A 144,179-nucleotide genomic window follows, 5' to 3' on the forward strand; every position below is an offset into this window, starting at 1 on the left:
GCCTGACAGCTCTCCTTGATGACAACAGTATGCTATTTTGAACCAGTTTGGGAAGTTTTGCCTCCATGGAGGCAGTTGTGGAGCCTTGTCTGTGAGGCCTGAGGATCGCTGCCTCCACCCCCTGCCATCTGGAGCCAGTACAGGTTATGTGCCAGAGGAACCTGTGCCACTAGACCTGCTCTCCTTGGATCTGGAGGCAGAAGTAAGAATTTCTGGAAGGCAGATAATCTATGTGAGAAGAGAGGAGCAGATCCCATTGTAACTCTGAGGGCCTCCCAAGAGCTACTTGGGGGACCCAAAGCCTTTCCAGGTTGAGTATCATTTTTAAGTGTTACTGCATTGTTACAGATGAATTACAGAAGGAGAAAGTAGGGAGGAAGATGTTCTTTCTTCAGCTCCAAAGAGCAGTCCCATCATGGAACCCACGTCTGTAAGATTCTCTCTTGGTAGGGTGGAGCAACCAATGCAATTTCCCACTCTGAAGGAGCAATAATATTTTGCTTTGCAGCAGCTTTCAATAAATTGCCTCAGGCTTGCCCATGTCTCTGTTGAGTGCATGTCTCTAATTCACATCAAGGAACTACCTACATATGGGAAAGCATTGCTGTATTTTAGCATTCTTTCTCTTCAAGTTAGAGTCACAGAAGAAGGGGGAGTAGGTGCCAGCTTGAAATTTGAGCCCGGATGCTATTATTTCTGTGGATGAAAATCTAAAATATCTTCAGTACTGCTGGGGAATCAGTCAGTATATCATATATGGATATCAGGGGTTTCTCAGGATGCTTTCCTCTGAAAAATAGGCCTGCAGTAAAAGGACAGCGCAGTGAAAACTTTCATTGATAGTAACTCATATTCATTGCTCTCTGCATCCATGGCTCTAGTCTTAACTACTATGAAACCCAAGTAAACAACCAGGAATTTATCATCCCTGTAGGTACCATGAAAAATTAAAAATAACAAGAGCATGCTTTCCTTGATAAGTAGAAATTCTCAGACTAATTACTCCTCGGAGTCAAAAATGACTGATGAGTGAAGTTTAAGAGTAAGAGGGCAAGAACATTTTTAGACAATGAAGAAATTCATTCATGTAGTTCATAGAGAGTTGGGTTGTTTTGCGCCTTTTGGTCTTGCTCACGTCTTCTCATCAATTTATTATTTGTCATGTTTGGAAGGGATACAAAACCAACCCCTGTGAGGAGAGCTATCTTTAAGATGAAAGCTAGAAATGAAAGTGAATGCTAAGTTTGCAAATGTACCTACAGAACAAACTGTGCTGGCACACTGGAACAGGTTTGGCTATGGAGGACATTTGGAGGCTTTTAGAAATAGACTTACATGAATACATCCAGGAAATGACCCCACTTTGGGGCACCAGAATAGTCTATATGACTTTTGGGGGTCCCCTGAAGGCCTATTCTTCTCTAACTGATAGCAGAGTAGTCCACTGATCTTTTTAGCACCAGAAAATCTCAACCTAAGGTAGTGACATGAGTTTTTGTCTTTTTGTCTTTACATGTTCCAGCCTCATGGTAAAGCATTTTGTCCTTGCATACTTTATTTCCTTCTCTATACAATGGGGATACTTGGAGTGCTTCCCCAAACAGCTTGGACTGATGTCCCACATTGTGCTAATATCCTGATTGCACTGGTGTAATCAGTCCTGCTCATAGGCTGTGACCACTGCTGACCAAAACAGGGTCAGGGAGGAAGCCTTGGGATGCTGATCGCCCACATTGCTCCTTTCTCTGCATCCTCTTGGGCTTTGTTTGGGCTCACAGCACCTGGCTAGGACTCTCTGGCACAAGTCCCTGGCTAGGGTTCTGACTTCCCTGCCTCTGCTTCTCTCTCTCTCTATGAACTCAGCTTGGGCTTGATTCACAAGTACCTTAATACAGTTCAGTTTTGGTGCAGCCTAGCAGAAGTCAGTGATTTGGACAAATGGAGTAAAGAACAAAATTTCTAACTGATTTGCCTTTCAGTTTGCTCAATGATTATTGGAGAGAAATATTTTTTCAGTATTTTTTGTCTTTGGCTACCACAAATAATTCTGACACATTATATGTTGAATTTATCTTTGTGTCTATCTAGTGTTAGTGGCTTGTTTAATTCGGATGTTCCTTGAAAGAGCTGATGTACTCTATGCACAATACTAACCTAAATGGGTAGAGTGGACGTGAACTGGATACAAAATTGTGCCTAACATCAACATGCAGTGAAATTAGCTGAAGCTGTGTAGCCGATCATCTATATATCCTGTGGCTTTGTTCATCTGTTCATCTTGGTTGGCTAGTAAGGGGTGGGAGGATTTATGCTGAAACACTGTTCTTGTTTCATTTCCCCCCCTTTGAGTTGTTGTATTCACAGACCTATGATAGAGAGTAGGACAGTTGGCAAAATATTTTTCGTGTGACACATTCAGACATTTTTAACCATAGCACAACATGCATTCTTTTGTGGATGAATGTATATAAACATGTTACATATATGTAATATCTGTTAAAGGTATTTTAAATATATGTGCAATATAATATAGTATAAATTTCATATAAACAGACAGACACTTATTTGCATAGCTGTTTGTGAGCATCTGTGCAAACATGCAGGTGAAAAAAACACACTTATTAATATCAGCATGCATGTGGAGAGAAGATATGAGTCAGGCTTATTTGTTCATTTTTATTTTGTGCCACTGAGAAAATAGCAGCTAAAGTGCACCGTGTTAATTCTCATATCCAATAGGCTGTATATAATGTAATCCAAATAAGTTGGTGTAATATGGCATCTGAATTCATAGGTAGGTTCCTTCTTGATTCTACTTTTATAAAGAGACATAGTTGGATGATTCAGTGTTATTCTAATCTGGATTTCAAATACCGATGTATGAGCACTCATACAGTTTGTGCGTTTATATGAGTATCCTAAAGCTTTGGTCTTGCTTATTATAGAGGAAGAAGCGGGGATCTACAAATATGAAAAGAAGATGGATCAGAAGATGGGAAGAAAGTGAACTAGCTCTCTCTCTTCTACCTTAAACTAGGCTGCTGTGAACACAAGAGGCTGTATATGCAGATCAAGGTTACCAAGGGACAGAGACACCTCTGGCTTAAGTTATTTTCCTTATTAAACTGGCAGTGGAAGAAGTAAGTGGTGTAAAATTCTCTACATCAACTCAAAAGCACTGAAAGATCATCCATGCCCTAGAAAATTAAATTGGCTTTATGGTCAGACAATGCCCAGCAGTGTAATCCAGAGACACGGGAGGATTTGTATTGTAAAGTACTCGAATTAAAGGAGTGCTTGTATTCTGGGAGTTTGATTCTTCCCACCACAAATGGTGTTTGGATCTGGGATTTTTGTTTGGACCTGCCTGTGCCTCTTACAAAACCAAAACAAGCAAGCTGTCATTTTTACAAAAGCCCAGATGTACTTTTATTTTTTACAAAGACAGACAAATATCAGTACCAAGGTACTAAAAACCATAACTACTAAAATGTCATAGCTTTTTTTCTGTTAATTTCTCCCCCCTTTCTGTGTTTGCCTGCTTTTTTTTTTTTTTTTTTTGTGCTGTTCAACTTGTTTGCTTGTAAAATCTTCCTTGGGGCCACATTCGTGCAGACAGACTAAAACATTTTTGACTCTGAAGGAATCCCCTGAGGTAAAATTTACTCAGATAATATCTCGGTTACTACCTAACCTGTTTGGGTTATTTTTGAACACTATAAAGCGGTAGCACCAACAAAGAAAAACTCTGCATGCTTCATACCAGTAGCAGCTCACTTCAAGTTACTTAGGAGCACAAAACCCCTACATTTTGTGGCTCTCTGGATTTCAGAAATGAGAAACTGAAATGTTTGAGGTGATTCCCCTCTGTGCTCCTGCCATCCAGCATTTTAGCTCCTTTGTTTGAAAGCAAAAAATTGTTTCAATTTACTTGATCATAGACAAAAGCAGGTAAAGGATGCCAAGTATACATAACAGCACAGAAGTAAGTAGTACAGAGACTGCAAAATGAATGAACTGGACAAGCTGTGCTGAGTAATCACTTTATAACCAGCTGTGATTAGGCATAGGGCCCAAACCAAAAGCCAGGTTCTGAACATGCCTGAGTTTTCTGATTCAGATCAAAACCTCATGGCTCTTTGTTTCTATAATATTGAAACGAGTCTCCGGTTCTTTAATTTGGAAATAAACTCAGATTTGGATTCCAAACCTGTAGCTTAGCTTCATCTCTAATAGCGCTGATGTTCCACAGAGTTTGATTTCCAGTCATTCCCGCAGATGTGTGTTGTAAGAAGGATGCTGTTCCAGTGGAGGCTGCCAACCTAGCAGCATGGCTCCTTCTGCCTTGTGTGACACAGGGGACTAAGATAAACAGTTCTGCTAGCACTGCACATTGGGGAGAAAGACGGAAAAGTGATAAGCAAGTTTTTTTTTTCCTTATAGATAAAATGTTTTTTTTTTCCTCTCTGCTGCTGCAAATTTAGGAGAGAGCATAAATCAGAATTTATCTGCTTTAGGATTGCAAGACAGGCCCAAAAGTAGTGGGAAAGTTTTTAAAGGGAAAGCAGTATAAAAGACAAGCTATTGGACATAAGAAGAAACCATGAAGAACAAGTCCAGACACATGAGTCAGAATGAGTTGAATTATAGCTATGCAACTCTTAAAAATAAATAAATCTCTATTAAGCTCTACAGACCTATTCCCTAAGAAGGATTTCTATTGTGCACAAGATTTCAGGTTGTGTTTAGGAATACTATAAAGCATAGTCTTGTCAGACTCCTCTATGGCGCTGAGGTATTTTACCCATCAGCTCACAGGTGAAGAAGTCAAAGCCCTGAGAGGCTGAAGGACTTGACAAGGTACACCTGCTGAACTGTGCTGGGGCAGAGCCTTGTTCTCCTAAAAAACTCTCTTATGTCTTCTGCACAGTAGTGCTCTTCTCTGCAGGCAACAAATGTGCCTTTTTAAGTGTAAAGTGTGTTCTCTTGTGTAATGATGGTGGTAGGAAAGTTTTCAAGGAGTGCTACTGTCTTGGTCCTGTGTTTGAATAGTGACAACAGGGCTCTGGAGGGAATGCCTTGGTCCTGCAGCAATCGAGGTAAGTAACGACTGGGTGAGATAATAGCTGCATGCAACAACAGAGCAGGTCTGGCCTAATGAGGAATTCTGTGGAAAAGTCAGAAATTCATATTTTGGTGGAAGTTGTAAGGAAAACCACAAACAGATGACAGCAACAACAAAACAAACCAGCAGATTGATCCTGCACTTGATTTAGTTAATTTTTAACTCACTTTAACTCCTATTGATTTAAAGGAGGGAGAACTAGCATCATGCATGCAGGAATTTAGAGACAGGGTTTATTTCCTTTCTCACAATAAAGGCTTTCCTCCGAATAAAACAGTGGAAGAATTCACACAGTAAAGAGCTGTTCCTCTAATTATCTGCTGGTAGAAATAGGATAAACTGTATATGTTGTAGTTCCATATAAAAAGAGATCTTCAAGGAGGAGTTTTGCTAAGAAAAGTACAGAGAAAATTCTAACCCAGAGCACTTTTAAAGCAATTTTATCTATCAAAGCCTATTTCAGGCAGAAATCCTTCCTGAACCAATGCTGATGCTATGTTTATAATCATGGCTGTATGTATCCCCTGTCAAATGTAAGCATTTTTTTTTTCTTCTAATACATATATCTTTCTAGACAGAATCACAGAGGTTCTGACTGAGTCCCAATTCATTATATATATCAACATTTTTTCAGTTCTGAAATGTCTTTTTATTCTTGGGAGTATAGACTGGAAGCACCAGAACCTACTTTTAGGATCGAAATGAACTTAGTATGACTTCAAAGGTTACAAAAATTCTCAGATTTCACACTATTCCTATTTACTAATCTGTGAATTTGCATGTGAATTTAGGGACTTAAATGTAGGTGTCCATCATCAAAATCGAGGGTTGATACCAGTTAGCAGAGTGATGACATCCATTTTTCAGACAGGCTCCACCACTGTAAAGATTCACAGACCATCCTGTTGAAGGACTACAATGTGATCCAAAGCAGAAAAGTAATTTTTTTTTTCTAAGGTATTTTAGCTGATAATTTGTTTGGTGTAAACACCAAACTATTGCAATTTGCTGAACAATTAAGCTCTGATTCTGTAAAGCATGGAAGTACATATGTTTTTTAAGTTTCATTGACCTTAGTAAGTGCTTACATGCCTTGCTTATGTCTTAGTGAATCAAGACCTTATGGTTGCTTTTTATACTGAAACTGTGAATGCCCAATTGAACAGATACAATGGCAATCTGTGCATGCTCATGCCTTGTTTACTAATCAAAATGGGCTGCTTTGTTTAAACCTGAATTAAACTCAATCACTTTGGTTTATGCTTTCAGAAGCAGTCTGAGATGTGTGCAGACTGCACTAAGGACACTGAGGACACTGACATGCTCCTTTTTTTTTTTTTTTCTTTTCTTTTTTTATTTTATAGCTACCTAGATAAATTCAGGGTAAACTTCTCCTCCCTTTTGAGGAACTTGGGCAGTTCCTCAGATTACCGCTCCTTGGTTTAGCTGGGTGTGCCTTTAGTTTTTAATTAATGCTGTTAAATAAACAAAACAACTAACAAACAAATCCCAAAGAGAAATAAACCACAAGAACAATTTTGAAATACTCATAAGAGCTAAGCCTGAGTCCCAGCATATGCAATGTTATGGCCATGACTCTGCCCTTGACGTGTCCTTTTGCTCCAAGAGGAGGCATTTGTTCCTGGGCAGAGGGAGAAAGGTAACGTAAGACTCAGTGTGGGAAGTAGTGTGAGCTGCTCGGTGCTGACTGTGACTGCCCTCCTAAAATCTGGGGTGGGCGTTGGCCTCTTTTCTCAGTTTCTCATATAGTGAATGGAAATGCCAATATAAATTCCTGTAGGAATTAATTAGGAGTATTGGTGCTCTTAATTTCTGTCCTTTGGGAGGAACAGAAAGGTTCCCCCTACCTTCTGTTTTGGCAGGCTGGGAGGTGGCATAGTTAAGAGGCGCTGTGTTGAAAACAGCTGAGGAGAGGCTTCTCCTTTGTTTCCCATTTCTTTCCAGGTGGATCATGGGCAGGTCCAAAATTGGTCCTTCATCTCCCACCAGTCCTGCATGGGCCAGATCCATGTCAAGAAAGACATTACAAAGGCTGAGTATGTCGTGTCTTAGTCCCAGGGTGGGAATAAATCCTAGCTGATAATCTGGTTTTTGTTGGTTACCAGACACACTGGAGTGATACATCAGAAGCAGTGTGCCTGAGCATTGCTGAGACTTGGTAGCAAAGTCCTGGAATAAAGGTGTAGGATAAAGTTTCCAACTTAATAACATTTAATTGGTTTAACTTAGAGACTTCTAAATGGTGCTAGAATGGATTTTCCTTTGTTTAGCTTCTTTTGGTGTGGCTTAGCAGATTTTAACCATCTAAAACTGACTCTTGGTTGAGGGGACCTTAGGTGGTACAGCACATATCCTTTAGCGGAATAATGAAGTGTTTACATTATGCAGTCCTATTGTGAGATCAATCAGGCTGCAACGCTGGATGTATAAACAGAATCTGCAGGTGGTCCCTCCGTCTCCTTGCCCAGAAGACATGCTTTAATCCTCAGGAAGTAGGCAGAGTAGAGGTTCCAAGAGCCAGCCAGCCCAAGCAAAATAAAAGAACAAAACCAGCCTGAACAATGCAATGCATGTCAAGCTTATAGCATGATCACTACAAATAGCAACTGACAGGAGACTTTATGACAACTCACCCATCAGCTAAAATTGCCAAACTTAGGATCCTAGGATTAATGAGCATCTTACTCAGGTGGTGCAAGCATGAAATGTGAGGCAGAAAGAGTAGATAATGCATCTCATGTGGTCTCCAAATGGCTTCCTGCCTTCCAAGCTGATTTGTTACCAGGCAAGTTCACTTGTGAAAAATCTCTCCATCTCTGCATCTGCTCTACTTTGCTTAGCTATTATAACCCGTAAGTAGTTCTGCCCCTGATGCTGCAAGCAGAATGCTAATTATTGAGTTACTTGGATCAAAAGGTTGAAAGCAAATGGGAGAATTGAGCATTCACACGTTAGTACCTTCGGTGTGGGGATCATGCTAATAACTCAGACACACAAGCACTTCAGGAGCGGGAGTGAAGTAGTGTGGTTCAAGCTGGTCTGAACAGAGATGTAAATGAATGGTCTCTCAAGAGGTTTTAGCAGTATTCTGCCAGGGCTCTCTGGAATGGAGGAAATTTTTGCCTGAGTAAGGGCAAAAAGGGCATGACTCAAATAAAAAGAAGTAAAAGAGGATTTTTTGACTATGGAATAATGAAACAAGTAGATGTCAATTTAGAGGAAAAATAATAATAATAATAAAAAGCCAAACCCATGTAGTTGAGTTGGCTTACCTGTAGTTTGCTATAGGGTTGTTTTAATTAGACTTGTGAAGCAGGGAAATGCCAACTGAGACATTCTGGAGCATGAAAAAAAATATTTTCAAGCTGAAACATGGAATGATGAATTGAATTGTCCACACGGGTGCATTCTCTTCCTCCTTTTGAAGAGAGAACCTAAACCAGTTGAGTCAGGAAGAAGTGAAGGGTAAAGCTCAAAATGTCTGGAGCTCTCCTGTCTCTTAAGATTCTTATCTGAAGTGTGTTTAAGCCTTTGGAGAAGGACTTGCAATTTTAATCTCATGATAGTTTTTTTTTTCTTTTTTCTCTCCACCCCAAAAGCGTTCACACGTTTCCTGATTCTGAAAGGACAAGTCATACCTCAGGAATGACTTCTTGGAGTGGTTGGGAGGTGGGGACAGGCTTATTAATTTATTTTTAGCACCTTCACGTTTCATTCTACCTCAAAACAGGAAGGAGATATTTGTAGTATGTGGAAAAGGAGAAACATGTCAGCTCTTTTGCTACTAAAGTCATGCAGGTAAAATATGTGAGGACGTGGGCAATTTTTATGTCTGACAATCAAATCCATCTTAACAGTGTGAGGATGACCTTTATATGGGCACTAAGATGTTGACCATATACCTCACAAGATCAAACTTGCCTGCTTCCTGAGGCAGGATTTTTGTTGACAAAATTAGAAATAGCAAAGTCTACATTGAGACTTACTTCCCTTTCAGCTACTCTTAGATCTCAGTGCCTAGCTCTGGTTCTGATATATCTTCTTCCCCTCTAACATTATTGTATGCAGGCCAGCAAGTATAACTGGAAGGTAACGTCAGTGCCATGTCCCCTCTTCCAGGGCAGCCTTACATCTCTTCCATGCTAGCCTATTATCACATTTATCTATCATATAACATCTGTTCAAGCTACTTTAAAGAAAATGCAGTGTTGGTTTCCAGTGATCTTATTCATTTCTGGATCATGCATATTTGGATTTGCTCCAAAGCCTGAGGAATGGTTAGACCTGAGATTCTCTAAATGGTGTCTTTCTTGAAAAACACATATTAGGAATTTCTCATTGCACAGAACTTAGGAAAATCTTGCATGGCTTAACCTGAAAATTACAGGCAACATTTTTCTTTAAAGTCCTTGCTATTTATTTACTTATAGGAATATTTATAGCAGCTGAGCAATATTAGTCTGTAGGACAACTCCATAGGGTAGAACTTGGACTGTTTTTGTATTGCTTATGGCCTTTTGCTCTGATCCTACAGAACTGCGTGAGAGCTCTGCTTTTTGAGCTGTTCCATGGGAGACAGTGAAACTAAAACTTTGTAAAGTTAAAATCATGCCCTCTCTTTGTGAAGTTCTGACTTTAGCGTGTCACAGGAGCTAGTAGGCTGTTGACATGAAGAAGCAAGAATAATTGGGGTGCAAAAGATGATGGGTTGCTACTGACAACTATTACTGGTTTTCTTCATATATATATATTTTTTTTTCCTGCTGGTCATGGAGATTGTATGTCAGCAAGTCCTATGTAAAACTGGTATCGGTGTAACAGTTTCCATTAAGTTATATTACAGAAACATCCCTTTTTGGTCAGAATGGTTTAGGGCTAACAGGAGTGCTTGAACTGTGTCAGATGAAAAGGGGGTCTCAAAACAATGTCTTTATGAGAGTCTCTAAGAATGATCAGGCTCAAGAGAGCTGTCTAATCATCTCTAAAAAACTGTCCCCAGAGCTCATGTTCCTTTTGAAAATTTATATACAGGTCTCGTATAGTTTATGCTTAGCTTTTTGCTTCTGGTAGTCCCAGAGCAGCTGAGTTGTTATTGCACTTATACGGAAGGTCTTTGATGTGTTTGGAATTAATCCGTCAATGGTGACATGAGAATCTGTTCTAAACTAGTGATGTGAACATCTTGTAAGTGCAGACACTTACAAAAATGACAGCAAATTATAAGCTGAGACCCCAGTTTATCATCTGCCCTACCCATTTATCGTGAAGTAAGATCTGAAGGAAAAGGAAATAGTGGGTTTAGAGATTTTTCTAGAATGAATTGCCTAGAGTCATGCATATCAGTACTTGGGAGAATTACTAGAAGGCTGCAGGAGAAGAATCACAGTTTGAGATGTACTAAAAGATGTACAAGAAGACAGCATAAAGTTAATTTGTCAGTGACTCTTCAAGTGAAAAGTCAAGGCAAGAAGGTTGTGTGTGTTGGTTGGAGAGTGCTAAGTGAGCAGAAGAATGGCATGGGCAGAGCTGAGGAAGTGACCCTTGGCAACTGCTTTGACCTATGTGGAGCACTGAGGTGGAAGCAAAGGTAGACTAGGTCACAAAAATGGTGAAGTAATAGCCAAAACAGCAGAAGATTAGGCTTCTTAAGGACTTCTATGTAATTTAGGAAGATTTTGCTTTGTTTACCTGTTTTGTATGTCTTTGCCGTGAAAATCTGAAGATGCTTGGCTTATTTTAGATAACTCAACTGCAAATGAGCAGCTAGGTATGATGTCACAGAGTTTTCCACAGCAAACATGCAATATACCAAAGCCATTCTAGTGCAAAGAGTTCTTGTTTTTTTTTTTTTTGGTTGTTGTTCCTTTGTTTGTTTTAGTAGCATTTTAGTGCTTATGTAGTTCTGCACTTCAGTTTTAAAAGACTGGGGTATCTCAGGCCATGAGGAAGAAGTCAGGGTCTTCTTAACCTCAAAGACTGCATGCAACCCCTAGGGTTTCCAAAGTGTCCAAGCTGCAGATTTGAAAAAACAGAAGGATAGCTGGTACAGTATATGTTGCTGTATGTTTGCCTTGTTCTTACGTACTTTCATAAATAGCTGCCACTGGCTATGAGATGCAGCTTTCTGATATCCTGTGCTATCAGATACAAGATAACAGCTGAAAGTTATGCAGCTTTTCTTCCATCTAAATGCTACTAATTTGTACACTCTTTGTGGAGGAAGCATGTTAAATAGCATCACGTGTCTTTGCATAGTTGTCTTCCAGTGGACTGAGGAAATCATCAAATTCTTCCCAACTCCTAGGCATTATGGAGAAAACAAAGTAGAATAGTAGCAGATGCTGTAGGTAACTTCAGTCTCAGCAGTTAATCCTCTTTTTCTAATAAATAAATGGTCTGTGTAACAAAAGTGATTCTAACTACAGCAAGCTGATTACACAGCACCTGTAAGCCTTGCTGAGTTGCCTAAACAGATGAGAGAAAGAAGCCAATGTTTCCTGAACTGGTGAACCATGTGAGGAAGTGTGTATCTAATGTAGCAGGCTGGATCTGCAACCTAGAAACACCACCATGTGATGAGTCCTTACAGAAGCGGCAGGATGTGACTTTGAGATCTTTTGGAAAACTGAAGGTAGAGGCAATGTAGGACATGGGCATTAACTAACTGAGTTAATTAAATAAGACTCAGTATGAGGTGCTGTGAGACAAACACACTAAGTTGGTGCAGCTCTCCAAAATACCTTGTTTAAAACCAGGCCTGCAATTTTTAGGTGCTCACAAAATGTCAACATGCTCAGTCTGAATAAGAAACTTGGTCCACATATGTAAAACAAGTTCATGTATATGTACTCCCTTAAGAGCTATATAGGTACATATATATTCTACCAATGTAAGACAAATATGGAAAGATTATTCATAGAGCAGGACTACTTTTAAATTGCCTGTGGCCTGAGCTGGATCCTACATGCATGTAACAATTAATCAAGAAAAAAGGGTAATGTTTTTTCTACCCCATCTTACAGGTGTGGAAACACAGGCACATGAAACTGAAATGACTAGCATGAAAGCACAAAACATATGAGGGACAGAGCACAAATTACTCTAGAGTAATTTGCCAAAAATCAAGTGAGCAGAAAACTCCAGCACTCTTGGTATGCAGAGAGCCGGAAACATCTATTGCTATTTGACCTGTAGTCAGTTTACTATTTTCTGCTTCTCAGTCAGACTGTTTATTTGTTTCAGCTGCTTTTCAGGATGACGATTTGTCTAAGAATGTGCTGGTGTTTAGCAGGAAGGGGGTGTCTTTTAACAGGCCCAACTACCTGAGAAGAAGTATTGAAAAGTGAACTGCATCACTGAGCTTAAAACTCACCCACTGCCTGACAAGCAAAAAGAATTCAGTCAGTGAGCAAAGTGTACAGCCTTGCATCTTGAGGTTTTACCTGTTTTATGACTGCATGGAAAGGATTCACTGTTCAGTTAAATACAGTTCTGAAAGCAGGGCTGGGTCAAGGAGTAATTAAGTTTATCAGGATCCGCCATTTTCAGACTCTTCTTCATGCCAATCATTGTTATTCTTGTAGCAATTGTATTAGTTAAATGATGACTGCTCACACAATATGAGATTTATGGCTTTTAGGAAACAAACATTACAGAAAATCAGTGTCATATTTTTAGGAAATGTGTGAGTCAGTCTCTGTAAGTACTGGAATTTGGGTACAGGAACTGGCTCTCCCACCAAAGCTCCCGAGGAAGAACCAGGAAGAGGATGGATAAATGAAGGTGATCAGGCAACCAATTAGACTGATGTCTTCTGACTTCTCTTGTCAGTCATGCTGACTGCCCTTTTTGTTTTCAGTCCAAGCAATTTAGGGAAGGGTGCTGTCACTTTGTAATGAGTGGAGGTCTGTTGTCAGTACAGTAGATGTAACTAGCAGTCACCACAACTTAAAAATATTCTTGCATCTGCTATGAAGTGAGAATAGCTTCCTGGTAGTTTCTGTTCTTGTTGCTTCTGATTACAGCAGCCCCAGAATCATTCCCCGCTTTGTGGGAGAAGGATTCTGCAGTGCAGAGGAATTTTGCAGGAAGGTTATAATGGCTTCAGGCAATATTGCATTAATAACTCTCCTCCATCATTTTCCCTGCCAAATCTTAGCCTGAATCATGAGATACGCCCTGTTTGTCTACACTTCATGCAGCCCCTCCATGGCACCTGCAGAACATGTATTAGCAGCACAATACCCAGCATTTTCTTTGCCTTTAGACTGTCTGTCACAAGGTCAGGAAACAAGAGGGATGTTGCAGTCCTGAGCCTTGGAGAAGGATCCTCAGCAGAGGCAGCAGTATAGCACTGAGTGTTTTTCTTCTTCACAGGGCATGTGGGTCCAGAAGAGAGTCCTCTGTGTTCCTCTCTCAGCGTGAGATTCCCCTCAGCTGGCTCCAAGACTCGGATTGGCATCCAGAAACGGTCAGAGGTCTGGGTAAAATTTGATGTGGAAACTTGGACATTGCTAGCATTACTTCTTGCTTTGTGTTTTTTAAACATGTGGTGTAGATGGGTAGTCTGAGAGTCCAAGAGAAAGATGGTAATCTCTCCCTTTTTTTGAAGCAAATGGCTGTTCAGCAGGTTGGAGATATGCTCCAAGACTTCTGAATTAGAAAGAAAGGAAAAAGGAGTCTTTTTCTGCAAGTCTTCTTTGACTTAAAATAAATAAATAAATAAATGAAAATGAACAGATAATTAAATTAAATAATAATTAATTAAATACAAGTTAGGATGTGGCAAAAGATAGCATATTTCAAAGGTAGTTTCACTTGCCAGCTGGTGGTGATTATTCATGCTCTCCTGGTATAATTTTGTCACTCTGAAACACTTGGCATCTATAAGGTCTCGTATGGTACCAGGTAGTGATGTGCTGGCAAGCTCTGTGTTAACACAAGAATGCCTGTTTTTAGAAATATTTGGAACCTTTAGCTTTTAAAATATTTCTTGAATAACTACTCATTCAGACTTTGGGATCTCTCTCTTATTATTTGCGTATGGCAAAATTTTCTTAGAAGATTACTGGAGGCTCAAAGAATATAATCACATTTACCTGAGTCTAATCAAAACACTACTATATAAGGTGTGCAATTTTCAGTAGACAAGGGCACCAAATAAAGTGATGAGCTCAGCTCTGGCTACCCTTGATTCTTTTTATCAACTCGGTAAGCATAATGCATTTACAGAAACATTGAGGTAGTATTGAAGTGAGTGTGTTACGTGCTATTTGACTTCCAGAGTGAGATGCCTAAGCCTGTTCTAACTTAGTACATGCTTAAAGTGAAAATGCAGGTTTGACAGTCATTATCATGGTTTGCAGTTATGTCTGAGAAACAAGTACATAGAAAACAGTTTTTCTTTCTTACAACTACTTCATCTTTTTCTGATGTAACTATATAGGACTCCATTTGCAGCTATTTGTATTCTGACTCACTGGCAATAGGAAACAATCAAAAAATAATAAATATATAATAAAGTAAATACCAATGATTATTTTAATGAACGTTTATTGATAGGACTAGCATTATTAGGTTCTCATGATCTTTCAGTCCCATTCATTCCATTAGCAATGTATTTAGTGACATGCTTTCTCTGTGTAATCCACTCTATGAGGGGAAAAAAGCTAAAAATTCACAAGGTCTGTCTTTATGTATACAACAGTGCATGTGCAGAAGCCCTTTTACAGTTAGGTAGATGTTTTGATCTTTGTCGAACTTCCTTCATCTGCAGGAAGTCTGAGTTCAGGTTAACATTTGAGGTTGTTCCCATTGAAGTACAAAGCAGTTCTTCTTGCATACATATCTTTCCAGTAGATCAATCCATTAAATATGAGTTAAAGGGAATGCTTCAAGATAAGAGTAATGGAACCATCATGAATTTATCTTAGACTTTACCTGAATACAGAAATGAAGGCCAGGTTTAAAAAAGTAAACCAAGAACTAGTTATTCACATTAAAACAAAACAAACAAAAAAAAGGGGGGGGGGGGCGGAGGGAAGGGGATGCTGTGATTTATAAAATATCCTTTAGGTCTTAGTCTTGTGGCTTAGAAACTCACTGAGACTTCCATAGTTTTTCAGAGAATGTTAACACTGAATTAGGATTAGGGGAAAAAAGAAATCAAAATACTTTCTCTTCCCCTTTTTCACTGCAAATGGCTACTAAATACAGGAAACAATATTGCCCCTTTTTCTTGTGGGGGAAGCTGGGCGCAGATTTTTCCAGATCTATGCCTGCTCTCCTGGCTAGCAGCCGTGATGTGGGGGTGGGGAGCATGCTTGCTGCTGCACAGCACCCCAAGTTTACAGCAGCATTAAGAAGTTATAGTAAATGTTTCTGTGAAACTTCTCCTCTCCCAATCTGAATGTGACTGCTGTTAAGACAAATCTTCCCTGCGTGACCTGAGTTCAGAGGTAAATTCTCCTTTGCACACATGATCCAATTATGTACTTCCAATCTATGTAAATGTGAAGATGAACATAGTCCTTTCTTCTATAAAAGTGATTATGGATTGTCACAAGTTGCCTCAGAATGACTAAGCTTTTGAAACAAATTATGCAAGTATAAATTACTGCAACTCCAGTAATGGAGTTGCACTGATTTATACCTGCAGTGCTATGGCCTTAAAGAATTCTTTTTTTTTTTTTCAGGTGGTTAAGCCTCTAGCCTACTCTTCAGACAGATTTACATAAAATTACCCTTAAAACATTAGATTGTAAGGACTTGAGAAATCAGTTTTACACTAGAACAGTGTGAAATTTCCATTACAATGGAGAAAATGTAAATATTTAATAGCTATTTTCATTACACAGATAGGTGTGGTTCTTATAGTGCTGTTTCCCCGTGGGGGGAGGAAAAAGCTGCATACATTTTTTTTAACTACAGAACTATGAACATGTGACGTGAAATCAGTTGAGAGATTTGAAATCCATTTTTCCTTTTATCTCTAAACAAAGCAATTAAATTAAACACATGTACATTAATATAAAGTTAAAGTTACAATTATGATCATGGAGTCTTTGAAATCGGTGGCAGAATTCCCATTCTGTAATGATGAAAGCCAACACTCAGTATAGGGAAAAAATAAAAGACTTGGCGAAAGTTTTTCTTCCTCCTGGGACTGTAAGAAGAAGCAGGCTGAAAGTGCTATCACTCTATAGCAATGTTAGACGAAAGGCACACTCCTACTTGCAATAGTATGATAGCTGATTTTCTGTTGAAAGTATTTTCTTATAGAAAATCAGCGTCGTTTTTTACCCCCAGTAAATGCATTTTTTTTTTTTTAAACTGTGTTGCACTTTGCACTTGTCGTGAAGATGTTGCCCTTGGGCTTCTGTAGCTCAGGAGAATTCTTGTTTTCCTGAATGAATCAGGTGCCTTCTTAGGCTACTTTTGCTGTTACAAAGAGTGGCCAAGGATGTGCCTCTACATCCAAGACCTAGTCTGATTGGGAAGCTTGATCTGGCCTACAGAAAAGAGGTCAGAGCAGTATTCTTGGGTTTCTAAGATGCAAGGATTGATCCTTCTGCTGGAGATAGCTCTTTGTACTGACTAGAGAGAGAGTCTGGGCAGCTAGTTTAAGCCAGACGGCTTTTAAAACAGTTAAAGATAGGTAGGACAAATCTCACTTAATGTGGTCTGGGTCTCTGCATGTGTTCCATTTTGTTGGTAATTCATTTCATTGAAAAACATGGAGCTAGAGTGTGGGAAATGACGTAGCTTGAAGGAAGGGGGATCTTGTGATTGTGTACTAAGATTTCACACATTTATATGGAAGGCTTTCACTTAGATTGTAGCTGGACAGAAGATGCAGAAGGAAATATGTGGATAACAGTGGCACAGCACTGGATTTCTTGGCTTGCTATCCTGGGGAAGAGCCCCAGTACCAGCCCTTTCTTGTGGCATTTGAGTGAGTCAAATGAGGCCAGTTTTCTTATGTATTATTTGTTGCAAATTAACATTTACTCTGTGGTACCACCTTAAGGTCTGACCAGGTCAGGAACTCAGAATGCTAGTCATAAACATGAAACAAATGACTTTGCCTGTTTCAAAGGCTCATTAGAAATTTTCAACAAATTCTTTCTTTGTGTTCCAGCTCTCAAGTAAGTGTTTACTGGCAGGAAAGTTCAAGAAAGCCGAGAGTGTTTAGTACAGATGACGAATGCAGAACCATGAGTATTCCCACCAGAAGCCAACTTCTAGGACTTAATTCATTAGGGAAGAGAAACATAGTATTCCAGGTGACCTGTCTATGTAGCTTGAATTACAAATACCAGCTAGTTACAGCAAATTGTTCAAGTGCTCTGTCTGGACTTACTTATGAGTAAGCCACAGCCTGCTTGTGGGCAGACTACGACAGGGAGATCACTCTGATTATCATCATGGGCAAAACAGACTCAGCATACGGGAGGTTAATGTGTTATCTATTGATAAACTAGAGTAGTGAGAACTAAAAGCACCTTCCCTCATCCACCCTCTTCTACCTCCTCCCACCGAGCAGTGCAGGAGAAGGGGGAATGGGGGCTGTGGTCAGTCCCTAACACTTCATCTCCGCTGCTCCTTCACAGTCACTCTCTGCCCCTGCTCCACGTGGGGTCCCTCCCACGGGATGCCGTCCTTCCCAAACTGATCCCACAGGCAGCAGCTCCTCAAGAACTGCTCCCACATGGCTCTGTACCACAGGGTCCATCCCCCAGGAGCAAACTGCTGCAGCACGGGTCCCCCACGGGCGGCAGCTCCCCCCAGACCCCCTGCTGCTGTGTGGGCACCTCTCCACGGGCTGCAGCTCCGGCCCGGGGCCTGCTCCTGCAGGGGCTCTCCATGGGCCGCAGCCTCCTCCAGGCCACATCCACCTGCTCCACCGGGGGCTCCTGCACAGGCTGCAGCGTGGAGATCTGCTCCGTGTGGGACCCATGGGCTGCAGGGGGACAGCCTGCTCCACCAGGGGCCTCTCCACAGGCCGCAGGGGAACTGCTGTTGTGTGCCTGGAGCACCTCCTGCACTGACCCTGGTGTCTGCAGGGTGGCTTCTCGAATGTTTTCTCACTCATCTCTCCTATGTGCTGTTGTGCACGATTTTTAAACCTGTCTTAAATCTGCCTCTCCTAGAGGCCCAACCATCGTCGCTCAGCTGGAGCTGGCTCTGATCTAACATGGGGCATCTTCTGGTCTCTTCTCACAGAGGCCACCCCTGCAGGTCCCCGATGCCAAAACCTTGCCGCATAAACTTAATGTAACTGATGGCATAAATAGATGCTGCTCTGAAGAATCCAGTCCCCAAGCTTCTACCCGCTTATTTGGGAATATGTGCTCTTAGAAAGATGCATAGCATCATAAAACTTCTTGGAGAACATGGTCTTTTATCCAGTCCTTATAACTCAGATATATATAGTTTATGCATGTATGTGTATATATATATATGCATATTCATATGTTTTATATACTTGTTTTAAATAAATATATGTATATAAATAACATTTAATATATTCAATATAAATGTCATATATAGAACATATATATATATATGTACCTGTTTATTTCCTCTGTCCTTCTCAATCTTGCTATACCCTCTCTATGGCATCTAGATTGCATATCCAGTCTTTAGACTGTCTTTATCAGAATTAGTAGTTTTGTACTCTTAGCTTGTTATGTCTACCGCCATTCCTCCAGTTTTCCACCAGTCTTTTTGTTTTTCAAGAGTCATGGTGTAGCATAGCTAGAATAGCCATTTGTACAACAGCAAAAAAGGACCCCAACTTAGAAGAGGGAAGAGAATGAAGTTGGATTTAATCCATGCTAGTCTTTACCTCTGGTTGTAGGTGTGACCTTAGAAAGTATTTAGTATATAGATATACACACATGTAGAAACAAGTTGAAATACAAAATGAATTCACAACAGATAGATCATGCAAGGCTAATCTGGGTTTGATTAGCTAATTGATGAGCTAAGGAACTGGTTGAAGCAGAGGTGATAACATAACTACGCTGGAGGTCCTGCAGGCTGGAGTTCAGTGATTTATCACATTCTGACTACTTGTGATCAAGAAAGAATAGAGGGAAAAAAAGTAGAGGGGTTTACTAGGGTAAAACTTAAAAATGAATGAATAAATAAAATTTGTCTCACAAGAGCAGAGATACTTGGTAAACTTAGTGTAAAAAAAGTAAATGAAATCTCAAGCACTTGTCTGTTCGTCTGATGCATAGATGCCTGACGAGGAAAAGAGCTGTGTTTGGTGCCATGCATCTCCCAAGTGGTCCATGGGTGACTAGGTATCTACGTACCACAGACTGAAGTGTATAGCTAGCTGACCAAGTAAAATCATGTCAGGTTGTACAAGCTTGGGATCTTGCATTGTAGAGCTTGGAAAGCTACGAAACACACAGAAGAACTCATGCCCTACAGATAGCTATTACTGTATTTCGTCAGATCTTTCAGGCGTGTTACAAACACTTTTCTCCTGGATGAATCTGGAAATAGTTTACCAGTTTTCATCATGAGTTTAAGTTTTTACAACGCCTTTAAATCTCGCCTAAAATCAGAAAATAGTTTTGCTGTGAGGGCAGCCAATGACAATATTTCTTTCTATGAATGGCATAAGGAAACAGTTCATGAGTTCAACCTGAACTCATGTTGTTCCTCCAGACAGTTTTGTGACATGTGACACAATGTGCCTCTGTAGCACATGATAGATGGTTAATCAAGTACAATTCTGGCAGTGATTGTGGGTATTTAGATGTTTATCCCGCGTTCTCAGTGATGTGATTTTTCTCTTAATCTCCTGCATGGTGCTTGGGCACAAACACAGAGTCGTTGTGCATGGATGAGTAAATCCATGTGTACATGCACATACACGTGTGTGTTATCCTTTGTCTTTTGGGGAAAGCCAAACTATAAGACAAGGAGATTATTCAAACAATGATACGGAGATGGGCCAGCTTCTCTGGAAATCTTTGTAAAGCCTATCTTGAAATAAATATTGAATACATTAGGGAAGTAAGATATTCTTTCATCAAACTGTGAACTTAGGGGCCTTACTACTTTTTTGGGGGGGGACTGAGCAATTGAATTTATTCAAGAACCTTTTGTTCAAGGGTTTGAAATCTTCTGGGAATTTGGACTCTGTTTTGCCTTAGTGTAAACATCAACAGTCTTCTTTCAGGTTTGAGTTAATGAGGATCGCATATCATCATCCACAAAAGTGTAATTTGTAGGGGTTAAATCGATAGGAAAGAACAGTTATTAGTTGTCTTTTGACTCAGTTTCCTATCTACCCTGTGTTTCTGCCTACACAGTGATTTCACACATTGAACAAGCAGTGGAAATAGTGCTGCCCTGCAATACTGAGTGCTTATACTTTCTGGCATGATGCCATAGTGCAAGGTCCTCTCAGTTTCTGACAACATTGCAGAAAGTCAAATGTTGTCATAGTGTGCCTGATAACATGCCCATGAAGGGCCGTACCACTACGCCATTTTTTGTGTCATATTGAACATGGAAAATTTTGCCTTTAAAGACAATAATTGCGTGCTTGTGGAAGAAGCATGGGGATCTGCATCTGCTCGCTGACAAACCTTGGAGATCGTATGCATGCTCGTGACTCATCCTGCTTGATATTAGACACTGTGTTTGTTTAAATTGCACAACATACTGATCCCACCATGTACCAACTGTTTCCTCGTGTTATCCGTCTGGATCTGTTGTCGTGCCTCTTCATGCATGCATATTGAACAGTGAAGCCAAGTGACACTGTAATCGCTAATTCCATCCTCTGATTTGGCAGGTCCCTCCTACATTATAGCTGCACAAAAATAAATAAATGACACTAACTTCAGTCCATACATTGTCAGCATGTTTAATGCTGTGGGTAAGCAGTTTGTTTTAATAACTCGATTTGGAGGAATTGCCTTTCATTTCCTTGCAGATCAGCCATCTGAATATTCTGCTTATGTGCTGTGTTTAAAAGTTTTCTTACAGGCAATAACCATCAGTCTTGAAGCTCAGCTGAGCTCTCAGGAATGTTAGGGGCTAGGAGCTATGGCTGGCTGCTGAGCAGAGAGATCTGTTGTCAAATGGTGCAGCAGGCAAGTGTCTAAAATTCGGGCCCGGCCAAACCAAATTAAACCTCTGTTTCTAAAGGCAGTTGAAGTGCTGGTGCCGGGAGTCCATTGCCGAGCTGTGTAGCAACAGGTTAAGTGAACAGGCCAAAAAATATTCCTAGGTGCAAGAGGAAGAGCAAGCGTGTAAGCCCACTGGAACTTGCATGCTTATGTTCAGCCCTGACAAAGTCCAGGTCACTCTGGCTCCAGATGCTAAGGACCGATTTCAAGTTTCAAGTAGACCAGTGGGTGTTTTTCTTTTTCCTTTTCTTTGGAATAGAACCAAACCTTGTGGAAAGCATTTTTCCCCCTCTGAGTTTATGCTAAAAGTGCTACAACAGTCCACATGGAGTAAGGAAATGCTGTTCCCTGAGAAACTGCCCATGAAACAGAATCTTTGCGATATTGAAACCTGATGGTATTAGCACGGAGAAAGTATCACTAGACATCTTTTCCTTAGGCATTTGGTGTCCACTACAAGCTAATAATTGTTTTAACCATTGAGGACACTGCATTTTCTTTTGTGCTCACGAGAACATGTTTAACATATCTTTAACAGACATCATGCTGTCTGCGTTAGCATTACTAAGCGTAACAGGCGAGTGAGCCGTGCATGCTGTAATCCTTGATTTATCCAAATTGTACTCAGATTTTTCTGGGTCACTTGTAAGAGTGTTTTCTTTTTATTGTGTACTTCATCAGATGAGCATACAAAGTAGGAGGTTAATCCTCACTGCATCAAAGAACAGGCATACTTGAGTCTACTGCAAATGTTTGGGAGCGAGAAGAGAAAGCAAAGTCTTCCATAAGCCACATTCGTTTTGCCAAAATGATTTGTGTCAAAGTCTGCTAGTTCTGCACTGAACTGTACCAGATAGCAAATACAGCAATCTTTTTTTTGCATATGAAGTGTCTCTTTTAGATAACTCAATCCAAGAGTGAAATTGTTTTCCTACCCAGAGAAAATTGCTTGATGTCTGGTCATTAGCATAGTTCAAAGCTGGAGCTGTTCTATAGATATTTAACATTTGGAGCAGTTCATGGAACCAGTTGGTAAGGAGAACACAGTGTACTTCCAAAAAAGAAACCTCTCTGTTAAGAAGGGATAAGTTAATTCCTGGGAATTTCTTTCTCAAATCCCAAGTGTTCTTTTTCTTGTTAAAACTACAGTGATGTCTTCAGACTCTTTAATTGGTAATATTAAAATGTTAATTTCTGTGAAATTTCTGACTCAAATGTCAGTTATTTGTATTCTGATGAGCAATCTTTGGTTGACTAAAAGGAAACTGTAGGTTGCTATAATTTGTTTTTAAGGCTACTTACTTGATAGGGCAAGCTGATTCATATTTTCCTTGTTAGGGTCATCTTGGCTGTTATATAAATGCAATACTGCTAATGCATTTATGTAACATGAATTGCATTTTGTAGTGGAACAGATATGTGTGCAATGTGTAACTGTAATAATACCCAGCTTCTCTTCACATTAGTAATTTGAACAATAAGACAGAATCCCTCTTTATGGTTTCACCTTGGTGAACCTGGGTGGATAGTGAGGCTGATGGTGAAGATGGAACATTCAAGGTTATTATTAATTGGGTGGAAATAATCTGACCAAAAAAAAAACAAAAAAAGGAAAAAGTTGTACACGTCAACCCATGTGTAAGTATGAGAAGGGACTCTGCAAGTCATTGCAAAGACTTTCTTAAGAGGTGCCCTGAAGCAGAAGGTCTCAGGGAAGCTCTGTCAGCACCTGCAGCTGCATGGGCTGGAAGTCCCATTTTGGGCACCTGCCTTGCAGGCTGTAGGGCTGTTCCTGGCTCTGTGTCCCAGTGCAGTGGGAAATAGGCACCTTGCACTTTCTCAGGGACACAGACTCAGCTAGCCTGCAAAGCACTCAGCACCTGGGGCAGAGTGGGATGCCTGGAGAGCCCCTTGACATTTCCCATGGAAGCAGGAGCAGCTGGGACCAGGGCAGATGGTTTTCTTCATCCAGAAGTAGTGGATCTCACCTGAAACCACTGTTAAAGAGCAATCTCCTCCATGTGGATACCATATGCCCAAGCATTATGAGGAGAGATGTGTGACAAAGGTGCTCCAGTTGTTACCAGCATATGGTGTCGAATGCAAATGCCTTATTTTGATACAGCTATTGCCTTTGAATAACTGATGTTGCAGATGCATTCAGGTTATCTTCAAAATGAGTGTTAGGGATTACCTAATGTAGGTGGGTGTGTGAGGGCAAAGTAATCTGTGTAGGACATATTAACACTCTAAACAGGAGGAAGCTGATCACAGTGAAGAAAGTGCTGCAGACCTGTAGGAGTGTTAGCTTTTTGGTTTCTCTAAGTTCACTTTTGGATTATTGAAATCTCTTAGTTGTCTTCTGTGGCTTATCCTTTTCCTGTCTGTAGACTGTGTAGGGCATTGGTTAGGTGGCAAAAGGAAACATTTTCAAAAGCACTGACGTTTGAACAGCACATGGTGAAGTTTTTGCCATAGAAATTGCCCAGAAGGTCTACAGCCTCATATCAAAACCTCATTTCTTCTGGAAACATCTTCAGTTTCTGAAAACACCCTCGTATTCCAACAGCCTGCACCTCAGTCTGGCAAATTGTCCTGTGACACTCGTATAATGCCTGATTTGATTGCTGCGTCTGGCAGCACCTAGGAAAGAAGCCACTGAATTGGAAAGAGAGTTACCTCTGGTCCAACATAAGAAGCATTTTACTTGTCTCATGGGATTCATGGTGTTTCGTGGCTAACAGCTTAATTATTTTCCACCCTGTAAACATGTTTACACTGAGATTAACAGGAAAATTTATCCAGGAGAGGAAAGTATGTTTCAGAATATTTCTTGAAATGGAGTTGAAGTTTTAAATCTTTGTTAGAAATTTACTGTGTTCTTCCCTTCATTAGCATGGCTTTTAAAGAAAAGTTAGACAAACGTCTGCCAGGATTGGTTTAGGCATCACTGATCCTACTTAGATGACCTCTCAGGGTCCATTTCATCCCTGTTTTCTCTGATACTGTGACTTTCTAGGCTCATTCTTATGAGTTTCTAAAAATGTTTGAAGATTAATGGTTAGCAATGAAATTGCTACTTCCACAGACCATTAAAGCAGCTGCAATACAATAAGAGTGAAAATTGCCAACAACTTAGCGTATATTGGATTTAGACAAAGTAAATTGCTTCTTGTAAACTTTACTGCTGTGTAATTGTCTAACAGTTTTTTTAAGAATGTTCCCTAAGAAAATAAGAGTTTTTTTCTTCTTTTTTTCTTCTTTTCCTGGGAGTCCAACTGAAACTTCTAGATATCTTATATAACAAGCGTTGTATAATTTGACAAAGAGATTTGTTATTTGTGAATTTTGTATAAACAATATAAGTCTTTCAGAATCTGTCATTGCCTGAAATAGGAGCCACAGAAATAAAATGGTGAAATCACAGAATGGTTTGGGTTGAAAGGGACCTTAAAGATCATCAGATCCCACCCCTGATCACAAACAACTGTCCGGGTGAACTGAATTAATTCAAAGGCAATAGTACTGCAGGGCAGAACAGAGGCAGAAATCTATTTGTAGGTGAATGCCCAAATGCTTTTTCCCTCCAGAGAGACTTGCTCTGTGTTGTTATTATTGCACTGTTACGTGACTTCTCTGTTCTTATCTATGGTCAACCCCCCCCCTCCCCCCACTCCCCTGTTGTTTAATCAGAAGTTTTCAGGTAAGGGCACATTACCACATCTATGAAAAATGTTTTGCTGCCATGTGATTTGGTAGTCAGTCATTACCTTACTATCAGATAAAGCCTATCTGATTTGAGCGTTTTATTCACTGTTGAATAAACATTTCTGATAATTTTATTTTTTTAATGGGAATTACTGAAAGAGTAAAGCTCAGATATTGCCTTTTGGAGGCACGCCAGTTTAAGAGGCGCCATTTTATTTCCTTCCAGTTCCCCAGCAGGCTGTAGGTGGATCTCCCACCCATCTCCCTTTTTCTGAAATCTTTGTGCTATTCCTAGCTGAAGCAGATCCACTTTTTCCTGCATTTCTTAGTTGATTATTCCAGGCTTAGCAAGCACGGCAGATAGGTGCTGCTGTGAATTCAGGTTAATGTGGGCAGGATTAGATCAGATTTCTAGTCAAATTAGGGAAAATAAAAGGAAGGGGAAATTGCATAGCAGGTCTCTGCGCATAAACAAGGAGCTCTGATCTTCCCCAGATGTACCAATTGCCAGCTAACTCCAGGCTGGTTTCCAGCTCTCTTCCTCCAGTGAGCAGCACCTCACTCCTCAGTGAACACTGCCAGTTTCAGAGAAAGATAGTACAAAAATCTAGCTCAATGGAAGCCAGAAGCAGCAAGCACGAATGGCCCTAAAGCCTGTGAGACTCATCATCTCTGCAGGTGAGCTTGCAGTCTGATGGGGATCCAGTTGCAGAACCAGGCCAGCCTTTGTTTCTTCTCAGAAACAGCAAAATTAGCTGTGCAGATGGGAGCTCGACAAGCAGGAGTTGATGGGAGAAGAGATCTATGCAGGTTTTCCAAACTGCTGCAATCTTCTCTCCTCCTCCTCCTTCTCCTCCTTCTCATGTACGCCACCACAAGATGTCAAGGACGTAATGATTGCCCTGCTCTCCTAGGGGTGAGGAAGGAGTTACTGTGTGCAAACTACAGTCCCTGAGCAAATTGTCAGAAGCGTGGTTAGGCTTGAGGGAACATTTTTCTTTTTTAAGAAGAATGAAAATATCTAAATAACAGTGTCAAATTTTATTTTGGATGGGAAAAATTCAATATGGAAAAAAAGCCTTTTTTCTTTTGAAGGAAGGATTTTGGAATTTAATACTTTTTGTCCTCCTTTCAAAGACATGTTTAAAAAGTCTTCTCATTTTTCTTTAAATGTGGCAAAAGAATTTTAGGGAAGAAAAGACAATTTCCCACATTTATTACATTTTCTAAAACTTTCCAAATCCATTTGTCAGCAAGGGAGGAAAAAGATGATTTTTTTTTTCTGTAATAATATACTTCACTCATGTATCTATTTTAATTGCAGTTACTTTAGCTTTTAAATAAAAAAAAGCTTTTCAATGGAACAAAATCCCCCCCCCCCCCTTTTTTTTTTTAAAGTTTTGACAGCCTTCAACAAACTTTGGCTGGAGTGATGAATATCATCACGTAACCAATGTTTCCTTTTTCTTTACTCATTGCAATTCTATCTGTGAGTCAGATTATTCTTTCAGCAGCATTGAATTAATAGTAGGTGGCCCGCTTTCTCCCATTCATGGCAGAATTTCTCTTTTGAGTTGATTTTCCTGGGAAAATTGGCTCATAATATATATATATATATATATATATATATATATATATATAAGGAAAACAAGTTTTCACAAATGTTTTGAATGAAAGATTCAATCAATATTTTTTTAAGTTATGACGTTAATTGCAGAGAGAGTGCATCCTTAACTATTTACTGCAATCACTACCTTTAAGTTTGCCTAAGTATTTTTGTTCAGACCCTTTCTGTTAGTGGGCCAGAATTACCTATAATTTTCACCACTGTCCAAAATCTTCCACTCTCGATTTCTGTAGAAATCCTGTTTAACACCCAGAGTCTAATGTCTCCCTTTTCCATTCTAACAGTCAAGCTGCAGTTCTTTTTTCTGACATTCTAATGCTAGTGTGATGCAATGAAGTGATAATTTCTTTAGCACAGTTAGAAGTTATGTGGGAACACGTATAACAAATCCATTACACAGGATTGGAGACAGGAGTGCAGTGTTGACAAAGGGCAGGGCTTCATGATAATGTTTGTTAGCTCATTCTGCTTCTGGTAAAATTCAATTTGCCATTTCCATAAACTGGGTCTGAATCCAGGTTAGCGATTGCAATCAGGTTGGCTGGCACTAATGCTCAAGAGTATTGTCTTTAGAGAGATAGGCTGGGCTGGGCTGATTGTTACAAGGGATGGTTAAATTCAGGTTGGATAAACAATGAGCCCTAGGGCAAGACAAGACTGCTTGTGTTCTCTTCCTCCTTTTTCTTTTCTACATTTTCCATAAACTCTTATAGCATTTTTTAAAACGTTGAGTGTTCCTATCATAAATAAATGCTTGTTCTCTGAATGAAACTACTGAGAAAAGAAATACTCAGTTGAAGGTCATTTCTTAAGAAAAGTAGCAGATTCCCATGTAAAGGCTCCTCACGGTGATGTTTATCACTCTAAAAAGTTAAAACAGTATAAAATGCAAACTCCCTTGTCTTTAATCTGTTAAACATTCACTGTGCAGGGTTTTGAACCATCTTGCATCCTCAATGGATCTCTAGGCCTTAGATTTCTTGTCTGCTGAAGGGAATAGTGTTATTTGCAAGCTTCTGCAAAGAGGTTTGAGATCTAGCCCTGTGAGTACGCTAAACATTTCAAAGCAATAATGTTAATAAAGTTAGAAAACCTAAACCTATGCTCATTCCAGTGAGATTTAAGACTGATGCAAAGACTTAATGAAAACAAAAGACTCCAGAAAATGGCTTGTTTCTATCATCCGAGAGGTTACCTGGGCAATCTTTTCCTTATTTGTTGCTCTTTGATGAATACACTACCAACATGTTTGTCTAACTTGGGCAGGTAGGGAGGATGGTGATCTCTCTTTTAAAAACAGTTCTTTGAAAGGTGATAGATGATCTACTGAAGGACAAATCAGATAGGATCTGAAATCATGTGGCAGCTTTTCCTTGGAGTGATGAAGTCTCCTTTTGTTAACATTTAGATGGTTGTATAGTTCATCAGGTTGGGTCAAACAGGAATATCTGATCTCTGGCAGTAAAAAAGCATCTGCCCTGTGGTGACCAAGGGGTGACAAAGCCTCTAATCAGGTGAGGGAGTGCCAGTGGACAGGTGCTTTCCTGTGTCCTCCAACATCCAAGGCTTTTAAAGGAAGTTTACACAAAAGTTGCATAAACATTTTTTTTCCCACCAGCTCTTTCCAGGTGTCCTTTGAAAATATACCTGTGAAGCTGGTAAAGCATAACAGAGAGCAATGGCTTTGTCAGAACAAGTTTTTTTCTTTTTTCAAAAATTCCCTTCTTTACTTCTGCAGTTTATCTTGGTTAAAACCAGCAGTGTGAGCACGCAGTTACATCTCTCAAAGATACAATCATCTGCAAAACATCTCCTTAAATAAACAGCCCTCTCCTACAAAAGGCAGGTATGCCAGGGGTCAAAAGGGTCACTTCTTTGTTAGATTTTTTTTTCCCTGCAGTGGGACAAATTTCCCATGTGAGATTTGCCTATGTATACATGCATAGATACATAGCCTAGCTTATATATATCTATAGCTGCCTATAACTGCTAAAAATGTATACAGGTATATGTTTATATGCATGTGTACATGTGTGTCTGTACCATGTTTCTTCAGCTAAGCCATGGACAACCCGTGATAGACACAAAACAAAACCAGTGAGTCTCCAGACAGCCTTAGAAGAATGCAAAGTCTGTTATGCATTAAGTGGATGGAGTAAAAGAGGTCACAGTGTATTGTTTGCTCTTGGGTTGCTTGCTCAGTTTTGCCAGGGTGGAGAGCTGCAGGGGCAGCTTTGGAAGGCAAAGTTACTGGTAGAGGAGGTCCCTGAAAGTAGATGAAATAGGGGTGAGTGGGTGAGTGCCTTGGGATCTGCCTGTTAGCAGGGGTGGTTTTTTTTTTTTTTTTTAGCAAAGGAGTGCTGCGTTCTGGAATAAGCTCCTCTGCATACCTGTTCAGGAACTCACATCTTTTAATGCTGAGCCACTGCAAAATGTTTTATTTCACAGCAGCATAAGACAGTACACCAGCAAGCTCTCACAATTGCACCAGTGAAAGCTAAGGGAATTTGTCCCAACAGAGACCCAGGCATTTTTCTGTGAGTTCCACAGTAAACATAAGTGAGTATTTATTACTGTACTAATCACTTGTGAGAGCCAAAGCGTTTTGCTGGGGAGCCGAGCATGTGAACAAACCTCACTGTGGTATTTGCACTCCACTTAGTGCATCAGGAGGTTGTTTAGACATCTTGAAGGGAGAGCAGGGTGGATTGCTGAAGTCTGTATAACATCTGTAGTTTATATAATGTTACTTGGACAGCAGGGTCAGATAGAAAGATAGGAAAGCAAGCATGGTGAATCACTGACTGACTTCTTGCTATTCTGACAGAAACATGAAATGAGCTTGTAAACATCTGTGTAAGTGTTTTTTCTTAATATCAAGGGCTGCAATGAACCTGAACAATCTCATCAAACCCAGTAAAGCTGGACTGCTCTGGTTGAGAGCATTTTAGCTCTCTTTTGCTGTTACTGAGGTATGTCAGTAGGATACTGGAACGATGAGGAATGATTAGGAGTTATTATAGGGGGTTGAAGGAGGAGATCATGTGAGCAGCTAAGTGTACCATTCCCCATCAGCACACGACTCCCTTGCAAATGTGTTTTATTTGGTTGCTGAAAATGGAAAACAAGAACTGAGGTGATGGGATTAAGGAGAGAAGAGCAGGGATGTGGTACCAGAAGCTGTGCTGGGAGTAGGTAGTTGTAGTAGTTATGTTTCTGAATTCAACAAATCAAGATAAAATGCCAAGATATTTTCATTCCTGTGTTTGTGAATGTGTCCCCTTTCCTCTTAAGAAGTGGTAAGGGAGCAGACCTTATTTTCCTTATAGGCAGAGGGATTTAGTACTGCTGGAAGTGTCTTGGCAATTTAATCCCTCTTTCTTATGAGCCTGGGGACAACAGAGAACTAGAAAAAGAAACACCAAAGGAAATTTTAAATTGAACAGGTGGATTTCACACACCTCCCCACACCAACTTCTTTTGTTATTGAAGGAACCTGGGAAAATTCTTTCTGCCTCTCCAAAGAGCAACATGCTCTTCACCTAGCACACCTGCGTACCCAAACACTTTTCTTCATTTGGGCTCAGCAGGAATTCCTGTGGTCCCAAAGAGATGTGGAGAAATTATCTCATCAACTATGTGGTTCTAGCTGAACTAGAGTTGGTATTTTTCACTCGTCCAGTCTGATGTGAAAACCTTCTTGCAGTGAATGTTGCCCAAAGAAACACCGTCCCCAACTGCTTTCATGGCAGAATGGGTTCTGTAAGAGCTGTCTTCTCCCTCTGGTGAGAAGGCAGGAGAACACCTTTTTCACATCAGTCGTGCAAGAATATGCCAAAAGCTCTGTGGTTTTTCAAGCTATTTGTGAGTGTTGGCAAGGCTGGTAATTGTTGACTAACAGATGAGATTCTCCAGCTGTGAGACTTCTCCACAGCAGTTTACTTCAAAACCTGAATGTTTTTCCTTCAACAGAACAATCCATGGCAGTGGAGAGGAAGAATAGCTTGAATAAATTGTCCTAGAAGACAAGACATATGAGGAGCAGTTAAGGAAACTGGAGTTGATTAGTCTGGAGAAGAGGAGGCTCAGTGAAGACCTCGTCACTGTCTACAACTACCTGAAAAGAGATTGTAGTGAGGTGGGTGTCTACTTCTTTTCTCAGGTGACAAGTAATAGGACATGAGGAAAAGTCCTCAAGTTGTGCCAGGGGAGGTATAGATTGGATACTAGGAAGAACTTCTTCACAGAGAGGCATTGAAACAGGCTGCCCAGGGAAGTGGTGGAGTCCCCATCCAGGAGGTATTTAAGAGATGTGTGGATTTAACGCTTAGGGACGTGGTTTAGTGGTGGAGTTGGTAGTGTTAGGTGATGGTTGGACTTGATGATCTTAAGGGTCTTTTCCAGCCTAAATGATTCAATGGTTCTGTTCCAAATCAGTCTCTAAGTAGCACGCCACATCCTTTATAAAATGATTTCAAGTTATTCCCCATTTTCTGTGTGAAGGAGAAGAGAACATCCAGTCAGCTCTTACTGAGTAGAAGGTAATAAAATACAGTGGATAAATGCCTTCAAAAGAACAACGAATTGCTTGCGAGGCTGCCTTTCTCTGGAAGAATCAATAGCCTAACAACCAAGAGTGTCTGAAAGCTGTATCTGGGTACTTTCAAGACATGATAGAGAGAACATTTCAGCATAAAGTGGTGGACTACATCCTGGAACAAACTCAAGGCACACTGATCAATTCTTGGTTCCTTCAAATCTAGATCAGAAGCCCTTCTAAAAAACATGGGTTAGTTAAATGCAAACTTTTGGTTCAATAATGGTATGAAATATAATGATTTATGAGATACCGGAGGTCAAAATAGTTTGGAAGATTTTATAACCATAACGGCTGTGCATCTGTGAATGAAATCTGTTAAGTTGTGGGCAGATGAAAACTAAACAGAATAAAAGGAAAATCAAATCCAGGTTGAGAGGGAAAGAATTAAATTCTATTATCCACATTCCTGCTTGAAATCTGTGAAGCTTCTTTGTTGCTTGGCTAGATCCAAGCCTATATGAGTAAAAAATCTTTCCTTCTAGTGTCTTCTACCATCCACTAAGTTCCCAATTATTGTCCAGACATCTTGAAACCAGAGGTTTAGCATTAGATAAATAGCATCTATCATACAGTGGAGTGAATGTTTGTGAAGACAGACATTCTAGTTTCATATCAGTTCAAATAATGATCAGCAGCAAGATCATCTCTTCCAGCCCCTTACTGAAAACGAGGCTGGTAACAGAGCTCCAACCAAAGATCCTAAGCTCATTCTGGTTATCCAAATGATGGCCCCTTTCCTCCAGAGCATGGCTGGGGGCCAGTGAGAGGCAATGGAATCTCTCCACCACTGCTGAATGCCCCTTCCCTTCCCTTGTGCTGAGGGGAGCTGCAGGGGTGTTTGTGCTTGCAAGCTGTGCTTCTAGATACTGCAGAATCACTGCAGCATCTATTGCACAGGGAGGTTCCTGGGGTGGCAGGACCTGCAGATATAATAGACAACTCTCACCTCAAATCACAAAGTCATTTGCATATAAAACTTCACCGTGGTACAATGTGTAGACAACTGCAAAGGTCTGCCAAATTCAGTTTATCAGGAAGGAAAGTTTTAAGCAGTGTACAGGAAAGCACCACTGCCCCACATCAGAGAAACATAAACAGAGAATAAGCCTCAAGCTTTCTTGGTATGGGAAGCCTGGAGATATGAAACATCACTCAGTGACAACTACGAGTTGTTCACATGTAAGTGGGTTATTATAAGGCTGAAATAAGACTCCTGAGGCATCAAAATAACACCAAAAGCAATCTTGGAAAAGGTGGGAGTGGTGCTGTTGACTCTCATCACTTTGACATAGCCCAGTTCTTCAGCAAAACTTAAGAACAAAAATACATCTTCAAGGAAGAGAATATATTAAAAAACTGCTGAGCCTTTGGAAGGAAGCAAATGCCTCAGGAGAGGTTTTACAAAGGGAACTCATTTGACAGGTAAAAATGGACTCTCTTACTTGACCCAAACACCATATCACTGTTTGGAATCTTGTTACAGAACATGCTTTTCACAACCAACACTTTTTGCTGCATACTTTGCAGTTAGAGATGTCCCACTCACTGTCTGGATACCTGCCTGAATTGTCTTGTCGTGTGGACTTTATTGGGCTCTCACATGACTGTCCCTGCAGGCAGTTTTGCCTGTGGGTTTAACCCACGACACTTGAAAGTTGCTTTGAATCTGTCCTTGAGCTGGAGGGGAGAGAACTCCGTGTTCTAAAAGTGAAGAAGTTCTCCACCTGCTTATATTAAAATATACAAGGTGTAGCAACTCAGAAGCAATTAATTTCAATAATAACATTAGCTAGTTATTTCAGACCTGCATCTGGCTGTCTGGATATGTGCCAGATTGTGCAGCCATTCTTCATGAGGGGTGATCTGTTGCAGACAACTAGTTTTGTTGGTGCTTGGGTGACTTACATGGGCTGAAGTGTTGGTCTGTGCCATCCCCTAAATTATTTGCCTTTGAAGTTCAGACATACCTTTGCTCAGTTGTGATGATTGTACTTGTCTTTTCCTCATATGTGCTTGCCACATTCTCTCCTTTCACACCTGACCAAGACAGAGTGCTCTCATTGTAGGATAAGGTTAATGCACCTGACCAGCTCCAGATGTTGACCTCCAAAAGCAGGGCACCCACAATGGCAAATGAAAAAGGAGAGAGAGATTTTAGCTGTATAGCTGAGAGGTGTTTGAATGAGCAAGCCAGCTTAGCAGTCAGATTCATTTAATTAGGGTTATTTATTTCTCTTGTCCAATCACTTTCACACCTGTAAGCAAGTGGGCTCTTTGCCTTCAAGTAGCTGTGGTGGGAAATCTGACTCTCTTGTTCTCAATAGGGAAAGGAAGGGGTTGTTTATCACTTCAACTCATCTACAGAGTCTGGCCCACTAACATTGTTGCTTATGAATCCGAGCGTGAGAATATATTTCACAGTTCATATGAGAGTTCGTTACTTGGACTGTTGGGTTCTTGTGGCTGTTGGTGATGCAATCGTGTTGGGAAGGTGCAGCTCCAGGCAGAGCAGCTTTTCTTTGAACTCCTGTTATAGCTATTAAAAATAGGTCAGGGTAGAGAAAAGTAGGTCTAGTTTTCAGGAGTATATTAAGCTAATCCATCTTGTACTGTAGGCTGATACACAATCAAGACAACAGTGATAGAGCCTTTCTCATGAACACTAACAGATAGTTTCAATCAAAAGCAGTACAAGAACTGGGAATGGTTAAGAATCTGACATTTCCCATAGCTAATTCCTTCCATAGCTAATTCCCTTTTTTCCTTCCCCAGACCCTCAAAGAAAACAGTCTGCCTGCCAGCTTCTGGCTTTGTTTAATGGATTACTTTGCACAATGATAAATTAAAAATGAAGTCCCGCAATAACAAATCAAGATGAGCTGGTAGGCAGAGATTTCAGAGATATAAAGGAGAATTATAAACTAAGCCAATGGGTGAAATTGATGAATACTGGATGGAAAAGAAATCAACTGCTTGGAGCTACTGTCTGAACAGCATTAGGGCTATTGATTAACCCAAATGATGTATGGATAACTTCTATGAGCTTCACACACAAGGAGGAAGTAGTTCTTTATGTTGAGTTATACTTTTACCCTGTGCCAAATCAGTGTTGTACAAATGAGCTCAGCTCAGTTGATTTCATGTGTATTTGTGTACCTCAAGGTTTTCTGTATGTTTTACATTGCCTCAATCTCTATGGAAGGACAAACCAAATGTTTCAAGTGTCTAAGAAATGTAAGAAACTTGAAATCCATTAAGTACTCGATCTAGATAGCTTCATTTTGAGGCTAGAAAAATTTATTTAAGTTCTTTTTTCATTTCACATGAGAAAATGTGTGCTGCCACCGTACTTAAGGGTGGTAGAAGAGATTTGTGGTGGCTTCCGTCTTGTTTCCCCATGGTAATCAGATAAAAAATATACCAGGATTTTTTTTGCTGCCTTAACTGTTCTCAAAACCTCATCTTTGTGGCCTTCTGCATGCTTTTTGTCCAATGGGATCTAGGATGCTAGCACAGAGGGAAGAAAGAAGCCAGGCAAATACGTGCATGATGCAGAGGTTCATACTCTGATCCAGAGGAGACCACGTACATTGGGATGTCTTTAGCTGCGATATTTCCAGGCTTTGTGGCAGCTAGGGTAGTGCTGCCCATAGTCATGGGAGATAATGAGTCCAGGAGGCATAATGAAAAGCCAGGCAACCTTCCCTTCTTCCAGCAAAGTAGGAAAAAAACCTGTCCCCTGCAGTCATGATGAAAAGCAAAGAGGGTTTTCCAGGGAATGGAATTGACCCTGTGTTCTCTGTTTATCCTGAGACTGATAAGAAGCTACCTGGGTGTGCTTGGTGGTGTTACCTCAGAGTGACATGAGTTCTGATGGCAGCTCCATTTGGGGCCACATCAATATATCATTGATGCAGTCATAAATCACTTGCAGAGCTGGTGCCACACTTGGATGCTCTCAGGTAACTTATGAACCATCCCTCTGCTTTACTATGTGCTTTGACCTGATAATCAAAAATATGTATTTACTTTAGAAATTTTTAGATTATCACATTATTTTCCTTTCCAAATTTACAGCAACTGATGTCAAAACAAAGAAGGAAACAAAACAAAAAAAAAAGCCCTGACCCAACATCCCCTCCCCCTGTACAACTGCAGAATTTGTGTGTTTTCTGTAAGGATGCATTTTGCTGGAAGCATTATCTGAAGGTACTTTCCAGAAATGCCAGCAAGTGTTTGACGCATTGCTTTAATTTGTTGTGGCCATTATGGTTGCTATGATATTCCTGAAGATTCCAAAGGATGACCCTGACCTGTGTTTGAGCACGGCTAGTTCAGACATCTTTTTGGTGGTGCTGACAAAATTAAATTTGCTGGCCCAAGGTAAAAGAGCTAATGCCTGTCTGCTCCTGCCACCAAGCTGGGGAAGTGCCCTGAAGAAAACCTGGGCTGGCTGCCTCTCCTTCTTTTGCATGATGAGAAAGCTGGGGGAAAGTAACAGCTGTCTCAGGAAAGCTGTTCTTTCACCTGTCACCCCTGGACAATAGCAGTTTGTACCTTTCAGTCCCCCACTCTCCCTTGCCCACAGCAGAAGCATGGCTTTTCTGGGCTCTGGCATAGGCAACAGCAAGCAGTCTGCTGCCTTAAGTAACTCCCTTTATTACCTGGTCTGAAAAACACAAGGTAATCCTTGCCATGCCACTGAGGTCTTGAAAAGGCTTGGATAAGTTGCCTTGCTTAGCATGACTGTTTCCTCCCCCAGAAGCTTTGGTATCCCCATGTCTTCTCACTCACCTCACAGCGGGAGCAAAGAGGAGTCTTGTGTAATGACCGTGCTGCAGAAGGAGCTTAACACAGGGATTTATTTATTTTTTTAATCTCCTGGTTTCACCAGAACATCATTGTCCCTCAGATATCTGGGGGAGAGGGGAAGAAAGTTGAGTCAAGCTTCCTGCCAGTAATTGTCTTATTTTACATAGGCTAAGCAGAGGAAAACTTGAGGGAGGAGAAGGCAGTGCAGAGAATGATCTCACTGAGGCAAAGACAAAATGCAGAAGCCAGAGCCGTGCTTGGAGCCAGCTGGCCCCTTAGCCTGCCTGCTACAGGGCTCTCTCCAGCTGAAAATCAGCCTGCTTTACTTCTCCCCTTCTATTTGAGACAAAGAAAGTGGTGAATGCTGGATGGCACAACAAGAGCCTCATTTCCACTTTGTGGGTTAAAGGGTCCTCCTGACTGAGTGAGTCCAGGAATAGCAAAAGTATAACTTGTTGATCTCACGTTGGCTGCAGAGGCTTGGCTCTCTGGGAGGCTGTCGTCCAGGGACTTTTCAGCAAACAATAAAATCATGAAACAGAGCTAGACTTAATGGTTCTTAATCGAGCAAATCTCCCATGGAGTGAGTGGGTTGTTTACTGCATTGCAGCCCAAAGAATTTGACCCAATATTTGTTTTTGGACTCCTATTTTCTCTGTTTGAAGGAAAACAAGCACCAATCATAGAATGAATTTTGAGATGAATTCTGCTCCTTAGTGCTGCTATTTATTTTTTATTTATTTTTGAATGTTTTCTGTGGATTGGAAAGGAACATGGGAATTGTCCTGATATAAGGAGTTCTTACCCAGCATAGCATTGGCCTACTAAACTCCCATTTTACCTTCATCTCTGCACCATCCCATGTACAGATAGGGAACCACGGTGGTTCCAGGTGCAGCTGGAACGTGGTGTGCTGAGCTCCATCAGAACCTGGCTGCCATGGACAGTCAGTCTTGGGACTCCTAGAGAGCATGACTTCCTAATCTGGGGGTGGGATTGGATCTTTGCAGTTAGTACAATTTTTTGCACATTAGAAACAACTGGCAAAGAGAACAGAATGGGGTGGGGAAAGAGGAACTAAAATTTACACAATCCGGATAAATTTTGTGTAGCAAAACCTCTTTGTACTGGAAGTATGGATGGATACTGATCTCCTTAATGTGCCTGAAGCAATTCATTTTTGTCCTCAGGACCACGAGAATCAAAGTTCTCCATTACCCCAAGCAATCTATACAACAGGAAGCAGATAATCGGTCGCTTCTGTCTCCACTGAAGAGGGCTTCCATTAAATTGCTTGTAGGTCTTTGGAAAGGTCATTCAAAGCTTAAGCAACCCCCTGTTGTTTGACAACATCAGAGCTCAAACACCATGGTCCTGAAGAACTCTGCTCTTTGAAAAAGGGGGATGTTTAATTACCTTTTGAAAGCTGGCAGCAGGACAGGATGCGAGGATGTTTTCTTTCTTTTGTGTCAGTTGAACAAGTTACTATTTTGGTACATGAGAGCAAGTAACCCACCACACTAGAAGAGACTGTCCCTTCCTCTGACCTGCTGTTGGGAGAAAAGCAAAGGCAGGAGGATATTAGTGAAGGTGAGCCTGCTGCAGGAAGGAAGCCTTGACACAAGAATGTTTGTGGAAAGGGAGACAGAGGCTCCCGATGCCTTTCTTAATGCTCTATCGGCATGTCGATTTTGTTAGCCTTTAAATATATACATATTTATTGGCTTTGCTTCACAGGAAGACATTGGTGCAGTTGCAGGAAATCTACTGCTGTCACTTTAATGAAATTTGCTTTCATCATGAAAGGAACTGGCAAAGTGTGTACAGGATTTTTAATTTTTAAGATTGTAATGCATCTGCTCCCTCCCAGGGGCAGTCTTTCACAGTGCTTTGTTTATGTTCTTCAGCTATATCTTTTCTCTCTCTCTCTTAATTTTTTTCTTTTTTCTTTTTTCTTTTTTTTTTTTTCCAAGGGTTTGGATTTGTGGCATCTAAACAAGCTGGACAGAAACTGTGCCTCAGGGAGAAACATCCTCTCAAGTAGTTGAAAATAAACTTGCTTGGCATGCCTTGTGTGTTACACGCATTCAGCTGTGCACGTGGTGGGAACGGGGCATTAGACATGGTACGTACCACTGTGAAGAGAATGTAAACGTATATGTCACATATGCTTGTGGTAAACATAAAAGAGATGTATATGAGGAAAACATCATTTGGTTTGGGTCCCTCCAGCCAAGACAGGCCAAGAGGCAGAGTGTCCCTCATCCTAATTTCATGCACAGTAGGTACGGCAGGGTGAGTGCCCTTGATGTGCTTGTCCTTCATCCCATCGGCATTCACAGGGAGGTTTTGTTGACTTGGTGGATGGGACTGGTTCAGGAACTCCTGGTGGCTGAATATGGAATCTAAAGCAGATTTGTCTCACCTAGGCCACACTGCCTGATTGTCAGGCACACCAGCTCAGTGAACAGGGAGAGTATGGACCTGCCAAGGGTTTAGTGGTTCAGGTGTAGCACTGTGTGGTCATAGCGGTCTTGGAAAATCAAAGTCTGGCTAGGAACAAAAGTTGATGTCACGTGTAATACGAGTTTATCTGCAGTGTAATATATATGACATTGGAGTGCAATGATCAGGTCTAGGCTTCATGAAGCCATGAATTTATCTATTTGTCATGGGCAACTTACATGACCATATTCTTCCTAACTCCTTTCTTTATCTGGTAGACTACAATGTTCACTGGACTCTGCTAACCTTTTGGAGATCTATTCACACAGGTAGCCAAGAGTTCCTGAGCCATAAGTAGCTTTTGTCTTTGATACTAATGGCTAGCTTTGTTGCAGCCAGACAATGCAAGTGAGGTAAGAATTTAGGTAATATTGAGAAAGATCCAGCCATGCACCAGCTTTTCATCGTTCTTCACAATACTGCGCACATGCAATGGCCAGTCTTGGAGGCCCCAGGCAGGATGGGTCTTGGCAACCTGGATGTGGCCACACCAGAGCTTGCTCATCTGGACTGTAAGGGCAGCCTGGAAACCGCTGCCCAAACAGCTGCTCATTAGGCTTAGAGGCTGTGAGTATTCATACTAAAAACTGTTTTGCTGATGGTTGTTTTGGCTGGTATGAAGCAAGGTCCAGAAACATAGTCTGAAGCATGCAGAGGTTGGGCTTTGTATATCTCAGAACTGGAAATGTGGCATTTGCTATGTCTGGATGATTAGTTTTAATGCCGCATATTACGCAGAGAGATGTTGGCTAAGACAGGTAAGCAGTGCTAATTACACAGTAAAGGAATGCTGCAATGCTAATAGGCGGAAACAGGCATGTGATACGTCTCAGATTTGTTGTTACTGGTTAGTGCTAGCACAGGTTTATTTTTTCTGGTACAGTGCAACTTTGGCTTTGTGCACCTGTGATGATTCAGATTTCTTACCATGCTTTGCAAATATCATTCAGAACAAAAAGAAAAATCTCAGCAGCTAACTGTATATTTTCAATCCCAGGTGCTACTCATCCAATCAAGAGGTGATATAATTATGTAGGAGTTGTCCTGTAGAATTTAAAACATTCTGTGTAACACCTATTCTGGGTGTTACAGACTAATCATCTATAAATCCTCACCCATTTTTCTCATCAGCTTAACAGGAAGGTTTGCATCTTGATTGCCCTGTGAACAAGGATATACCCTCCCACCCCATTCTAGCTGGAAATACTTGCACTTTAATTTGTTTCTGACAAAGGGAGCATATAAGTGAAGTATTTTTGCTTTGCCATGCACACTAACAATTTTGTGATGAGCCTGTTTGACAACTAATTGGCTTCTGACCAAAAGTGAAAACAATGGACACCTATTTTCAGCTGGGAAAGCCACACTCAGTATGTTCCCTGGCTGAGATAAAGCACCAAAGCAGCATGACACAAACTGCTTAAAGCTCCCTCCATGGCTTTTCTTTTTTAACTGGCTTGTTATCAACTTACCTATTTTTCTCCCATGTCTTCTCTGTTCTAAGGCATAGACCATTGACCAAGAGTATGTTTTCGTAGAGTCCCGATTTTTTCTGTTTTCACTAGCAGAGTGATGGTGTACATGTTGCTTCTTGAGAACAGGCTTGGAGACATGCATGTTACCGAAGGAGATGCATGATCCTAGGCTTAGTGGGAAGTCCTGATGTGATGAAAAAATGTTGCAAGCTAGACTGAAAATGAAATCCTAGAAAATGTTTGACTTGTCTCTGTTGTTTTATTTAATAGGTGAAAACCAGTGCAAATAAATTGGATCTCTAGAAAGATTAATAACACCTGAAATGCTAACTGCTTTGATTGACAGGGGAGTGGTAACTTGTCTTTTCGTGTGCCAGTGGGTAAAAGTGAACAGTCATTCAACCTTTGCACACTTGCATAGATGTATTCAAAATATACTCAGCAGTGACTAAAACTGGAAAGGATTTTTGGGAAGATGTATTTGCGGATTAAAATGCATGTATGTATGTATTCTAAGTCTGAATATATAATGTATATTTTAACCATCCCTTGTAAGTGCAGCAGTTCCTACCAAATTCAGTCCAGGCAGGCTATGTAAGTACAGAACCAAAAACCAATATTAAAGCAGCTTCTGCTCCAAGCATCTTTTGTGTGATCTGTAAGTTCTTGAATTTAAGTTTCCTTCCTCAGTGGAACAGTCTTGTTATGTCATTTTTTTCCCCTTTTGCCTTCTCCCCTCACTTTGCCTTTCCCAACCATAACAACACATGAGGGAGGTGGAGTTAGATCTTCAAGCATGCAAGGTGCCAGGAGTATATATAGCTATGAGTCTTTTTTCTCAGTGTTACACTAGCATCTTTCTGAGGAAGGAGGTATTTTAGCAGAGAACAAGTTTTATAAAGCCAGGTGGCCGTCTCCCCCTGCACACAGCACCCTGGCAGGTCAGAAGTGCATGTAGTGTCCCTGCTATCCAGCTCTTTAGGATTGTTTATCTTATGTTCCTGATGTTTTGTTTAGTTGGTGGTGATGCATAAGATACAACTGGTTTTGACTTCCAGGTAGACAAAGTCCGTGGAGCAACCAGAAGGAATCTCAACCACTTGTTACTGGCAGAGTGCTAAATAAACAGTAGCAACACCTACCTGCGTGGGTGGCAATTAATCACATCAATCAACAAGATCAGCTAGCAAAGCTTTTTTTCTCTTTTTTTTTTTTTCCTTTCCTTTTGTTCCCTGTCTCCTCCTACCTGCTAATTTCCTGGGTGTTGCTGCTGCTGGTGGTAGAGCTGGTGCTCAGCCATGCAGTAGGTCAAATGCCATTACGTGGCTGGGTTACGTAAACCTCGTGGCAACTCTTCTCCAATAGCCAATTTGGAAGAGGAGTCTTGGCCTATCTTCTTGAGCATGGATTTCTTCTTGTTTCAGGTTTCCTAAAGAAATGAGCCAAAACTACTGCCTGCGTGCTTGTGGACTTGTGTGTGCCTGTCCATCTGAACAAACCTCTGAACTTTTGAACTCATTGTTTTCTTTTAGCTAAAATTGATGGAGGAGTAGAATTTTCAAAGGTAATCAGCTCCTACATGTTTTCTAAAATGCGCAGAGCAGAAAACTTGTTTGTCATAGGAAAAGATACCATCACAAACTCTTCTTTTATTAGGCACTTGCAATCAACATGGAAGAGAGATTTTATGAGTGGCAGGACTGTGGGAAAAATGTACTTTAAGGCTGGTGTTGTGATAAGCACCAGTGCTAAATGGTTGTCAGACACAGGTCTGTAGCTTTTTATTTCCAAACCTCTGTTCCTTATTTAGCCTTTATTTTATATAGAGAGGTGATTAATTTGCAAAAATTTTTATTGAAGCAAAAAATAATAATTAGGAAGACACCATCCTTTCTCTTAAAATCAGAAAAAATATATTTCTGATCCTTCAGTTTTGTTTTGTTTTAATTTTTTATTCTTCACTAGATGCTAAGCAAGTACTTGTTGATGAGAAATGGCAGAGATTGAAGGAACTGGTACCTGTAAAAAAAGTACAGACTCCAAGCCAATAGGTAGACTAACAGTGGTAGCTGATGGAGAAGAAAAGGTGACCTACTGGAGACACTGGGTATTTCTTTAAAGATCTGACTCCTGCCAGACACCAATTTATCCTGAAGTTGAAAGAACTTCAGTGAATAACACATTTATTTCGTGGTTGATTGTTATTTTAAAGTGTCTGAAACTTTTATGAGGAGTCAATAAAGAATTAAAAAAATAAATCACAAGCCACAGACAGTGTCCAGTTTTCCTTCCCACCAACACTATTTCAGATTCTTTTGGTTTTAACCTCATAACTGGGTCATAAGATAATTTTTGTCACCATATCCATACTGTCACTTTTTTTCTGGGGCTGAATTCACCAGTTACTAGAAGCAAGATCCTGGTTGTGTACATGCATATCTTGTTCATAGGCACTTCCTCTAGCCTTGATTCCACTTTCATGTTGTACACCTAATGGAAGAGCAATCTAACAGGACTTGGGAAAAGAAATAAAATAGTGTATAAATGTCTGTCTGAAGTTGTGCTTGCTTACACCAAAGAACAATATCAAGTGTACCAAGCCAGACTAAGGGTTTTTCTTGCCTTGAATCCTCTCCCCGAAGGGGTTAAATGTGGATACCTAAGGAAGAGCGTATGGGTAGGGCAAGCAAGCAGTGATGTTCTTCCAGCCTCCTGTGATTTGCGGTTGTGAGACTTCCTGAACCAGAGATGAAGTTTTTGTATAATTATACAATGCTATGAAAAAGTTCCAACTGTAAAGCAATATCTTACATTAACATACTATAACATTAATTAATTATCCCTGCAATTCTCCCATACTTGCCAGGAGAGAGCTGCCTAAGCTGTTTTATCTCCCTGGTGGTGGTAATTGATTACCACATAATAGGCTAAGAAATACCAAAACAAGAAGAAAATATGCAGGAAATGTGCAGGTGGGAAATTTTAGCCATCATCTGTAGCTGGGCAGATAATAGTTTATTTCCATGCAGACTAGAAGCTGTGAGTAGTCTTAACTTGTCTGCAATATTCATACATCTTTTGCATAAACTTAGAACAGTTTTGCAGCTGACCTGATTTGTGGGTACTTGGAGAATGCAAAATTGTGGTATTATGTGGTCTTTGTGTGAAGCTGGAGGAAGTGCAGAGCTTCACTTGGTGGCTTATGTTCACGAGATCCTCAGACTTATGCTGGAAGGATCAAGGTGCATGTTCTCATCCAGCATGCAGCCAAGGGAGAGTTTAATACTAACATTGCCTGCCATGCAGCTATAATAGACAGTTCATCTTGAGGGGCTGCAGAAATTATTTCTGAATAGCTTACGGGTTATTTTTGAAACTCAATCCATTTAATTTCTTTAATGGCATAGGCAGCAATTGACATTGTGGAACATTGTGGACTTTGCAATACAGTACGCACTAGCTTTTAGTATATTAAATAGCTCATTTGAACTCTGTCTTAAGAATGGAATCCATTTGCATCTTTCATTTGGTGCTCATTACATAAGAAACAAGCATAAACCATGACCTTAGTTCTTGGTCCTAGTGGAAAGCATACTGAATAAATCTCTCTCTTCATTGCGGTCCTTGGCAATAACAGATTTAATTTAGTGAATTTAATGTTGAAGTTTATTCCTGTGTGTGTCATAACAAAGCCTGTACATTCTTCTAAGTCTTAAACCTCCACTAGAAAGAAAGAATATCCTAGATTAAAATACCTGATCCAAAGTATAGGAACCTCTCTGTCTGTTGTGTAGGTTATACACTAGTTCCAGTTAATGCTACAGGGAGAAATAACATGTTCGGATGAATTGTGGTGAAGTAATAGAGACTTCAGCTAGGAAATTCCATGTTTTCATCTCCTCAGTGCTTTGTTAAATGCCAGTTGCTTTTCCAGTGTTTGTTAAAATTTCAGGAATTTGTTGCTCCAGAGCAAATCTGTAGACAAACCACTAGTCCCACTTGAATGGAAATGGCTTAAGGAATCAGCATGAAATTTAAGACTCAATTTGCTATTTGGAGTTCAAGTTAAAAACAATAACAGAACCAATCAAAAAAAAAAAAACAACAAAAAAACACTCACACCCAAAACAAAAATAATACCTTCTAGTTTAAGAATAACTTCAATCACAACAAGAATCTATAGAAACCTTCCTATATGAGTGTTTCCCCTGTGGTTGCTGTATCTAGAAAATATTTGATTTTTTTTTCACTTTTGTGCACCATCTGAGCTGCACTGAGAAATCTGAACAGCTCAGGACTTTCCTTGGAGCATTCCTAGCTGAGCACTGTATGAGCAGCAACATGACTGAGGAGCTGAATCCAGGCTGAATCCAAGCTGCTGTTGCAGCATCACTGGAATTCAGTAGCACCAAGGCTTCACTTTAGGCCTATTAAAAAAATACCGGGAAAACTTTGTTCTCCACTTCCGTCTTTGCCTCACACCCCTTAACTTTTCTCCTGTTTTTCTTCTTTTCTGTTTTTTCTTGTTTGTTCTTTCTTTTAAAACTCTTCAGAAATATTGAAATATATTTAAAGTTCTTGGAAATCATTTCTTCAGCACCATCAATGAATAAATTGATCAAATCTCTTTGGTTTTAGGCTCAAAATGAGAAGAATCTCTGTATGCCAGAAAGGTTTTCTTTGGCCCCTCTTCAGAGATGGTTGGCAAAGGTGAAAACAAAATGAATCATCTACTGTGTAAGTACTTGCTCAGCAACTGATTTAAAGGAATTTTACATCAGTGTTAGATAAACCTCTTACAGTCTAGGAATTTGTTGTTAGTAAAATTTATATAAAAAAAAATAACGTACATGACAATGCTTTAGCAAATTTTATCCAGTAGCTCTGCACTCTCCCCTTTTCTTGGAAATGGAAAGCAACCAGAAGTCATCAGTTGTGAAGTTGTTCATGTTTCACTTTCCAGCCTCCTTTCTATTAGGTCCTTGACTTGTAGTTGCCTTCAAATGTCTTTGGGCTATCTTCTCTCCTCACTCTCCACTTACTTGTTTTTTTTAAGGTCATTTGCGGAGTAAAGGATATAGGGTCTCCCATCTGCCACACAACATGTCAGGCTGCCATACAGCTTAACTAGCTTTTCTTATACAAGGTTTTTCTCACCAAGATTAAATGAAATTTCTTCCAGTAAAAGGATGACTCGCTTCAGTGATTGATAGGAATATGAACAGGAGATTTGAAAGCATCAGAACAGAAATCTCTCTACTACATCAGGCATGTTCTGCTTTTTACAAAATTAGCTCATCCAGGTCTAGCAGAGATCAACATTGTTGGCAACTCAAAAGATAGAGTATGAAAAAAGAAATTATTTGTGGTGTTATTCACAGCTACCTGTGCAAAAGTATCTAATGCCATTTTTCACTTAAAAGAAAAACAACACTGAAATTCGTAATCTGACTTCAGTGAAGAAATTTTAATGTGTTCTACTGTTAAAATATAGGATCGAAAAATAACAGCTACGTAAGTGGAAAATGGCTACCATTTACTTTGCATCTTCTAAGTACCACCTGTTAGTTCTTTAATTTATTTTTCTTTAATTCCCAACAATTCAACACATCTCCGTGTCCAATTTTTGTTCACTGATCTAGCAGCAGTATTTTTAATAGGAATATGTGTATTACTTATGTTAACAATGGAAGGTTAAGGGGTGTTGCTTAGTTTAAGTAATAGTTGCATTGTGATTTGCTTTTGTTATCCTCCCTCCTCCTTCTTACCTTGTGCTTTAGCCAAAGTAGTACTTCTTAAGAAAATCTCCACTTCTTGCCAACATGTTGGGCTGAACTGCAATGCAGATCTATAGTAACTTTAGCAGAAATTATGTTAAGAGGTGCAACTCCACCAATCACACAGCCCAACAGTAAGCATGTTTTCTGTCTGTCAATCTTTCTTTTCTACTGATTTCTGGGGAATCCAGAATTTCATGCAGAGACCAAAGGGATCATGCCTTTGCTGAATAAAGAGAGAAGAGGTTCAAAGACAAAGGTCCCCAGGACAATCTGTTGATCCTTTATAAATGTGAATATAAGCATCCTCTTGGTGTCCCCCCCCCCCCCCCCCCCCTTTTTTTTGTGTTCCCCTCTAGGTCCTTATGTTTTCTAGAAAGAGATGTAGAACTATGTTCTCAAGTAGTAACATTCCCAGACATGTAGATCTTGAACCCCTTTTCCTGTTCACCATTTATTCCTTTTCTGCTTAAAACACCTGTGCTCCCCTCTCCGATGCATATTTATATTTAGGAGGTTACTTTTCATTGTGCCTTATATATAGCTATTTGTCTCTGAATGGATGCTAACAAATATATGTAATAAAACACACATTTTTGTTGTTATTTTCTTTTGCTAATTTTTATTATGTGAGCCTTTAGATGGACATAATTTTCTTTGAAGATCTATTCAAGGTGTCCTTCTCAAGATCTTTTGGACCTTAATTTTGAAAATATTCTGGTGATGGAAGTTAGAATTTGCAATGTTTGCAGATGAGGGATAGCCAAGGGATTTCTGGTGCTTTATGCTTAAGGATGAATTGCGAGGACTAATTAAACAGCAAAATTTCTGATTAAAAAGGGACTCTGATTAAGCAGAGATTTACTAAGGGTGCAATTCTGAGCCTCAGATAAATTTTATTCTCTGAAACTGTTTTGATATAATTGATATAATGTAACAGGGGAGGCTCCTAATGACACAAACCTAGATAAATATATCACTGAAACAAAAACATCAAAATTTCAGGTTAGTATAAAATGCCACCCAAACATGCTTTCCAAAGACATTCTAGTTCTCTTTTGGAAACCTTACAGGCATTTGTTTCCCCTTGGGACTTCTAGAATTTCCCTGTTTAGACTGAAGGCTCTCTGAAGCCGAGGCTGTTTTGATAAACTGTGTGTACAGCACCTTACACAATGGACCTCTGATCACAGCCTGCATCTCCGCAATATGGCAATGCAAATAAATATATGAACAACTGTCCTTGAATGGTAAGGAAAATAAAAACTGGGTCCTCTGGAGAGCTGACACATACATGGTAACCAGTACTCTAACATAATAATGTTGTATTTATTGAAATTCAGGATTTAGTAGATGTGATTCCATCTTTCTTGGAATAGAAGAAATACCCTCCCATGTAGTCCCATATCCATGTGCTCAATTTCTTGCTTGTTTGCCTTTTATCCTGTTTTGCCTGACACTAGGGGAGACTGTTTTACTAACGTTTGTAGCCATCACTTTGATCTGTAACAGGAAAGCTCAAGATTGGCTTCTCTGCCCATAGGGAAACAGATGAGATCAGAATATGCCAGTTTTAAAAACCTCATTAGATTGGCTCTAGAAGAAATAGTTCTTGCTCTCCAGTTAATTGCAAATTACATCTTTATTTTTAACAAAAACACTATGTTTTCTACACATGATTATTCATTTGTGAAGGCTGGAGGCTGATTTCCATTTATTCCTGACTCTCATGAGGTTACTTGTTCCTTGTAAATAAAAGAAAGATGATCATTTCCAAAGTTCCTCATTTTTTTCTGTCTTTTTTTTTCTCCTTTTTTTTTTTTCTTGCTTGTTTACTAATGTTCCTTTTTCCTAGAATGTGTTAGCAAAATTGTCATTGTTGACAAGTACCTCCATAAATCTATGTAGTTACAGAGCAGGGTAATACAATATCAGATTGGGTGTGGATAACAAAGGGTTCCCTTCAATTAAACAAGGACTTTGTAATTGCTCTGGTGATCATGACTAAGCTGATTTCAGACCAACTGCCCTTTGTGCTACCAGAGGAGGAAGGGGAATTTTTTCAAGGATCTTCTGGAGAAGCAATAAAATGAACACCAGAGGGACAGATAAAAACTACGCTTCTACTTCTGTTAGTGCCTCCTGCTGTGGTGCTGTGGATTGTGGTGACCATGGAGAGAAGCCCTGGTGAATGTGCTCAGCACTTTGTCTTCAGCCCTTGGAGCAAAGCATGCACCACCTGCTCTGGGATTTTGTAATCACACAGAAAGGGCTCAAGTGTGTCTCTGGTAATTACTGAATCTGCTGGTGGGTGAAGAAGGTCCAGATAAAAGCCTAGATGCACAAAAAGGCAAGGCTTTTTGGTGATATCTGCAAGTGGTTCCTGATAATGTAGTGCATCTTAAGAAAAAGAAAGCTGTACAACCTGCTATAAAGGACTAACTTTTGCATATTAATGTGCAGTGGCTTAGCTGTATCCCCTACCCAGCCAGCCGTGCTTGGTTAGACCTGCAGAGTTTTTCCCTGTTTCTGCTTGTTGACACTAGAAATGGAGGGAAAAGTCTGCCCGTGTTCCTCCCACATCATGCAGTGACTATTCAAGGGAGCCTGGAGTTTTGCAAGGTAGGTGTGAATGGCTAGACAGGGCTCTTCCTCATTGCCAGTTTTCTTCCAGATATTACTTTCTTGCTGTTCCATGTGAAATGGGAAGTTTTCAGGAGAACAGAAAATTCTAGGGGCTATAAGGGCTCAGCAGGTGCTGGAAAGAGTTTTACAGGGAAACTCCTTTAAAGTTGAAAACAAATTTTCTTTGACCTTTTCTATGCCCTGTTTGTGCTTGTTTGCCACCAGTGTTCGTGTTGGTGCAATTTGGGGCTGGGGGGTATAGGAGTGGTCATAGAAAAATAATTAAGTTGGAGTATTTGTGGCAAGGCTTTTCATTAGCATCAGAGAAGTGGCTGGTTGTAAGAGGACCTTAAGGCATCGTGAAAGCAAAACAAAACAGTTAAGTTGTGTCCAGTCAGAACAACTCCAGTTGTGAATTTAGCTTGTTACAATCCTTACAAAGCATTCAGTCATTATTAACAAGATGATGTAATAGATAATTTTAAGTGAATAAATTTGAGAACTCTGGAGTGAGTGGTTGCCAACAATAGTAACTTTTCTTCCCTATACTCCTTTTATCACGTTATCTTATTGTGCATTGGCTAGCTACTGAAACAGTCTGATTATGTTAGAGGAGAAATTGTTTATCCAATCACAGGGGAAAAGAAGGAAGTTATCCCTAGGCCTTCTTGTGTTCTGCTGAGTATATTATGAAAATGGTTGAGGTGCTGTAAAATGGTACCTTTCAGTCTTTTTTCTCCCAAAACATTTGTCAAGCATTTAAGTTTATATTGTGTTGGGAAATATACTGCAGAATGTACCTACGTGATTTACTCTGAATAAGAAAAGTGTCATTTTTCAATGGAAGAAAGCTGTACACTTGCTGGCAAACTTTGTCTTGAACAAGCACTGGGAAACGGCAACGATTCAATAGTATTTCCCCAAAATTCTCTTCATAAGTGGTAAATTCATATATTTCTACAGTTGTTTCCAGGCCGATATAGTTTCTTTCAAGAACAAAGTTGTTTTTGAAGGTATTTTTTACAGAATCTATTTCAAAACTCTATATGTTCTACTTCTAGAATCCAGAAAACAAATAACTAGCTGTTGAGGAGTATGTCTGGCAGGTACCAGCGAGTTAGAAGGTAATGTGACATTCACATGAACTTCCTGTAGATAATTCAGCTTTATAGCAAATCCTATAATTCTCTGCTGTTATCCACCTCAAATATTGCGATTATTGCAAATATGACTTGGATATTTCATGAGGCATTAATCATCTTTATCAGATATTTGGCATCAGAATTTATTTTGTAATGTTGTTTACTTTGTTACTCAGAGATGAGTTATTACAGAACACTGATGTTGGCCCTGGGAAAAGGCTAAAAGTAGGGAAAAGGTTTTATCCTTTACATTAAGAAGCAATTGAAAAATGCTTATGTGGCTAGGTGAGCACCTTCAGAGGCAGCTATGCCTGTTCATTGCTATCAGGCAGTGAATAACGGTTCCATGGTCTTCTGCTTAGTTGGGGTTTCCATCCAATTCTGCTTTTCTAGGCCTACCAAGGGAAACACATCTGCAAGACATGACTTCAACGGGAAAAGCAAGCCCAGCAGGTGACCTTTCTTAAAAAGAAACACAATAACAAAGTCAACAACTCATTATTTGTGTTTATTTATTTATGTATTTATTTATTTTCATTTTTTTGCATCTCGTGGTGTGTGTATATGTTCCTATGAAAGGTGTTGAATCAAAAACCAGGGAATCCAAGTCCTGCACTTCACTGGAGGCATACACATTACAAATCTCAGTAGAAGATGTCTCCTCCCTAGTTGCACCCGTAAGGCTGCTTGATTGAATTTAATGATGTTGTCCATGGCTGGCAAATAGTTGCCAAAAACATCTGATAGGCTCTTCTGGAACTGTGCTTTGTAAGGCTGGCTTTCTGTAACTAATGTTGGGTTAGGCTACTATATAGCTTCTGTATAAGATGGTATCTCAAAGACTAATTTACCAAGGTAAAAACAACTTAATTCTCTGCTCTTGAAATGGACAATTTATTCAGCATGGGAGAGCTGTTCAGATTTCTCCCCAGATATCCTGATTTAAACCTGCAGTTCAGCATGCTACTTATTGAGTAATATCTCTGGCCACATGGGGGTGGGGTGACCTCTGAGTTTTGCTGTGATGGGGTAGATGGGCATATTACAGCCTGGTTATGTTTAACAGTGTTTTTAATGTCGTGGTCATGGCTGAGATGTCCTGCGGTGAACTGAACTCTGGGAAAGAGTTGTTTTTCCTCCACAGCTGTGTAGTCCTTGGACAATGTATGGAAGCCATAAGCTAGACAGTGAAGTAGAATTAAACCTTCTTTACTGACATTTCTTCAGACTGTGCTACCCCTGCCCCAAGGCTGCTATGAATGGACCTCTGCAAAAAATAATTCCCCAACAGTTCCCATACAAGCTGAAAATAAAAGGAGCTGTTGCTCCAGTCCTGTGGAGATAAGTTACTCTCCGATATGACTGGCTAGCATGCCAAAGTGTGTTAAAGTTGACTTGTGGTTATGACTGTTGTTAAACTGTGAATACAATTCTTTTTTTTTTTTAAATCAATTTTATCTGATCTTATTGATATTTCAGAGCTTAGGAGCAGGCACAGAGAAGTGAGAAGCATGTGATCTACAGTACTGAGTATTTTATCACCTTAAAGTAAAGGTAATGGTTTTCTGTAGATCTTTTTGGCTTCAGATTCAGATGTCTTCCCATTAAAGAGCTCTCTATTTCTCAGTTCCCTTCGCTTCTTGGCTCCTTTTTAAAATAAAGGCAATGGCACGCATAAGCAGCTCATCACTGAAGGATCCTATTGACTGCTGTAACAACTCTGTATTATTAAGAAAATGAGACCAGCCTTGATAATTAGCCTTGGGAAATACACAGGAAGCAGAAAGAGAAAGGCAAAGGCTGGTCGCTGCTGGTCTTTCTTGCATGGCGTGAGCTGGTTCTGCAAATCTGAATCCATCTTATATGTAAAATGCATCCATATGCAAGTGAATCTTGCATTATTCACTTGATAGTGGAGCTCAGATCTTAGTGGGTTCAAATTTTAGCTAATTCTTATAGAAATCATCTTATTCAGGGTTTGTAGAAGTGAAGAGATGAGGAGAAGGTTCTTTTTAAAGAGTGTTGTTTTATATTAAAGCACAAAACTTCTGCAGTACCAGGAAAGATCCTTCTGAATGATGAGATGGAGTCTGGGGTCGAAGGAAATCTCCTGTCTATTATCTTTGGTACTGCCATTTTTTTTGCTTTAGTGTAGGAGTGTGTCTTTCAGAATAATTTAGTTGAAATGAGAACTATTGAAAAATCATTATGATTTTAGAATGTTGGCTGCATTAATCTCTGTTTTAGAGGACTGGGAGACTAAGCCAGCAATCTGGGAATAATTTACTGTAGGAAACAGCATAGTTCTTTTGACTATACATGCTTAGTGTCCTGCATTCAGGTATGATGAAGTAATTTCTAATGCCCACAAATAGAGGTACTTGTCTAAAGAAGGACAAACCTTTGCAAGAAACCTTCATATCAAAGAGACTCAGATCATGTAGAAATGAGTTCAAAGGAGCAGATATGGAAATAGAGTGTGGAGTCTGTCTACAAGACGGAAATAACGAAGATTCCCTATAAATTTATCTGTATAATAAAATACTTAGGACTATGGTGAAAAGTGTTAGAGAGGATGATATTGGTGTCGTTTTCTTGTTTATAAGAGGAGAGCGGAAGACTGAAAGAGAGCAGAGGGAGAACAAGTGGGTGTGGTGGTAACAGAGAGAACAAGTGGGTGTGGTGGTATATATCATCATTAGATAAACGGTCCTTTTCATTCTTTTTCTTGCTGTTCCTCCATTTCCAAATCACGTTGCATTTTCATGAAACATTGTTTTGCTTTTTCAGGCTTCTTCTTACCACCTCTCTCTTTAGCTTATCAAATGTTTGCAAGAGTTCCCCAGGCAATATTGCTGAAATGTCAGCCCTCCTAAGAAACTCCTGTCGGTGATTATCACAAGCCAACTATGAAAATTCAAACCTTGCAAGGTGGATAACCATTCCAGGGAAAACCTTGAAAAAATCCAAACTTAAACTGGCAATTCCTGTCCCTAACAGTGTACAGACTTAGGCACAATGTTGCTATAAGCTAGATCTACAACTGTCCATTTCCTAGTCAGCTCCTTGTAAAATAACCCATCTACATGAAAACATTAATTTCTGCATCTGGGCTCTCTTCTGGAGGTGTTAAGAGAGGATTTAGTAGGAGTGGTTTGCAAATCAGATTTTGAAGACTTATTAAGCAGGAAATATTGAGCAAAGCTTGCTGAATTGGACCAACCCAGAATTCACAGACTACTGCATATAGAAAGGCTAGAAGGGAACTTTGGTTTTCTCGTCTAACCTCCAGCACAAAATAAAGTGTCACCTAAGGTTTCCTGATTCGTGGTTGAACATAGCCTTTTAAACTAAAGCAATGCTTAGCTACAGAGTCATGTATAAAATCTGAATTTGATCTTCCATCCTATTCTCTAACTCATCGAGCCGTAGGCACCAGAAGTCTTAAAAGGGTACAAGGTATCTTGGCATCTGTGTGCTCACACAGTTGTATTGCAGCCACTGGAACATGATTGCATCTAACCCAACCCATTCAGCTCTCCTGAAGGACATGAGCAGCAGACCCCCCAAAAGGGCTTTGTACCTGTAGATTTTATTAGAAAAGAGTTGCCTAAAGAGAATTAAGATTCATGTGTACTTTTATCCCAGGGTTCAGCACTTTGTGTCACTTAATGGTATAATCATTTGCTAAATTTTTATTGCTATTTTTAATCATTGAAATAAGGCATTGCCCATAAGTAAAATTTTCCAATAAAATTATTTTTTCTTTTTGAAATCTTCCAGTTGGAAGGTTGAAATTGGATGCATCAAAAGGAATGAACATAGGTTGTTATAATAAAAATGAATGACAATTCAGGCCAGTTTTGGTGGTTTTTTTTGTTTGTTTGTTTTTTAATATTTTAGCTGGAAACTTCGCTTTCCAGCTGGCTGTGTTCAACAGCTATGTGTTGTAGGAATCAAGTATTGTGACAAATTAAATTCTGTGAATATGTTACCCATTTCTGACTGAAAGAAAATACCAGGTATTTTATAGGGCTGAAAGTGTGAAGTTTCCTTATAATAGCAGTATATACAGGAGAGAACCAAAAAAAAAAAAAAGGGCAAAATAAAAGAAATTTCTTCCCCGTTTAAATAGAAAATTCCCCATGTAATCTCAGAAGACGGTAGAGCATAGGTAAATTTGCCAGATTCTTATGTCATCTTGGAAAAGTTCGTGTTCCCATTCTCTGGTTTCTGAATTAGAAAACTTTCAGATACACTGTTCCACATGCACAGAAACATCTTATTTTAATGTGTTTATTACAAACTGTGATTTGTTTTTCCTGCTTCTTGCCTTATTGGATTCATTGCTCTTTAGTAATCTGATCTCCCTGCACAGAAATGTTTGATGATTGATTCTGTATTGGGACACTTAAATAGTTATGGAGATATGAGACTTGCCAGAAAAAGGCAGGTATTGCCAAAAGGTGTTTCTCCTCTTTGAGTCAGGATCAAACTAATAATTCAACAAATCAATTTATTATTCTCTCCTTGGAAGTAAAAGAAGTCTATGTTTAAATCTGGGTAGATACAGTGGAGTGCCCTTCAGGTGTGAATGACTTAGCTCTCAGAGTTTCAAAGGACTCTAGACATCTTGCATGACAAAATGCTGACAGAGGCATTATCACACCAGAATTGGGGCTAACAAGATGGTTATGCATGAAAGACCTGTGAAAGTTATTGCTTCTCTCCTCCTTTCCTCCAGACTCCTTCATACAGCAACTGAAGATCACCTGCACAACTCTGTGACTGTTTTTTTGTTTGTTTGTTTTGATTTGTTTTATTTTTATGCTGGGTGGAAAAGTAAAAGGAGGAAGAAACTCTTTTGCCTGCTGAGGGCAAATGAGTTGTTATTCTTCGTTTCTGCCTGTTGCTGATTTTTGGTTTCAAAATCCCTCTTGCAAAATTGTGGTGTCTGGCTCCTGCTTTTAAGCTCATGCTGAGCCTAAGTGTCCCTTCAAATATATTCTACCTAGTGAAAGCTAACTATCAAAGAGCAAAGCCATAGTAGAACTGGATGGTTTGCATTTGTTTTGAAGTTTTTTCATCTTGAGGTCTTGAGTGGCCATTGCTAGCCAGAGGTTTTCTTTGTTTTGTTTTATGTTTCTAATCCTATATTAAGATACACCTTGGTATGTTACTTAAGTTGTCTTATCCTGATTGCAGGTTAATTATGTCTGGGGGTTATGGAATCTGTTGCCCAACAGTACTTCAAACTGTTGACATTTAAAAGCAGATTGAATAAATTAAAATGCTTGCTACAGCTATTAACTGAATTCTGTCCTTAATTATACTGAGGCATTATTACAAAATTATTTGCCAAAAATTAAGGAAGTTCCTGCTCCCCAGAGCTCTTTTACTAAAAAGTAGCCACACGGAGAACCAGATACAGAGGGAGGTCTGGTGGGCTGCACTGGAGTTAGAAGGTTGTGATGGTAGCTCTTGTTACCAACAGGGTGCATGTTTGCTTAAAGCACTTACACATATGAAGATGTAGGACATCTTCGTATCATTACATATTCACCAGCAACTAGAAAGATCAGCATGACTGTGGCCAGAGTATTCACATTCACACATTCATTCTTTCCCTCCTACTTTAAGGAACAGCAAATGACACGATCAAATGACTTTCCACTAAACTCTGTGGTAACAGCTGAAGACCTGCTTGCTTCTTTGAAGTGGTCCTGAGTATGTGCAAGTGGCCAGCAAGATATTTCACTCCCATGGACTGCTTGGTTATCCTCCCTAATCTTTCTGCAGGAACCCCTTTCACTCTTTCCTTGAGACATTGGTGTTTGTTGGCTTTGTGCAAGTGGAAATATGATTTGGAAACTGGCACAGCATGATTAGTTATTCAATGGTTTCTCTTTCCTGCAAACTCTTTCTTTCCTGAAGGATGTATCTAAACAGATTGTGACCTATTGGCCAAACAAGTGTTTACCTGTGCAGCAGAGAGCTTTGTCATTGTCTACACCAATGAGCAGCTACACTGTAGAGGGAGGGCATGTACAGCTGCCAGGTAGCACTGCTTCATATCATTGGGCTATTTATGTTGCACCGGCCTGTTAAAGTGACAGCCATGGCTAACTTTGCCCCTCTAGCAATCTGACTAGCACATTCAAGGGCATTTATTTTGTGCTTTTAGCTTAAAGCACGTTCTCAAATCTCTAGGACTTTCAGCAGACCGTCTAAAAGGTCTAGGGTTTCTTATCATACAGCCTTTACAAAACACAGTGTAGTCAAATAACAAGTTCACAACACATCCACGGTGAAAATGGCATGTGCAGAGTGAATACAAAATGAACATTGACCTGGACTATATATAATCTCTTCTACTTTTGCAATGGTTTGTATAGAATACAGACAGAATTATTTCCTACCCCGCTGTTATAGAGGTAGCATGATAACATGAGAACATGTATAATGTATACATATCAGCTTTTGTGAAAGAGTCAGGATGAAGCACGCTGGAAAAAGAAAGGTCTATGTTTTATTTCCATTCTGGTGAGAGTCTCTGTTCTGTGAGAATAAATGGCACCATGAACACAGAGGTGCACAAAACTCCTAATCTTGTTTTTTAGTAGAACTGCATAAGAAAAAGCAGTTAGCACAGAGCTCACTAAAAGTCGTGAGAGATGTGAGCAGTGGCAGAAGTTTAGTGTAACAGCACTGAAGAAGCATTTTCAAAGACAGAAAAAAAAACAACCCTAGCATAGTGTTCAGAATAGGCTGTAAGTAGTTAGTGGAGAGAAATAAAAATCCAACAGCAGGTTAATATCCACAACTCCTGGTGCAGTCAAGTGCATTCATCGTGCTGAGCACCTTTAATAAGTTAACATTTATTTAAGGATTTTTAGACACCTATAGATTTTAAGTTTACGTCTCTGTATTTATGGAAATGCATGCAAAATACAGCTCTCCAGCAGACGATTGAGATAAAAGACAGATTACAATTGCCTACTGTGAGAGGCAGAAATGGTTCAGAGCTCTGTTTTTGGCTGTTACTGAACAGGATTATAATTCCATCATCTAGTTCTAGTAGAGATAAAATATTCCCAATATTTTAATAAACTGGCCTTAGGCTTTGCCCTGTACATGTTCAATAACATGATCTATGCAGATATAACAGTTTAGCATAAAAAACATGGAAAAAAATACACTTTTGCAAAATACTGTTTCATTGTACTGTATGATGCTGAAGACTGACCTGATTTCTGCCAAGGAAAGATTTTGCATAGCACGTTTCAATCCTTCGAGCCACTAAAGTTTTCAAGTGTGGTACACCAGAGCTGTCAGAGGTAATAGGGAAATATTAAAAAAAACAAACTATCGATGGCTAGTTTTAGTGAATTCCTGACCAGGAGTGCTTGCTGAGGACAACACCTCATATTCAGTTGTGATAAAGTGAGGTATCCAGTCCATGTAATTTAATCCTTTCAATCTAACCCTTTCTGCCTCTTCTCCAAAGTGTCTCTGAATATGCCAAAAATATTTAATAGCAGAATGATGTCTAGTTCTCTGTCTTCAGAACAATACCCTGCTAACAAATATGGCTTCAGGCACTGCCCAGCTACCATTTAGATAAATTTTGATAAATTTCAGGATAGGTAAATAACCAGAATTGTTCATTTTTACAGGAAACAAATTTTCCCTGTACAGGGTATCAAAAGGAAGAAATGATTAAAAAGAAAGGGTCTATCTAGGAATTCATGAGAGGACAATATATGTTAGACAAAAGACTGGGAAGGAGCAAGTGAATGGAGTGGGATTAAAGGGCATGAAGGGGAAAGGGCTGCGGAAAGAAAAGGAAGAAACAGGAAAAAAAATGAGAAGTACAAGGACACACAGAAGTTCTTCCATAATTTTGATTCTTGAAAAAACCTTTCTGGTGCTGACCATCAGCTAGATTTTTTGATATACTGATTTTCTGAGAAATATATTTTGTTTTATATGCAGTCCTATTAGAAGTTGGTTCTGGCACTTTTAGCTGACTTTTTCTTTGTAACTTGGGTGGAACCATTAGTTAAACCCTTATGACTCTCAGGGCAAGCCCAGCACAGAAAATCAGTAATAAAGTCTAACACACACAGAGAAAGGATTAGATTGGCACATCCACAGCTTTTTCCCTCTGTTACTGTTAATGGTTTTACCCTAACAAATTATGATGCTTCTTTTTTTTTTTTCATATCAACAGTAGCCAAGAAACAGTAACCCTGGTAACTTCATCTAACTCAATATTTTGCTATTTTTTTCTAACTTAAAAAAAAAAAAAAACACTCAACAACATGTTGAAACATGGAAAGGGTGACTGTACAACAGAGCCTAAGGCTAGCCTTTGTGGGCAAGTGTTAGCTTAATCACAGTGAGACAGATTAGGAGAGAAAAAAAAAATCTAATTGGACATGTTTTATTCAGTAATTTTGTTTTGTTTTTAGAAAAGGGTTTCAGGCAAAAAGATAATGACAGCAATTTATTCAGTTCATCCAATGAAATCTTGCAGATGGTATTAATAGACTGAAGCGATGTTTACATGTGTAGTTGGATGTATAGTTTCCTATGGAGACAAGCTCATTAGGTCAAGATTGCATGTCACTAGTTATTCTCCACCTAGATGCAGGCTACTGAGCTGGTTATTGCAAAAGCACAGGACTTGCATAATTGATAATGTGGGCTGGAATTTCTTCAGCAAACTGCCTCTTCCTTGCGGGGAGAGGGGAACAGACAAGCTCTGGTTTGTCAAAACCAGAATAACTTTTAAGAAATCTTCAGTTTATATTTATTTCTTATTTAAAGAATGTTTTGGAAAAGTTCTGAGGTTGTTAAAATTACCCATTAGAATATTTTCAGGAATTCATTTTGTTGTAAACTTAAACTAAACTCCTACCTATATAAACCAACAATAACAAAATAAATCATACATGAGATGAGAAAATAAAAATATGTTGATTGACTTCAATTGGGGTGGGGGTAGAGTGTTCAATTTTTGCTTTTATTTCCCCCCCCACACCTCCACTTTGGCTTTTCAATCCATAAAAATTGTTGATATTCCCCTTCAATATGGAATAGGATACACCCCCCAATATGGAATAAGATGCTTTTTCTTAACTTTCTTGAATTTTTAGGAAAAAAATATTATCCTGGACTCTAGTAGTCGGGGCAGGAAACTTGTTTTCTGTATATAGCAATGCTATGTATGTAAAATATGCATGTCTTTCACAATGTAGCCCATTCTGGCATGTGGCCAATCTGTAGATGCCTATCAGACATAAGCTTGGGAAGAAATAGATGAGGAAATTTTATGCAGTCACATTGTCTCTTAGTTATGTATTTTTTTCTTGTCATGTTTAGTGATTCTTGTATTAACTGAAGATGTAGTTGCTTGCTCAGTGGATGAAAAGGAGTAGCCCTGTTCCCACCCAGGATTGCACTGTACTAGCTAGTATATCTTTTCTAGGATTTGGCAAGCAATTAGAGCTATTTATGTTTAGATGAACCTCATAAAATTTCTGGATTTGCAGAGCTAAATGCACATGCCAGCAGTGCTTGTACAACAACTCACAGCTGTACACCCGGGGAACTTGTGTGGCAGCAAGTACTTCAGCAATTTCACTTTGTTCATGCGACAACTCCTCACGCAGAGAACAGTGAGTATTGAAGTTCAGTGTTAGAGCTGGTACAAAAACATCCATTGAAATGCATGCACAAGCCCCAGTGCTTTGAGTAACCAGCTTATGAGTAATTGTGCTGAAAGCCTGCCGAGTCTCCCTGGAGCAGGGTGTCTTGGTGGATGGCTGCAGCAGCTCTTTGAAAATGGTGCTAAGAGCATTCCTTATAACGTAGAGTTGAAAATCTGGGGTGTTTCCAATTAACTTTGATCTCTGGTACAATAGGCTTTCACGTATGTCATTTCCAGCTGGAGCAGCTGCAAATTACTGTGAAGACAACAACCACTTCTGATTGACTAGGAAGTCATATTCATGTACTAGCAGTGGTGCACAGGGTCTTTCATGCTGGCAGCCCACAGTCATTCTGCATGTGCAAACATAAAGAGATGCTGAAGTACTTCTCAGCTGTTTTATCCAAATACACCTTCTACTTTTATGTCCAGAGACACACAGGTGTGCATGCTTTCACTCCTCCAGTGCCCTCCACTTGTTTCTTTGGGGTGGTAATCGAGGTGTACAGGCCAGAAGAGAGCGGCAGATGAGGGGGGGACCACAGGGGTGCTGAGGGATGCTTCATGCCAGTCCCCTGCCTCACAGCATAGTATCAGAGTCAACAAAATTTGCCTTTTTTTTTTTTTTTTTCTCCCCTTCCAACTGGCTGGTTTTCCAGCAGAAATCTTTGTTAGCTGCCAAATGGAGATTCTTCTGCTTTGGGCTACTAAATATTATTCTTTCTACTTTTATGCTAATTTTGAAGGCTGTCTAGTTTTCCCTGTATAGATTATATATATATATATATATATATTTCCCTCTATATATTCTCAAATTTCCTTTAGGTTGATGATCCCGTTCAATTTTCCCTTTCAGCACTGTATACTGTTATGTCCCCTTTTTGCCAGCTCCTTACTTGCTTTATAGTTTCTGATAATCCATATCTTCTCTAGTTTAAAAATGTAAGCTCCTGTGTGCCATTATATCAGATGCCTTAGAAGACTTGACACAAACCTGCCACATTTAAGGAAGAGAAGAAAATCATTGCTCAGAGAAAGATTAGGAGTCAGTCTCCTGTGGCACCTTTTTAATCAACCCAAGATACATCTTATGTTATTTTCTCTCTGCTTCCGTGTGTTTGCATACAATAGCAGTCAGACTTACAGGTCTGTAATGGCCATCAAATTCCTCCTTTCACTTTTCTTAACTATAGCCATAATACTTGCTTTTCTCCACTCATATGGCATTACTCTTTTCCCCATCATGGACCTACGGTATGGTGGAGGAATTTAAAAGTGTGAAAATCCAAGATAGCTCACATCCTGCAGGAGTTGCCTATGTGAACTTCTGAAGCACTCAGAAGGAGTTTGTTCTACAATTCCTTCAGAGGATCAGGTTTTACATGAATAGTCTATCAAGCTAGTGATTGCACCAGTGTGCTTTTTTTTTTTTTTTTTTTTGTGCATTAATAGTTCTCTACACAAAGTCAGCAAAGATTCATCTGTCCAAGTTTATTTAAAAAACATACAGAGTTGGGGAATGTTATTAGCTGTGGTCTTGGTATCTGTAGGTTGCATACTGTGTCAGCAAACTCGAAATAATGTACCTTTAATAGCTTACTAAGTAAACACGATTAGGGTATCAAATAGAAGTTAAAAAAAAAAAAAAAGTTAAGGAGAGGTTACTGTAATCCATTGTCAGGATTCGGGATTTATGTGGGAATTACTCAGTACAGAAGTGTGAGAACATTAATGAGTAAAAACTGCAGGAAGCGTGGTGACCCAGCCAGCAGGCACTGTAGGTGCTGGGGTGGCAGCCCGAGCCCCTTGGGCACAGCCGTGGCCCTGGACATGTGGATATGCACAGTATTAGCTAGAATCAAAGTGCACGTGGATTGCTATATATATCATCAGTTCGTTGTTGTTGTTGATGCTGCAGATCAAATCATCATTTATTTGACTAAAGGATGTTTAACATGATGAAATAGGTCCTAATTATAATGTGCTGAAAGAGTCGATGAAAATTTGTCTGCTCTCTGCTTTTAATTTAGCTGGAGGCATTGGAAAAGAAATCCAGGGGGTGGAAAGAATTTCTTCAGTCACAGTAATGGTTTCATACATATTCTCCAGAAAACTTCCTTGTCTTTCCTTGGTGGTTCAGGCCCTGTCCTAGCACAGAACAGAAACACGTGCTTGACCTTGGCTATACAATAAGTTGCAGTGAGATCAGAGAAGAACTTGAAAATAAACCTACGTTTGTATGTACTTTGGCTGAGTTTGGAGCTACGTTGGTTCCAGTACAAGATTTTGTAGTCAGTTGTTTAAATTGTGTGTCAGGCAGACCCAGATCAGGTTGGCTCCTTTTTGTCCATATATTTTTTTTCCCAGACAGCAATTTCCAGATAAATGTAATGCTCGAGCAATGCTGTCTCATGCCCGGACCGTTTGTTGTCTGTTCCATGAGGTCACGTATCAATATGTACACCATAAAACTGTACAGGGCTATCTCTGTTTTCTTTATTGTTATTTTCCTCAGAGCCACATCCTCTTGCAAATGCCCGTGTAGTTTGTTGTCCTCTCTCACTTCATTTACCTTTGATGTTGTCATTTTTCTTTAAGTCCTTTGTAGCTTCCCTGTGCTCATTGTTGTGTATTTGGTGCCTTAGCTCTTAAATGTTCCTTCCAGGCTAGTGCTGACGATCTGTGTAATATGCAGACGATTTCCTCGGCTAGGTCATAAATCACATCATTCCTCTCTTAGGATTCAGTCCCACTGTGTGCTCAGTCACAGCATTCAGGAACGCAGGTGAGAGTATGCTGTAGGAAGAAGCTGCCCTGGTTTCCACGGGGCTCTTCACAGGGCAAAACTAAATTGCTTCAGGGTGGGTCTGGAGGTGCCACAACAGCGCTCAGCCTCGCATAGTCGCTGCCCACAACTTTGCTCCGGAGCCACTTTCTCCGCAGCTCGGTACCAAGCCTCCAAGAGCTCAGCCAAAAATGCTCTTCCAACAGGCTATGGAGCGGTGTTGATGCTGGCAGCTTGGTGGAGGGAGGACGGGGGAGAAGGTGGGTTGCTGAGCCAGAGGGCAGGAAGAGAGAGATACGGGTTGGAGGCACAGACCGATCCAGGAAAACGTGGGGGACTTTCCACCAGAAAACTGGCATCTCACCAGGAGATCCTCAGGTCTGCTGGGAGAGGATATTGCTGTTTCCATTCTTGCTGCAGAGTGCTTTGGCTCCCAGGTATAGCTAGATCGCTTCCAGAGTTGTTATTGCAAAGTAGTGTTCATATGAACTGGTCTGGGAGGCAAAAAAATAAAACCCCTTCAGCTGGGTATGTGACCTGTGGTGAGGTTTAATCAGCTTTGCAAGGTATACTTTGTATCCTACTGCTTCAAATAAATAAATAAAGCTTCATGTAAAAATTAGGCATTTGAAAAGACCCTCCAGCCAGGCTTTTTTTCACTATTCCTTCTATTTATAACTTTTTGTGAGAAATGGCCACTGTTTTGCCAAGCATTCATTAGAGCTTTTAATTATGCATACTGGTATTTTGTGCAAATTTTGGTTAACTCTTAGCAGGCATTTCTGATATTTCAGAGGGATGGATGCTGACTGAATGCATCTGATCTGGGTGTCTATGAACGTGCACTGTAACATCCTATTTTAATTTTCTTTTTTTATGAGATTGGGACAGAAATTAAATGCAAATAAGACAACACTGACAACTTTGAGCAAAGTTGGACCCAGAAGGAACATGTGAAACTTGAGTTATCAGTCTAAACATGGGATAACTCTTTAAAATATTGTTGGCTTCTTTGGGCTTCTTTCTATAAAGAAAGTTATGATATACACATAATATCAAAATAAATAAATAATAATATCAATTTTAAGAATAGAAACAATATCAATGGAAAACATTGAAACAAATAGAAACAATAATCAATTTTAAGAATAGAAACCATTCAGGAGAAGAAGCCCATAAAGTACATATTGCACTCTCTTGCTTCTTCTCTAGATATCTGAAGGATTTTTTTGTGCTACTTGTGTTCTCTGCAGTTGCTGTGCTTTGCACCTCTCCTCCTAGGGTTGTGTGCCCACAGCAAGCACTTGGTGTTTGTGCAGATGGAGCAAACTGATCACAGGGCAGCGTCTGCCCCACTAGGACACTGACCACGGTCAGATACTCTAGTTTACGTGCAAGCCAATACAGGTGTTCCTATGGCAATATCTGGGGGCATTTCGCCTGTAAACTTGGTAGCATGCCAAGCATTTGCAGTCACTTAGTCTCTCTCTCTCTCTTCCCCCTTAGGCATATATTCTCTTGAATGCTCATGTTATTCCTATATATTTACAGTAACTATTAAGTGTAGCCGTTATTAGCCTCTGAAAATGATCTGCCATTTGCAAACTGGGTATGGAACTTCAACCACTTTCATGTTCTGCTTATAAAATATACCATTACAAGGTGCTTTCCTGAAATGTCTTCTCTCTGAAAATTTCAGTCTGTGGTTAATCTTGCTCAGAGCTCCAGCACTGTTATTTCAAGTTCAGCCTGCAGTTTATTATAACTCTGCAATCCTTTTTTGAAGAACTGCTAACCAATTATTCTCCATCCTATGACTGTAGAGTTGTATATTTGTGCCAAAACCATAATACTTTGTTCTTGTCTCTACTAAATTGAATACTGTTTTTGCAGACCATTTCTCCAATTTTCCTACAGGCGTGCATATTAATAAGAATAAAGTTGTGCCTCTAAATCAGCCTTAACCAAGTCATTTAATGAAGGTCAGGGTTGTTTAAAATGAAGTCACAGGAGTCCAAAGGGGTGAATAGATGCAGATGGTGAGAGGAGAGCTGTAATATAGCAGCTAAAATCATAATAGTTCAAGCTGTGAAAATGTGAGCTCTAGGAATATTGTTTGTATCGTTGCACAGTTCCATAAGTAAATATAAAGAAGTGTATCACTATACCAATACATATAATTTTACGTCCTTTTGTGCTAATAATCCAAATAACCAGAATTAAGTCATTTTGCAGAATGTGGTTTCTCAAAATAATCAGCATGCATAATTATGTCTTTATGTAGGTGCATACTAACATGCATTTTCTTTAACAGTGCCTTTATTCAGGTTTGTTCCATAATTTCCATTCTTCATTGTATATACACGTGTAAACATGCATTCGGTGGTTGGAAAAAAAAAAAAAGTCGTCCCACTGGGTCTCATATTTACATCATTTCTCATTGTGGAAAGTGAAAATGTGTATATTTAAAAGTGCTGATGTGATCACTGGAATGAATAATACAGATCAACCTAATGCAGCTTTTCTATGTACCTGCACAAAATCTGGATATTTATCTTATGCTTGCCAGTTAAAATGAGTAGTGATAATTTCAGTAAGAATGTAAGACTTCTTCAGGTAAAGGCTCAGGGAACCTTTGCCCACTTTCACTTATATTTTCATCTACAGTGGGCCAGCTGTAACAAAAATATAACACAAACAGTGTACAGACACTGATGAGGAACATTAGACTGTCTTGGCATGCTAATGAAATCCTTACCGAAATTCCTCCATCTCTTTCCTCTGCCCTCTTAATTTTTAAAGTACGCCTCATCGTAAACTATCCTGATTGCTTGACTACTGAAACACTATTAATGTCTTTTCTTTCCACAGAGCCAAAGATTTTAAGGCTAGATATGGATCGTGTTTTCCCGTATACATAGAACAAGGCATAGAACTGCACAGTACAATTTCTGCATCAAGCCCAGAGTGACTATATGAACCCTAGCATCTTTTCTGAAAGCCAGACTCAACTTTAAGCTGCAAGTGACGGCAAGTCTACTGCATCCATGTATGAACCGACCCAGGGGTTAGATTCTGATCTGAATTTCTTTATCCTCAGCTCCAAAATATAAACTGTCATTATGGTTTTATTTTCCGTGGCCTGCTAGACTGAAAAGGTGTTGGCTAATGGAAGATTTTCTAAGTTTTCACTTCGTTGGTGTCTAATCCTTTAATTCATTTCATTTTAAAGAAAAAATATAAAATAAAGTGATGTTCCTTGCCACACCCAGCCCAACACCTGGTCAAAGTTATTACACCAATTTTTATTTCTCTGTTCTCAAATAGAACAATAATCCCTCTAGATTAAAACAGTTTTCAACTCATTTTGCAGTTCTTACTGTTAGCTCCCTCTCAGAGAATATTGCCTTATGACTGCATCTGAGGTGAGCTCCAGTTGTGCTCCGTGATCTGATCTTTACCCCATAAGCCACCAACACAGTCATGTCTTGTGAGATTACTGCAAGAATCATCCACATTTGTTAAGCTAAGGCAAGACAGAGGCCATCAAAGCAGAAGTGTTATTAATTAGTACTTAGATTACTACAATGAATTACAATGAGTAGGAAGATTTCTTTAATTCTGCATTGAACCTTTCTTTTGAAACATAGGGTGGTTTCCTTACAGCAAAAGCCATAAGAAAAAAAAAATCAAAATAAACATGTGCTAATTACACTCCTGGACCTGCTTACATGTCAAAACTATTTTTAAAATATTGCTTCATTGTTGAGGGTTAGTGTACTTTAACAGCTAGTGGCAGAACATGTCCTAAGTAGGGATTTTCCATTGCATACAGCAATTACAGACAATTGACATTTGATTATAATAACCGGCAAACTTTCATGAAATAAATGACACCTGAGCAAGTTTCATAACCTTTTGCCTCGCCCTACCCTGGAATGTATCTGTGCTGTGTGAAGGCTAGGAACATTTCAGTCAACTGAATTATTTCAAACCAAAAGAGTGCAGAGCTGTCCCGAGATGGGCTCTGCTAGCCAGCTCTTGTGCTGTTTGCAGTGACTTTTAGACCTATTTACTTAAGTGTAATTCTGAATACACAGACGGGAGCAAAATGGTAAAGGGAGTGGACTGTCCTCGCTGTCTGTGCAGGGATTATGTGCTTGCATCCAAAAGTCTCTGTGTGTCGTGGGCCTGTTTAACAGCGCCTTGCATTTTTATCAGTTCTCTGCTTACGTCAGTGAAGGCAGAGTGGAGGTGGCGCTGCCAAATCAGACTCATTTTGCATAGACGTGCAGGAATCGTGCCACTGTTTTTAGTGCCTGTTGTTTGAGCTGCAGCAGGCAGTGCACAACCGCTCAGCTATATAACTGTCTGTGGAAATTTGCTTGCTTAATGACCAAGCCCTGATAAACTACCAAGAGCGCACAAACAATGCACGAAGAGGGTTAGATTTGCCAATGAGTCTGGCTTTGAGTAGCGATGGGTCATGATATGGCACAGAAGAGGCATGTAAAGGTCTAGCTTTCAGCATGGATGCTAGAACTGTGTTTCCACAGACAGAAAGTTTCTGCTGCAAGGTCTGTTAACACTCACAATTCCTTCTTCTACATGCTGAGTAATATGGAAGCAAAGTCTTCTTCCTTTGAAGAACAAAAAAGAAAAGACTGAGAAAACGTATTTGTACCCTCTTGATTCTGACCAGAGCATGAAGCACTGCTACCATGTTATACCTTGAGATTTGTTGCCTAGATTGCTGCCTTTCAGTACCCTCAAAACTATCCTTCCCTGCCACACGGCCATTGCCCTTCACAATCATCTGCTCACCTCCTGGACCTTAGCTCAGGCTAAAGAGTGCAGCTGGAGCTGAGAAACTTTGACACTTCTTGCTTTCCTTTCATTCTGATAGGGAGGAACAAGCCCTTGCAATTGCAACAGTCAGTGTAACTGGTGTAAATCGGGATCACGGAGGAAGCATGGATAGTGTCCGGAAGATATTTCAGACACTAAGCGGCTGCACAGCACTGAGTACACTTTTACAATGTAATTGGACAACGGTTATTAGGTTCTTGGCAAATCCATTGTTTTCTACCCACTCTCAGTTTTCTGTTTTTTACCAGAGACTATTAGACTGTGGAGTTTATTCATCTTACATGTAATGAGCAGCTTAACAGTTCTGACACCTGAACTTTCGAGAACCCTCAAGAACTCTTAACTGCTTGGCTTGAAAAAAAAGTCGAGGCCCAGCACAGAACAGATGTATAGTAATAAACTTATCTCATAATGTCAAATGATTAAACAGTGGATTCTTTTTTACATTTAAATATACAAGACTTTCCATTAAGGGGCTTTGTTGACTCTGATAACAGTTTCACAACCATTAAGTTTATTTCTACAGCTATTTGGTAAAAGCTAATAGGGAAAATAATAGAAACTAATTGAAAAGCAAAGCAAACAGAGCAGAGCCCAGAATGTTTCAGTTAATAAGCAATAGAGATTGTATTGATTTCATTTTATAAACAACATTAATCCTCAATAACAATTAAAGTGTAGACAGGTTGCTTGTTTAAGTTATCAGATAAGATGGCCTACTCAGGTATATATCAGGGGCAGTAATTTGAAAAGGATATGAGGATTCAAGAAGCTATTGATCTATCCATCATGAGTTTGTGTCAAGATAAATGTTCTTGGTGAGGTGCACTAGTTCCATTTCAGCTTTCTTAAAACTAAAAGCTAAAGCTCCAGCTGCTGGAAAACGTTGCGAGCCTGGACAAAAATGGTAGATTTTCAAAAGTAGCTTTATGTATTTTCCTCTGAATTGTAGAGGTGACTGAAATGGGGTGTCGGATGTTGAGTGCTCCTCGTAAACAGATGGTGGAAGTGAGTGCTTGTATCCTCAAAGCAGAATCTGCACTCAAGCCTATGGGAAGGTTTGGTCCTGGGTATCCTCTGCTGGCAGAAAATTGCAAAAGCTGTTCGTGAGACACTTCTGCTCCTAAACTAGAAGCAGAACATAATCCCCTTCAAGCTTGTGGCTTAGAGCTATACTGAAGGATGGAAAATAATGATGAGAATGCAAATCCAAAGAAAAGCTTATTGCATTTTACACAAAGGACAGCATTGCAATATTCACAGCTCTGGTGTTGACAGGTATTTCCTTGCAATATGTCTGACTCTGAGTGCTAGGTGGTGACGGAAAGCCTCTCAAGGCATGTCGACATAGCCGACCATGGAGGTGTTCCTTTTGTTTAGCTGATGGTGTAACAGTGGCTGGGAAGAGAAGCAGAATGGCCCCAGCCTGGCCCTCTTTTAGTCTCGCGAGCAGCCTGGGGACTGAGCTCGGCTGGTCCTCCTCTGCAGCAGGCGATGGTGAAGATGTATCTCATTCTGTTGGCAGAGGTATCACTTGGCCTACTGTTGTCCTGCAGAAATTAGGCTAATTTTCAGGGACTAATGCAGCATCTATTGGATTAAAAAGGAAGAAGGAGATTAAAAGGAAGAAGGAGATCGAGTGTGATTCTGTGATCTCGTGTTAACCACTTGCATGGGAGAGAAGACACTGATGTCAGTTTCTGTTTTATTAAACATGCAGCACAAAAGTTTGAAATAGGCAGCAGAACAAGGACTGACACTCTGTTTTCTTCCCTCCATCAGAATGTCTAAGAGACTACACACTCTCCCTGGCCAAGAAAATATCTGATTATTCCAAGTAGTGTGGAACAGCTTCCATGGGAATAGAGGATGTTAATCCCAAACTGCCTTACAGGCTCTTCAAGAGAATTAATTCAAATTCTTTTGTGGTGAGGGGGGAAATTGAAGCCCATTCCCCTGTGGATGTGGGTGAGGTCTCTGGTTCTGAGCCAGGTGGATAAACCAGGGGTAACATCCTCCAGCTGTGCTTGGAGAAAAATGGAGCATGCTCCTACCTCAGACCATAACAGGGTCTGACAGTGGTACATGGTTTGAAACCCCTGTAAGAGTATCCTATGTTCCAGAAAAAGGTCAGATTTAACATAGGGTCTTTTCAACAGCACTTTCTGTTCTGTAGAAACCCTAGTGTGTGATACATGTGGACAACCTTATGCTAGAGAAAAAGGCCTTTGCTCTAGGTGGTGCTCTGAGAAGGTCTGTATGAGGGCAGTGCATTTTTTCTCCTTTCTGAACTGAAATGCTGTCGTCCACAAAAGAACACTGGGATCAAACTCATGACTTTGGTGGAGAAGTAAAATCAAGACTAGCCATGCTAGAAGCTTGTAATTAAATATTCTTTGTTCAAGATAAAATGTATTGCACTGTATACAAATCATAGTTCAAAATGGAGCAGTACACTGCATATATTTGCATTCCTGCTTGTTTAATTTATATTTTTAATTAAAGAGAGCAATAGAGATGGCTGGAGCAAAGAAATGACTGAGAGATAAGCTAGCAAATTGACATAAATGGAAGTATACTGCCTAGATTTAGCACAGGAGACTAGAAAAGATGGTAACAAAAAGGAACCAAAAAAAACTGTCTGCCTTAAGGCAGAAGCTTGCAGTTGCCCTGGGTAAAAATTTCCTGTTAACTTTTGCAGCCCTTGGAGAGTAGCCGACTGTCATCAATTCCTAGTCAATATTTGTGTAATGCTCTTTGGCAAGTCACACCGTTTGCTATTTGCTCGATCAATGTATAATAGTCCAATGACTCAATATTATAAAACTCAATGACCTGTGAAACTTCAACATTTACATTTCTGTTAAAGTCTCAAATAGTTTTTTATTAGTAGGAACTCAAGCTAAAATGCCAATCAGATAAGCTTGATGACAATTATTAGGTATTTTCTTAGTCACATTGAGACAGATTCTAGTGCTCTTTCTAAAACTGAAAAATATGATATGAATGAAACTACTCACAGGGAAAGATGAGGCTCATCAGACATTTGACATATTAGAAGATGTGGAGATCAAAATCTCTCCCAAGCAGCATCAAAACCTATTTGAAATTTCTGGCTTTATTTGGTCTACTTCTTATGGCATGTTGCAGTTATACCCAAATAGGCATAAAATATTTATTGTCCTACAGTGGAGAAACAGCAGAAACTACAGCAGAAACTCTCTGCGTGAACCACAATTAGTCATCTGGCTATCAACGTCTGTGTCACTTTGCTTGTTTTAGAATGGTAAATATATTACAGGATGAAATCCTGACCCCACTGAATTCAAAGTAAAACTCCCAAATGAGAGTATCTCAGTCCTGATGGGGAGCATACCTGCCTTTCATTTACAACCTCCTGAAACACTCCCATTATAGACTGTTGCCCATGTTCACACTGGCTCCAGAAGCCACCACGTTGCTCATGTCAGGTGAAGTGACATGAATAAATGAGCACTGTGTGAAAGAGGAGCTGCCAGGCTGGGCATTCACCCATGGTGCCATGTCTCTGTGCAGGGCCACCAGCTTCTGAAAATGTATTTCTACTGATTGGGCACTCCCAAATATGTTTCAGTGCGCAGTCACACCTGGAAATGTGAACTGCTCCTGTAGGTGGCTTGCATGGCTTAAAGCTGTGTCTCTGACAGTCCTGAAAACATTAAAAACATGCAGGTGAGCCACCAGGTCTGAAAAGTAAATCAGCAAACTTGGTCTTAAGTGGTTACAGCTTCAGTTAACACTCCATTGGTGGGTGGTGTCAGCACTTCAGTTCATTTTGGTGTAGGATCAGAAGGGTGAAGTTAAACTAAACTCAGCAGAGATGCCTGAGAGTGCTCACAACAGCAAGTATAACAGAGAGGCAGACCAACAACTTCCACTCATCTGTTATAAATCACCCCTCCAAGCTTGTTGTTAGGTGCTGCAGTGTTGTGAAAGTCCTACATCAAACAAGGATACTGATTTGACCGACTGGCACTGAGTAGAAAGTTCAGGTATGCTAACTGTATGAATGTATCATTAGAGTAGCAGAGTTGCATGCTAGAGTTGTAATTCTGTGTTAAGAAAATAGATTTAGGTATGTACAGACATTACCACATAGACAGGAGTCCCTTCCCTTTTCTTCCCTTCCCTTCCCTTGAAGGATCTTCAACAAGATAGTTCACAGACATTAGTCAGAGCAACCATTTTGACAAATAGTCTTATTTATTTTTTCTGGTGAGAAACTATTTAACAATCTATCAAGATTAGGCTCAATTGTTAAATGAAAACACTAACAACAAAAATGAAGCTCTTAGTAATAATCTGATCTGGTTAATAGTGAGGGCTGGAGCAAGGAGTGCTCTGCAGACCTTTGAGGCACAGCACTGGAATATTTAAGGAAAGAGAAAGCTAGCAGAGGATGTGATAGAGGACTTGAGAAGCTCTCTGCTGGCCAAGCCTGAGTTTGCAAGGGCAATTATATGGAGCATACGTAGATACCCAAATGAGGACTATCTGCAGCCCTTCAGAAGGTAGGGTACCAATCTGTGAATCTCAGCAGTCATACCATGACTACAGTGCTCGTTCCTTTAGCGAGATGTTGGTGATGTGCTCCTGCTCACAGCTGTTCATGTTTTACATTTCGAGCAGCCCCTGTGCACTGCTCCCACAGCCTTTGAGGAACAGGAATAGTTGAGATATGTGAGGCATTTCAAATAACACACTTGAGAGAAAAAATATTATCTGGCTGCAGACATGAGAAGAAAGATAAGGTTTGTGGTATTATTCCCATATCTCTGAAGAGCTTTTCTGACAATTTTTAACTGACTTGGACTGTGCTGGCTATGGTATGGCACCTCTGCTGCAGCAGTGCTTTGCGTCCCTCCCTTAGCACAATGGGCTCTGTTTACTTTGCACGGTATGAATGCTCTGTAAACACGTGTGTATATGTAAGTGCAGGTTGTTACATGCACTTACTACTTGAAACAGCTAAAAGCAACTGTTGGGTCACTATTTGCATGAAGAATGTGTGTGGGTTTATCATTATGCAAAAGGTATCAGACACACCTGCTAGAACAAATGAAACATTTCTAGAAAAAACAAACCTGCCTTTTTGCTTGAGTGAATATCTGCAGTCTTTTCTCGTGCATGTTGCACCATATCACCACACTTGGAATGTCTACACTGGCTTGGGAAAGTTTGTGTCACCCTGATTCACGCAACCCTTAAAACAAATGCTCAGGAGACAAATTAGGTCTGAAGCAAGGTGAGGACAGAGTAAAGGGGGAGGACAAGAAAGAGACAATCCATCTAGCAAGAAAAGCTAGGATTATGTCAACATACCACAATGCTGTGCAGAGCCAACACAATATTCCTAAGCAGCATCACACAGTTGGACATAGCTATGTTAGGTAACTTCTTAAACTACCCCTGTACCACCAGTGCTTGCTTGTCAGAGCTTGGTGGCATTGCAGCTCAGCATTGTCAGAGCAGTTCTGCCTGTCTTGCAGGGTGCTTGAGCTGGGGTTACCTTGCCACATCTTTCTGTTAGGATGGGCTCACGTCTATTTTCAGTTGGAAGGGGCATCTTCAGGCTGCTTGTGAAACCAGGCTCTCGTGTCTGGGAGAAGCAGTTGCCCCTGGGTCTCAGCTCTGCCTGAGGGCAGCCCTCATCAGGAGTCTCCACTGAGCTCAGGGGCAGCCTGCAGGTCCTGAGCCCTGTCATATTGCACTGAGAAATGTACCTTGCCTTCCTTTCACCCCTTCATGTGTATGAAAGGGCTTTGTTCAGATCTGGGAGTTAAAACACGCTTTGGAAGCTCAAGTTCAATATACCCTGCCTACCTTTTATTTATTCTGTTTGCACTGTAGTAAATGTAGTCTCACCCACAGCTTCCCCATTTAGAAAGTCTGTGAGGCTGCTGGGTCTTTTAAAAAAGCCCTGTTAATTGTGTTACATTGAATAAGAAAATTGGAGCTATCAATCACGTATGTATAAAAGGAATGAACAGGGTAGCCCTCTTGGGAATAAGCAATAAAAAACAAAACAAACAAACAAAAAAACAGCAGTACAGAAGGCAAACCACAAATGTTGTTCATTATCTTCATTATTTGAAGTACGTGAACAAGAAACTACATGGCCATTGTAATAACAGTGACTATGAAGTAAAAGGAACAACAAAGCAGGGAATGCTAGTTTAGGATAAGGTGCACTAGGTAGCAATGTGTTTAGTATATTGACACAAAAGATATAAAGAAACTTCTGTTTTTCAATACCACTCAGTGTTAGGTACTACATTTGCTGTGCATGGATGAAACAAGGTTTAATAAGAGACACATTCAGTCCTAAGAGGTAATTTACCCTTAGCGTACCCTCATTGCAAATATAAGAATTTTCTTAGTTTAGTAATTGTGTATTTGTTCATACAATTCTGAAATCTGTTTTCAGTGTTGTGAGAAGAGTACACTTGCAGTGCCCTGAGCCTGCCACAGTAATTCCATGTTTCCAAGCCAGTAGACTAGCGATATGCCACTTTGTGTTGGTTTCCTCACCTGCATCACTTGTCGTCTACCTAAGCCCAGTTAGGCCAGTTTTGTTTTTGCTTTCCCCTCCAAATCTTAATTAGTGCTCAGACCTTTGGTGGAGAAGGAAAGACTTGAGTATAGTTTCTCAATCTCTCTCTGAACTCAGAGGTCATCATGAACCTGGTTAATCCATGCTGTCAAATAACAAGGCTTTCTGCTCATGTCAGTGAAAGAGAATTGAATTGAAGCCCGTATTGTTAATGTCAGGTTTATAAACCACAACAGAAAGGGAGAATGATGCTACCGAGGTAAATGAAAGAATAATGTACATGCATGTTGTGTCTTTATATCCCCTTACAACTGCACACAAATTGTGAAGCAGATTTAGTGAAATCACGCTAGTTTCCCAGGTGGATTTCTGAATGAATGAATGAATGAGCAAACAGTGAAGATAGTAAGCCAAATTAATCTTTCAAGTCACTCCACTAAGCTCCCCAATTTTGCATTTTTTTTTTTAATTTATTTTTATATTTTGGCCAGTGGGGTGATCTCTGAAATGAATTTGACCTGCTATTTTATTTTAAAGACTAAGACCTTGGTCTTGCAAAGATTATCACACCTGTTTCTGGTTAAGCATGTAAGAAATCCCAAGGAATTCAATGTGATTCTTAGCATACTTGAAGTTCTGCATGTTTTGCATCATCAGATCTGGCACCCCCTATCAGTGTCAACATGTATCCTTGCAGGAAACCATATTATATCTGGAAGTAATGAGTTGCATATCAGCCCTCTTGTCTGAGAGGCAATGTCATCTGCATAGGAACTGATTGAAAATGCTAATAAAAAATGGAGACAATAGGAAAAATAAACAAGCACCAGAAACACAGTGCTACAAAAAAAAATCAGAATACAAAAAGATATTCAGTGATGAAATCTGACAAATCAAGCTCTTCTTGTCTTTACGTATTACAAGGAAGGATACATGACAGCATAAAGAGTACATATTTATTACAACCCACAGAATACCTCTCGTTTTCCTGCTATGCTCTTGTGACCTGTCAAATATATCTTCTGCTATAGCATCTGACTAGGAAATAAAATGAACTGTTATCTGCTGTAATTTCTCACCCCTTGAAACAGTATAAAAACAGAGCAGATGCATACAGCTTAGCTAGTTAAAGGCCTAGTTAATAGTCCCTGATGAGGAAGCACCCATGCTATCGTGTTCTCCATAAATATATTCGAGGGAACACCACTGTCCAGAGGAATCGCTTTGGTAAACTGTTTGGTGATGAGCTCACATTTCCCTGTAGAAACCATAAAATGTGCAGAAAGGCAGCAAAAGAGAATCTCACATACTTCGGCTTTTGGTACAGTTGTTTGCATTTTCCAGCTGCCAGAATAAATGATGAAAAATAGCTGACATCTCAATTCTTTCTAGTCAAAAGCATTAAATCCTTTAGGCTTTCAAACAGTTAGGACAACTCCATTAGGACAACTCCATTATATCATTATGTTTTATTCCTCCAGCTTAGATTTTTATGTACAAACAAAATTCTCAACGGTTAAATAGCACTCATCATCCATTATCTTAAAATTAGGCCTATAATCACTACAGGTTCCCTCTGCATGTAGGAAGCTAGTAATGGGGCTGGGAAGTGCTGGTCTAGTAATATCATTTATTCAGATTACAAGTATCATCTTAACTTTGATTATAAGGGAACTGAATTATCAGGACTGGTGCACCTTTGTGGATGTATCATGGATGTGATGATGATTTATTATATTTTTAGCTTCTCTGGTTTCCCTGTGCATGTGTTATACAAGTTACCAGTGGTTCTTCTGTTGATGGATGTGAGATATTTTTCATTTGGCTGTTTTGTTTTTAGCATAAGTCTAATTTGCTAACAATACATCAGCTATTTTTTCTTGCCTATGATTTCTGGAGACCAACCCACATGGTCAGCTTCTCTCATTGCATCATTTGGCACAAGGATTCCTTTCTTTAACTCTCCCTATCTTCTCTCCAGATGATACCATCCTACTATCTCTTGATGGAAACTTTCACAGCACTGCCTGAGGAGAGGGAAAATCCCAACACACATGCATACACGTGAGTACCAGAAGCATCCTCTCAAAAATGCTTTCAGAAAGGATTTACTCTTAATGCAGATCACACAGGCTAAAATCAGCCTCTCTGTTAGGCCTCATTACATCCCTTATATAAGTGGAGCCAGCTGTTTTTTTTTTTGTTTTGTTTTTTTTCCAGCTCCTTTAATTCCTAGAAGGTTACTCTAGCTCAGTGCCTATCAGGTTGCTGTTGCCTAGGATTTTACAGCTGTACTTAGAGAAGATAATCTGTGATCAGTCCATCTCATCTGTATGATCACAGGTAAGCTTGGTTTCTTCAAGAGCACTTCATCACCCTTGCTTGTTTCCCCTTTTTCTGACAAGTTGCCCTCCATCATGTGGTTGTTCTTCAAAGGAGGAAATTACTGGAGCACCCAAGACAGTTTCTCATACCCAAGAAATTCACTCATAGTTTAGCTTCAGCAGTGACTTGGAGGGTGGGTTGACTTTTCTTCTGGCTGTGAGCACTCATCCATGCAGAAAGCAACTCCATGGTGTGGGGTGTTTAAAGGAACGAAATGTATCTCATATCCCAGTTCTTTATTATGCCAGACATGTTGGAGGGCTTATTTTGAGCTGTGGTAGATGTCTTTTTTTTTTTTTTTTTTTTTTCCCTATTCAACAGAAAATGTTTAGACAGTTTGAAGAACTCTTGTCTCCCTTCCTCTATTTGAGCTCAAGTCTTCAATTAGATGTAATTGAAAAAGGTGGAGTAAATGGCAGGTGCCTGCCTCTTTTGGAAGTCATAATTATGACTAGCTTGCAGACTTGGAATTTTGATGACTGAATAAATAAAGAAGACAGATGTGTTTGTGTACACACTGACAGCAGTATTGACAAGATGACACAGTGACATTCGTGTCTCTGTAGACCGTAGAATGAGGTGAAAAAGTGAGGGGTTTGGGCTACTTTCCCCCTCTTATTTGGAAAATGAGTATCTGTTTTTTTTCATCTTCTTGTCTGTGGATGAGGTGAATTTCTATTGTGCCTAGGAAAAATAAATAGCTGTAATTGGGACTTTGGCATTCATTTCTGCTAGCTATAGGATTCCCATTCAACATATTCAACAGAGGTCTTCTCTTGTATTTCTCTTTCCACTCTTACTCTTCTTGTATTTTCCCAGTGTATTCTGCAGGTAAGAAATGATCTTGAATCTGATTAAAAATTAGAATGTGTTTCCAGGTAATTCTGACTCCTAAAATCAAAGGATTTCATAAAAAATAAAAAAGAAAAAGTCTGTTCAAAAAACCCCTTTAAAGTCCTATCTTAGACTTGTCTGTTGTGTGATATTTTTACCAAAGAGCTTTTTTTCTTTTTAAAAAAAAAAAAAGACAAGTATTGCTTTGGGTGGAACAATAAAATAGTTGGGTAACCAGGTTCTTTACAAGGTCTTCATGCTCATTCTGCCATAGCTTACCCGTGGTGATGCTGGGGGCAAAACAAGTTCTGCTAACAAACGAACTGAGAACAAGCTGTTATCTAATCTAGGTCTTAATAAAATATTGATGCTTCTGAGACATTAACTATTTTCTCTTCATATATTGTTAACCTGCCTATCATTATTGTATTTGATATAAAAAAAAAATATTCTCAAAACACTGTTTGGTCAGCAGTTCTCTGTTTGTTGGGCTTTTTTTTTTTCATTATCTTGTATGTTCAAGATTCATGCATTCATGTGTTATCTTGTTGCATTCTGTGTATGCAGTCACAGCATGGTCACTGTTGAAAACGACTCCGGATTTTTAATTTTACAGACCCTATGAGAAAACTGCTGGGTATATTTTTAACACATTTCCTGAGCGATGTTCAAGAACAGTGTGTTAAGATAATTTCTTTTATGCTTTGTAACACAGGCTTCATACGTGGTTGGACTTCACTCTGATGCTGCTCTTGCTCTGTGGGAAGGGTTCCAAATTGCTGTGTCTTACAACTTTCTTCTCTTTTGCTGATATGTAAACTTAAATAACCAGCAAGTAAATTAAAATAGTGTGATGTTTATAAACATGTTGATGGTATACATGGGGCTGGGGGACTTCAGTGTGAGGTGTGGAAACATAAGTGGGTCTTTATTTTCTTGTCACTTAGGAATTTGCCTCTGTTGTAAAGACAATTTCTTGTGAACAGTATCTAAGAAAGCCCATGCAAAGAGTAGTTAGGGTTGCCTAAGGAAACAGCTTTACTCATCTGTTTATCCTGCAGAAAAAAAAAAATAAAAATCAATTGCCAGGGCTATGCTTTCATTGTTCCCAAAGGAATAATAGAGGTAAAGAAACCATCTAAAGTGAGGGCAAAACACCTAAGCAAATAGTGAAGAAGAAAGGACTTGAAACAGCTTCTAACAGAATGTCTCTTCCAATGTTAGACTATTATGGCTTTTTAGACTGGATTTTTTGGAATTCAGTTATTCTCCATTAGCTCATACTTCCTTTATGTTTTCCCCTGCTGTTCTACTCACTGAAATAGCTTATTTCTGTGGCTGAGTGCCCATGATGTTGTATAGCGGGGCCCTTCAAACTGAAAATACTTCTTTCCCTCAACCAAAACAAAGGTTCATGCCTGTGAGACATCTGGCTTCTAATCATTGTACCCACTATTGTGTGCTCCTTTGTTGTGCTTTCTAGACCTGCAAAGTCACATCTGCCTTTACACACTTGTACAATGTGCATTGTTTGCTCCAACAAAGCTGTTTTGACATATGTCCTGTTTCTACCACATAACTGGCATGATTCCTCGAGTAACTTCCTTGTGCCCTAGAACTGTGCCAGTTTTATACCAAATGCAGAAAGTGCTGAACTATATCAATATTGTGAGTTTATTCTTGTGGAATTAGCTCACTTCTGCCTCTGTTGGCTTGGTCTTTCTGTTCAAATGTATTCTTTCATCTTTCTTCATTAAGAGCCGTGCTGTTGTTGCATGCTCAATGAATATAATATATATATCATTGCTGTGAGAGCTCAGTTCAGCTTTGTTGCTTTAGATGATGAAGTAACCACCCATTCCATGCACTGTGGAATAGTAATCTAGAAGATGGGAGCACATGCTTAAAATTCCTGGATGTGGAACTAATTATTGATTACAGCCCTCCTCCTACTGAAAGCACTATAGCTAATGTATAACATTAAATTTGTAGTTAGAAAATGAGCAACAGGTACATTTAATAAAAATAAATTGCATTTACTATCTAAGGTCATCTTTCTGCCTGGACTGGTCTGAAGTAACCCTGAGAAGTTCATTGCCAGAGGAGCATTTCCTTCTGATATGACTGTGGCACATAGTATGGCATTTTTGTTTGTATGATTTATTCTTGCTTCTCTTTCCTTTATTAAAATAAAGGAAGGCAAAACACCCAATGTGCAGATAAAGCTGCTTGCGTATCACAAAGGTGATAGCAGAGCTATCTTTGTCATTGGATCTACCTCTTTATAACCTTTGTCACTGCCAGGATGTCAGATAAGTTTGTCATATAACAGTGGTTTGAATGAAGGAAAACTGTGTTGTGAAGATAAAAAGGAAGGAGAAGAGGGAAATTGTTTCCATGAGCTCTTATTTCATTCTTCCATTTATTTTTTATTATTTCTAATGATATTAAAATTAAAAAAAAAAGTCCTTATTGTGGTTGTCCCCCTTTTTCCCTGCTCCACATACACACAAATCACCCCCTTCGGTCTAGTTAAAGAGAGGATAAAGAAAGAGAATAGTGGGAAAATTAAAATATTACAAGTATAAAAACTTGGCATAAAATGGACAATGCACATCCATCTATAACATGAAAATACTGCTCTAAGGTCCAACCATCTTCCTCTTATACAATTTGGAGAGCTGGGGACTGTGAGGTGGAGCTGCAGGGGAGTGTTAACATGAGTAAGAAAGGAGACAAAGAGAAGCCCTCTAATCACAATAGTTCAGTGCAACTATTGTCCTGGGTCTGTGAGTCAGAAGAGACCCTCTTTCACAAACTCTTTTGTATTACTACAAAATATTTTGAACAAAAAATATTTGTGTTTCAAAATATAATTCAAAAATTAAAAAAAAATATCACTCTTTAGCAAGAAAACTTGCATCTTCTGGGGTTCAAGCAAGTCTGAAGATTTAAGTGTATGAGCCACAGAGAAATGGAGCAAAATTCGGTGAAAAGATAGTAAAAAAAAAAAAAAAAAAAAAAAACATTATTCTGGTCCATATATGTGGCAGATCCACTTACATCTCAAGTCTGTTTTGTGCTGATGTGGGCTGATATGGGTGAGTGGAGTACACCTGTGTAGCGTTTGCTTCCCTCACAGGACTGGTCTGAGTGCACTTATATCAAGCCTCTGTCCATTGAGTCTGTGTCCAAAGATCCAGTTCCTGACAGCAAAACCCCCTGCTGGATGTTCATATCAAATGCACTAAAGAATGATTTTAAAAGTTAGAAGTATATATATGGAAACTGTTTAGTGGTACCTCATCTAGAACAAGTAAGGTACTATTAAAACATTGAAATTGATTATGCAGTATGTTGGAGTGCATGTAATTTTGAGTCGTGCAACATGTACTGCAGTGTAGAAACATGTTACTAGCAGGATGTGACTGATATGTTATAAATGATTGTCAATTTCAATGCAATTTGGAGCTTTGCCAATTAAGCTTTTGAAGAAACACTTGATTTTGATGATGTTCTTACGCTTACATAAAAATATCCTTTATTATGCCATATAAACTGTGTATTGCAGTAGCTAATGTTCCAAAAATGTATCTTATGTTCCAATAATGACTTTAAATCATCATGGGAATTCACCATTTCCCTTGCAAGTTGGTGTTCCAGTAGCAATTCTCTCAAATTTTATTATTAAATTATTCACCTGAAAGCTGCAGGCTGATTTTGTCTGTATGACTCCAGAACTACTGCAAAAAGTCTGTATTTTCAGTGGGAGGAAAGTAGACTAATTTTATAATTTTGAAAAAATGAATGAGATAAATATTTTCATGAAGTGATCAGTTAGCAGGAAAGAAAGTTATCTCCCCCAGAATACTGAACTGGTGTGTCTATTACAGTATGCCTCTAGGCACATTCAGACACCAAGTCACTCATTTTGCGCACACATTTTTTCTATGTTTCTAGGCTGTTTCTTCCTTCACTGAATAATTATACTCAATGTGACATAACACACTGGCTTAATGCAATGAGTAAGTGTTCCCTTAAGCAAAATTATTAATTATTTGAAAGTATCATAGACATCTGATGTAGAAAGCATTTTTAATGTCCTTTGACAGTGATGTTTCGCTCCTAGTATTTCTGCATAGGCATCCTAGTCTTTAGGGATGAGTTGCCCCTGTTTAGACATGAGTTGTTAATAATCCATGAAAAAGTCATTTTCTGTTTTGTGTGATCTGTTGAGTACACACACATATGCTTCAGCTAACGTTAATTCCATTGAAAAGGAAAGTCGCTCTTTGGATATGCAATGAATTGGTTCCATTCCATCACCAATTTCTGTATCAAGACGTGCATTTGGGAGGGTTGTTACTTCCTAAGGTACTCTGTTGTGTTGCTACTCTATGTAGTTCTTGAAAAGCTCTCTCAGGATGCTTTCTCTCTCTTGCAAAGGGCAACATCTGTCACCTTATCAGCAACCAATATGCAATGCTGTTTTTCTTTCAATACAGTTTACTATCTCTTTGTCTCATCTTAATCTCACAGCAATTTCAACTGTGGTATTTTCATTGTGCATTCTATTATATTTCTGGGTTTGTTTTTTTATTTCATTTTATTTTATTTCCTGGAACATTTTAAGAAGTTCTTAGGAGTTTTCTCTGCTTCAGTCGTTGGCATAGCATAACACTGTCCTGACAATGTGTCCACAGTCATTTCCTGTTCTAAGCACTGCCATATCTCATATTATATCGCTGTGTGTAACTCCTGGCTAGTTGTGCCAGGAAAAAAGGGTCTCAATTTGATTTTTTTCATAAAAAAACATGGATATATTTATTTGGCTTGCTACTACAAATATTCTTCCTCTAGGTTGTGACCGGGTGAATTCCAGGCCTGTGGAGGCCAATGGAAATTTGGCACTTGGTTTCAGTGGAGCCAGGATTTCCACTGAGATTTTTGGCTGTTTGGAGAATTAGAACTGACAATGATTGTTGACAAAAACCTTGGAAAAACACAGCACTTAAGAAAAGAAAACAACAACAACAACAACAAAAACCAACACATGATTCAGTCACTTCTGTTACTATCAAATAATGATTTTTTTTTTTCCAACATTGTGAAAGTAATTCAAACAACTCAACTGTATGTTTTGCTTGGCACTTCTTTTGAATCATTACCTGTTGTTATTTGTGTGATGATAGGATCAAGGAGTCCTAGCCACAGATAAGAAACTCCTTGTTGTATAAACAGAGTGAAAAGACAGCCTCCTTAAGGCTTGCCAAACAGGTACCTACCAAGATATGAGGGAACATGGGAAAACACTACAGCTACACTGATCAGTATTTAGGTTGTGCATTGGCATTGCTTAGGCAGTGTATTGGTACCCCAGCAGCCTCTTCTCAGTTTTTTTTTTTTTAGGTGTCATGACAGAGGAGAATTTTACAAGACATTTTGAGGGATATAGGGGAGGTCTGTGCAGGTGTTCATGGACTTTTTTTTTTTTTCAAAACAAGAAGAAAAGAGAAAGTTGCGTGTGGATGAAACGTCTAGAAAGTGGGTAGGGGAGGCTGTAGTTATGAGCTGCTGCCTTTGGCAGTGAGAATAATGGAGGTGACAGAAGAATAAGTCTGGGAAGTGCAGGGAAACACCTGTGAAACAGCAATAGCACTAACAGCAGGACCACGGAAACTGGGAGGCCTTTCCTCAGGAGAGGGAGCTATCTCAACTCACCTCTCCCCTTGTCTTACTGTCCTCAGTGTGGCTTCTTACCACATATCTCTGGTCATTCTAGTATTGGTTTTATCCAGAACCCAAAATTCAGAAGCTCATTTCAAATAACTATCCATATCCAGACACTTCTCTCACACCATCAACAAATACTTTTGGAATTGGATATAGCCCAGCTGGAAATAAGAACAAATTTTCTTGAAAGATTTCTGGTACGGACAGCATTTGGCTGCATTGGAGACATTTTGAAAGGAGTACTTTTTCATGCTATTTCAGCATTTCTTCAGCCAGTTAAAGCCAGGAAGTGTAGGGATTATATATAAATATATATATATAAAGAAAGGGACAGAAACCTGATTACAAAGGCACAGTAACTGATACAATAGGCATGGGACAGGCAGACTTCTTACTTGAAAAAGTAATGTGGGTTTCAAACAATCTGTGATATAGATTCAGGCTGATTACTCCTTCAATGCAACTTTGGTTCATTTTTGCTTGTTATAGTTGGGTCCAAAACAGATCCTGTCCCCTAGATATTTTTAAACTTTGAGGCTGTTTGAAATCTCCACCTTCATTATATGCATCTCCCTCATGTTGCATCTCCAGCAACACAAGAGAGCATCTTCTCGGTAATACTGGGGCTCAGAGACTGCCATGTTTTAGGTACACATATATTGCACTTAAACATGAAGAGTATAGCCTAACCTCTGTCTTTATAACTGCTGAGCTGGTAATTCAGTGTAGGTGTTTGAAACATTCATTTTGATTTTGAGGCTTGTACCCCACTCTATTTAGATATCACAAAGTAGATCTTTTCTTTTTCATCTCAGGTTCACATTGTTCTCTCTTTGATTTGTGGTACCACATTCTTCTGCCTCCACTTCTTCAGGTTTTTGTTTCCTTCTTACTTTTTCTGATCCCTTCCTATCTGAGCACTTTGCTCATGGAGACACTCTTTATATGGGACTCTATTTTTCTGATAGCGGTGGGAAGAGGAGATAAATATTGTTCTTGTTTGTGAGCTTGGGTGAGCTTTATCGTGTGTGTTCTTTTGACTGCTAAGCCATATTTCCTGCTTGCTTTGTTACCCACAGCAGTATGTAACTTTCCTTCCTTTGTCCTATTCAAATTCTTAAAAACGGAATCAATTCAGAAAGCAGCTATGGGTTCACGATTTCTGAATTTTCTGCTTTCCTTTTTTTCTTTAACTTGCAAGCAGATTCTTTAACTTTATGAGAACAAGCACTTAGCCCTAGCTTATCTGTGCCATTCCAGAGGAGCTCAACACACTTCTTCAGTTTGCCAAGGTGAATACTCATATCCTCTCTGACCACAGCAGGTTAAGAGTCAGAAGTGGTACTCTTGTGCTTGTGAAGGTGGGTGTCTGCCATTACAATGGCTAGAACAGGGCAAGAAACAGCTTTCTTGTCCCACAGTTTAGTTTCAAAATTGTGGCGTCTTAGCGTAGTGATACATTAGAAAACTGTTTTAAAAACTTTATTTTCACTATTCAGTCAGTAATAATAGAGCTTTCCCCCAAGGCCTGATCCCAAACTTATTGTAGGCAGCCACTTTTTGCATTTGATGGACTTCATACCTGAAGATATTTCAAAGCAATTTCTTTGCTGATTTTTGACAGATATTAGGAGTTTCACATGGTTTCTCTTTGGAGCTCAGTGCCTTTTCTCAGGTTTACAGATGTTGAACCTGAAGCATACAAAAAGGACTCCCCAAGGACATGCTTTGGGTCAGTAGTATGATCTTGAGCAGAACCAGCATCAAAAGACTTTGGCCTTCAGGGTATAGGACAGAAAATACAGACCAGGCAATAACAATAATCCTAATGTTTTGATTCATTTATGATTCCAATGGCAAGTACAAGCTTAGGATATGTTAAACTCAAGCGGATGTACAAGTTTATTAATAAAATCCTGTGCAACGCTTAATACTGCTTCAGTTGGTAGGAAGCCACTGGAGTTGAATAATAAAGCACTGATTCAGAGGGAGCAGCATGGCATTCAGGGATCATCTAGTGCATACATGAAAGAACTACATTTTACTGCATCCCAACTGGCTGTGCCTAATGCTGATAAGAGCTTCAGAGTCCCAACTCAGCCCTTGAGTCTCTGTGTAGCTTAAGCTTTAAGGCACTGTTCTCAGGACCTTTTTTTTTTCCTTTTTTTTTTTTTTTTTTTTCCTCCTCTCAGTGGAGAAATAGCAACCCAGTAGCTCTAAAACAAACTACAGATTGTTATGCTCTCTTGGTGGGGTCACATCCTAAGCAGTTGTTCCAGCATGAAAAGATTTTATGCTCTGTATTCTGCTTGGACAGGGCTTTTAAAATCAGATTGACTTCTATCAAATTTAGTGTTCTATCCTAGACTTTCCTTGAAGGCTGAAATGTGTATGCCTGCAGCATGAGCCTCAGTTAAATTTGTTTTGCAGATCATATATATGGTAGATGGGAAAAAAAAATAAATATTATTGCACTTTTTTCAAAATGTTTGCCAGGTCCTTTTTGGCACAAACAGTGAAGAGATGATAGTTAAACAAGCTAATACAGACTCCTGTCAGTAAAGATTTCAACCTTTTTCTATCAACAGCTAAGAATTACAGCTGTCTTCTCTCACTGCTGGAGCTCTTGATGTTTCAAGCCATAAGTTGTCAGTTGTGACTGGATTTTGCTCTCAGAAACTGAAAAAAGCAACTTTCTTGGGTGATTTAAATGTTATGCTTTCTGATATATAGGGAGTTCTGAGCCATCTTTAACTCTTCCATTGCTCCATCTTTTTACACTGTTCCTGCTCCACTAGATCAATGAGCCACAAATTTCTCAATATATAGTTTGTTATTCTGGAGGATGTTTGTGTTCCTTTTTTGTCTTTTGGGGTTGGGTCTCAACTGAAGTACCCTTTTCTGTGTTGTCCTTTTTGCCATAGATGCTTTACATGGAGTTTTTCTTGTTATTGTCAGTCTAGATATAGCACGTTTTTTCTTTTTCCCAAGTTACCCTGAGGCTCTAATCGTATTCTTCCACTGGTTTTCCCATAGTCAGAAAATGCTGCCTCTGTTGAACCTAATGCCTATTGTAGACCTAGGCAATTTAAGCCCTTGTGTGTTCTGATGTAATTTTTGTGTCTTGAAATCAACCCAAATGCATTTTAAGGAAGTAATGTCACTTAAAGTGTTGTATCTGTCCAGACTCGTTGGACATATTGTGGTAAGCGTTAGCTGTCATAATACCATGAGTTACGTGGGTCATCTGTTGCTGGGTTCCAAATTAAACTGCCTTATTGCCTCCAGTCTTTTGTCATCTTTGGATTTTCTCAGGTAAATCCAGTGGGTTTCTTCATTTGTGTGATCCTGAGTATTTTGTCAAGGTCTGTTTGTCCTCCAGTGTTTTGCCTTGGAGCTCTTTGCCCCTGTTGCATGTGTGTCTTTCACTCAGCATAAGATTTTTCCCTTCATAAAGACTGCAAGGCTCTGCAGCCTAGGTTCATTTGCAAATATCCGATTTATTATTATTATTATTATATTATTATTATTATTTCTGTTTGTATTCTCTGTTAAAGAACAGCCGTCTGTCACATTTCATTTTTTCCTTGGAATATAGCAGGCTTCAAATTTTTGTGATGGGATTTCACTTTTTCTTCTTTCTGTCTGGATTAACTAAAGACTGTAAAAACCTGTCAACAGCTTCAGAACCCACTGTTGTCAGAAACAAGAAGATGCTCTGTTTATATTTTTTCCTAACATCTGGGATCTCAGACTCAAAATAAACAACTTGCTGTATCATTCCAGTTTAGTGTAATCTCAAAGAGATTCAGCTCCAGTGGAGCTTCTGGGTGTGCCATTTTCCCACCAATATATTGTCTTATCTCTTTCATATGTGTAGCACTCAAAGTTCAGTGATCATTAGGTACTTAAATTTGGACATGGAAGAGATGAGCCTTTTATTTCTAGGTCTGGTTCCATCTGGATGCTCATAACATGAGTCTGACTGAAGCCCAAACAGACCCCTCCTGGAAAACTCAAAGCATAAAGACAAAAGCCTTAGTAACAAAAGGAATGGTTTAAGCTCCACCTGCTGAAGGCACAAAAATCAGTCCAACGACTGATGGTACTTGTGGAGTAGAACTAATTTGGAGATGCCATAAAGAAAGCTCACCATGGTCAGCCATGAAGCTGTGCATGGTATTTCAGTTAGGATTGAGGCACACTTTAGAATAGTATCTTTAACTTCATCAGGAATGAATCAGGAATTAATGATGTAAGTGGTCATCATAGAGCAGAGGTAGGTTATATTTAGCCCAGTTTATTGCTTGTCTCACTCCCATGACTGCTTCCTGTCTATGTGGAAGACGCTCTGTAAGATGCAACCTTAGGAATGCAGATTTTTAAAATTCCTGCTGAAGCTTAAGCCATGAAAGAACAAGGACTGACTTGTTACAGTCCAGTGCTTACGTGGCAGAGGACTGTGTTGCCTTCCTTGGTTCTCAGAATTGGGCCACTTCTTTGGTCCAGTCCAGAAAAAAAAAAAATAAAAATAAAAAATACAGGGTGTTTTTTCTTTTTCTTTGCCCTTTTCCACCTCTGTAGTGCATTGCTATGGCTGTTTAACAGCAACCTGTGAGCTGCTGGTTTGTGTACTTGCTCCTTAATGTCAGCCTTGGCCAGCTGCTGCCAGGAGCACAGCACAGAAGTTGGAAGTAGGGGAAGGCAGAGAGGTATGAGGGCAAAAAATGCCACAGCTCAGCCTGTTGTGTGTGTGAAAGGGAGGTCTAATATCCCTAGAGGGGATTACTCCTTTCAACTACCTCTGGGGTAAGAGCAGCAACATGTTAGCCATCAGATAAGATGTAACAGCCAGATATCTGCTCCTGTTCCCGCTTCAGTTCCTGAGCACCCGCATGAAGTCTCCTATGGAAATTTCTGTTCATTTGCCCAGAAGATGTGCAATACCTCTCTACATTGCCACAGTTTAAACAGTCATGGCAACACGCTAAACCTGCTAACAGGCTGATACACTTGCACTTTCACCAGTTTGGAAGGACAAGATGAGATTGTGAGGATATCATCTTGGAAAGAGCTACTCTTTATGTGTAGCATATCATACAGCTGTTGATTTCTTAATGTATACATGCTTTGGTAGCAACTTCATTGTCATGTCTGTAGTTACATACCTGTCTCACAGGCATCTTAGCCATGTCTGATTTCTAGTGACATTTTCAAAGCAGCTCTAGGACTTAGTTCAGCACACATCCCAGAGTAAGAGGTAATTGTACTGTGTGCTGTTTCCTAATTAACGTCAATCTCTGTTTCCCTTGCAGGGGAGAAAAAGCAAATAGCTACACAAACTCTTCTCTCATTCATTTATTCTGTGCATATTGCCAAACTCTTACCAGCTAGGCCTCTGAGGGCAGATACTTTTCTTCTATTTACTATGCTGTGTTTCTAAAAGCCTAGCAGAGTGGCAGGGGGACGATTTGTGAAGTTCAGACCTGCCTGCTGCCTTTGTGCTACATGTCAGCCCAAGTCTGGAGAGGGATAGGGTGCAACAAATAGGCCAGATATGGAAGAAATGATAAGAGATAATAGCCCAAGAATGAACATTTGGGGAAACAATTCATTCAGAAAACTATAAATGCTCTAGGACTTATTCCTTAATATTTATAACTATTTCCACACCTTCTGTTTGTAATTATCCAATAAATAACAGCAAAATGAATAAGTTTAATGTCTCTACAAGTTTGCAGTAAGGGGAGCTTTGGAGCCCAAGCAAGAAAGGTCCATTGGTTTTTGCAGAATATTTTATGGTCAATGTGCCTTCACCCTTCCTAACCTGCAGAGCAAAATACAAGGTTTCAACCAAGTTAATGTAGAGAAGACATTATTAAAAGCCTGTGCATTTTGTTACTGAACTCTGTTCCTGCTTCTCTTTTAATGTGTTGATTTGATCTGTGTTTTGGTGGAAGGTGCACTATATGTGCTCTTCTGACTACAGGCACCTCACAGGCGCTCCAGATAGCACATAGCAGTCAACCAAATGGGAAGTTTAGGACTGAGAGCAGATTGCTGTGGGGCACGGGAGGAAGTTTTCCCCCCAGGTTGATGAAAGGCCCACCCCCAGCTCCTGCTGGCATGCTATAATGCTCCTGGAAAGGAGAGCAGAGAAGATCAAAAGCAAAATACTACCAAAGAGCAAAACCTATAAAGATTCCTCACCCTGCCTAATTATCACATCATGCTTTGAGTCAACATGTGAGGCTTCTGCTGCCAGCTGTGAAAAAGGCAATTAATAACTCTAAACTGAGCCCCAGATGAGAAGCCGTAAACAACTATGTAGAGGTAACAGATCCGCTGTCTCCATCCCTTCATGCAGCACACCGACAGTTTCGTGGCCGTGTAGTGTAGGGGTGGTGGAAAATGCCTTTGAGTGACTTTAAGAAATATGATGAAGTCTCTGCAGGTTTTTAAAGGTCTCTGTTGATCCTAACAAGGAAGGATTTCAAGAGGACAAGGTGTGTACTGCTCACATCGTAAAGACTAGAGTGCTGCATTGCTACTCCCCTCGTAGCACTTGCTAGGGTTTTGAGTTCTGCTGTCCTGAAATGAACTTTCCAAGGCAAATAGGGCTCTTTACCAACACAAATTATGCTCTGTCTTCCTTCAAAGGAGACTGAAGACTTTCTAAACATTCCTAAATCACTGCAGCAGCTGGCGATGTAAACTTTGTAAATAGTGCTATCTCCATCTTACACATGTGAAAGTTGAAGCCCAGAAGGCAACACTGATCTGAGCAAGAGGTCCATGAGATTCCACAAGGATGTCAGTTGTTTGCAACCAGTCTGACGCTGGCTGTCCAGCTGGGTTCATAATTGCCGTGGTGAGTCCGTGCCTAGGTTGTGTCCACCAAAATAGGGCACTTTTTTGGCATTGAATGAGTTCCTCTGGCTCAGAGGGGAAGGATGTGGCTGAGTGAAGTCTAGGAATCAAGAGTCTTTTTCAGTGCCTGTCCTTAAAACAGAAGACCTCTATTTCACCATCTTAGCATGTGAACAACAACCTGTTGCACCCACTTTGTAATATCTCTTTGCACCACACACAAAGCATTTTCCATCAATGGCAGGTTTGGCAGCCAGAAAAGTGTTCCCCAATACCTGATGTGTGGTTTATGGAAAGAAGGATTTCATGACCAATTTTACTATGCATTAAGGGCAAAAAAATGCCCAAGTGTGTTTTATATATACATATAGAAGAAATCCCTGGTATTTCTGAAGTTGTTTCTAAGCCACCTTGTTTCAATTTAAGATTTTTCTATAAAATAAACCTTCTTAAAAGCTGCATGTCGTTATGTTTTGACTTAAAATTAAAGGAACATTGTAACTCCTTTTATTTTGCTAATATTCCAAAAATAAACATTTTTACTTATAAAGCTTTTAGGAAAATTCATTCCTGTTTACAGTCCCAGCACATGCATCGTGCCAGTTCCAATTCTGTCAGCCAAGCAGCTGTCCTGCCATTAACGCTCTTTAGCAGCTGTGTTCTTTCTGCTACCTGGGGACCTGTTAAGAAGCGTTTACAGAGTTTCATGCAGACAGGTGTCTTGCAAAAGCAATGCCGCCTGCAAAGGAATGCAATAAGAGCGACCGCTCTCCCAACACCCTCAGATATTTTAAATATTTAATTCAGTAATAAAAGAGAGAAGCAAATTATCAAGGTGCTCCACCCTCCTACCGCTCAGGTAATTTAAACAAGGAAGTTAAACCTTTGCAAAAATTGTCCACTTGAATGGAAAATCTGCCTGCCCCACTTTCTGTCTATAGTGCTTTCTGGAAAAAAAAAAAAAAAAAAAAAAAAAAAACCAACTCAGAAAAGTCATTCTCATATTTGGGGACTTAAGCTGTCCTTTTGTTTGGCAAAGAAGTACATCTAGTTCTCTGTCATATCTTAATACCAAGATATTTTTCACTTACATTAAAATTAATTCAGTTGCAGAACTGGACATGACTGTGGTCTTGAGAAAAATTATTTGGATTAAATCTCAGCAGTAACTATGAATTACATTTCAACATTCATAAATGTATTGGGCAGGCCAGTTCTACCCCTCACCAAATTTTCAAATGTACAACATTTCCAGAGGCAGTATAAAAAGAAGCTACTAGCTAACATTTTAATTTGTGAGTGGCCAGTGTTAGGCATGTTGAGCACCTCAGTAAAAATCACCTGGTTACCAGGCAATGCAGAAATGAGCATGTTCCCTTGCAGTCAGTGTGGTTTGATCCTAAGTTTTAGGCAAGTCTCCCTGCTGATAATGGGAAATGGAGTCATGGGTGTTTTGTTGTTTTTTGTTTGTTTGTTTGCTCGTTAAGTGTTACCCTAAACCTTTAAGAGACCGCTAAAATCTGCAAAGGTTCCTTGAGAGCCTGATGGACATAACTAGTCCAGTGTTGAAATGCTTTTGTTATGCTCAAGTACATCATGAGTTGTAGGCTTTGTGGTTGATTGGGTGTTGATTGTGGCTGGTTCTGGCAAAGGGTGCCAGGCACAGAAAAACTAGCAGAAAGCCATTGGGTCAGATTTGTTTACCTGTAGCTGAACAAATAATATTTTCCTATGTCTGAGATGGGAAACAGTCTCTGAGGAAAGGCAGGTGTTTTGTCACTGGCCCATATGTTGTCTAAGCGCCATGTGGAAGGCCTTGGACAACACAAGGATCTCTCAAAAGGATCTCTCACCAACCAGAGGGTGACCTGGTGTACCTGCTGAGCAGTAGGACAGATGGGTACTTGTTGCCAGTGCCTTTCTGTAGAGCTGAAGGTAGGGCATATTGGTGACATGTCCACATCAAGGCTGACCTAGAGATACTTGGACAAGTTCCAGGCCTGTTGGTATAGCTACCCAGCAAAGTGAAACACTGCTTAGACCCCAGATGCAGTGAGGCTGCATTGGTCAGGCTTCTGCTCAGAGTCCTCAGTCCTGGTTCACAGAAAACTTGCATGGGACACAAGGACCTTGGATCTCTGCCCTGGACTAGAGAGATGTGAGATCTAGACAAACATACCCGAGACTGCTGGAAAAAGTCCCTGGTTTCTAGTTTGTTGGAGAAAGGAACAGTAGTGACTTAGTATTGTCTGTTTAGCCCCCTTCTTTTCTTCTTCAAATATATGAGAAATTCCTTAATTATCTGTATGTTTAGCCCTCTTTGTTGGTGGGGAAAAAACCATAATAATAATTAAAAAAAAGAAAAAAAAATGAAAAAAAAATACAATAACAGAGGAGAAAGATAACTTTGGCAATCTGCCAGGAATGAGAAATGTTTTCTTATCTGAGCAAGGCCACAGGATCACTGGAATTGTTGAGAAGAGCCTCTGGATTTCAGACCTCCACTCGGACTTCACCAGCAAAATCCTAATTGTTTTACTACGGTTCAAGAAGGTAGTATTGCATTTGAGTTGTATAACTTCTTCATGTCCAGTTTTCTGTGCTACAGTAAGACACCTCTGAGGATTTCCCCTTTGCTTGTCAGTCTGTCCTGTTTCTACCAACTTTACAAATTTTACAGCTAGCTGCATTTACATCCCCTTTTTGTGCAGCTCCCTAGCCTACCTAGAATTGGCACACAGCAAAGCCAAGCTACTTTCTGCAGATGGTAGTTACGACAACTGGAACAGAAACTCAGGGAAAAAGGCAAAAATCATCTCTTCACTTACATACTAAGATATCTGCAACTGGACACAAGGACACGCACTGGGGGAGCATGATGCCCCTCGAACTAGCATCTTTATTTTCAGCTTTCCTATCAGGGTTAAAAACTTTCAATTAAAGAGAAATAAACAAAAGTGGCCAACATTACTTTCACAGACACGACCAAAAGGGTTTTAACCAGTAAAGGAAACAGATCTGAGAGATTATCTTAAACTTCTTCCCAATTAAAACAATTCATTTCACATACTGCCACAATGCATCAACTTTATCTGAACTTCCTTACAGCCTCTATAAACATGTCCTCAAAATAAATGCTGTGAATTAATATTTGAGAAATATGTTCTCACTGTGACATTGGGGAACGTTTTTTGAGTAGTAGTAGTAGAACTTGCTTTGAAACAAAGCATTGCATTATTAGATCAAATAGAACTTAGTTGGAAAATACGCTTAGTGTGTAAACCAACCGCTGCCTTAATGACATTTGTTCTGTCTTTTGGTGAGCTTTGTTGTATAAAATTGAGGTTTGGATCCAACTGTTTTTCTGGGGTAAAACCTCCATTAAAATAGTTTGAAAAAATCTGTGAAATAAAATGGATAAGGGATTGTCATTTATTGTCTGCTGTATACTGAAAGGAATTATAAAAGCTTCTGTTAAGGAATATCCCATTCTGATAGTCAGTCCCAGACTTCGGAAGGTGTAATGTGTTTTCAAAGCATGGTGGGAAAAAAAGATGAATTAAGAGACAAAGCACCTGTTTTAGGCACCCACTCAAAGCTGTGATAGAAACTGGTGGTGTCGTTAGCAAGGACAAAACTGTTTTATCACTGAGGTTGTGCGGAGGAAGCCTCGGTTGGAAACCATGAAAGATGTAACAGAAGAGAAAGTTTCATATGTACATGACCCCAAAGCAAGTGAAAAAAAGTAGGATTGCTTATCTAGCCATTTTATTGCTTTATTTTTTAAAGCTCTAACAGTTGGATTCTGACTTGACTCATGTCAATGTATCATGTTGCTTCATGAGAGCCGTATACTTGTATACTTGCTGCATCAATCTGAGAAAACTGTTCTGGGCAGGCAGCATGTACAATAGAAAATTTAAGACTCGGGATCAAGGGAAGGACTATCAGGTGGCAGGTCTTTCCCTTAGCTTTTGCCCTCAGTCTCATGCTTCCCTTCCTGTGCCTGGCTTACCTCCTTTTTGAATCTTTTGCAGTGCATTCCAAGGAGATTTGGCTCCATGGAGTGGTTGTATAAATTTTAACACTGTTGCCTCCAGGTCTGTAAATCCATTTTCTTGCACCATAAATGGATATCAACAAATCAATGTGGGTGAGAAAACATTTCGGTGTGTTTCAAATCGTGAATAAGTGACACACCTTTGCCTCTTTCCCCTCCTTCTCCCAGCTACGCAGGTGTCTTCAGGGAGGCATTTTCTGGTGCTTCTGCACAGGCACCCTCATTTCTAAACTGAGCAGTTTTGGGTGCCCTCGTTTGACACACCATTGGGTAATTAAATGCCAGGAAGTAATGTAAGAGCTGCTGTTTTTAAAAGACCTTTGTGAGGTCAGACAGATACATGCAGGCAGGTACAGAAGCTCAGCCAAACCCTGTGCCTGTGGTGAGCTCTGTGATTTTGAAAGGAGGGCTGCATCCGGGGGGCACCCTGCACCTCCAGCTCTGCTCCCTTTTCTCCTCCTGTGTGTTCCTTTTTGCTCCACGGATTTATTTATTTATTTATTTATTTATTTATTTATTTTTCCTTCCCTTGGCAACAGCTCCTTGGTGGTTTTACTTCACTGACACCAGCAGTTGCTGTGCACACCTTGAAACAATTTCTCTCCCAGGCCACGCTGTGGAATGAATCTGAGAAGCTTAGATGCTATAAGCACAGGGGAGCTGGGTTTCTCTGTGTTTCACGGGGAACGGGGATTCAAGTAAATCCCATTGACCTTAGCAGGAGATGGTTAAATGTATGTTTAGGATTTGGGGGAAATCAGTGAAATGCACAGGAGAGAATGGAGTCCTAAGGAGATGGAATTTCACGATGAATACTGAGCTCCATAGTTTTTCAAATTAAAAAAAAAAATAAAAATATATATATATAATAATAAAAGGAAAGAAAAAGAAAGAAAACACTTCAAACATTGAAGTAAAAATGTATTTTTAAAATTCCACTCATTTTGGCAACGTCCAGGTTTAGGAAGGTTAAAGCGCCCCAGGAATTCTGGATGTCTAGAGGATGGATTAGATCCCCAGAGTCAGCTAGAGGTGCCTGGAGGGCTGCTCTGCATTGATACCACTCCCACCAGGGATAATTTAAATGTTGACTGCAGTCTAAACCAGCCACGAGACCTGACTTTTCCTTTGCAGTGATGTTTGCATTTGAACCTGGACCTGCTTACAGATACCTCCCACCCCCCTTACTAAAGTATGGACAGTGAAAAATAAGTTGAAGTAAATCATGTCTTGTTGCCTGTGCCATTAGATAGGGCTTCAGCATGCAGTCACTGTTAACGAGAAGAGAGGAAAAGGCTACCAAAGTGATGGAAAAAATCTTACAGATAATAGGATGAGCTACAGGACAAAAGGCCTTGAACTGAAAAATGGAGATTCAAATCTAGAATACCTGAATATGAAGTATGTGGAGCAAGTTAGGGGTGGCCTTCATCTTGAACAGCCATCCTAGTGTCATACACACAGTATCTAAGGGCTAAAAAGTGCTATCAGGATGCTCATCTCAAAGTCCCTGTAGGAGTAAACACAACGCCGTGGCCTTGCCTCGTAGATACATTGAAATAGTGTTGTTACAGTGTTCTTGCAGAGCTGTCTTTTCTGTGTCCCCATTGCAATCTAAATATAAAAGAAGGGTTACCTGCATGCCTGCCTGCTGGGCATTCCCCCCGGAAGATGACAGCAGCTTCATGCTGGCACTTTCCTAAAGAAGCTAATTCTAATTTTCTGCTTATTTGCCAGGGGAGTGTGATCAGACACGCTATTTGAATGGTGTATCGGGCCTTCTAAGCCTCATGAAACAAGGCAGAGGTTAACCCAGGCAACCATCAGGCTGTAGCTGAAAATTGGCCTGCCTTCAGAGGATAAAAGAGCAGTGGGAGGGTCTCTTCAGGCAAACACAGCTAGTGAGTGAATTGCTAAAAATCCTTGATCTTCAAGACACGGAAAGAAGGAGCTTTCTGAACTTGGAGAAGATTGGTAAACTAGAGGCTGACAGCAAAACATTGGTGCCCCCCCACATAGTGGGGATGGGGACTGTGTTGCGTGGACATCCTCCAGCTGGAGGAGAGCTTTGTTCTGAGGAGATGCTCTCAGGTCAGGTGAAGACAGCGGGATTCTTGCAAACCAGATAGGTAAGTCAGCTCCTCAGAGCTGGATTTCAAATGAAACCTGGACTGGTTCATTATTCCGGGGTGGAACCAGGAATTTCCATGGCTTTGATCAAAATCATGCAAAAGTAATGGCTGTGGAGATGGCTTGCTTTGAAGTTTTGAATTTCAGTTTTGAGAGAATCCAAAATGCAAAGTAGAATAGGCTGAAATTTGTTTCAAAATAAATAAAAGAACAAATTATGAAATCTCATGGAAAGAAAGGTGTTTTAAAAATATTGTTTCAAATTCAGTGGAAAATGTGCATCACATTTCAATTCACCTTCCTCTAAGAAGGTGGTAAGATTCTTAAAATGGAAAATAGTAATGTTTCCGCTGATTAGGAGATTGGCTTTTAAACACTATGCTTTCTCTGATTTTTCTTTTTTTCATTTTTTCTTTTATGAGAAAGAATTCAATATGGACCTCATTGTAGCATGATAACACAATAGTGTGAGGAGACACATTCCTATTTTTTTTCCCTATTTTCCAACTTGAAAAGGTATTGAAAAAGATAAACAAGCTCCCATTTATTCCCTGAACCTTTCTTTGGGACAATCTTTCAACGTTTCAAACATTCTTTCTTCTGGAAAAATTCTTATGAGGGAAAAGTTCTAACTTGATTGTCAACTCTAGTGCAAATGAAATGTAAAATTACCTTGTACAAATAGTGGTAATTAGAGACTGTTGAGCTTAGCCGTGTTCTCTTCCTTCTAGGGAAATTGATTACTGTAACTGTGGTTATTAAGGAGGTGGGAATGGAACTCCAGATGTGGGGTGTGTCTGTGTGTGTGTACACACAAACATATATATGTATAGGTCCTACATACTATATATGTGTGTGTGTATACATGGGTTTGTGTTTTCCAGATTACTAGGAACTTTTCTATCAAGGCACTGATATTCAATTACAACCTGTGGAAAAAAAATAAAAAAAATAAATTAGTTTGCACACAGCTGAAGAAGAAACACTATTTAAATTCTAATATTTTCTGTTTTGCACTGCTTTTGTCTTGGTGGACATTAATGTAACTTTCTTTTCCCAAGCTGAAGATAAAATGTTTGTCTTACAGTCTTATTCCAAAATAGAGAAATGACATTAAGTGTCTGGCCCCTAGAAGGAACAGTATGTGATGAAACAGAATATGCCTGCACCTATATTTAATTTTGCTGAAAAATGTCTTCTGACCGACTGGTAGCTCCTCTACTTCTTTTCCAATCCTCTATTTTTATGAGGTTTCTTTAACACTGATCTTTCCACAAACTGGTGACACAATCTCAAGATTGGAATTGGTCAGAACATGTTTGATGAAATATATTTTAACTGAAATATGCTGCTGCTTGGCCGCCAAAACATTTTGCAGAGAGGCTGGTGTTGATGAATGGGGAGTTTTCACTACCCCAGGATGAGGTCTCTGGTCACGTCTGATCTGAAAGCCTGATTGAAAACTTGATCCATCTAACCCAGAAATAGATGTTTCAACACCCTTCCAGCTGAAAAGCTTTTGTTTTCATTTCAAGATCATAGACAAAACTGGAATACCTACAAAGTTTTGAAATCAACTTATTCCACTGTCACCCAGCCAGCTCAGATCGAGACCTCCTCTCCCAGAAACGGCTGTGCCAGATTTCCAAAAAAGGGTGCAGGGCTACAGCTACAGTTTTGTTCCTCAGAAATTACCTGTCACTTTCACTCTAGCTGAGGTGTGAGCACACTTCTTTCCCACCAAGGCAGCCTGAGCAAGGTCTGTCGGAGCAGACTGCAGGCGTGCAGGCCCATGACTTTGTTGGCTCTGGGTGGCTGCTGCAGCAGGCCCAGCTGGCTTCAGCACCGCGACTGCTGAGGCCTACCCAGATTTTTGGCTTTTGTGGCAGCTCTAAAATGATAATAATAACAATAATTAGAAATGTTTGACTTCAAATTCCTCTAAAAGGGTGACTTGATTGAAACCCACAGCTGGTTGAACAGGGTTTGGCTGTGTCAAAGAAAGCCTCCATGCCTGTTTCACTTGAAACCAATGGAGGAAGATAGGTAGTCAAGTCTGCAGTTTCTATAAATGTCTCTGATGTGGATATATATATATATATATATATTTATCTACTGTTTTGTTAAATGAGTGTAACTTTAGTTGTGCTGACTGAATTTTAATGATTTGTTTCTTGGTTTAAAGAGATGAAGTCACATTTTCAACCTGTGAGGCTGTGGTTGGGCATTAGCTAGATAATATAAAAATCTTGGCAACTCCCCTGATTAGACTTTGGTTCTTGCAGTATATGCTGGACTTTGCTGGTCATGTTTCCACTCACTGAACTCTCTGGCCATTTCCCAGTACACCTTGAACTTAGAGTGAAACCTGAAATATCTTATCTGAAACAGTTTTTGTTTTGATTCCTCGAAAGTACTAAACTTGATATAGAGACTTTTTTTTCCCCATTAGTATTATGAGCAAATACTCTGTTCTTTGAAAAGTATAATGAAGAGCAGTAGTCACTTCTATCAAACTCTTCTTCCATAGAGGACCTTGTGGTGCTGTTCTCAGGAATATGCGAGGTGTGAATTCTCCAAGATGTCACACAACCTGTCAACAATACCTGAAATCAAATGTCTAGACACTGTTTGAGGATCTGGGCTTTGGAGAATGAAGCATCTGCATCCTTCTGACGGGCCGTGGAAGGTGGGCTCCTGATCGGACCAATTCTGAAACCAGGAACTGGGGTGATTGAAGTGTGAATGGTTTCACAATGGTGTCTCTAATATCAAATCTGGCAAGGTGGATAGTTTTTAACTAGTTTAAACCAAGCAACACATGTGCTCCACAGCTGGTGGGTGGAAACCTGCAAGGTGCTTTAAGGGGATGTCACCAAGTTGACTGCAGTTCATTAAGGAGAAAATACCCATTTCCACCTTCTCAAAGTAGGAATTTATCATCATGCTTAGCTGTTGCTGTGGGTGGTCTCTGTGCCACTAACATGCTATAGCTGTTAGAAAAGTATTCCCATCCCTCATAATTTTGTAGTGTTTACTTACCCTTGCTGTGACACTGCTATTGACTCTGCAATTGTAATTATGACCAATAATTCAGTAATCCTGATGATATATTGCAACAAATTGACCAATCATTACATAAGCAATTGTATAGTGGCAGTCACTGGAAACTGCCTAGCATTAGACGACGTTAATTAGAGATGACTAATACCTTATCCAGCCTCCAGCATGCAGAGGATGTTGAAAACTAAATGCTAACATTTCTATTAATTTATATGATCTTATGTGATGGCAGTTTGCTAATAGTTCAAATAAGGGGGTCTCCTTTAAAAAAAAAAAAAGAAAAAAAAAAGAAAAAAAAAAGATTGGCCTGTTGCATACCAAGGAACAGCATTTTAGCTGCCATTAGCTTTAGCTGAAGTCATCGGTATCCTGGATTGTCAAAATCATTCGCGTAAGGAGGAGAAGCAGTGCCTATAGAAGTGCCTTTCTCCTCTACAGACACTAAGCTGAAATCTCTTCCAGTACTCGGAAAATATTTTAAAATCCAAAATATGTTTGTGGCAATTAGAGGCAGTTACCAAAAAACCCCAAACCTGTGAATATGAACTGAAGAGGAAAACTACCCCCTCTCTATCCCAGCATTCCCAAGAATTATGTTTTTATTTGGCTGATATATGTGGCATGTGCCATGCTGTTTTTTTCTTAATATAGTGAGCTGCAACATGAGAAGCCCTTGATGTCTTTGGGCTGTTTGTAAGGGATCTGTAGACCACAAATTAGGAAAAGAAAGTTCATATATTCTGTGCACAACCTACATAAGTGAGAATTACAAAATGTGTGTTTGCTTTAGAAAATTTGCACTTTTCCACAAGTGGAAGTCACAGGTTGCTACAAACACCTTAGCAAGGTTCAACAGATACCTGCCTTTTGTGTGGAGGGCTACCATTGGTAGTATTTCTGTGCTTTCTTCCATAGTACCCCTACCACAGGCCCAACCTTCATCCTTTTCTTCCTTTTAACTTGCTTATCCACATGCAGTTCCACTGAGAAAACAGCCCCTTCTGTAGTGGCTTCAGGGTAGTCGAAGAGATACATACAATTACAAACATAACCATGAAAGTTGAAATGGATTCACCTAGGCACCTTCTCCCATACCTTTCTTATCTTGCTTATTTTATAAGGTTTGGGATGGGAGCCTTGTTTAAACACAAGCTAGCATTACACCCTAACTTTAAATATGGAACTGTAGGCAGCAGTGTAACCCAAGTGTTAATACAATAACTTTGACTGCAGACCTTAGCTGAACCCTAGAGCCCTGTGTATTCTGCAGTATAAATATAGCCATTTGGGGTGATCCTTTGCTTGGATAAAATGCTTCCATTCAAAAGTAATGACAGTGTTTAAATTAATTAAGTTATAACTGAAGTTTTTCCATGATGCTATCTTAGAATAATAACCTAGTAGTGGTACACACAGCCTAATCAAAATCAGGCTTTGTGGTTTTAGGTAATATACAAACACTCCTGTAGACCTGAGGTTAACGAAGTAGAGCATTTCTAAGGGAATTAAGCACCTCAGTCTCACGTTCTGAAGTTACTTCACTACATAGGACCAGATTTTTGAATCTTTGCTTTCAACAGAAGCAAAGGGCAAATGATAAAGAGAGAGCTGCAAATTATAGGTGCTACTTTCAATAGGCCTCAGGTGCCTGGGTGAACTTCTACAGCTATTTGCACCTATGTACTTTTAAAAGCCTGAGCTTAGCTCCCTTGCTTTTAAAACTGGGAATTAACACTGAAACACCTAAGCATGAGCAGAGAAATGTGAGCCAAAGTATCTTTAGAAAGCAATTTTCAAAGGTATACTGTTACATCAGGTTGTAAATAAGGTGCCTGAGAAAGGTGTTTTTTTTTTTGTAAGAGTTGCAGAAGTAACTTGAAATATCCTGCCAGGCATCTGTCTGCATACTTAGGGGGCACACTATTTAGAAAACCAGTGAGCTAAGCGCTCCACACCTGGTAGTTAGGGTTCTAAGTCACTGTTGAAAATACTGTCTTTAGAGTTGTTCTGAAGTAACTTTACTGGACCTAGTAAATGAAAGCACAAAGGAATAGTTGTTAAAAGCAAATACTTACAGCTAAAGAAGGCTTTTTATGATAAAAGAAATGGTATGTCATGTGTAGCGTGCCTTCTAATGTTAGCAGCTCTTCTCTCTGAACCAGTGCTGTGAAGTCAACATAAGGTAGAAGGAAAACTCCTTAAAGGCACTGACTCGCTTTGAGCTTCACTTGTAGAAATATTTTTTTTAACCATGTCTTATATAAATTAATTTAGTGTCAATTGTGCTGAAAGGATATGTTGGCTCTTGATCTTATTGCTCACAGGCAGTTTTTTATATATCAGAGAGATAAGAAAGATTCCATCAAATCACAGTACTTGAAAGAAAGAGGCAGAGAGATCTCCCTCCTTCCTCCCTTCCTGTACTTTTTAGCCACAGGAGTTTCTGAAAGTGCTGTGTTGCTGCTCCCCTCAGCTCTCCAGCATTATCCTACAATTTAGACCATCCCTAGCACCTCTTTGCAATAGAGATGTATGAGGTTGAGATGAGATTTAGTTAAGCTGGTGGAATCAGGAAGAGGGCTTGAACGTGGTTACAGTGCAGGATATACTTAAGGGATTTTGGACTGCATCTGAGCCAAGCCTGTGTTAATTTTGAAGCTAATTTGAGATCAAAAGCACAGAGACTGTTTGAAACCTTATCTGAATCAGACTGCCAGATCATTTAAGGCAAATGTTAAGTAAGATCACTTCAATTACTCAAATTAGTTAATCTTAGTAAGTGGGATTGGGGCTGATCAGGGGCTGATCTCCTACTGTTAGATTACAGTAGTAAGTGGGATAAATTAACTTACATATTTCTTAATGCTGTGGCTAGGCATCTAGACAGCTAGCTCATCCATATCTGGACCACAGAGGTAGCTATAACCTGAGCTCACAATTCCAAGGCTGTTGTCTCCAGCATCTAAAAGGCTCAGCGTAAGGGTATGAATTTTGACCCACCACCAGTTTGGGCACAAAGCAGTTCTCACCTTTACAGGGTCATTGCCTTAGAAATCCAATAGCATAACTCTATTCATATATACATAGTGTGTGACTCTTCATGATAGCTGAGAGGCTACAGGAGAGTTTCACTGTGATAAAAGATATTAAAAATATCTTAACTGAACCAACAGGATGGTCAGATGCCAGCTGAAATGTTGACAAAATCAACTCATTTAAAGATGCACCTGTGTATGAGGAAGTTTAATTTGTTTCATCTGTAATGATTTATTTTAGGAGGTAGGTAGTTCTGATATCAGTTTATAAGTAGAAAATTTTGCAGAGCCTTTTTCTAGCAGAGCAAATTTCACAACTGGTTTTGACTTGCATTTTCCATGGTTTCAGAATTTAGGTTTGGTAGCAAGGACTGAGAACTGGAGATGTGTAGCCAATTTTCTGGTCTTTGCTTCCTGGTACCAGCCTTAAGCAAGGTCCCTTCATACATCTCTGCCCTTCTTCCCAGCCAGTAAAGCAACTATCAAAACTTGTGTCCATCTTAAAAGTGAGTTGAAGCCTTTGAGTGACTATGGAAGTGAAAAGGTCTTTTACTTTTCCACCTGTTTTTAGGCTGCTTAAGACTTAAGCCTCTTAAGCCAATCTTTCCTTTTGGTAATTTCTTCTCCTCCTTGGAGTAAGGAGAATGTATAAAGAAAGCTACTTAAGAAAAAATTGTGGTTAACAATAAAAACAATAACAATAATGTTTACTATGAATTACAAATTTTCATCTCTCAAAAATTCAAACTTGTGGTTCAAACTACAGCTGGGCATTGGTATGATCTTTTTCCTTGGTATGTGTGCAGCTGTTTCTGGTCTTGCAGAAAGAAACACACATATTTTAACAGAGAAAGTGGGCCCAGCTCTGAGAGTTTCATTGTGCCACTCTGTGGAGGTACATCAGTACTGTTCTGCAGAGCCCACTTTCACAGGAGCCCTGAGCAGGCTGGTGGCTTAATAACATACCTAAATGGAAGCTTAGGGTAAGGCCATCAGATTAATTTTCACTCTGAAAGTCAAGCAGGATCTGAAAGCAGATTAAAGGCTGAGGCCCCAACCCACCAAGTCACCTTACTTATAAAAGAGGCTAGAGGAATCAATAACATATGTAATTTACAGCACAGCAGTAATAGTAGAATTTTATAGTGGCTTTCAGTTATAGCATTGCAATTGATTTCTTTACCTTCTGTGTATTAAATATTCATAACACTTGCTGTGTTGTGTTATGCAGAGGACCAGAGCAAACCAAGTGATGTGTGTTAGGTCCCATTTCAGCTAAGATGTCTCAGTGTAATGTTGCTGCACATTTTATTCTGGGTGCCTTTGGTGTATGACAAGCTCCCATGGCTCACATATTCTTGACTGTCTTTCCATATATTTCACAAGTTCACAAGACATACTTGTTATTAACACCAGAAAGTTCTTGTTTAAAAAAAAAAAAAAAAAGACAGATTCTTTTGTAAATATAAGCAACATCTGGTTGTGATTGGGAAGGAGATTGGCATTGAAAGTCATTCTGAGAGGTTTATAATGCTTGCCCTAAAACTATCTACAAAATCCCCTCCCTCTTCTGCCCCAAGCCCTAAAAAAAATTTTTTTTTTCCTTTGATACTCTGACACTTTCTCTAAGGAAAGCTCTGGTAGGCAACAGTGCTTAAGATCCAAGGGAAAAGTTCTTATCTATTGCCTCAAGCTACAGCCTTTACCTGCTTAACACCTGTAGTTTGATTGATAACACTTTACAAGATATGATAAAGACGTTTAATACCATTAGTAATATTCAAACACTAGTAATCTTTGCTCAGAGTTATGGGTTCAGCCATTACCAATACCAGTTCCTATTTTCTGCTGCAAGCCAATTGATCGGGGTGTGCAAACTTTACTTTGTACATGCAGTTCCAGTACGAATATGACCAAGCACATTCTTGTTCCATGATTAGATCTGTATGAAAATCAAGAGGAATTGACTCCAGTTACTTTATGCTATGAAGTAGCTGTGGACAAACACATCAATGGGACAATAAAGGAGATCAGCTGAGAGCTCTGGTGCATAAACACAGCATGAAAATATCTCGAATATTTTTTTCTGCGAGACTCTTCTCAGATGTGTTCTACTGTCTGGTGAGATCCTCCATTGGTTTGCACCTTCAGGCACATTTGGGTTGTGACAAACACACTGCCAAGAGCACAACCCCGTACTTCACTCTGCAGTTCTCCTGGTTCACACCCTCGCACTTTTGGTGCTGAAGGAATGTCATATTGGCACACAGAGCCTGTTTTTTTCCCCACTCTGGCTTCTTGTGTGGTTACTGTTTGTTTTCACAAAGTGAGTGCAGGCTGCTCTGTAGTGGTGTAAATAATTTTTACCAGATGCCGGTAAACATCAGAGAATCAAACCAAAGGAAAAAAAAAAAAAAAGAAAATCAGAAAACATGATCATCTTAATGTCCCCTGGGGCTGTGCAGCCCTACTAGCAGCCTGGAGACCTTTAGAAAATGAAATTTCAGCTCAGTGAGTCTTGAAGTGAGGAACAGGCCAATCCTATAAGAGATCCATAAGTCGAGGCAGTTACTTGGACTGCTGGTATTTAAGGATAACCTTATCAGATAATTACAGAATCACAGAATGTTTTGGGATAGAAGGGACCTTTAAGGATCACCTGGTTCCACCCCCCGCCACAGGCAGGGACACCTCCCACCAGACCAATTCTGCTCAAAGCGCCATCCAGCCTGGCCTTGAACACCTCCAGGGATGGGGCATCCACAGCTTCTCTGGGCAGCCTGTGCCAGGGCCTCACCACCCGCTGAGTGAAGAATTTCTTCCTTATATCTAGTCTAAATCTACCCTCTTTTAGTTTAAGGCCATTTCCCCTTGTCCTATCACTACACTCCCTGACAAAGAGTCCCTCCCCAGCTTTACTGCAGATCCCCTTTATGTACTGGAAGGCCTCTAGAGACTTTAGTCTCCATGGAGCCTTCTCTTTTCCAGACTGAACAACCCCAACTCCCTCAGCCTCCCTTCAGTCTGTGCTCCAGCCCTTTGATGGTCTTCATTGTCCTCCTGTCGGCTCACCCTAACAGGTCCATGTCCTTCTTGTGCTGGGGACCCCAGAGCTGAAAGGTCTTCAGGTGGGGTCTTATGAGAGCAGATCAGAGAGGCAGAATCACCTCCCTCACCCTGCTGGCCATGTTTCTCTTGATGCAGCCCAGGATACAGTTGGCTTTCTGGGCTGCAAGTGCACCTTGCCAGCTCACGCTGAGCTTCTCATCAACCAACACCCCCAGGTCCTTCTAAGACCTGCTCTCAATCCATTCTCTGCCCAGCCTGTATTTGTGCTTGGGATTGCCCCAACCCAGGTGCAGGACCTTGCAGTTGGCCTTGTTGAACCACATGAGGTTCGCACAGGCCCACTTCTCAAGCCTGTCCAGGTCCCTCTGGATGGCATCCCTGCACCACACAGCTTGGTGTCATCAGAAAACTTGCTGAGAGGGCACTCAATCCCAGTGTGCATGTTGCTGACAAAGATACTAAACAGATAAGTCTTAATAGCATTTTATAGTTACCATTATACAGTGACAAAGTGGCGAAGGATCAGGGCCAGATCCTCTGAGCTTGCCAGTCTTGTCCATGTTTTTATCTCATTCCAAACCAGCGCTCTTGTGTGTTCCTCTGTAACATCAAATCCCACCCTCAGAAAAGGTCTTGCAGCCACAGGGGTTGTCCACAGAAGGCTACCTAGCTCTGACCAGCTCCCAGCGTAAAATTAATGAAATAAGCATTTCCACTCAGCCTAGGTGCAATGGCAGTTGGCAGCTGGCTGGAGCTGCCCAGGGAAGAAGGCAGAGGTCTCCCTCACATCACTCTTGCTTCTTCAAAGAGACACAAAGAGGGATGATGTTTATAAAGTTCTTCATGGACACCCATTCAGCAGGAAAGTATGTTTTAATTTTTGTGGGGTGTTTTTTTTTTTTTTTGTAATATTGTTAAATATTAACCTCAACTATCTTAGCAAATAACAGAAAGTGCCTTAAATACCTGTTCAAAAAGCAATTTTATTGGGAGCTCCTCAGCAGGACAGTTGTGCTTTTTTATTTCTTCACTTCCATTGCAGAGAGTTGCTAATTAAAGATGTCATGTGGACCCACACAGGAAGGAAAGAATTTCACAAGATATCCTGTTTCCCACCCGAAGGATGGGAATAGAGTGGGGGGAGAGAGAATGAATCAAAGGATGAGCACAAGGATATAAAGTTAAAGCTGCAATAGTGACAATAAAGGTTTGTTCTTTTCCACAGGAGCCCGTCCCAAGAAAGAATTCCTGGTGGGCCACTTCCTGTTCACATTGCTGTCTTTCTCACGAGAATCCACTCTTAATCCCTGTGCCTCCTCGTGGGCTCTGACAGATGGTGGCATCCTACTGGACTCTGACTGAGCAAAGCAAGAAAGAGCCAATGACATGATACAGCAGCAGTGGTGCTGGAGTGTGAGGCAAAATCCACAGCCAACACTCACAAGAACTGCAGCAAGAATGAAAAATACTTACGTGACTGCTTGTGGCAACTCCAGATAAAAATAATGCAGAGATACTTCAAAAGCTCTATCCTATTTTGTTTAATGCATGTTAGGTTATATCTATGGGGTCCTGATTCTATGAAGAGATTTCTTGAGAAGTGTTAATCACTTTTGATGCTTATCCAGAAGGCTTAGGAATAATCAAGAGATCTTTGATACTCTGTACAGTTGCCCTTGGAATAACTGTTCTGCCAGCACTGCTGTTAATCTAAACTCCTATCTTATCTGCCTTGAGTGAAGAACACTCTCTGAGAGGGCTTGAGAAAACAATTCTTGCTAAGTAGATGTTGTAAGGATGGTACTGTTAGGTTGCGTAGTGCCACACTGCACCTGTGTACTGGCACTGTGCATATCATACGGAGAAACAGGAAGCACTGGGAAGCTGAGGTCCACTGAATCCTGAGATTAATTAATCACAAACTGTAGGCTTGGAAACCACTACCTTTAACTTGGTTACTCTTGTAGATGCACAAAGAAACCTATTTAGACAAGACTTTACCTTATGGAAAATATCCAAGTTTTTAAACTGTTAGCTAAAAACAGTGGCTTTGATAAAAGGAAGGTAAAGAATCTCATTCTCTCACTCTTCTCTCACTAGTAAAACCAACTTATTAACCAGTTGTCTCACGCCAAGTTCCAGAAATTAGGTAGAAAGACAACTAAACGTGAAAGACAGGTGATTATGGAAAAGTCTGTCAAGGCATTTTCAACCTGGAGGCAGACTGGTATAAAACAAATACAGAAAGCGTGTGATGCAGACATAAGAAAAAAATTGATAGATCTGATTTTTTTTTTTTTTTTTTAAGAAAAAGTTATCTCCAGAATCTAAGAGGGACTTCCGTATTCAGTGAGACTCAATTACTGGACAGAAATAATCAACAAGCCACTGAGTAAAGAACTCTTTTTCTCCCCCAACCACTTCCTTTTTGGAAATACCTTTTATTCCTGATAGGTTGGAAGAAACTTGACAGGAAATTGATAAGAGAATGGCAATGCTGTTCTTTAGATGAAGAGTCTGACTGGCTGAGTGTAGCCAATGAAGCTCATTGGTGACACATGAATAAACACCAAGCCAGAGCCCTGCCCTGGAGGGTAGCATGAGATTGTGCTGTTCTAGAGAAAGTCCTAGAGGCAATCTTGGAATGTTTCTTGTGAAATTAAAAGTATGTTCGAATTCCCTTTTCTGTAAAATGGTATTCTATTCCCTGATATTTCGTAGAAGTTTCTGTGTATTACTTATCTTAGTTGATCCTATTATTGAATAATAAATGCAGATTGTGGAAATGTGCCAGAGGGTGCCGTTTCAAAAACACCATCACATGCTGTGGTTTCCAGTTTTGTCTCTAATGACCAGAAAGCAGGCTGGTAAGAAAGCTGTGGTCTTCAGAGGAGCAAAGATGTGGCCATGCACTTTTAGAATAACAGGTGTGCATTTGCTTTTTTTTTCAGACTTCTAGTGGTCTGTCTGGGTTTGGTAATACTAGTTTTCCTCAGAGTAGTACAATGAAAATACTCAAAGGCAACATAGAGAAAAAAATCTTATAATTCTCTGTGAAACTGAGGTGATTCATTGCACAATGGCAGCAACGCAGGTAAGACTATAAGATAAAGCCTTGAAGACTTTTAAGTTCAGTTTCTTTCACCAGGAAAAGATGGTTAAAATAATATATGTTCTCTATTGCATCTTAAAACAAACAAACAAGAACAAACAAACAAAAAAAAGTTGCAGGAAAATAAAGAGTTTAACTGAAAAAATGATAGAGCTAATTCAGAATGGAGATTTCTTCTTCCAAAACTGCTTTCTTATTACAGTTCATAGAATCATAGGATTGTTTGGCTTGGAAGAGACCCTGAAGTATCACCCAGTTCCAACCCCCTGCCATGGGCAGGGACACCTCCCACCAGCCCAGGTTGCTCAAAGCCCCAGCCAGCCTGGCCTTGAGCACCTCCAGGGATGGGGCATCCACAGCTTCTCTGGGCAGCCTGTGCCAGGGCCTCACCACCCTCATAGTAAAACTTCAGTAAAGTTCACCCACACAGTTGTTCAGGAATAGCTGCAGAAAGGCTGTACTATAATAACATCCCTTGGAGACAGACTTGTCAGTGAACAAATGAATATTTTGTTCTAATTTTCATATCATTGACTAAAAAGAGAGGGAATAACATACTGTTCCTATCATATCTGTGAGTCTCTAACAAGATCAATGCAAAATTCAAGAGAAGATGTGTGCAAGTTGTGAGATGTGAGATCAAGCATTACTGCAGAGAAGTCCTCAATATTTTTGCTTCATGGTCAGTGACAAAATTCACACTTATGCTCCTGTATTTGAGTAATTTCAGTGCCAATTCTCCCTCAGAAAATGTTTAATTTTTTTGTTGTTGTTCCTTTCTAACCGATCAATTGTTACTTTTTACCCGAAATCATTGTTTATATCATTCAGTAGTTTATCACCCAGAACACCTGTGTGGGAACTGAAGGTGATAAGGAAACTTTCAATACATCACTGCTTTCTATTATCAAAGTGCGAGCAGGTATAGAAGTCATTATCTGTCTCCTGTTTAGGTAAGATAAGGGAATTATAAAATGGGGTGTGTTCTACTTATGGTCAATATGTGAAATCCCACCTGAAGTGATAAAGACTTGGAAACTGTAAATTAAATGTAAAAACAAGGTCTCAAATCTGTTCACTTGGGGATTTTATCATGCATTTGTGTTCCAGAGAAAATCTTTATTTTCTTTTTGCTATAACGCTTGTTAATGGTGGTGCCACTGTGAGATATTCACTTATATCTCACTTCTTGGGAACTGTGTTTGGGCAGCTTCTGGCTCTTATACTGGGTTGGTGCTTGCAAGGGTTTATGGCTGAATAAAAGTGTAGGGATATTCCTAAATCTAAGAGTGTTTTTAGCCAAACATGTCCTGAGGGACTGTGCTGAGTTAGAATTGAGGGCTCATGTTAGCAACTTCACTGCAAATAGATTGGAAAGGGCACCTGCCCTTTGAAAATACTCTTATTTTTGAAAACATCCTGTGCTAAGGATGATTTAGCCAAGAGGAAGGATGGATTTTGTGGACAGCACTGGCCTACTGGCCTTGGAATCAGGAGACCCATCATGGATTTTCCCTCATGGGTATAAAGTACCTATATTGTGCTGAACTCAGTAGCCTCTATACTTCTGTGAGTCTGTGTGTTGCCCTTTACTTTTTTGAGTTGAAATACCAATGCCACTAACATGATCTGTCTTGCTTTTTTAGACTGGAAGATTTTTAAGCTAGTCTTGCTCTGTGAATATCACCATGATAATGTAAGGTGGATCTGCTCCCCTCAGACTGGTGTAGCTGGGTGCCTGTAGTGTATCCTCCACACAAACAGCTGGAAAGCATTATGTGCATAGAAACACTGTTTAACCTGAGGCATTTTCCTCCCTCCATGTTTAGTATGCAAATATGTAGTCTGTTTTGGGGATCTGTTGAATGCCCGGAGCATCTTACCACTCTTTGGAGAGTTGGTTCTGCTTATCTTGCTTTCTCAAAACGTCTCAAAAATCTGTTTTTGTCCTGCACACAAGACAAGATTTCTCAATGGCATAATGCAGACCTTCTGGCATGCTAGCCCATCACTTGTTTTGCATCAGTCAAGATTTCTCACTGTAACCATGCTTCTTGATAAAGACTATACAGAAGTCCTGGGACAAAGGACAATCAGGAAGCTTTTTAATGGCTCAGAGATCCTGGCTCTGCTTCACCAATCAGCCCCAAGTTGAAGCAGTCCTGTTCTGCTTCTTTTCAGGGTTCCTTTCACAGCTCCCACTGTTACCAGTGTAAGCCACGATCTTCTAATATCAAAACAGAGAAGTCTGCTTGGGTGAGCTTAGTTCTCTCTGCCCATGTCAGACAACCTCTACTGTTAGCAGCTGTTTTGCTATATGTAGGGGCTTAACTGTTGCTTGCACTGAATTGAGAAGAGTGTACTTGGCAAGCTCATTGGCTTAATGAGGTCTGCAAGCTGCCTTTGAAACCAAGACTCCCATGATGGCAATTGCTTGCACTTTTCAACACAGCAGTCTTTATTTGGGGTAAAATTTTCAAAAGTGCTTAAGTGAAGGTCAATAAGACCTAGCTATTAAAATAAAGAAAGAAATAAAACCTGGACCCGTAATTAACAGATGTTTGTGGTCCTGCAATAAGTGAAACTATTTTAACAGCACTTTGGTAGAAACCAAATGCTGAAGCAACCCTTTCCTTAAAAAGTGGCTTAACTGTGTAGCCTGATGGTAAGGACTCTCTCCCCGAGAAAGAGCAGCCCCTCAGTTCAGGGAACATTTAATTATACAGACCAAAGGAAACAGCACCAAAAGGAAGATGGCTTGAAACTGCTTCCACCCCCACTGCTGTACATCAGGAGAACATCTATAGCAAGGTAACATGCTCCTTTGGAGGCAGTGGTTCAGGCTCTGGTGCCGTACCTCACCTTATTTCCCCACGTATCACTTCCATCTTCGGGACAGCACAAAACAGATGGCATGGAGGAAAGCTGAGCAGCTGGCAGACAGCTTGGAAAGTCACAGTCTGGTTGTCTCCCTTAACTTCAGGAACAGTGAGTGGCATCCTCAGGGAGGAGAGACAACGACTTCAGACACCCCATGAAGCTGAAGGAGTTATCTTTTTTACAGGTTACTGAACAAAAAGGGGACAGAACATCACTTCTTGCTTTGTGAAATCTAGCCTTTTAATTTCCTTTGTTTTTACTATATGTGTCCAAAAATGAAGTGTTTCATTTTGGGGGTCAGAAGGAGCTTTTCAGTTCAAAATGACATTTTCTTGTTTTTTATTTCATGTAAGAAATGAGGGCGGAAGTTATTTCAGTTTAATCCAAGCTTCCAAAATGTTTCCCAGTTGGCAGTTGTGCTGAAAATAAATGCAATTATTCATGCAGCCCTATGCACTTTGCACACAGTAGCAATGAGTTACACAAATACGTATATTTCATTTTAAGGCATTCGTTTACACAGTGAAGTAGCAAGACTAAGCATGGGAATATATGTTTCAGATTCAGGGCCTGGATTTTTGAGCACATACGATGGACATGGATGATAGAAAATGAATACAAATTCCACTTAGATTTATTTGAGTTCCTTCTCCTGTTAAAGCCTGGAGCTTGTGCATTATTATCTGATTGTTACTTGCTTTAATAATAACAACCCTGTGTGGGATGGAATGAAAGCTTTCCACAATAAACCTCAGCTCTACTGACCTGACTAGCTTTGACCCGAGTATTAGGCTGCTTTCCATGACAGGCTGTGGGGGCATGGCGTAAAATGAGAGAAGCATCTGTCCCTAGGTCAAGTAAATGAAACAGAGTTTATGGCAAGAAAAAACATGAGGCTAACTGGATATCTCATTTATCCTTCTAAATGTAAATGAAAATCACATGTAAAATATTATTAATAAAACAACTGGCACCTTTGGTTATTTCAAGCCTCAACTCTGCCAAATGCAAATACAATAAATAATTTTAGAGAGAGAACTGGGTAGGCTAGTCCAAAATCTGTTTTTGTATTTTTTTTTTATAGAGATGCCAAGACTGTTTGATCAGCATGGGAGAGCAATTTGTTGACTCACGAACTTAGCTCTCTCTGATTACTGCTTACATAGCACTTTGGAAAGGTTGGCCAAATACCTTCAAGTCAAGTACCTTGTTATTATGAATGTGAGTGCCAACAACAAAGAAAAAATAGCCTACATGTCACTGAATAATAAATCATGGAGGCAAATAAATGGCTTTTCTAAGAAATGCTCTGTTTACATTTTGTCATGTGACACGGCTTTGCTTATGCTCATGGACGTGATAACACTTAAAAGAATATTTCCCGTTCAGTGCAGCATCTTGGCATCAATCATCTTAGCACAACTACATATTCAGGATCTGTTTGCAATCAGGCAAACAAAGTGGCAAGGGAGACTTAGTGGTAAGACCAATTTTTAGTTTAAGTGATGAAGCTCTGTAGGTAAACATAGCTGGCCTTGTTCAGCGGTCATAAACGACCTCCCTCACATGAGCCTTTGGCATAATTACTCATGCAGAACAGGTATTCATCCTCTTTAAGCACCACATGAATGAGGCCATGGTAAAGTTATGCAAAGGGAATATGTATCCAATCTGATAAGAAGTCCCTAATAATTGCTGGTATTTTCCATAATATTAGTTTAGGGCTAGAGCCACAAAAAAGGTTTAGGCATGTAAGCTCTGCCTAACTGCCTCTGTAGGTATCCGCGGCCAAAATTTAGATCCTCAAAACCCCTGTTCAGCTACTGCCTAACCCTGGAGGCGTCTGAAGTCTGCAAGTGCCTACACTCCTGCCAGGAAAATTCCTGAGGTGCCCAAAGGTCTGCTCCTGGGCATGCCTGGATCTCCCTTTGGCTTTTCTTTCTTTTTTTTTTCTTTCTTTTTTTTTTTTTTCCCTCCCTCCCTGTGCTCAGTAAGTAGACACCCAGCTAATGTTTAACCCCTAATGGCATCCACGAATGAGATCTCTGACAAACACCCTTTGAGAAGGCCTGATTGTCTCCTGATCACAAAAATAAATAGCGCAGCTCGAGGAAGTAGTGGTTTAGCCTCAGTTGACCCCTCCATGGTGGCAGGAGACACAACTTCATATCCTCCCTCTGCCAGAGAGGGCATAGATAGCTATACTGCTGTGGTCCAAGCAGAAAGCAAAGAAAGTTAGCTAGGCTAGAGCATCATGAAGGCTCCCTGGCCCTGCCAAGTTTGGCACTCTGCTGCATGGACCTGCCTCTCTTAGTTATAAGAGGGGAAGGCCTGCTGCATGCGCCCTGCTGCCCACATGGCTGTGTCCGGGGAATGGCCTGGGGTGCCAGGCAAGGTGCCAGCTCCAGCCTGAAGAGCCTGGGGACCTCACCTTGCTTCCAGCCTGGTGATTGAGCATTTGGCAGGAGGCTTGGGCTGCACTTCCGCAGGAAACCCAGCCAACGTGATTCCTTCCTGCTGCCAAAAAGGGAAGGCCTGGCTCCCTCACCCCATGCCCCTTGGTCACAAGGCCCTGCACTCCCCTGTGGTAGTTCTGGCATGCACTGGCCTCTGCTGAGGCAATTCAACTTCCTGAAAACACCAGAAAGAATTTTTCCCCTCTCCTTTTTGCAGGTATAACTTCATTCTGGTTTAGGGAGTTGTGTCATCCTGTGGAGGGATCCAGTGATCCCTACAGCTGGCTCAGAGAAAGCACACGAGCAGCCATGAGCTGTTGGCAGCTCAGGCAAAGTCTTTCTTTACACATCAGATCCACGCATCTTCTTATGGACTAGGCAGCAAAATCGTACTCAATGCACCACCAGAATTATTTCTGTTGCAAGTGAGAAAAACTCTTAAGTGGTCTTATTTTGGTTCCACCTTTTTTTTTTTTTTTTTTTTTTTTCCAGAAGCAGTTCAGTTGCTGGCATGTAAAATCAGCTTTTGACCATTACATGTAGGAGCTGATGTTCCTGAGAAGGTGCTAAATTGTACTCTACACCAAAGAAAAGTGCAGGTCAACAGAAGACAGCTACTTAATTGCCAGCAAAGGGAAGAGGGAAGGATATTTCGTTCAGACACACACATTACCTTGTCTACTGGTTTATTAGCTGCCTTCAGGTGAGTTGAATGAAAGCAGGTGATGCAACTATGCTTCAAATCATGTAAAAGGGATGCATTTTCCCCTTCTACCTTTTCATCCTGTCATAGGAAACTATGGAGATCAATAATGCAGTGAATACTAAATGTAACAAGTGGGAGACCCAGCAGAAGGAAAGTGAGTTAAAGAGTTAAAGCATTGGTAAGACTAAGAGGGAGAAGGAAGTGTCTATGGCTCTCCAGGTGGCTGTGTTTCCAGCAGCTTCCTGGATTTAACACCCTACTGCTGTGAGTACCTCTAGCTTCTCTAGTTACACAAGTCAGAGAATCTCATAACAGACTGATGTCCTTCCTGATGGACTTTTTCGTAGAAATACCTCAGTCTGGACCTTGTCTAGCTCGGTCGGGTATAGCTGAGCATCAGCATTCAGTGCACCCAGGCTGAGCTCAAATGCCTTGCTGACTCAGATGTGGAGCTGAGACTCGCATTCCTCAAAGCACCAGGATTCTTCAGAGGTGTGTTGTCATGCAGAGGTAGGTGGTTTCATGATTTGAAATCTGAAACTAATCCATCTTTTATCTCAGTGGCGAAATGCAGGAGAAATTTTGCTTGTGGCCATCCAGACTTGGCTGAACTGTGCTCATATGTGTGCCTGTCTGTAGAGGCTCCAATTTGTTGATGTATTTCTTGGCTATGGTTACACTGGTAGCAGTAGGAGGTGAATCCACATTTTTCCAGCAGATATCCCAGTATCGAGAACATAGCAGAGCTGATGTTTGGGCAAGCAACTAGGGCAATTGGTTAGCAGTGCTAGCAAGGTTTAAGTTAGACAGAGAGCATAAGGAAGGCAGGGCTCGTGCCTCACACCTGCCAGTCTCTCTTTTGCTCAATGCCAGCTTGGCTACATGACATCTCTTATTTAGCCTCAAAAAGAAATATTTCATCCTTTTGACTCTTCAGACTGTGGTCCCCTCTGCCAAGATTGCTAATTAGGACAAGCTTGTGGTAATTAAGAATGTGTTGTGGTATTTTTTTTTTTTTTTTCTCCTACGGACCAGACTTAAAGTGCTAAGGAAATGTATTTATCTCTAGCCCTCAGACCTCACAAAGCAAGCAGGTGGTAGAGGAGCCTCTTTAGGCTCAGAAGACACTAACAGTTCCTAATAGTTCTGCCAGGGCTCCCCTGCCCATGGCTCAGGACCCCATGCTGTCAGTCCCTGCCCCAGGGATGCTGCAGCAGGGCTAGTTTCCAGCTCAGCCCCTGGATGGATGTTGGGCCATGTTGCATGTTACTTGTATCCTGGATAAACTTCTCATACATGTGTTGTAGCCATGTCTCCAGCCCTGGTTTTGTCTCTGTTCCCTCACTGCCCCCTGACACTGGGCTCCCTGCATGCACCCTGGCCTTGGCACATCTCTTGCCCTGCCTGGGGCTGTCCATGGACCCTATTACAGCACTCAGCTCTGGTGCTCTTCCTGAGTGATGGTGACCATCAGTGAGGGCACTCCCTGCCCTGCACTCGCCCTCGGCTTCTGGTTCCCTGACCCTTAGGGAGCAGCTGCTCCCATATAAAGCTTCACACAGTTGGGTCCTCAGGCTGCATCCTACAGCGGATGTTGTAATGGCAAGCAAATACTTCACTGACACTGGCTAGAGTGAGGATTCATACAAAATAGCTCACAGAAAAGTTGTTCTGCATGGGGTTTTCCATACCCACCTTTTCGCTGGGTGACATTCAGTAAAGAACATGATATATCTTGGCCTCAGCTACATGTAACTAAACATCGTGTCTTTATAGATGTGCTACAGAACAGCAGAATAACCCCTTTTCTGTTTCATGTACCCTTACCTAAAGATTTTATGTCAGTGCTGTATGCTGGAGGGCCCATACTGTGTATCTGCCACTTGAATAGCACCTGCAAAGGCTAGAGCCCTAAGAACCCTAGCCACCCGGGGAGCTACCTTACAGTATGACAAAGGGTCATTAACAAGCAGCATGCTATATCCAGCGAGAAAACAAGCAAAATGCTTCACTGCTCAAGTGTCTACTCCTTCCATATTCCACAGGATAGAGGGTTTAAAATGTCTGCGGTGCTTTGCTTTTTCCGTATCTCGCCCAGTTTCAAGCATGCTGTAAACCATGGTTTTTATTAATCAAAGAATTAACTTTAGGATAAATAAGCAGTGTTGTCAGCTTCTGTGTCTTACAACCATCTGATTTTGAGACATGTATTATAGAAGGTCTCTGGTGTCCCTGCTCTCTCACCCCCTCCCTGCTCTGCTGCTTGATCTGTGAGAAAATGTGTCCTCCTGGTAGTGCCATATTAGAAAGGAGGGGTGAGTGTTTCCTGTCTAGTGGAGCTATCATCAAGTTTCAGTCCAAATAAAGCTGAAAGGGTCTGCAGATTGGGAGGCTTTTCTGGTGAGACTCGCTCTGTACATTTGTTTTTATAGTACTATAGTTGCCAATCAAAGAAGCAAGCAAGTCAGTGCTTAATCCAATGCAGACTAAACAGCAAAGGGACTGGTTATGGGAATTTGCTTACAAAGAGATTTCCTGTTCTGTTTGGAGGTCAGTCCCAGTAAAAATAAGACAGTGGAGGGATTTACTTGGTCCCCCAACATAGAAGTGCAGGAGTGATAATCCCAGTTTAGCATGTAAATAAAATGGGCAGGAACCTATGCAGTGTCTGCAGAGAGACTTTTTTTTCTGTTAGTTTGTGAGTGGCATGGAGAATTATTTTCAAACTGAAACAATCAATACTTCAGCTTTTTCTTGGTTGTCTTATTTCTCAGGCCATAATGACAATGCAGGTCCTTGAAAGGAAAGTTATGACAGGTTATTCTTTTGCAATCATATTGGCAGACTTCACTCCTTCACTTGGAGCGATGAACTAAACAATTAGTATGTTTTAAAAACTAATTTGCATTTAGTTGTCCTAAATTTCCAAGTAAATAAGGGAGTCGTCACTCAAAAAAAAAAAAAAAAGGCAATCTACAGGCATAATCTGGGGGATTATCTAGAACATCTAATTACTTCATTTGATGTGATCACACTCTTCCAAATGGATAGAATAGAGCATATTTGTCATTTGTGTTGCCTCGGGGAACTCCAGGATATGGTTTATGTAACTGCACCACTGTATTATGATAGATGGTTAGAATGAAGCTGAGGTCAAGAGTCACAAAAGTAGGATGCTCCTGAGCAGCAGTGGTCAGTGCACTAAGAAGCACAGCCTGGGAATGTTTTCCGTGGGGCAGTAAGGGGTTGCTTGTTCCATTATGTTGTACGGAAGTATAGCTGCAGCAGTGTATTTTTTTCTTTTTCAAAGAGAATTGGAAATGAACACCGTCTTCCCTCCTGCTTCATAATAAAAGTCCTGCAAGAATAGCTGCCAAGAGCAGTCAGATTACGTTACTCATTTTTTTGCTTGGAAATGCTCTCTCCTTAACCAATGATGATTTGCATGCGCACTGCAAGGGGATATTGCTAACAAGTAGTATGGTTAATAACTGATATGTTTGTTTTGCTTATTACATGTTCACATGACTTTACACTCCCTCTGAGGAAGGGAGAAGAAATGAGTTTCACACCGTGAGATTTGACCATGCATAGCAAGGGCATGGAAACTGCAAGGGCAAGAGGTGCAGCGAAAGGGCTGGACAAAGATGAGAGCTGCAATTTTTGGTCAGTGGCATTTTTCCTGGACTGAGTAGTGTTTTTGTCCTTCTACCCTATATAACTCTATCACAGCAGATACTCTATCATTCTTAACACATATCCTAGAAGTTTTCTCATGCTTTTCTGAATAACTTTTGGTTGTAGAGCTACCAAATTTGTCCTGACACTTCCCAGAGGTTTATTCCATTATGTGCCTAAATATTTCCTTCAAGAAGTATATAGGCATCTGTTTTTTTTTTTTTTAATGCATTTCCAGCCTCCATATCCATGTATTAACATGGAAAAAAAGTTGAAAATCTGTAGTTTGGTTCTTAATATACAGAGTTGTGATGAACAAATCTAGTTTATTGTTGTAAATGCAGTTATGTTGTATGACACTGAAATTCCATCCATCTTTCTAGATTAATTTCACTCACTTTCGCTTCGTACATAGGCTGGAACTAGGAACTGCCATGAGTTTTGTTAGATTCCTCTTTTGGGGTAGGGTGTGTGGAGATTATAGCAGATAATTTATTTTCCAAAAATATTTTGATTCTGTTTTGCAACCCTGGCAAAAAATCTTTGCCTGTACTTGCATGTAAACCAAGTTGTCAAGCATATAAGCTATATATTATTATACTATTTCTCTGAGTCTCCTGGTATAACATTATCAAATCACGCAATGCTTGTGTTGCATTCATCTGCACTTTGTCTTCTTTGTGACACTGATGGCAAAGCCAAATGTGCAATGAAAGAAGGCTCTATAGTTTGACAACGGGGTCTGTGCTGCATTTCTTTAATTGGTAAATTGAATCTTGATATAAAACTTTGTTCATATCAATTATTTTTGCTTGTGTACACTAACTTGGTCAGTAAGTGCGGATTTCTTCAGTTATTTGTTTTGCTAAATCTACCATTTCTTCATTTGAATGAGAGATACAGTGGTTCATGGTTCTGGGTGTTAATCTTGTTGTCTAAATCAATCACTTTTTATGACATTGATCTGTTTGGCAACTCTTGAAAGCATTCTGCAGTTTTCATAGTTTCATTCATCCTCACTTTAGGTTTCCTCATCTGAGAACAATTATAGTTTTAGCCAAATACACAATGCTGTCATGTGGAAAGAGCCATGACATATCAGTATTGACTACTGGTAGTGAATCTGACTGTAGTAACTCAGATCTGTTAGCCTCGTCTATTTGAAACTACTGCTTTTATGCTTAGTGCACTCGCTTATTGCTGTTAATTTTCTCAGTGCTTCATGGGTAGGCTGGACTTTTTTCAGGTTTGAGCTTCAGTTTTGCCAAATGTCAGAGTAATTTCTCAGTTCATCTGTAAACTTGGATATCCTGGAAAGCTGATTCAAATTTCCTTCTGCAGCACGGATCAGTTAATCTGGTTTGCAGCAACTCTGCCTAGGGAACTCCATGTTGTCTAGTGGATACTGTTGCTCATGAACATTTTTCTTCTCATTATGAACCATGGCACTGGCACTGGACCCATTTCCACCAGCCTTCCCAAAATCTGATGGGGGAATAAAGAGAAAGTTAAAGACAAGCACAAACACTTCCTGTCATCTATGACTTTGGCAGTGATATTTTCCATTGGTTAAGGAGGTCTCATTATTTGGGCTTTTGAAATCTAGACATGGTAAGTCTATTCGTGCTTTTGTTCACATCACTTTGTTGTTTTGATAGTACAGATATCATTTTGGGGAACTGTTTGCTATCTATTGGAGCAATTGGTTAATAATTTGCTGCTGAGCTGCAAGCAGTTTCTTTGCTTTAGAAATTACAAGCTACACAGTTGCGTTGAAGGGTAACCAATTTTGGCTCCAAAAGTTATTTCCAAAGCGAAATTATTATTTTAAGAATTTAAATCGTTTTCTGTCATCTCTGGCTCCTGACAGCTATATATCCAAAACTAAAGATTTTAAGTGTGGTTTAATTTCCTCTCATCACTTTATGCTGTTTGTATAACTTAGCATTGCTTCTTATGTTTGAAAAATAATTTTTCATAGTTTTTTTCATAACGAACTTACCGATAATTGCTTTCTGTATGCTTTTTAGCGAAGACTTATTAAATGTACTGGGATGTAATCCGTTCCTTAGAATGACTACCTGATTTTTGTTCTGTAGTGTTTCTGTATTTTGAATTTTCAAAATAGGCCTCTAGACCACTATTGCTCCTTTGTCACTTTGAAAGGACCCTGGGACATCCCTTCTGACCTCACAGATGTTACATCAGTCCCCAGTCTACAAAGTCAGGTTCCCTTTCCATGGGCTCCCTGTCCCCATGATTCTGGTGGTGCTTGCTTAGGGGGGCTGAGGATCCTGCTCCTGGCTCAGACAGGTGCTGGTCCCCCACCCAGAATGGTCCGAGGCCCAAGGGGAGCTAAAAACATCAATTCCAGCCTGGAGATGTGGCTGAGACCTCCACCTAAACCAGGTCTGAGAAAGGGTGGCACCACCATGTCCACCTCTTCTCCAAGAAAAAAAAATAAAAAATGCATTAGTGTGCATATTAAATACATTGTTTTTGGTTTTCTGCCTCATGACATAGTTGACCTTTGTCTTAAGTAAAATACAGTTCTGTGCAAATTAGCAGTAAAACTGAAACTTCAGTTTCTTCTCCAGTGGTATAGACTCTAGGTCTTACTTTCCAGAATTCATTATTCTTTCTTCAATAAAGAACATCTTTATTTTCAACATTTTGTATGCTTGAAGTAGCTGAATTTTTCATGTAATGTTTGGGAGCAACAGTAGCTATGCACTCTTTTTTAAAATCTCTTTTGACGGTCTCCATAAGCTTTCTAATATACTTTGAAATTATTTTTGATTCTGTGTTTCCAACAAATCAAAGCCAATACAGATCATATGTTGTATTAAGCACTTGATCTCCCCCCAAAAATTCAGCTACTTTTTACTCAATGGCCTGTCCAAACAATGAATTAGTTTCTTCATTAACTGGATAACAAAGGCCAGTCACAACATATGTTTTCTTTCTTTTGAAGTGCTCTCTTAAAAATTCAGCTTACATTCAGATGTTTACCAGTTTAAAAAATAGTTTCCTCTGAGAGAGATGTATCTAGGGAGTTTTAAAATGTTTTATCATTGCTGTAAATTTAGTAACACATAGAAGCAGGAACCCCAGTAAAATTTTAAAATTAAGGGAACTTGAACAGTAGTATGTTCTGTGTATAATGCTTCCTCATTCCGTGAAGTGTATCATTTTAAAAAGTGCTTTAAATAATGGCCATAGTCACTAATGAATGTTAGTGAAAGTACATACTAAAATTCTGATCAACAGAGTCAAACTTCTAATTACACAGAAACATGCAGAAATTTGTAAAGGAATTAGAGGAACAATGTTAAAATGTAATTATAAGAATTCAGGTTCATAGATGTATACTCTGTTAATTTTCACACGGCTATTTTTCTAATGAAGAGGGAGGTTTTAAAAATAGCACAATATATATTTTAAATATTAACTGTTGTCTAAGAATTTAAAAAATGTGCTATAAAAGGCACAGTGTCAGTATCAAAATGCTATAAGTAATCAGCCTGTTGACAAAGGAATATTTTGTGATGTCCTGCAACCCTAAGACAATGAAGTTGTAACAGTTGTGAAATGAAACTATTTTTTGGCTGGTTTAGGTCAATATACGTTCACATGCTTTCCTTGTATTGTCAGAATTTGTTCTGCCACATCCCTCCTGCAGGATTTCTGTATGTGGGCAACCCTTGATCCTCCCAAAATTTTCTGAGATTTGGTTTATCCTCCACGTGAAAAGGGATAGTGACAATATGGTCTCTCTTAAACATAAGAAAGGCAGCAACTGGAGGTATATAAAACAACAAGAGGCAGTAATATAAAAAAAATCTAGTGCTCCTGTTTGGTCCTTCATAGAAGGAGGGCAAGAGAACAACCCACAGGATTCAAAGGAAGAAGTTTGAACTACTAGAAGATTTCTTTATTGTTGTCTTAAATAAAACGCAAAAGTGAATCGTTTTTTTTTAAATACAACCCTGATAAATTGTCTTACAACTAAGCTATCTCACAGTTCAAAGGTAACATTCTTAGATCTGGTTGTACCACTTAAAAGCAAAATAAATGTTTTGGCTAAGTTATGAGTCAGATAGTATGCATTATGCTCCTTGGGTGGTAGAAGAGGGCTTCAGCATTTATTTCTTTGAAGGAAGTTCCTGACCTCTCTGGATAAACCTGCTGGAGGGAGGAACTGTTGCACCATTAGGTAGCTGGGAAGGAAGCAATGTGGGTAGCTCACCTCTCCAGCCTGTCAGTAGCTGGGGTAGCCAGGGATGGGAAACAGGCTCAAGCACGGCTTATCTCACCAGTTGCTGTAGGCATGTACGTCCATACCAGCCTGTAACTTGGCAGAATATACCTGTGCCAAGGGGCAACCCAAGGACAGTCAGGTTCATGGTCCTCTTTCCACCTACTCAGATATCAGAAGTATAGAGGTATGTCTATGTCCCTAATGGCCTGTATTATAGTGAAAGTTCCCAGAAGATGTATTTTTTACTATTTATGGAGCCTACATGGAACTTATTTCTTCCACAGGAGAAGCTCAGAAAATCAAGCATTTGGAGTCCCAGAAAATTTGAAGGTCAAGCTCCTCCAGATTGCCCCCACCAGAAATGCCCACGTTTGGGAGGGAAAAAAAAGGGATCTTAGAAGAGCTGCATTGAGTTTCTGGGTGATAAAACTGCTGAACCCTTCCTCAGCCTTCTCCATTGCTCATCAAAAGAAACGGATACGCCAAACGTTTATAAGCAACTGGAGTAAAGGGTATTTCCACATGAAAAGATGTAATAGTAGCCAAGGATGTACTCTTAACCACTTCTTAAAGCTGAATACCTATGGAGTCAATGGGATAAAGGACTCCTAACATTATGCTTTGCCAGTACTAAGAATAATTCACCTCTGATTTCTTTTTAAGAAGCATCTGCCTTTCTACTTCCTTGTAGATGTTATTCATTGTGAGGAATTACCCTTAATTTTAGGTTATAACTGTGGATTCAACCACAACATACAGAAATTTTACATCAAGTTCTTCCATTGTTTGCAGTGTATTAACTCCAGTTAATACTGGGGGGGGAGAAGAGATCAAGACTTATTTTAGAACTCATATCTGAACTTGGGATCTGCATTTAGTTGGATGCGAGTCCTAATTTTTGAAGGAATTTATTTTGAAGCTACTGCTTTTGACTGGAGTTTAAATACCCTTCAAAATGTTTAACCAAGGTGATGTGGTTTCAGTTGCACAATAAAAATCAACTCTGAAGATAGTTCACTTTCTTCTGTTGGTATCTCTTCCCATCTGAGTTTTCAAATTTTGTTCTACCTGTTTTAATACCTGCTAGGTGCTGAAGCATTTTCACACAGAAGAGGTACAATAGAAAATAATAGCTTTTTTGGCAAGGCAATACTGGCTTACTAGATATTCAGAAAATGAGATTTGCATGTTATATGATAGATGAAGGCATAGGCATATAAAAATAAAATAGGATCATTGTAAAATGCACCTTCTCATCCCCTCTACCCCTGGAGACAATAGGCTGCTCTATGTGTGAGTGCAAAAGCCAAGACACTTAGTAATTACAGCACTCATGTAAAGCAAATTCTTGATAGTGTTTTTCACCTAAAAGAGGTGCTTGCTAAGCTGCTAGTATAAATTAGTCAAAAGTGCATGATGAGGACCAGTCTGCAGCCCTGGCCTCCACCCTGGCCATCACCTGTTGACCCCTTCTGGAAACTCACGTTATTTCTCCCAAAAGAAGTGCATTAGAAAAGCCCTAAAGGGAAGAAATAGGGGAAGATAGAAGTGTGTTCATATTTCATGGGGCGCTACTTACTGTCCCAGTCTCTTATCTGTTCTCCTTAGAAAGCATCATTAGCTGTGTTTGCATGTGGAGAAATTGTATCTACCTGCCCCAGCTTCTTGGCTCTGTCCCTGCTCTGCAGCAGAACGTAACGGGTGGTGACCCCTTTCTTTCTTCTTGCCCTGGAGTGCACATCCTCCTTCACACACAGCTGGTTGTCTCCCTTGGAGGTGGACCATAATAATAACAAAATTGCAGACAAAGCCAGATTTGCATAGTGTAAATGGTATTTTGACCTTTATTACAACTCAGTTCTTCAGGGTTTAGTAAAGTTCCTTTAATCATTTGCGCTGTGTGTCTGTTGCTAAATGAAGCTGGGCCAGAGTGCTTTAAAGCACTGACAGCCAAACATCTGTGCTGCTTAAATTTGGGTATGTTCCCAAAATTTTGGTACTTGCCAAGTGGTGCTGTCTAAGACAATACCTAGGCCTGTCACAGTGAAAGCATAGAGCAGAAACTATTTCCAAGAGTGAAAATAGATAAGACTGAACCAAGCCTAGATCCTTCTTGTCAGCACAGACCTCCAGGTCTAGCAGGCTTTGCACCTTCAAACATCTCTGCGTCCTCATGCAATACATGCTTATATGATGAAAATACCATTCAGATGGGCCAACATGTTATTTCACAGGCATACTGAACTGGAGAGGGAAAAAAAGTAACTATGTCATAGGGCCACCATAACACAACATAAGGGATGAAGGTGGGGTGGTGGGAGAGACCAAGGCTAACTACAGCGAACGTAGCCAGAATGGGCCACTTGGCCTCCAGGACAGGAATATTCCTTGGTCCTGTTTTATATACCGGTCTTGATATAACTTTACAATCCAGAACAAATAGGTTCATTCTATGTTAAAGTTTTACTGTATAAGATAGTATTTTATTATCTGATTTCTTTAGGCTGTTAAAAATCCCTCTGTGTCATGCCAGCAGGCCTTTGTAGAAATCTAGGGGAAAATGAAACAAAGTTAATGTAAAACAGCAATTAACCTCCATCTTCTTCAACCATGCAGTTTAAGTTGTCAAATTTCCATTATTAAGTGCTTGCAATAGTTTGTTCAATATTAAATATTTTATTAATATTTTCCTAATATTTAAGTAATAAAAGAGAGTCAGTTTCAACGTCTCTTGAGCTGGAATGATAGAATAGTCTTTTCATGTTTCTCTATCTTTTTTCCCGCTGGCATTGCCAGAGTGTTTTTAAGATCTCAATTCAGACATATATTAAAACTTCAGGAAACCCTATAGCAATTTCACTCTATTAACATGTATTTTAAAAATATCAGTCTTCTTTCAGCATTCAGGCAAAGCATAGCTGTTATGTGATTGATGTATAGGTTGCAATGAATGCACTTTTCATAATGGAAAATAGGAAGTGTTACAGATCTGAGGTTTCTCCCTATTATTCAGAAAGCATCTTGAGAAAAGCTGTTTCTGTGCTAACAGGATAGCTGCTGTTTCCAAGATATGAGATGCTCATCTCCACCTTGTAACAAGAGGCAGAATTGCATCCAGCACATAAATCTGCCAGCATATTAGCTGGTAATATATTCATAACTACAGCCCTCAAAAACACATGCACAGACTTCGCACTTATTGGAACCAATGCATTACTCATGTGCATCTGAAGGTAATTGAGATTCTTTTCTGTGGGTTTGTTCTTAGAAGCCAGAAAGGTTGCGCGATCTAATGGGATTTTGTAAAATAGTCTGGTGTTATGGAACTTCCTCATCCTTTTGCCTAAAATAGCCCTGTAGCTTCCTGAAACATGTTTTCACCATTTTGGGTTTAAAGCCTGCCTTCTGCTTCACTGTTGTACCAGAAATAACACGCTTAGGTTTGATGCTATGTTCGATCTTTTGGTGCCCCCAACATCTGGTTAATGAAGCCCTCAGAGAGTGAGTTGCAGAGAAATGCTGAGGACTTCGTAGACCTGGGCCCAAAGAAATGCTGAAAAGCTTCCTGTGCCAGCTGATTTGGGGTATAATTTGAGGTTTGGCATTCCCATAAGGAATGCTTAATGAAAACAAAGAACCTCTAATGGAGTAAAACTGAAATAATAAATGGGAGACTTGAAATATACTTTAAGGAAATTCTAGCAATTTATAAAGGAATAAAAGTAAATGAAAGTTTGGATCATGTCATCGAAGATTCTAATTCCACAGAATTCAGTCTTGAAATCAACTTGAAGTCATGGGTTTCCAGTTACCACTGAGGCAAACGTGCTTGACCTGAATCAGTGTGTAAATTTCAGTTATATTTTTATTACCTCTATTTGTTATTTACATTTATTTCTATTAACTAATATGTTTCAAAAAAAAAAACAAAAACAGACAAATGAGTTGAACAAAGCACAAGAAAACATTTTCTTACTGTGTATTAGTTTAACACTAGTAACTTTTACATAAAGGGACTTTTTTAGGTCAAGATTGCTAAAACACATTAAGGTTTAAAAGCAGTCTATAATTTTACAAAGAATAATATCAGTGATTACAACATACCATCTGTGGAATATGTAAATCAAAGATTTTATTTTTCAGTCTGAGAAAATGTGCAGTAAAATTAATTTCTCACCAAAATGTCTTGGAGACAGCAAATTGTAAATGAGAAGTGGCAAAGTTCTTCTCATTTAAAATTTTTCCCTTATTAGTATGAACATTTAAGAAGAGCAGGTAGAACATTTTTTTATATATTTTTCAAAAAGACCTTATACTGTTGTCTGGCACAGTAGGTATGTTTTTTTGTGGGTGTACTTTTCAATCTGGTCAATCCTAATTGTCAAAAAGGCGATAAACTGGAGGAAAAAAAAAAAAAAGATGAGAAAAGAAAGAATGTAAAGACTCTTTGAATCAGTAATGTAAAAGTTTCTTTTTTTTTTTTGTAGCTGCAACTCAAAGCAAGTATAAATACATATTTCGCAGTAAAATTAGTTGCTGCAGTGTTTTAAACTCCCTACTTCCACCACAAGTTATTACATTTCCCACAAGAACTGGGGAGTTCCTGGGCTCATGTTACTGGGGCTCACGTTTTGCCGGAAGGCAGTGTGGCTGATCGTATAGCATTGCCCCCTGGCTGCAAAATTTCAAAGCCTTTAAAAGTTTCAGCTTGACAAATGCAACGCGGGACACTTGCACTCACTTCTCTAACCTGGCGTTTTTTGTTTTTTTTTTTTTTTTTTTGTAAATGGCAAATCTATTTATGTGTAGAGAAGGTGCTAGGCTAGATTAGGGGCCATTTTGTGATTGCAGTGTTTTAGTCTGCTATGATGTACTTTTACATTAAGCCCAGATGTTATGTAGTAGATGTAATATAAATAAAATAAATGTGTTTCAGCTTGTCCAGTATTGGATTCCCTAAGCTCTGTGCAGATGCCTCTGCTGAAAGAGCAAAACCTTTTTTGTGAAATGTGGTCATAATGAATGGGATTTTTAGAGGCTAAACTCATGTTTAGCTTTGTTCTGATGACTCTGAAGTCTGCAAAAGACTTCCATCAGCTTTGGTGGAAGCAGGATTAGGTCCACAGAGAGGATTTATGATGGGCTGAACTTAAGGTAGTAGCTGCTTTACTGCTTAAAAAAAACATATATATACCATTTTTGTCATAGGGTTAGCTTTTCTGCCTTTGGTCACAACTGAGTGTCATACTCTGAGTTGCCCACAGCAATCTAAGAACCGCTTATTTGGTGGGATTTCTGTGATATATCAAAATACTATGTGCTATGTCAACTCCACTGCTTTGCTTCAACTGTTTTTTAAACAAGCTCTGAAACAATGACTACTGCGTATATGAACAGGGAAAATGCTCTGGAAGCATTGTTCATTTTTCTGGCTTGTAATAATCCAATCACTCATCCATTCAAACCAGTGTCTGTATGTTCTGTACTTGGACACCTCCAAAAATAGGAAACAAAAGCATAGGAAAATAGGAACAAAAGCAACATTTCTTTGGGTTATCCTCAAACACGCTTCCATTTAATGGAGGGTGTAGGTGTGTCCTAAGACGAGCTGCTCCACTAAATACGTGTATGCTCAGAGTTTCCTTTGAATTAGAGTGGGTGGGAAAAATAAGTCTGTGTTGGAATTCAGCTGTCATGAGATCACAGTACAAGTGGCACTCCTGAATAGCTGATTCCAGTAACGTGACTCTTCCCCTATTGAGCAGAATCAGACCAATGTTGCTTCTTCTTTCCCAAAAAGTAGACCAAAAGTATATATACCACCTTCTATCTCCATCAATGAGGATCCCAAAGTTGCATGTCCATCATCAGGAAGGTTGAATGTGTTTATCTGTGCTGTTGAAGTCTATAAGCAGGAACGTACCAAAGCTGTTCCTGAGTGTTTCTGTTATGTTCCCTGTACTTAACTGCATGCTTAGTACAGCTCCTTTAGCTCTTTGTGTCGAGGTTAGTGTGTTGAAAGCAGAAGGCTATTATTATAAGTTCTGGCTATACATGGCTGTCTTGTAAGCGTGGTGTCTGCTTGTACAATACGTGGCTATGAAGTGAGCCAACTGCATCTTGCCCCAAATGTTTTCCAAGCATGATTATGGAGGCCAAAAACATTTCTAGGTTAGGAGGAGGAGGAAAAAAAAAAGCTAATATACGTTATAGAGTCTATTGCACACAATACTTTGAAGCTGCTCTCAATTCAGATTCCAATCATTTGAAACCTTGTTAAACACTGCGTAGAAACCATTAGAGGGGCCAAGATACATCAAGGTCTAGAGGCACAACTTAAAAAAACTCACTGCCCTTTTCTTTTTTTTTAATAACTCAAAATATTTCAATGTCTCTGAAAGGCACTATTTTAAATTCCTTCTTCTTGCCACTCAAGCTTTCCTTGAAATTCATATGAGTCGGAAAAGTAATTTTGGGTAGTCTGGAATTGCAATCATAAAATCTTGAAGAACAGCTATGTAAAGCAGCATTCTGCTAGCTTAAGTAAGATATGAGACAGAATATTCAGTGTGCCAATTTGAGAAAAATGTTAAAATAATGAATTCATCTTTTATGGTTATTTTAGTGCATGCCTCTCTAGTTGCAGTTAAAAAGGAGGATGCCTTCAAGATCTTAAATGTATACAGGGCTGTAGACACAAAATATGCATCCTATATGTGGGACTGTAGTCTAATACTTTCTCATTTTGGTAAGGGAGACTTAGCAGAAAAGGCATCTCTTCACAAAGCGCACACACTTTATCTGAAGCCCACCCTAGAACCCCTTGAGTTTCATGAAAACCTAGCAGTTCAGGGGCTATAACACAAAATTTCAAGGACAGCAGGTCTAAATGATCTGTTTCTACCTGCAAGAAATTCTATCTGTCCATGATATGAGCTATTGACTGTCTAGATACCCATGGCCAAAGCCATGCCAATATCTTAGTACTATGTTCCTGTTTCTTATTTAAGATAGCTCTAACCAATCACTGCCTTTACTGTGCGCATGTAACCCTCTGAAGTGAAGACTTATGCTCAGTCTCATTTCAGCTCTCAAATAATAAAGACCCAGGCTGTAGTAATTAATACAATTTGTCTTGGGTAAATTTAAAATTAAAAACTACCTTTTTTTCCTCCCCTGACATAGCCCTGTTTTTTAAAAAAATATATAACCCTGCTTTGTTTAAGTTAATACAAAATTAAATGTATCAAGGTAGAAAACTTGCAGCCCAGCTGTTGTGCTGCAGAACTCCTTGCAGTCATACCTGCAAGCTCAGCTTTCTCTTTTTAACATGGGCTGGGCAGGTAACTGCATCACATAGCATGAACTGTGCTCTGGCTCGCCCCATCTGGTCAGGGCATAGGCTCTGGCCACAGACTCCTGTTTTCCTCCTGCCCCTTCCTGCCTCCCCAGCAAATCTGTGCTTGTCATTGCTGATATGAATTGTTGCACTCTATGCCATAATTTACCACCTGTACAAAAGCACTGGAAATGCCAGCACAGCAGAATTCACTGCTGTGGCTGTGAATAATGTTTTTCAGCCATTCAGCGCTGTTGCAGGCATCTATTCAAAGTGCAAATTGGAGAAGAGGGCTTTCTGGTATGGTTTGTCTGGGTTCGCATAGTTCCTCATAACATCAGGGTGAAAAAATACTAAGTGTTTTTGCTAGTTCAATAGTATTTGCAGTATCATTCAGGAACTGAGTCTGGGGATCTAGGCATGGTATCATGCCCACCTTGGAAAGGTTCTGGGCGCTCAGCCTGGGCGTCCACCACCAATGCACCATTACACACCACACATAGTCTTAGCACACCCAATCCCCAGCAGCACACTTCAAAGTGTATTCAAGTATACGGGTGAACAGGGACAGATTACAGAGATTTCAGATGTGGTTGTGAACTTTGTTTAATTAGGCTGTTGTTTTCTGTATATGATTTTTTGTTTGTTTGTTTTTACAGGAGCATGTAGGTGCCTCCTACTTGGTCTGCTCAGTTTTAGACAGTCTTTTAGAGCTACCAAACGCTCCTCCTCACAGGTAGATTCAGTAGGGATGGCAAATGCAGAATGCTTTCAAAATCAGATCTTTCCCAGAAAACAGCAAAAACAAGCTGACAGCATCTGACTTCAATGTGTAAAACAGAAACTGGAAAAAAAGAAATCTAACCAACTCCAACCCTCACGTACCAACACAATGCCTCAGATTTCAGCAAGGCAAAAATAATCACAAAAGTATACAAGTTCCCCTAAGGTTCACTTAGTATAGCAAATGATTTATCACCATCTTCAGACAAAGTACATTTGAATGAGCTTTTGTCAACCCAGTCATCGTTCGGATTTGACTCAGGGCCTGCTGAGCTCAGGGGAAGTCTTGTTGACCCTCACCAGGCCAGGTTCTCCTCCTGTTAATGTTAATGGGAGTTTTGCCTGGATTTAACTGAGAACACATTTGGGCACAGACTTGTCACCTATAGAACCCCCACCACCAGCACCCCCCACACATATACATCATAATATAAATATTAGTGAGTGGTTTAATTTCAGTATATATTTCCCAGCTTTCAAACAATGGTCTCATAAGAAATAAGAATAAAAAGTCTTAATAAGAGGCACATGTTTTTGTAAATATAAAAATAACGTGCTTAAGTTATTCTTCAGTCATGTTTTAAGACTTGCCCTTTTTAGCACCCCAACTTTCCAAGAAACTTTCTCAGCTAATTGAAAAGAAGGGTGGGGTACAGATCTGAAAGCCTTTTGTCCACCACATCCCAGTGCTTTCCACCATTTCAGTGGTAATTGTGGGTCCCAGATGCCGGACTGTGCTGGACACGTTTTCCCCAACAACAACATCTGGCTGCCTGGCAGAACCTCCCAGCCTGTTGCACTGACAGCTGTTAAGTCCCTTTGGAGTTGCTTCATGCTCCAGTAGCAGCACAGCTTTGCTGTTCTTGGTCTGAGCAACCACGCTCACATGGATGCTGTTTGCCTTTGATCCTCATAGCTTAGCTCTTGGTCATTTTCTAGTTCTTTGTAGAAATGCAGACCTCTCCTCGGGATTCTCGGGCAGCAGTTTTAATGCAAAAAAGGTCTCAGCAGTTACCACGTACATGTTGCAGTGTCCTCTTTGGTGGGAACTCACGCTGCAGCCCTACTGATGGGCTCTTCTGAGACTTGGTGTCTCTTCCCTCTTCTAAATCCAGATTGCTGGACAAAAGCACAGCTCTTTTCCCCAACCCTCGGCAGCCACAGAGAGAAGGTTTCTTCATTTGGATGAAATTTTCCACTCCTCAGATTTTTTTTGTTTCTTTCTTTCTTTCATCTTACAAACGCATCTCTAAAGCTTTCTAGCTTCTCCTTCCTCACCACCTCCTGTCTGCAACCAGCTGTAAGGAGAGGGAATAGTACAAAGAACAGGAGCAGTGCGGGGTGTGGAAGAAAGGGTTAAGGGAGCTGAGGTCTGAGAGAGAAGGTGCAAGGGACTTGGAAGCACAGCAGCATGGAGAAGAGCCAGCCGAGTTCTCCAGCAAAAGAAAAATCTCACAGTTTTTGCCAGTAATGACTGATGTGTCTTGTATCATGTTTGGAAATAGAAGGACATGGCAGCAGGCAGTAGATAGAATGTGCTCTACTCTCATTGCGCTGCTGTGACCAAGCAGTTAAAGTAAGAAAAACAAACTTTGTTCTTCAACCATTTAGCTGCCTCTGAGCCCTGTTACAAAGCCTGTACGCAGGAGCCTTGTTGAAATCTCGTTCTGACACAAGTTTCTAGTCTGGCTGTAGTCCTCCAAAATACAAACTGCTTAATTTTATTTGAAAAGTTCCTCAATTTTGAGCAATTTCTTATGCAAACAATGATTCCCAATAAAGTTTTGAAACTTCCCATGAAACACATCCTTCTAAAAGTATTCTGGTCATGTCCCCTGCCTCTGATGGAAAAAGGCTATGGCTGTATTTTTAAAAAAAAAGTCTGATTAGGAACATATTTGAGGCAAACCATGTGCTAATATTAATCGGCACAAATCCACTGAACTGGCTTAGCCTCTTCTGGGAAGAAGTAGCCTTGAACTTGGTTCCTTACCATTGCTCTCAGCAATCAAAAATTTATTAGCAGTGCTCCAGTGATATTAGAGAAAACAGGAGAAACAGTGTTTCGAAGTTTTGACTGGAAGAGCATGAAATGCTCACATTCTCTACAGGGGTCAAGAAACTTAGAGATCATGTTCATCTGGAAACTCGCTAGGAGTTACTCACTGCCTTCGCTTCTGTAGCTATGTGGTCGGTAAATGTCCACATGTATGTACAGACATGTCAAATGGGAAATGGATGTTGAAGTTTGAATTTGCGGATGTTACAGTGAGGCATAACTTCTGTGAGTGATATTGCCACCATCCTTTAATCTACCTAGTGTTTCTACCTAGATTAGTGTAATCTACTTTAGTTTTGAATTTATGCCCAATTTCAGCAGGTCAGTTCCTGATCCAATTAGCCCTGTCTTTACAACGAAAATTGTTATATTGATAGAATATCAATGTGAATTTTCTCCAATCTTCTGAATGTTGAGAAATTCCAGACATAGTCTCACTTATAGGCTGGCTCAATCTTAGATCACAACCACCACTCCTGGGGAAGAGGTAGACATTTTTCTGTGTTATAGCCGTTTGCAAGCACTCACAAAGATATATTTTACCAACAATAAATGACCTTCAGTTTATCTCCAAATTGGGGTAAATAGTTCTACAATTATATGGCTGAATTTCTAGTTGAGACTGAATAAAGCTATAACCATGGTTTAGGTAGATACGATATTGCTTCATTCCGCACAAACAAGCTATATAGTAAGCGATGTTATATTCTGAGCAAGTAGTTATTGTAACTGAGAGCATGAAAAAAGGTTGAATGTGGGAAAGTTCATTATATTGCAAATGTCCTATAATACTCACAGTGCTGTTGTATTTAATAATAAGAACAGTTTGTATCACAGCGGGAGGGAATGTATAAATGTTCTAAATTATGGCAAAACTTGCAAGTAAAATGCTTTTTCCAAGTGCAAGGAATTCTAGAACTGGTCAGTAAATTAGAAAAATCTTTTTTTGTTGTTCCTTTTGATTATTTTTTTTTCAGTGTGCTACAATATCACAAGTATTAACTACATTACTGTATTTATTCTTCTTAATTATTCTTAAAATTGTTAGAAGAGAAATTCCTCCTCTAAACTATTTATGTAATGTATAAAAATATATGGGGGGTATGTATACATGCATATATTTTCTTTACATAAAAAGACAACCAACTGAATATTAATTAAAATATACCGATTATTAAAACGCTCTAATTATTACCACAGACATTGGCCCTGATTCAGAAAAGTGTTTAATCACATGTTGATTCATTTTTTTCAGTCTTAGGGACTTTCCTGGGTTCCAGTGTGTGTGCATAAGCATTCTTCCCAATTTCTTATCCTCTCCTTGAATTAGCATTAGAAAAAAATCTTGTCTCCACATGCAAAGAAACCCAAGGTTCATAACACAGGTTCTGTTGCCATACACCATCTCTGATTCTTCAACTTCTCACTGAGAGAATATAAGACCAAGATATTTTCATATTATGCAAAGTTGCACGTTTAACTTGCTGTTGTTTTAACCCCCCTGGAAGCTTGAGGCTGAAGTCTGTTTCCTTGCTGCTGCAGAAGTTTTTCTTTTCTATTGTGTGAGTGTCCTGGGTTGTTTTTGTAGGGCTGTGATCTTGGGCTGTTTGGCTAGCTGTGTTTCTCTTTTATTTTCATGTTCGGTGAGGCATTTGATCTAAAACAAAGCAAGCTGTACATGAACTGAATTAAAAGAAGCTAAAATTTGTAGCCTGCTACCAAACACTTTGAGACTCACTTTATCCATACTTTCTTGATAATTTTTTGAACACGGAGGTCCATCCTCCACCCCCCCCCCCAAGCCTGTTTGCTAGCTGCTGGGGTTGCTTTAGTCCCACCTTGGCCCGAGTCTGGCAAAAGCTTGAGGGGCAAAATAGCCTGAAATGCATCTTTCATAGGAGTTTGAAAATAGAAAGTGCAACTCGTAATCCTTTCTGGATCAGGCTGCAATCACGCTGCGCCGCAACCCTTGTCCCCCGTACGCTCTGCTCATTTACCTCCCACGTAAACGCAGGAGAGAATTTAAAAAAAAAAAAAAAAAAAAGAAAAAAAAAAAAAAGAAAAAGCTCCCCGCCTGTTCTGTTACGGCGTGTCCTAGCACAGCACTGTCCGAGAAGTACGTGTCGCACACGCCGACGAAATTTTCCGGCTTGGGGACCGGCTGCCGGCACCCGCTGCAGCGGCGGCGGGGCGACCGTGACCCCTGCCGGCCGCGGCCGCCCCCGACCGGCGAAGAGCTCAGGGATGGAGACGTTCAATCCTTGGGCTTGTCCCCACGGAAATAACCGTGGCTGGTTGGTTTGTTATTGTGTGCTTTTTTTTTTTTTTCTTATGCATATTTTTTAAACACGCATTTAAAGTTTTCTCTCTCAAAAGGTAGCTTCAATCTATGCAAACTTAAAGAAATCAGCATCTCTCCACTGTGTCACTGGGAAGGTGGTGATGGAATCTAAAAACTTAAGTAAATTTTATCATTGCTATCTTTCAGGTTTTCTCTGAAAGTAAAGCAAACCCCAACAGTCGCTTGCTTTCAGCATGCCTAACCATTTTTTTACTCTCTGAAGCAAAATCGCTGCAAGTTCCTTCAAACAGTCAGGCACTTGGTGCCCAGGAAAGGAGGAGGCAGAAGAATAGTTAGTGCAAGGAAGAAGAAATTAAAAAAAAAAAAAAAATGAGAGAGAGTGTGTAGAAAGAAGTGATCTGCTCAACAGATGTATTCTGACCAAATCTAAAGAAATGACTTTTTAGGATCTGAATGTACTTTTTTTTCTTTTTTTTGCCTGTGTAAATCAGGAATGAATGGAATTACCCGGTGTTAAACAGTACTGACATTATACAAATGACTGCAGTTCTGGTGCTGTTCTGATACCTGGGACGTGAACACATCTTATGTGCATAATGCTTGTTTTTTGTCTTGCATATGCTAGCTTCGGTGGATTTGCCATGTAACCTACGTGATGCGTGTATAAATGAAAGGGGAATTAGGTCTTTTGTTTAGTTTTGGTTTTAATAGAGAAAATCTGTAGAACGTAACCAAAGCCAGTGGAATAACAGTAGATTTACATTGCTGAGCTCAACAGCAGCATGTGATGTGTCCTGTGAAAAGCATCTCCCCTTTCTTTGATTTCTACTTGGGATTTTTTTTGCAAAGATATTTACAGTATGTGTAAGGAAGCCTTCCTCATCTGAATTAGCAAAGCCAAATTTGTTATATCACTGTTTTCCTCTATTTTTGAAGGAGCTTGCTGAAAAGGAAATCCCACAGCCTTGTCACAAGTTTAAAGATAAGTAACATCCCTACTGGATTCATGATCAAAGAGCTCATTGCAGTTGTATTCCCACATTCTTACTTCTCCTTTCAATGTATTCCAAGCTCTTTTTTTTTTTCTTTTCCTTTATTTTTTTTATAAAATCTGAAAGTGTTGTATATTTTCATGTGACCTTTCTGACCAGTTCCCACTAAATCAGGAGGGTGAAGTGAATGAATCTAGCTAATTTACAACCTTCTCCTAGTGATTTGCAAAATTTCTGTGTTTTTCATACAAAACTTCTATTTGCATTAGAACTGCAACACCAAAGCTACTTGATTTCTGTGCTGAGTTTTCGTGCTGCCACAGTTTTCTGTTTGACAGAGAAGTAATTACAGCAATGCAGCGATGGGCTTAAGCCACAGACTCTGATCCAGAACCATGCTTTCTCAGAATGTGTAAGACCAAGTCAGGTTTCCACCATCTAGCTAATGCCACTGGAAAATTTGAGGTGCTAGGCACGTGTTCCTGTAAGAAGTATTAACCACTTATTACATGCTCTCTGGCTGAGGTGCTCTAGGATGTTTTGAATACTCCCTGGAAGACCCCCACTGTCTTGTGCCAAAGTTGGTGGGTTTCTTTCTTCTTGTATTTCTTCTGTCATTCTTCATGTCTTTCTGTGATTCTTCATGCCTTCTCACCAGTTCTTGGCTCCCAAGCATCTGTGTAGTAATGAACTCAATCAGTAGTGTAATCTAGATGTAACCCAGAATTTGGTCCAAAACTATTTAAATGGCTTAAACAGAAAAGCTTATTTATTGGCAACTGTGGCTTATATATTTTTTTTTTTACTATTATTTTCTTAAGGGATGGAGGCAAATTCTCAGTTCTTGCAAGTTATGGAGCCTCATTGTCTTCTCATGGTATAATTCATGCTGAATAAGGATGAAACCAAGACCATGTCCCACAGTTGGTAGGTCCCGGCTCAGTCCCTGTAGAGTTAGGGAGCTCTTAACTCTGCCTCTTATCTCAGGCAATGCTTATGGGGTGTCACATTCATATTACACGGATATAAATGATAGCTTTGGGCACTAAAACCATTGTTTTTTTGTGGTATCTTTCTGTCCTTTAAGTTCAAAGAATTATTACCTTTTATTCAAATTGCGATGACTTAATTTTGGTTTATAAGCTAAAATCCACGACTTGTACCTTGTTAGGCTGTGAGCTATAGGTACTATGCCATCTCTTAACTGATGCAGGCAAGACTTTTTCTCTTAAGAAAAAAGAAAATTTAAAGCTGCATTAGCGGTACATTTGAGCAGCTTAGAACAAAGCTGCACAAAAGAAAGACGAACTTCACGTCCTTGTTAGATTTTACAAAAATTGTGTCTGAAGCTCTGCATTGAGGAAAATAGAATGAGGGACAGAATCAAAGATGACGCAGTTTTCTCTGCTCCTTGTTATAGCCAAGTCTTCAAATAGTTTAACTGTTTTTTCTTGTTCACTCTTGTAAGTGGATCCTTAAAAAAAAATGTAATTCAGAAAATATTAGGTGAGGGTCTATGAGATACAGTATGAAGGTCAGCCTTGGCTGACTAAGGTAATTCCCTCCTGGCCTTAAGAAGTGTGAGAAATCGTGCACTCATAGTGATCCCTGATGGTGTTGATGAATAAAGTTAAGAGAATTTTTAATAAAAGCTACAATCCCTGGAACTAAACTCACCACTGTTTTAAAACACGAAATAGATACTTACCTTATAAAGCCAGCAAGTGTTTGGTTGGTAGCCATGGCAATTTACAGGTGTTAAATTAACCACAATGGGGCTGCCCAGTTCCCTGATGCAACAGAAATATTTTGAGACTTACGATGAAAAAAATTAATAAAGCCCTGCAATATAAAGACTATAAAGTTCAAATAAGAATGGAGAGTGCAAACTTAGATCTGTATTTCTGTGAAATTTCATAAAATGGGATTTTATACCACATAATACAACCTGCTGCTTCAACTGAAATAATGGACTTGATTTGATATTTTCATTAAATGCAAAATATTTGCGGATACTGGTGGCAATTAGGTGTTGCAAATGCAGTCATCAGTTTGAAACTGAGCATATAAAAAGGTATTTTAATAAAAAATACAGTCACCTTGGTACCTGAATCTACCCTTACTGTATTGTATGGCAGACACTCTATCCATTAGACTGTGCTCACAGGTTAACAAGAAGGGAAATTTTAAGGCATAGAATTAGCTATAGGAAAGCTCTCCTATTATTGAGTGAATGCAATAAAGACACAGCAACATTTACAAGGAAAAATTTAATAAAATATATACTATAAAGGCTACAACATTCTATGTCTGCTCCATAGTTTATATCCAAATCTGTGCGTGTTCAAAAGTCCATGCAAATTGGACTTAATTTACTTTGCTTTTTCCTTCTTCAGGAACATAAAGTGAGCTCAATAATTTTTCCTTTATTTTATCTATAAATGGTCTCCTAAATGGGAGCTTATTAAAGAGGAGGCAGGGTTAGAGCAACTATATCTTGGCAGAACCAAAAGAGCCTGAGTCCAAGGGCCTGGCTGTTTGCTGATGTCCAGCCAACACCCTGGATTCTTAATCAGCTTAAGAATTGTATGGACAGTGACACGTGGACTCTTAACCAACCTTATTTTTGTCGCTGCTGCAACTGACAGTTTGTGGTATGTTATTCATCTTTGGCTGTGTAGAAGGATATTGGAGTTACCATACCCAACAGTACCAGGGGTCCCCAAGCTTCTCTGTTTCCACATAAAAAGTTACTTTGACTGCGAATATTTCTATTGTGAAATAAGAGGAAAAAAAGAGGAGAGTTTCAAAGGGAGGCTGTGCATTCTGTCCACTTTCTCAGAAAGAGTTCGTAGGAGATAGAGGACAAAAATATCTTCTCTCTAGACAGTTTTAAAGAATGTAAAAGTTCAATCCACAGACACAAAAACTAAACCAGTTTCATATTATGTCTCTCAGACACATAATAAATGTAACCAGCTGCAGTTTACAAGTTGGTATGGCATTGCTTTTCATATTGCATGACTGTTCATCAGTGTGACTTGGACTGGCCCTGGTTTCAGAGAACCAAGTTTGCTAGCCCCTACCCATGTGCAGAACCTCACTCCAGCATGCATCTGTGGTGGAGTCTCTTCCTCTAACGCTCTAGCCTGCTGATTACACTGTTGTGGGTGCTCAAACACCAACTCTGCGTTTGCAATATACATCCACTATACATCCACAGCAATATACATCCGCTTCTCGAGTGTCTGAGAGAGAAAGAATAAAGGGAAAGCAACAGATCCACCCAGGTTGTTCCAGAGAGGTATGGATTACATTCCTATTAAAGATTAATCTCTTTCAGACACTGTCCAACAGCTCTTGACAGCCCAGGGAGCCTTCTGAGATGAACTGCTTTGAGGCTGTGCAGAATAAGACTGTACATACATTCAACAGATCTGGGGGTTACAGCCATTTCCACAAACCCAAGGTTACCTGTGTTTCCTGTGTTCACACAGTTTTTGGAAAGATCTGATTATCAGGGGACCCGCATCTGGTTCTTACTAGCCTGGGAAGGAATTTGCCAACTTGAGGAAGAACATGTGTTAGTGGTAGTGGTAGCACTTTGTCATCTATAGGAAAAGGTCTTCCCCTAGGAAAATATTAATAATAATAATAATCTTGGAAGCCAAAGGGAATCTTTGGCCCAAGAGAGGCATTTGATATGAAGTGTTTGGCTTGGTTTTGTTTCTGCGCAAGCTTAAAAATTAATGTAGGAATCAGAACAGTGATGTGGAAGGTACGCTACCTAAGTGTGGACTGGTGCAAACACTCTTTCTGGGAGTTATCTGATGTTTCCCTGCATCCTTGTTATCCTACAACCCATGGTGGTCTACAGGGAGTTTGCCTGTATCCTCAGCCACTAGACAATGTGACCTCTATTTACTCTAAAACCTGTGGTGTTGGTGTGCCAGCATTGTCAGTGACTCAGGCAGTGATTAAACACAGAAGTATTTTTCCCTACATTTATGAAACATAAAGATATTTGTTTTGATTTCGTCACTGTCACCTCATTAGGCACCAGGAAAGTTAGGTTATACATTGAATCAGTTTTGCACTTGGTTTTGTTTACTTTTCATAAATTAACATGGTAATTCACTGTAATAAAATTCTTTGTTTACACAAAGATATCAAAAGGCATCGTCCATTATTCTCCTTAATGTTACAGCTTTAGAATGTGCAGCAAAAAGCTCTGTTTATATTGCAGCTGGACGGAGCACTTACCACAGGGCGTCACATCCCAGATATGCTCTGCTTTAAGAAGCTGCAGAGAAATTTTTTTTTTTTTTTTTTTTTTTTTTTTGTCCAGCAAGGAGCAATGGGTATGTTCCTGTAGGCCAGAGAAGGCCTAGGCCTAGTAGCGGCAGTGAGCAGAAGGCCCATTCACAGCCATCAGAGCAAGAAAGGCTTGAAGTGAAGGCAATTCTGGCTCTGAACTGGCTGTGCACTTTTATCACTGGCAGATAACAGATCCTTCACTGTTAAAAGTCCGATTGTCTTAGCAGATCTTGGATTCTGGGTACTCTTTCCTCCTGATCCAAACTGCTTTAGTTTCCAGAAGAGAAGGTGGTTTGTGCTACCTCCAGTTCCTGATACAGCTGGGCATTTGCCATTGTTATTTCATTCGACAATATAATTGCTGCTGGCGATGTAGTCTATAGAAGAAATTATCTAGCTTACTTCCCACATGTGGAAAAGGAAGTTACTGAGAGTAAAGCAAAGCTTAGCTGAAGTTTGTCTCTTCTTTCTTTCCTCTTTTAGGATGATTTCTGTTTGCATGAACTGCAGGGGACTGGAAATGCCCTAGCTGATCTGGCAAGGCACATACACAAATATCTGCCTGCTTTATCTGTGTCTCCTCTGAACTTTTCTTTTTTTGGGGGGTGGGGGTGGGGGGAGGGGGTCAGAGAAAGGTAAAGAACACTACAGTGCTTTACACTAGATGTCATCTGGCCAGCAATTGCACCAGTCTAAGGTAATTTTACTGAGCAGAGAACACCCAGCAGATGAGAATCTGGCCATGCTTTGTCATACTGTACAGTAAAAGCATCCCCAAGAAGAGATCCTGTTCTGTGCAATATTTTGCACAGATGATTTTTGCACGTGATGATTTTTAAATGAGTATTCCTTATTGGGTGTTTAAAAGATCTTTCAACATTGATACTTTAGAAAAACAGGAAGGATTTTCTGAAAGCCCTTTTTTGGATGGTTTGGAAATATTTTTCAGAAGTCTTACAAGCATACATGGAATATATACTGTTGACAGGGTGTTAAAAAACCTTGTGGCTTTATTTTTTGGGATTAAAGAATAAACATTATGGCATTTAGAAATAGGCTAATAATTAAACCTTTCATCTAAGAAGAACAAAAACTTGTATCTGTTGCATTCTGACAGATAACATGATGACAAATTGTAAATTTTATTAACTTTATTATCACCTATTCAAGATAAGTGGTAATAAATTAACAACATTCTGGAAATCAACAAGTTACAGAAAGATTTATCACAGAGTTTCCAACATGTGGTTTGTGGAGCACTAGCTGTATATCGATTCCCTGTCATGTTGGTGGTCTTCACTGAATGCACAGGATTACAGGGGCACCAGTACTAATTCTAGTCGCAAAAAGAAGGACTGATCTAATTCTGTAGGAGATAGGAGCAGATATGGTGGACTGATACGCCTTCTGTCATGAAGGCTATCACTACAACCGTTGCAGCCCTGTCTGCAGTGGAGAGAAGCGCTTGATCTTTGAAGGGAAAGTGGAAGCTACAAACAGATCTGAGATCTTCAGCCAAGTTTGGAAAAACATGGAGCAAGAAGTGTTGGTATGTTAGGGAGGAACCCTGTTCAGAGAAAGCTCTCTGAACAGGAACAGGGTTAGTGTTCTGGCATCCTCTCAGTGATGCAGCTTGAGGAAGAAGCCTCCTCCTCCCCAAAGGCCATGTCCCCAGGGTGCCCCGAGGCATGTCAGCAGGTGGCTGAGACTGTACTCCTCCACCCGGATGGTCCCTCACTGTTCTGCTGCTTCCAGAGAGATTCCTCTTGCTGTAAGGGCTTCTTGTTGGACTTGATCCTAAATCCACAGAGTTTATGGAAAAATTCCTGCTAAGGTCAACTGCTTTGGCCTGAGTCACTGCACAGCGGCACTCTTGAACTTCAGGAGTTCAGAGCAGGTCCCTGAGCTTCCATCAGGTGTCAAGAGCCGTAGGGAGGATGGTGACAAACGTGGCAGTGCCTGTGAATGGCAAGAGTTGCTCGAACTCATTCTCTACCTTCCCCCTCCTGCATTTTAGGGATTTTTATGGAAAACACATTTGTAACATATTCGATTGCATCTATGCAGGGGAGAATTAGATTGGCATAAAGGTAAACAACTGGCAAATTATTCATAACTCAAAATCTGCCCAATGTCTTTTTGTTCCAAAACTTTAGAAATTAGAGACTGCTCACCAGATGTTATAAAAGAAATTACTAATTTAACTGCTAAACTGCTAAAAGGCTCACTCTGGTAATATTTTCCTGCAGAAAATGTCTGTGTCTTGTTAAATGTTTATGGAATACTGTAATTATATTACATTTGCTGTTAAACGATATTGACATTTTTGAATAAAAAGGGTTTTTTGTTTTGTTTTTTTCTTTTTTTTTTTTTTTTTTAATCCAGGCAGGATCTATAATGTGCACATCTGGTTGCAACCTAATGTGTGGCACTGAAACAAAAAAAAATAAAAATAAAAAATCAAAAAGCCTTCTGCCAATGTTCTTCTGTGTATTATTTTTTCAAAGTTGCTCCAGCTTTTGTAGCACTTGCTATGATTAAGTATGAGGACTTTCTTACTATCAGCAAATGTTTAAAGGCAAGCAACAAGCAAAGTTTCAGCAAGCTGATGGCTGGTGAAATAAGGATATATTTAGCAATGAAACAGCTGTTTCTCCAGCAATAACCCAGCTGTTTGGCTTGGAGAATACCTGTTAGAGTTATTAATCATATTAAAAAGTAGGAAAAAAAGACTTTGGAAGGCTTGAAATGAACATTTTGTATGTTTTTTTTAATATGTAAAAAGGTGGCATTGCCACTATAAGGAGTGTAAGAAAAAAAATGGGTGAGTTGGGAATCTTTTTGAAGGTTATAGGTATTTAAATAGTTACACTTAACATTGCTGCCAGCTATCTGTCAATTATCTTTTCCTCTTTCAGTGGGTGACGCTCTTGTAAAACATTCACAGAATGCTTTGTATCGTAGTGTTTTCTGTATCAATTCCCTCCCCTCAATCTTTCTTTTGAATTACTGTAAAGGGGTCAGATGTGATGTTGGCTAACTGCACCACTTAGCATACATTTGTGTTTTCCCATTTCCCATTGGGTAATGGAAGACAGAAATTTGGCTCTCTTCAACTTTGGGAACTATCCATAACTCAAAGAATGTGATTTCTACTGGAGGCTAGAGTAAGGAATACGTATAAAATTCTACCATTTAGCTGGAATTCTACAGACAGGCTTTTTTACAGGGTTTCCCTGTCACGCAGATTTAATCAAGAGTACCAGTCAATTACAGTAGGTTTGTCCCAAACAGACTTGAGATAGAACTCAAGCTTATGAATTGTGACTGGTGCTATTCATAAAGGTTGAGAATATCTTCAAAAGCAAAAGTTTTTTTGCGTGTAGATAGGACTCAGTCCTGGCCGTATATGCACAACATAATTGTGGCTTGACTGTGTAGTGGCTCCATTGTTATTCCAGGTGGCCCTACACTGCAAAACTGGAACTATCACAAGAAAGACCTATGTACATAGAAAACACATGATTTTGTTGACAATTTATTAACTCACTAAAAGGTGCTCAGATCCTTTTCTTTTGTGGATTTTCTGAGTTAGGTTATTTGAGGTTGCTTTTGTTTTATGTCTCTTTAAAGAATGAACAAATAGAATAAAACTCAGATATTTAAAATCTCAGATATTTTAAATATCTCAGACTTGAGCCTTCTTTTTTTTTTTTTCCAGCTGGAACTGAACATTTCAGTGTTTTTTAATCAGAATACAGTATTTTGACCTCTTGAAATGTTTCATTTAAGAGAATCTGAATCAGAGAATAAAGACAAGCTAGCTAAAATATACTTTTTTTATTTTATATAGTAAATTTTTATAAAACTATGGGATGAACAGAAATGTATCCATCAACAATAAAAATAGCTCAGACTTTCATCAAAGAATTAATTCATGCATTGAAGGCTACATGGACTATCATAGCTAAAATCTGCTCTCATTTATCGTGGTTTACATTTTTTCTATTAGAGTAATCTGCCTATTGTATTGCAGAATGACTTGAGGGCCTGGCACCATTCCCTCTCAACCTCACATGATATAGCATGAATGCGCACACATTTACCATGGGACTGCACATACATCCCACATCCCTTGTCTCAGTGGTTATGTGCTTACCCTTCTCCCTGCAGTCCTGTGACTTCTCCACACTTTAGAAGCTTTTGGAAAAGTATCACAGTATCACAGATTTCTAGGTTGGAAGAGACCTCAAGATCATCGAGTCCAACCTCCGACCTAACACTAAGTACTCCACTAAACCATATCGCTAAGCTCTACATCTAAACGTCTTTTAAAGACCTCCAGGGATGGTGACTCAACCACCTCCCTGGGCAGCCCGTTCCAATGCTTAATAACCCTTTCGGTAAAGAAGTACTTCCTAACATCCAACCTAAAACTCCCCTGTCGCAACTTTTGCCCATTCCCCCTCGTCCTGTCACCAGGCACGTAGGAGAACAGACCAACCCCCACCTCTTTACAGCCTCCTTTAAGGTAACTGTAGAGAGCGATAAAGTTGCCCCTGAGCCTCCTCTTCTCC

At 39.9% G+C, this 144,179-nt stretch overlaps 2 long non-coding RNA genes across 9 annotated transcripts; both read left to right on the forward strand.

The window, feature by feature from the left end:
- Positions 1 to 4,869: 4,869 nt before the first annotated feature.
- LOC308190643 lies at positions 4,870 to 110,695 on the forward strand. 8 transcript variants are annotated; one of them, XR_013947424.1, is made up of 7 exons: positions 4,870 to 5,099; positions 13,523 to 13,623; positions 30,614 to 30,779; positions 38,027 to 38,178; positions 41,458 to 41,597; positions 44,672 to 44,770; positions 105,943 to 106,642. It is a non-coding gene; the product is annotated as an uncharacterized lncRNA (long non-coding RNA). The 8 variants fall into 8 exon arrangements; XR_013947427.1 differs by lacking the exon at positions 105,943 to 106,642 and adding an exon at positions 64,949 to 66,077; XR_013947425.1 differs by lacking the exon at positions 41,458 to 41,597.
- On the forward strand, positions 46,890 to 55,402 carry LOC308190644. The gene is made up of 5 exons (XR_013947432.1): positions 46,890 to 48,432; positions 49,497 to 49,559; positions 49,971 to 50,030; positions 51,057 to 51,131; positions 54,322 to 55,402. It is a non-coding gene; the product is annotated as an uncharacterized lncRNA (long non-coding RNA).
- Positions 110,696 to 144,179: the final 33,484 nt, after the last annotated feature.

The sequence above is a fragment of the Anser brachyrhynchus genome (assembly GCF_964034855.1).
Source record: "Anser brachyrhynchus genome assembly, chromosome: 2".
NCBI classification, from domain to species: domain Eukaryota; kingdom Metazoa; phylum Chordata; class Aves; order Anseriformes; family Anatidae; genus Anser; species Anser brachyrhynchus.